Source organism: Lynx rufus, unplaced genomic scaffold (assembly GCF_022079265.1).
Source record: "Lynx rufus isolate CCGP_SWC_20201006 ecotype Redwood Valley unplaced genomic scaffold, mLynRuf1.p SCAF_18, whole genome shotgun sequence".
In the NCBI taxonomy this organism is placed as follows: Eukaryota; Metazoa; Chordata; class Mammalia; order Carnivora; family Felidae; genus Lynx; species Lynx rufus.
In genome coordinates, this window is record NW_025814832.1 from 22,180,753 (window position 1) to 22,307,158 (window position 126,406).

The following is a 126,406-nucleotide window of genomic DNA, read 5'->3' on the forward strand; positions in this document are numbered from 1 at the left end:
GTGGCATCTGTCCCCTTGCTCTTTGCCTGGCCAAATCTTGTCACGGGGTCACAGCTTGAAAGCACTTCATGAAGACCTTCCTGGGACCCACATTGCTATTCTAGTATACTCTCTCCTTTCACCCTGCTCTTTCCTTTTCCAGTGCTCGTTGTAATGTTGTACATAACCCTATGCTTCCTGGTTTGATGTCTGTCTGTCTCCACTGGATTACAGAGTGGAAGCCTCCTCCTAGCCAAGCTCCAGAGTAGAGGCTGCCTGGATTCAAGTCTCTCTTCTTTGCATTGAAACCTGTGTGAATTTGGAAATGCAACTAAACCATCCGGCCTCAGTTTCCTCCTTGGAAACACGGCAGCAACTTGCAGGGCGAGACCCAGCGAGATCATTGACATAAAGCACTCAGCTCAGTGCTCGGGACTTTGTTCAATGAACGCTAGTTATTAGGCTAGCCACGGAAAGAAGGCCGGTGTGAGAATTATCTAGAAGCACGCAGTCTGTTTACATGATTTAACCATATTTGGCAAGCATTCCGAGCGGCATAAACAAAACAGTGCTCCAGGTACCAGACTGCCTAGATGAGGCAGGTTTGAAACTGCCTCTTGGCAAATGCACATTTGGGGATATAAGAGAGATGTATGGCATTTGTTGTTTCTGGTTGCTTAGCATCGAAATATCCATGGTGGGGGGCGGGGCATGGATCCCCGGAGGGGCGGGAGTCAGGGTTCCCCTACGGAAGCCCAGCGGGGCCAGACTCCCTCTCCCAGATCACACTGCAGAGGGAACTTGGGCACTCAACCTGGACTCGTCCCGCTTTGGACTTTGGCACTGATTGAGGGTCATGGGGAAGCTGGGACCACTGAGATGTCACTCCTCTGGCGTCAGGACGGGGGTGGCGGTCATTCTCACTCGTCCTTCTGCGTCCCAGCCTTCTGGGTTCCTGCCCAAATGATGCCCTGATTCTCCAGCCTATCCTGTGATTCTATGGGCCACCCATCATCCTTCCAGAAAATTCCTTTCGGGCTATCATTAACTAGAGTTGTTTTCTGTTGTGGCAAGCAGGAACTCTGACTCTTCTACCCTCCCAAAAGGGGCTGAGCGCCAACCCTCAGAAAACCTCCGCCGTCACCCTTGACTCCACCCGACCCATTACCAGGAGCACAAAAGTCCCCTGGGGTGCTCTGGGCCGTGAGTCAGTCCTGTACAGTACCCAGAAAACAGGGTAAAAGGTGTGGCAGGCTGATATTTGGAAATATCGAGAACATCATCCCACCCTGCCCCGGACGCAGATGGCAGCAAGGAGGTCTCCAGGGCAGGGGCTGTTCCGGAAGAAATGAGAGAGGCAAAAGGAGCTAGGTCTTGAACCTGGAGCTTCAAAGCTGAGGTCCTTGCCTCGGGAACCACAGTAAGCTTGCAAGAGCGTTTTCCTCACAGCTACTCCATCCCACTCTCCTGGCCGGACCGGAGGGCACCACAGAGCTCAGGAAAGAGACAGGCCTGCTGCCTGGGTGAGGGGGTGGGGGTGCCACCCTCTCGGAACACCCTGCATGTATTTACGTGTAACGCAGATGTGGTCACGCAGACAAGTACATGTCTCTTGCCTGCGCAGAGAAGGCCTGAGGCAGCCCCGTCCCCCAAGTTTCCCACAGAAGTGGCTGCGAGAGGGTTCTGGGGCCAGAAGATGCTGGGAGTCTGAATGATACAAGGACAAAGGAGGCGGGATGGACCGCGGGCCTTCTTGGTGAATGCTGGCAGCTGTGGCCACCAAGCGGGGTGGACAGCAAGCAGCATGGACAGACACCTACGACTAATGGCCAATGGGGACAAAGACCATCGTTCTAGAGGCAAGCGGAGCAAATGAGTGACCAAGGTCAGAAGCCCTCTCCTACTGATGGCACTACTTGAAACCCTGGGGAGAAAGGGAAACTGAGGCAATCCTGAATCCTTTAAGCACATGTTTCCACAGCATGCAGCATGAAAAACTGAGATGGGAATTAATGTTAGTTATGGAAAACAAAAACGCCCACACATCTGACTGCAAGGTTTCTATCTGTTACAAAAGTATCCCACCCCAGGAACCCCACCATGTCATTGCCCGAGGGAACAAAGGGTGGACAGATCTTCCTATGGCCTTTAAGGGGACCCATGGAGACGTTTGTAGAATTTTGAAACCTTGCTATCAAACCTTGCTTTTTTTTTTTTTTTAAGAATTCTTTTTTTTTTTAACGTTTATTTTTTTTTTTAAATTTTTTTTTTCAACGTTTTTATTTATTTTTGGGACAGAGAGAGACAGAGCATGAACGGGGGAGGGGCAGAGAGAGAGGGAGACACAGAATCGGAAACAGGCTCCAGGCTCCGAGCCATCAGCCCAGAGCCTGACGCGGGGCTCGAACTCACGGAGCGCGAGATCGTGACCTGGCTGAAGTCGGAGGCTTAACCGACTGCGCCACCCAGGCGCCCCTTTTAACGTTTATTTTTGAGAGACAGAGCATGAGCAGAGGAGGAGGAGAGAGAGAGAGCGGGGTAGACCCAGCATCCAAAGCAGGCTCCAGGCTGTCAGCACAGAGCCCGATGCGGGGCTCGAACTCACGAACCATGAGATCCTGACCTGAGCCGAAGCCGGAGGCTTAACCGACTGAGCCACCCAGGCGCCCCAAGCCTTACTTTCATTAAGCCCTTCCTGGGTGCCAGCCACCCTGATACACGCCGTAGGTGTTATTTTTGAGCGAGGTGGGAAATCGTTCCCATTCTGCAGGTGAGATAACTGTGGCACAGAGGCATGGAATGAAAGAGCCAGGCTGCACTGGGCTGATTTCCCACAGGACGCTTTAAGTCGTGGCAGCTGCAGCAGTGGGCTCCTCCCCTACCCTGGAAAACGGCTCTGGGGCTTTAAGCCCGAAGGTGTCGCTGGGAGATGGGAGGACTGGGAGGGACGAGGTAAATTAAAGCGCAGGTCCCGGCAGGGAACTCAGGCAGGAGCGGGGCGGCCCCTGGTGGACGTGACGAGGATGGCAGCTGGGTGGCGGAGACCGCGCCCAGGGCCCTGAATGGGAGTGGGGGTAGGGAGAGGCGCTGACACAGGCCACGCCCAGGTCGCTGTGTGGGGTCTGGACATCAGTGGCTCTAGGGAGGGGCATTCTGCGCGGACAGAGAGGAGGGAGGAAACCCACCTTCACTGAGGGCTGACCACATGCGCAGAGACACGGGGCGCAGGCAGACCAAACGAAAACCAAGGTTATGACCTGAAGAGCAAAGCTGAATTCAACTCAGAGAATTACATGGGACGAAACAGATCTCTTTCGAATGCTGAGGGGAGCAAAGGCAACATACCAGAAAAACGTGTCCATCAACAAGTGAACGCCACCCCACGGGACGGGAGAAAATATTTGCAAATCACGTGTCGTGTACGCGACTTGGATTCATCATACACGCAAAAATCTCTTACGATGCCAACACTGAAGAGCCAACCCGATTTACAAATGGGCAAAGGATTTGAGTAGACAGGTCTCCAAAAAAAGGCATACAACGGCCAAGAACAAGAAACAATGCGCAGGGTCATCAGTCATTAGGGAAATGCAAAACCACGAAGAGATACAGCATTTCACAGCCACTAGGATGACCAAAATGAAAAAAGACGGGTATTACCAGGTACCAGCGAAGATGTGGGTAAATCGGGACCCTTTTGCGTCGTTAAGGGCCACGTGGCAGGACACCATTTAAAAGAAATGTCCCGCACAGGCACATCCGTGGAGACAGAACGTAGGTTCGTGGTTGCCAGGGGCTGGGGGGAGGGGTGATGAGGGGTGACTGTTGCCGGATTTCTTTTCGTGGCGAGGAAAATGTTCGGAAGTAAGATAGCGGCGATGGTTGCACAAGCTTGGGAATGGACTAAAAACCCCTGAATGGTACGCTGTGAAGTGGGCCGGTTTTACAGTGTGTGAGTTTTATTTTAAGATGTTTAAAAAACATATACAAAGCAGAAACTGTAGAAAACGCAGGGAAAAGGAGACAAACGGAAGCGTCTCTCAGTCCTGAACAGATCCGATATTTGAAAGAGGAAGAAAATAATCATCCTTCTTGGAAGTTGTATGTTGCAAACAATGAATACATCTTTACAAGGGCCACCCACCCACTCCTTTTTTTTTTTTGTAAGCTTGTTTATTTATGGTTTAGTACTCTCTACACCCAACGTGGGGCTTGAACTCACGACCCTGAGATTAAGAGTTGCCCTCTTCTGACTGAGCCAGCCAGTGCCCTTCATCCACTCTTTATTCAACAGATTGATATTGAGCACCAACTGTGTGTGATATCATTCAAAGCCCTGGGGACACAGTTGTGGGGGGACTTGGGGGGGGTGTCTCCGCCCTGGTGTCACTTACGTTCTAGAGGTAACGTAATATTTACGAACATTTATGAAAATTGACTTAGGCTGCAAAGAAAATCTCAATAAATTCCCAAAGAAACAGTACAGACCAGCCCTATATTTCATCACCACAATTGAACACATTAGGAATAAATAATCAAAGTAGAAATAAAATCGTCCGACCGCTTAGAAACTTTAATGCTCTCTCATCAACAACCTTCTGTTCAGAGAGGATGTTAAGACCCCATTGCGGAGCGCTTGAAAAGCAAGTTAATATTGAAAACGCACACGTACCTATCTCTGGGAGGAGCGTTTCTCCAAGTACACCACTCAAGTCGGAGCCCAAAGGGGGTCTCCTGGTGATCACTGCTCTTACTTCACATTTTCTTGGAAGGAACGATCAATACAGTTCTACAAGAGAACAAAATAAGAAATGCCACTGCCCATAAACCGCATCGAATTGGCAACGACTGGAGAGGTGAATTCCCATCGCCACGGAGCCCGCAGTGAGGCGGGCCCTGTCATGCCTCTTCGCTGGGGACACATATGCATGCGAGGGCGCCCCGGCTTCAGCTCAGCGGTGTCCCACTTCTGGAAAGTGTCCTGTGGAAACACACAAGTGCTCCGGTGGGCCCCTTGCAAGGGACCGGAAACAACTCGGCATCGTTGACAAATGAGCTTAAAGATCCCACAGCCACACTCTTGGAATACTCTGAGAGCCAAGAAGAGAAGCAGGTCTGTAAATCTATGGTTTCTCCAGTGGGGGGCGATCTTGCCCCCAGGGGGCATTTGATAACACCTAGAAACCTGTATTATTATCGTTCAGTGGAGAGTGTGGTACTGGCATCTTGGTGGGCGGAGGCCAGGGATGCTGTCCATCCTGTGGTGCACAGGACTGCCCCCAACGAGTCCTGACCCAACCCTGAACACCAATAGTGCCACACTTGAGAAACCCTGGTATAAAGTAACAGGGACAAGCCCCCGCAAGGAATTGTTCAATTTTTTTTCAAGCATTCAGAACCGCATTTATACCATGACCCCATATTTTTTCTATGTTTACGCTGGTAGGCACATAGAGAAAATACTGGAAAATGCTTCCCAAACTGCTCATTCGTTCATTATTCCTTTCTTTATTCAAGAAACATTGGGCACCCCAGGGTCCCAGACACCGGTCCGTCCTACGGGCTGGGCACACCTCAGGGCCCCTGCCTTCGTGGGAACCCTGGGGATTCTTGGGAGGTGCCCTGGAGAACTGAATTTTCTACTTTCCAAGCTTTTGAGGTTTTGACTTTTCTCTTTTTTAACCAGGAACTTTATGTTACTTTGTAAATAAAAGACAACAAATACCGTAGCAGCCAACAAGCACACAGATGCAGAGGAAAGTCAGGCAGGGGGAGTCCCAGGGTTCAAAGCAGCAGGTGGGCCGGACAGGTGCCAGGACCCTCCCCACCCCCAGCTCTTCCAGCTGCCTGCCTGAACCTCCTGGGGTGAGGGAGACACCCACAGTCCAGGAGAAATGAAGCCGGGACAAGGCCACGGGGAGAAGCCCGCAGATGGCCTCACACGCTCTTACCCGCTTCAACATTGTCCTGTGGCGACACCATGATAGGCAATCCCGCCACCCCCAATGAGTAACGCTCTCAGACTGGCCCTTGTTCCCTTCATCCTAAATTCAAGTCCTCTTGTCCTGCAACAGCCTCGGGACTCTTCTACCCACCCTCGTGGTTGGGAGCGCTATACAAGGTGGTTAACAGCCCCGCATGTATGTCTGCTACAAAGTCAGCACCTTTCTCTAGGGAGCCTTCTCGCAGCTTCTAAGACCAAAGAAAACACATGTATGGCCACAGTGATGTCCCTTCTCCCCAAGGAGACAAAACTAAACAGCTGAGGGAAGGTGCGGCCTGGGGGTGCAGGGTCTTTGGTATCTCAATACCTTCCTCAAAGCCATTAAAAGTCTTTTTTTCTTTTTTTTTTCAAAGTAAGATACACAAATAATTTAAAAAATCATCATAATAAAACAGCTTGTGGGGCGCCTAGGTGGCTCAGTCGGTTAAGCATCCGACTCCGGCTCGGGTCGTGATCTCGCAGTTCGTGGGTTCGAGACCCACGTCAGGCTCTGGGCTGACAGCTCAGAGCTTGGAGCCGGCTTCAGATTCTGTGTCTCCCTGTCTCTCTGCCCCTTCACCACTCATGCTCTGTCCCTCTCTCAAAAATAAACATTAAAATTTTTTTTTAATTAAAAAAAAAAAAAAAACAGCTTGCAAAGGAGGACCCTGACCTCAGGGAACCAGAATCTTTTACAATGGTCAGTAGGCTTGCCTGACCCAGAAGGAGTCATTATCTTTGTTACACTGACAGTAAAGAAACCTGCCCTTGGCTCTGGAGAGAGACACTATCTCTAACTTCCGAGATTGTTCACTCCAGAAATGTCCTTGAAAAAGTCCAGACAAAGACAGCCAATGCCTATGCTGTGCTAACTTCAGGCCAGAGGCGCGTGAAGAATTCTCTCTCAACAATGAAAAAGGCCATTTGGCTAAATGATAAAGCCAAAACAACAGAAGAATGCAAATGTGGCAGGGTATAAAGCTCCCACGCTCTGGGCCATTCTCCACTTGCCCTAACAACCCAGGGCTGGGTACCAGACGATTAGGCTGCCTCTATACCCCGGAGCCCAGTGAAACGTTCATTCAGACCAGCCAGTCCTAAACCTGCTTAGCCATTCTTCCCATTGAAATAAAGGCTCTTGTCTACACTTCCATCTCACTGCCTCTGCCTCCTGACCGACCTGTATGGCCCCAGGTGGCACACCATGTCCCCTTCCTCTTGGGAACTGTGAGTAACACTACCTTCCCAGTGCTAGTGGTCTCCTGATCTCTTGGCCTCATCATCCCTCAGTAATAGTAAAATCTACATTCCAACATGGCATCTCTTCTATCTGATAGGCAAACGCTTGACAACAGTCTGTTCGTGAGGCCATGGGGAGCCAAGCACTCTTGTATGTGGCTGGAGGGAACAGGAAATGGTTAAGCATTAATGGAGAGAAGTTTGGTCATGTCTAACAAAACCATGTATGCATTTACTTTGTGACCCACCAATGCTACTTCTAGGAATCTGCCCAGAATATAAACCTTCAACAATAAAAAAAATACATAGGCAGATTACTAATTATGGCATTATCTGTAATTACAAAATATTGGAAATATGCTGAATACCTGTATGTAGGCAATTAATTGAATCGACTACAGAATGCCCATACAGGTAGTGGGGAGGCGATCTCTAGGAACTGATATAAAACGATTTCCAGGGGCATCTGGCTGCCTCAGTCAGTAGAGCATGAGACTCTCGATCTCAGAGTTATAAGTTCGAGACTCATGTTGGGTGTAGAGATTAGTTGAGAATAAAATCTTTAAAAATAAATTAAATACATACGTACATACAATAAAATAACTTCCAGATGGATTGTTAGTGAATAAAAAGCAAGGTAGAAAAGAATATATGTACTACTCTTTCTGTAAGAAAAGAAGAAATAACAAGAAAATAAACATCCACCTGGTTAATTCTGCAAAAAGAAATCTAGAAATGATGGCTCAAAAACTACAGAGATAGGGAGCACCTGGTGGGTTAGCCAGTTGAGCGTCAGCTTCCTGATTTCAGCTCAGGTCATGATTTCACAGTTTGTGGGATCGAGCCCCACGTTAGGCTCGGCGCTGACAGCGTGGAGCCTGCTTGAGATTCTCTTCTCTCTCCGCCTCTCCCCCCTCACGCATGCGCATTCTCTCTAAATAAATAAATAAACTTAAAAAAGAAAAAATTACGGGGATTCGTTTCCCACAGGAAATAGATGAGAACCCAATGGAAGGGGCAGAAATGCCGAATGATATTTCTCTAAATATACATTTTTGTACAGTTTTGATTCTTAGAACCACGCCATGTTTCATATGCTTAAAAAAGTATCGACAAGGTTCGGGAAGAACTCTAAAGCACAATCACAAACAACGAACCTGTGGTTTCTTTTTTTTTAATTTTTATATTTTTTTTAACGTTTATTTTTGAGACAGAGAGAGACAGAGCATGAACGGGGGAGGGTCAGAGAGAGAGGGAGACACAGAATCTGAAACAGGCTCCAGGCTCCGAGCCATCAGCACAGAGCCCGACGTGGGGATGGAACTCACAGACCGTGAGATCATGACCTGAGCCGAAGTCGGACGCTCAACCGACTGAGCCACCCACCCAGGCGCCCCGGAACCTGTCGTTTCAAACGAGCAGCACTGGAACTATTTTCTGTGGATCGTAGGATTAGTAGATGAGTAAATATATTAAAGGGGTTAGGAGCCTGATTTCCCACTGTTGAGGGAGAGAGTTGTAATATGGGACTGAAGAAAGCCAGGGAGAGCCCGATGTTGGGGGATGGAGGTGGAAGTCTCAGTAATGAACTTGGGGTCTTCCATACATAAACACAGAAATCGATACGGAAGCCCGTGCATATGTGTGTACGTGCAAGTGTATATGTGTGGTTCCAGTTCTGTCCACTGAAAGGGTCCCGATGCATTCTTCTTGGCGTCTCTGTAGGAATGAGTACACCTCTTCCCCCCCACTAGAAGGAATCTGGCTTCTTGGAGCAGTGACGGATTCCAGGGCTGGGGTGGGGAGGCACAAGTTGAGCCCAGAACATCTTGATGTGCCAGAAATTAAGAAAGTGCTCATAAAATGATGGAGATATGTCACAGAATATGGGAAGTACATACTGTATAAATTTGGGATCATTTGAACATCAAAATAGGGACCCCTGGCCAGCTGGGTTGGTAGAGTGTGTGACTCTTGATCTCAGGGTCATGAGTTTGAGCCCCACATTGGTTGTCAAGATTAAATACATAAAATCTTTGGGGCGCCTGGGTGACTCAGTTGGTTAAGCCACCAACTCCGGCTCAGGTCATGATCTCTCGGTCTGCGAATTCGAGCCCCACGTCGGGCTCTGCGCTGACAGCTCAGAGCCTGGAGCCTGCTTCGGACTATCTCCTCTCTCTCTGCCCCTCCCCCACTCATGTTCTTTCTCTCGCACTCCCAAAAATAAATAAACATAAAAAAACTTTTTTAAATAAATAAATACATAAAATGTTTTAAAGCAGAAACCATAAAAATTTTTAAAAAATTTTAAATGATGATAGTAATGGACCATAACCCACCATATAAAATAAGAACCCATGAGTCCATATTGCTGACGGATGAAGGAATGAGAAGGAAATCTCTTCCTTACAGTAGAATACCAAATATTTATATAATATCTGGTATATTATTTTTTTTTATTTTTTTTAATGTTTATTTATTTTTGAGACAGAGAGAGACAGAGCATGAACAGGGGAGGGGCAGAGAGAGAGGGAGACACAGAATCTGAAACAGGCTCCAGGCTCTGAGCTGTCAGCACAGAGCCCGACGCGGGGCTCGAACTCACGGACCGTGAGATCATGACCTGAGCCGAAGTCGGACGCTTAACCGACTGAGCCACCCAGGCGCCCCTGGTATATTATTATTTAAAGAATAATGGAATTCAAGAATCACCATTTTGCAATTATTATGTGTCACAATTGCTTCAAGCCAAAGTCTTCAATGAATTCTAAATACTAAGGGGTGAAGATCTGAAAACTCGGGTCTCACAATATCTCCCCATAAAATACACACTAATTACAAAGGGAGGAAAACAAAGCCTGCAGAGGAAAACCTGGCAGACGCCTCCTCTCCCAAGTAATTGAAGTCACCGTCCCCTCAAATGGGGCGAACCAACACGTGCCCCCTGGTGTGGACGCACTAAGAGAGACAGGACAGAACTTCTCCGGCATTGCTGCCAAAGGGCTTAATTTGAATCGAATCATGAGGAAATGTCAGACAAAGCCAACTGAGGGAAGAATGACAAAACTGTTGGCTTGGATCCTTCAAAAATGTCAATGTCATGAAAAACAAAGGCTGAAGAACTAGTCCGGATTAAAGAAATTTATGAGACTTGACTGTTAAATGCGGTGCATGATCCTGAATTGAATCCTGCACCAGGAAGAAAAAAAAAAAAAAAAAAAAAAGCAAAAAAGGATATTGTGGGTTAATTGATAAAATTTGAGTATGGACCAAGGTTTAGGTAATGACATTATATCCATGTTAGATTTCCTGAGTTTGATCCTTGTATCCTGCCATGGAAGAGAATAGCCTTCATATTAGGAAAGACACCCTGATGTCTTTGGGCAGAAAGGAACATGAGGTCTACAACTTACTCTCACATGGTTGGGGGGGGGGGAAATGTGTATATACACACATACATATATATACATATTTAGAAAAAATTTAAAGCAAATGTGGCAAAATGTGAACCATGGGTAAAGGGTATAAATTCTTGCAACTTTTACGTAAGTTTGAAACTATGTAAAAATAAAAAGCTACGCCCCCCACACACAAAAAATACATAAATACATTTAAAAATGTTTTTAATATGAAATTTATTGCCCAATTGGTTTCCATACAACACCCAGTGCACATCCCAAAAGGTGCCCTCCTCTATACCCATCACCCACCCTCCCTTCCCTCCCACCCCCCATCAACCCTGTTTGTTCTCAGTTTTTAAGAGTCTCTTATGCTTTGGCTCTCTCCCACTCTAACCTCTTTTTTTTTTTTTTTTCCTTCCCCTCCCCCATGGGTTCCTGTTAAGTTTCTCAGGGTCCACATAAGAGTGAAACCATATGGTATCTGTCTTTCTCTGTATGGCTTATTTCACTTAGCATCACACTCTCCAGTTCCCTCCACGTTGCTACAAAGGGCCATATTTCATTCTTTCTCATTGCCACGTAGTACTCCATTGTGTATATAAACCACAATTTCTTTATCCATTCGTCAGTTGATGGACATTTAGGCTCTTTCCATAATTGGGCTATTGTTGAAAGTGCTGCTATAAACATTGGGGTACAAGTGCCCCTTAAATACATTTTTTTAACGTTTTATTTATTTTTGAGAGAGACCGAGGGCAAGAGGGGGAGGGGCAGAAAGAGGGAGACACAGAATCCCAGGCAGGGTCCAGGCTCTGAGCTATTAGCACAGAGCCCGACGCGGGGCTCGAACTCACGAACCGTGAGATCATGACCTGAGCCGAAGGTTGGACGCCTAACCGACTGAACCACCCAGGCACCCCTAAAGCTAAGGCATAAATAAAAGGGGCCACGGAGTGCCTGGCATGATGAATGAAAAAGACCCACACCAAGGCCTGTGCGACTCCCTCCCCACCAGGCACTTTGCCTTCTTCCTAGCTAATGGCCCTGATTTTGAGCAACATTAGACGGTTGAAACCAGAGCATGTAATATTCTGATTGAAAACAAGTTAAATACATTAAAAGGGACCCAAAAAGAGAGCTCCGAAAATGAAAAGAAAAAGCGAGCCTTGTTGCGTGAATATGTGAATGAAGGGATCCGTGAATGGGGAGCGTGTGAGTGAATGGACAGAGCTGTGAATGGAAATGGATGGAGGTTCCCCCTCAGTCCAAGCCTTTTTATCTCCAGCCCCTCCTCATCTCTAGGCCCCCCGCCCACTCAGGTGACCGAGGCGAAGAAGGGTTCTTTTTATGGTTGACCACACCCTGGTGGCCAGACTGGCCAAAGTGCATTCTCTTCCCCATTCTCAGGCTGCTTCCTTCTCTGCTGGAGCCCCACCTTCCTCCAGTCCTGGCAGAAAGGGCACCACCGCATGCCGAGGGGAGGCAGCGTTGGGCTGGCGACCCTGCGGCCCGGCGGCCCGGAGCTGGCCCCAGGCCTGTGCCCGGCAGCCCAGGCGACCATCAGTGAGCACTTCCTCGGGTCTCCGTTACCCTCATCTGCCCCTTAAGCAGTTTGACCAAATCGGCAGTTCTCAACTGGGGCCACACATTAAAATCAGCTGGGGACCTCTTAAATATTCCAGGGCCCAGACGGCACCCCAGACCAACGATGTAGGACCCTTCAGAGGGTGGGACCCAGGCACCCACTGTTTTTAAGGCTTCCTGGGTGATGAGAACCTGTGAGCTATGATCTCCTTGGCTTCCTCCGGCCTTCTGATGCCCTGTCCCTGGAGAATTAAATGAAATGTGAGAGTCGTTCCCGGACCTGTGGGCTCCTATCCTCAGCAGCCCTTTGAGGCAGCAGCCCTTTCTGGGACTTGGCCTAGCCCCACCCACCCTTCATCGAACGTCCTGCTCCGGTCCTTGCCTCCTCCAGTTTAATGTTTGAAATCAAGAGATCTGGGATCATGGTCGACGGCAGAGTCTCCCAGCTGTGGGCTGGGGTCTTCCCACTTTCTTGAGTGTCCCATTGGGGTTTGGGCCGTGATTGGTCTCCCTCCCTCACAGGATGGGAGGCGAAATGGGGGAGGGAACAGGGGAGGACGAGAAGCCTGTTCGATCCAAGAACCTAAGTGTTTGGCTTTTCTTACCCCTGATGTAGTAGCTGCTAACCTTTTCCAGAGAGGAAAGGCTAATGCTGCCTGGGTCTGGCTGGGGGCTGGGGACCGAGCCTTCCAGGGGCGCATTCCCTTGGGCGAGCACTATTAGCCTACAGGTGTTACCCGATGGACACAGCCTGAGGGAGGAGGGAGCCTCGAACTTCACTCACATCATTCCGTGCAAGTCTTACGACACCGCTGAGTCTTACTTGGCCCGTCTATAACATGGCAACCCCCTGCCCCATCTCACCAGGCCAGCGACACAACACGCTTGTTGCCCTGCAGACGGACGCACTGGGGCTTTTGGAGGTGCTTATGTGGTTGTGAGCTCGTGCACACATGCCAGAGGGGACACTGATCTGATGAATCGTGGCCAAATGTCCCAATCGTGGGACACGAAGAAGCTGGCAGGTGAGTCTAGAAGACCTGTTTCCCATGGAGTCCTCAGGGATCTGGGAGGGGCCGGTGGCCCTCGCCAGCTCTGCCACTGGTGAAGCCGGGAGCGAAGGAAGCAGACCAAGGGTCCTTGCAGGGGGAGGCAAGCTTCCATAGCTGTGACGAAGGGTAATAGCAGCCAGCAATCGCTGACGCTCACTTCTTCCTTGGTCCTTGCAACTTCTCGAAGGCAGAGATTACGAATCCCACCAGAAAACTAAAGTTCGGAGAGGTGAAGTAACTTGTCTCATGAGCCACTGCTGCTGCGTCAGAGGAAAACTTCAGACCCAAATCTGTGTGCCTTCGAAGGGCATGCTTTCTGACCTCCTCAAGAGACCCGGTCCAGGGTCTCTTAATCGGACAGGCTCACCAGCGCTGAGGGGCTTCCCGAGAGAGGGGCTGGCTCCGCGGCTCAGAGTGCAGGGCAAAGACAAGACTACAGATCCCGCTGTCCTGGGAGAGGTTGGGAGGCCCTGGGCCATGTGGAAAGAATACTTTTTGAGTCCAAAGCAAGTCTGGCTTCTTGGGCCTGTGATCCCAGCAGCCGTGCAGGGCCCCACGCTTGGGATGCAATGCTCTGTGGTCACTGGCTTGACATTTGAAATAATTTTATCTTGCAGCCCGTCTGGTAAGTGAAGTCAGCTGAGACAGTGGAGCATGTGCTGGGGGGTTGGGAGCTCGGAGCCTTGGCTCCCGGGGGTGTGAGGTCCCACTCCTTCCCCCCACCCTCCCACCGCATAACCTCCACCAGAGTCCTGGTTCTGTTGTCATCTTCGGCCCCTGGCAGGGATTCCAGCAAGAGTTGGGAGTTGAGGCAGACAAGGCAGGGGCATGTTCTGAGGGCCACAGGCAGGCAAGAGACGGAACCTCTCGCCCACCCCCATCCAGGTACAGATGCGTGCAGGCGGGGGGGGGGTCGCAATTGCTTGGGGGTCGCCCATCTGGTAGGGGGTGCCGCTTTGGGGAAGCCGTTTTGCGGATCTTCCGTTCGCTCTGGGCTCCGCCGATGGGGCTGGCCCTGTTCACGTCCGGGTCCTGCCATTTCCTCATGGAGCAAACTGAAGCAAGTTACTTCACCCGTTGGCCTCAAATGTCTCGTCTGAAAATGGGAATGATGTCAACACCCCACAGGATTCTTTTGAGGACAGTGAGTCTTGTTTCCTACCCACCCCCCCAACAAAATGCAAATCTGATTAGGACAACCTTGGGCTGAGAACTATCTAATGGCTGGGTGTTGTTCTAGAACAAAAACCAAAATCTTTCACCTAGACCAGTGCTGTCCAGTAAAAATATGATGTAAACCATGCATGTAATTAGAAATTTCCTAGCAGCCACATTTAAAAAAGTAAAGACAGGTGAAATTAATTTTAATATATTTACTTCACTCAGCATATCAAAATTATCATTTCAACGTAGAACCAATATTGAAAAGTAAATATTTCACTTTTCCTGTCTTTGAAGTTGTATTTTAGTTTTTTAATGTTTATGTATTTATTTTTGAGAGAGAGAGAGAGAGAACAGGGGAGGGGCAGAGAGAGGAGACAGAGAATCCCAAGCAGGCTCCAAAGCTGTCAGTGCAGAGCCCAATGCGGGGCTCGAACTCACCAACTGTGATGAGATTGTGACCTGAGCGGAAGCCAAGAGTCAGATGCTTAACTGACTGAGCCACCCAGGCGCCCCTATTTTATGTATTTTTATGAAATAAGCGTATCTCATTTCACAGGACTCACGGCTCCCGAGTTGGACGGCACAGGCTCCCCCAACCCGGCCACTGTCCCCCACGAGCTCTGCCCGGTGGCCATGTTGGATTGCCTGTCTTTCCTCAAAAACGCCACTCCATCCACACAGGTTCCTTCTTGCTGTTCTCAGCCCTGGAAGGCCCTTCTTCCCTCTGGATCTGGTTAAGCCTACTCATCCCTCAGATGTCAGCTCGAAGGCCTTGCCTTCAGGGAGACCTTCCTTGACCCCTTTCCGTGCTTCCGTGCTGTGTACCTGGCCCTCACAACTGACATTTCACCTTTACCTGAGGTCACCTGATTTACCTCTCCCTCTCTCTCTCTCCTGCTCGTCTGTAAACTCTAGGGCAGAGACCACTCCGGGGTTCTGTGGCGGTGGTTCTAATCATCTCCCCAGGGTGGGGCACCGTGCATGGTGCAGACTCTCCACGTGCAGGACGGACACCGTTAAGAATGGGAAAGGCCTTGGCACCTGGAAAGGAACATTCATTCCTTTCCCTTCCCTCTGGTTGAGAAAATGCTCGAGAAAAGGACTCTTCTAGCTGTAGAGCTCTGCTGGAGAACCGGGGACACGAAGCACTCAGTGCCGAAAATATTTAAGTAGGAGCTCGAGTTGAGCACCCAGATTGTCTTTCTTCCCCAGATTACATACCACTTAAAAATAGCGTCTCGGCGCCTCTTCATGATTTGGGCCGTGATTAAGGAAAATTGCTCTTCAATTCTCAACATAATTACTGCCCTTCTCATGACTTGGCTTCTCGGTCAAGGAGGAGGCGGAACTGCGGAGCAGGAGTGGAGAGGGGGCATCATTGTCCCTGTTCAACTGGCGGATCTGGCAGAGCACCAAACACGGAGGTGCTGCTGTTCAACGCTTTCTAGTTCTTTCCCAGGTGAATAGGAACAAGGCTCCAGTCCAGATGCCAACTGACCCAGGTGATGCCACACCTGAGGATGCCTGTCTAGGTGAGGACTCAGCTCCTAGACCATGTTGCAAAGCCAAACTCCATTTGGGTCCTTCCACCTTCGGTCAACTACTCCTTCTTAAGGACAGCGAAGTTTGGAGACTCCAAACCACAGTCTCCAAAAAAGATGGCGGTAGAACTACCTCAAGGCCTGTCACCCTGAAGTCCTGGGGAGGGGGGTACAGTAGGAGTCACACAGGATGATTTGCACCTCGGCACAACGGCTTCTGAAGGATACAGAACCCCAGGGCTAAACATTTCCTTCAAGCTTTCCAAATAACCAGCAAGTTCAAACACCCACCGTGGATTGCTCAAGGGTGACACATTTAAGTATTCGTTGCATATTTTAAATCCTAGCCAGGCTTCAAACTGCAAGCTTGTTGGGGGGTATAATGGGGCATACACCCCAGAGCTTGCCCAGCATCCCAAGAAAAGCCTCAGATAACTTCAAGTTTATATACACCAATAAAAGCTCCGTGTCTATTCATTATTTTCTTGGGATTACCTATGCTATAATCACCGACGATGTCAACTGAAAGGCTTTAAATTAGGTATTGTTTCTTTTACAAATGAATTTGGGGGTGATCTAGAGCTGGTGCTTAAAGTCAGAATTCAGAGGCCCAAAGAAAATGACTTCACTGAAGTTGAACTGAACAGAGGAGAGCTGAGTTCTCAAAATCTACTAAAAGTGAGTTGCTGTGAATGAGGGGTTAAGCCAGAGCAAGTGAAGATCAGGCCACCAAACACGCTGCTCAGAAAGGTGGGGTTTCCAAGGTTGTAAGTGGGCAAAATTAATGTTCTGTGAATCTAATCATTTACCTTTTGCATTCCTAATGTGAAAACAAAAGACACTGGAAATTCTGGCTACAGGATAGCCAAACACAGGAGCTAGGTCATTTTCAATCTGGTGCTTTTTACAGACTTACACCCCTAAATTCATAAACCCTTTAAAAAAAATTTTTTTTAACATTTATTTATTTTTTTGAGACAGAGAGAGACAGAGCATGAACAGGGGAGGGGCAGAGAGAGAGGGAGACACGGCATCTGAAACAGGCTCCAGGCTCTGTCAGCACAGAGCCTGACGCGGGGCTCGAACTCACGGACCGTGAGATCATGACCTGAGCCGAAGTCGGACGCTTAACCGACCGAGCCACCCAGGCGCCCCCCTAAATTCATAAACCCTTTAAAACGGCCTGAATGATAACTTAGTGCCCATATTTAAGACTCAGTTCAAAGCATATGGCCCCTTCTACCTCTGCAAACCTGGCCGGTTAACAGTAAGTGACATGATCCCTGGCAAGGAAAATACTAACTCACCCTTACCTGCTTAGCAACAGTCGGCCTTTGTAATCTCACGACACAAAATAGTTTTGCATTTTTATAGATTTATCAGATTCAAAACACAGGTCTCAATTCTTTATTTCAGAAGAAAAATCTCACTTCTCTGGGCATTATTTTTTTTAAAGCTTTAAAAATACCTCTCACTGGTGTCTCGGCTAACGGTATAAAGAATTGGCAGGAAGATCATATTTTCTGGATTTTTTTTTAATGCCCTGGCCTGAAGTTTTCTCTTCAGCAATATCAATTTGAGACTATAGTCCCCTTAGAAACCTACAACAGAGACCAAAGAAAGGAAAAAAAACCTTCTGAACTGCTGAGTTTACCATGAATAGACTGAGAAACCAATCAGAAACAGCCTGAGTTTAGACAAGAACCCAAGACGCTGGCCATCAAGACTTTTTCATCTTAATAATTTGACATGCTATTTATAAACTGTAAAAATCTCTTTTGCATATTAAGGACAAAGACATTTTAAGACTACAGGACTTCCAGGAAATAAAACTCGTTTCAATGAAAAATGGAAGCTCTGAATTGGTAGCACACGCACCATCCCTGACAGAGAAGCCCTGCTTAACAACAGCCACGCTGCAAACCTATTAGAAAATCCCAGAAATGAACAACTCGAGTCAATGTTTTATAAACAATGCAGTCTGGGGTGCATGTACTGGTTTGCTAACTTCATGTGGGTACTTTGGAAAATCGTTCCCTTGTCTTGAACTTCTCTGGACCGGGATAAAATTTCAAAGTGCTCTGACAAATAGAGCCATTAAAAAATTGTGCAGTATGGTACCTACAAACACAAGTTTATTTTGTAGAGTTGTAGGTCAATCCTGATCAGGCATAGGTATGTACTACTGAGGTTCAGTCAGGACAAACGGCCAGGGTCATGTTCATGTTCATGTGAACTACAAAAGGGTTGGGGGGAGGGTAAGCTGATAGACCTGGAAAAGCCAAGACCCCCTTGGCACACTGGTCCAACCAGTGTTGCTGCTGTTGTTGTTTAATCTTTAAATAATCTCTACACCCAACATGGAGGTTGAACTCCTAACCCCAAAATGAAGAGTCACATGCTCCAGATGGAGCCTGTCCGGCGCCACCGCCCCCCTTGATGCTCCATCTTGAAAAGCATGTCATACCATCATTTCCTACTTACACTTTTAAACTTGCCTATAAAATGGCAGGACTTGAGTAACTACCTCTGGGGCCACTTTTAACATACAACTTGTAGAACGGCCAAGGCACAGCCCACGGCAATGAACTCTTACTAAACAGATGGAAAGAACAAAGTTGGCAGGCACCCTTACCGACAACTAGCTCCAAGATAGGCTGTCATCCCATCCCACGCTGAGCTCCTTCCACCACACTATCTAGAATCCTTCTGGGTCAACCCTCCCAAACTCCTAGTTGAGAACCACCAGTACTTTGGAAGCACTCGGGTGCTGTTTGACCCCATTTACCCACGTTAACACACTGTACATGGTCACTTCTTTTCTCAGCCGTTACTCCTGGGCTACAAAGTCGCCACTAATCCTCATGGAACTGAGCTATACAATACCATAGCTCCTTCTGGGCAAGCACAAGGTCTTGTCTTCCCCAGCACATGAAATTGGCCTCATCTCCCAAATTCTCAATACTTCAGGGCTGATGGAGGGTGGGGGGCACACACTAGACACCCAACTGTCCAAAGAGCAGTCTTATTAAACCACGTGGGTACAGATGTACCATTCCATTCAGAGAAATGAGACGAGTATACGAGGCCTGAATCTGCAATTTGCTTAGTACCCATGGATCTCTTTGGTGGGAGCATCTCAGCTGGGAAGAAGTCACAGGTCTTTTTGAAAGACCACACAGCCCCTAACGTGGGCCAATTCCACGTAGCACTGTTCTAGTGCCACCAGATTCTGGAGGATGACAAGGGGTCCATCCCCAAGTGCCACCTCCCTCAGGTATTCTCAATTTATTTTGAATAATAAGGAAAATCTGTGGGGTGCCTGGGTGGCTCAGTGAGTTAAGTGCCTTTTGATCTCGGCTCAAGGCAATCACCTCCCGGTTTGTGAGGTTTGTGAGATCCGAGCCCTGTGTATCAGGCTCCCCACTGACAGTGCAGAACCTGCTTGGGATTCTCTCCCTCTCTCTGCCCCTTCCCAGCTTGCTCGTGCACGCACGCAAGCTCTCACAAAATAAACTTTAAAAAAATAAGGAAAATTTGGGCAGGAGCTCCAGATTAGGCTGTTAATGGTCCCAAATCACCCTTTGTGGGAAACTGAGACTTTCATTTGTTTTTAGGTGAATATGGTAGAATTCGATTACAAAATGCCAGTCAGGAGGAAAGCTTACACTACATTAACAGCAGAACCTACAGGTTGCCTCATGGTTACAGTAATTCAACAAGGGCAGCAACTGAATTATCACCAGGTTGTTGAGCAAATTCAATATCCATTCCAATCAACAGTTTGCACCAAACAACATTATAAAAACTGACTTCCTGTAACAAACACGAATAGCCTTAAGGATGAAGATTGAGAATAAACATTTGAAGCTTCAAGAGCAATTTTCATTATAATTTATATTCATGCAGAGATTGCAAAAACGAATTTCTGAGGAAGCTACAATTCCGCCAACTTTTACGCCAACTTGATGTCATTTGAAGATTTTTAAGTTGTTGAATCCGATACTAGGATGCTATCTTAAAAAGTTCCAGAACACATGTGGGTTAAAACAAGGCAGAATGATCTAGAATTCTTAGTCGTTCACAACCTACATTCATTTACAATGAGGTGACTGGTAAATCAGCTGTACCTCCCTTCTACCCCTCAGCGCAGAAATCCTTCCTGCACAGCTCACAGGGCCTGACAGCCTCCACCCAGAGAAGGTGGTGTTCCTATTTTGCTCACAGACCTTTCCACGGTGTCAAAACAGCACCCGATGCACTAGGACTCAGGGATGCACAGAAGAAACTCAGGGCTAAGCCCTAAGCTCCCACTAGGGGATTAAAGGCTCACCTGGGGACCATGGTTGGGGGTAAGAAGTCCACTGCTGGCACAGGTGAATTTCATGTACCTGCAGGTACATTCCTACTTTCAACTACTTCCCTTTTGAAGAGCGAACATCTAACATTTCATGGGACTCCTACCAAGAGTAGAACAAGGCCGAAATGGAGTAGCCCCTCTGATTCGACAATCTAGCTTGAAGAGGGGAAGGATGTGCTGACCACAAGCCAGGAGTATGGCTCTTTTCACCCAACAAGTTCCCTTTCTGGAAGGGCATGAATGTGTAAGAAATGCACAGCTACAAAAGTAGCAGCTCCCTGGCTGACACCCAGAAGAAAATTATGGAAAGATAAAAATAAGTGATCGCAGAGAAAACATACACTTAGGCTCTGCTTCTAGCTTTTTAAAGGACTACAATTAAGACCCTAAATTTGGTGCTCAAGAAACCGTACCTTTTACATCTGCCAGTCATTAAACGAGGGTAAACTTCATTACATACAGTGTGCTTTTATTATGTTTTATTAGTCGCTACCTACACCAAGACCTTTTCCCATTCTTTCTTTAAATTTAAATTTTATTAAGAAATATCATACATACAAAAAGCACATAAACATACAGTTTAAAAAAGAAACCACCCACCCAGCTCTCGCAACAGAGCACTGTCAGCAGTTCCTCTGAAGGCTGCTCCTTGCCCTCCGTGGTCTCGTCTCCCTCCATCGTCGCAATAGGTAACAGTGAATTTCATGTTAATCATTTCCTTGCTTTTCTTTCATTTACCACAGATTTAATTTAACCGCTCGGTTTTGACCTTCACAGAAGTGGAACTGTGGCGGATGTAGTCTTCTGTAACTTGTTTTCCAACCACTGAGATTCATCTGTGTTCACACGTGTAGCTGTAGTTCAGCTGGACTTCTGTGTAATCCCACAGAATTGGTAGGAATACGCCACGGTATTTATCCAGTGGACGGAAGGACATATGGGGTCTTCCCAGTTTGTTTTGGTTTTCCTTTTCTTCCTATTACAAACAATGCTGTTATGACATTTTCACATCCATGTCCTGACACACATGTGTAAGAGTTTCTCTAGGGTATGTATCTAGGAGTGGAATAGCCACAAGAGAAGTTAGGGCACGGACCCTTATGCCAAACTATTTCCCAAAGCTGTTAAAACATTCTTAAATCTGTTGACAACTGAGCTACTTGGGATGGCTGAGGGGAAGAAATAGATCAAGGACTCTCAAACTGCATTTTTAAAGTAGGAAATTAAAAAATCTGATACAACAATGAAAAGCACGTTTACGTCTCTGCTTTGGTTTACTTGAAATGTACTTTGAAAAACTACATGTTTAAAACGTAAAAGGGTGGTCTCCTAGATCTCCAATGTTTCTAAATATACGAGTGAAAACAGCAAGATTCAAAACATATGGTGTACTTTCATATATAAAAAAAGGTCTATACATATATGCTTACATCCCCCACCTCCCTCCAGCAAGAGTAACTGTTTAACAGTAGTTCCTGAAAAGGAACAGGAGGACAGGAGAAGGGGAGAGAGATCACCTAACACTTCTAATGTTGTTTTTTGAACCATGTACAAGCATTACAATTGTAATACAAAATTTTTAAAAAGTAGTCACCTGGGGTTCTTTCATAAACAACTAAAAAATCAGTCTGAACTCAAACCCGAAAATCGGCCCTAAACAAAGTTCCATCCTACAGAAAATACACAATTCTCAAGTGTTTTCCTTTTGTTTCATGCACTTTAGAATAATGTTTAAAAATATTCACACAGCCCATCTAAAATGCATTTTTAGAAGCATGGAACGGACACAAGCTCAAAAAACTCCCACCCTAAGTTGTTCCATTGCAACATCTCTAGAAACTTTAATCAGAAGGTGGCTGACAACCTGTATGTATGAGGTGTCCTCTGTGACGCTAACTATATATGGAAAAAGTAGACAGACTGCCTGCAGGTGTGACGGTATAAGGAGAGGAGATAAACACTGAAGCCGAAATAGGACTAGTTTATTACAACCTCAAGAAGGCAAGAAATAGGTTTTAATCCAAAATGAAAAATACAGCTGACCCTTGAACAACACGAATTTGAACTGCATGGGTCCACTTACACAGGGATTTTTTTTACAGCATGGTAAATGCATGGTCTCCTATGATTTTCTCAACACTGTTCCTTGAGCTTACTTTATTGTAAGCACACAATATATAATACGCATACAAAACGTGTGTTCATCAACTATGTTGGAGGTAAGGCTCTGGTCAACAGGCTTTTGGCAGTTCTGGGGGAGTCAAGTATGTATGTGGATTTGACCACACAGGAGGTGGGGGTGGGGGTGGTTGGCATGCCTGATCTCCCCACATTGTTCCAGGGTCAACTGTAAACATCTTGTGATCTATCTGAAGAAAAAATGTAACAAAAAGGGAGGTGATGCACAGTCTTTCTACATCGAACAGCAGACTCATTACATGGTCCCTTCGAGACACACAGCGGAAAGTAAGCTACCAGACCAGTTCTACAGTTGAGGACTCCGACCAATTAAAAGTTCATCCAGTTTATTTTCATTAATGAACTTGTTTCTTAACTTTTAGAAATACATGCTGAACTATTTACAGATTAAATGGTGTGTCTGACACTTGCCTGAAAGTAATAGGAGGCAGGGGATACATACACACATGCACGAACATATAAAATTAAGACTGGCCACTGAGTCTTACTAGTGGAGTTTTAATAAAGGCTGATTGTACTGTTCTACTTTTATGTAGGTCTTAAGTTTTCCAAAATGAAAAGTTAAAAAACCCTGATTGCTCTCATCCAAGTCCAATCTTATCAAGTAATCTTCTGAGTAGTAAAATCTGGCTCCCCTTAAAGGCTCTTCACAGAGAAGATACACACTGACCAACTGACAACTGTTTAGCCCTAAAGGCAGAAACGTGTATTTCTTACAGTAAATTAAATTAGCACACAGCCTCTATATTTGATTATGAATTTAAGCAAGAATAGTTTCCTCTTGAGCCTGATAAATTTGGGTGTTGAGGGCAACCCAACTTCTAAATCTCCAACTAAAACCAGACCTTAGTCATGGACACCTTAAGGGGCCAGGCCTCTCCCTCAAAGCCTACGTAACTCCCATCGTGATCAACACATCTAAGTGTCCATGGAATCATGAAGATGATGAAGACTTTTCATGAACTCATTTACTGTATGTACCTCATTAAAGTAATTTAGCTATGGATTCTAGAAGAGGCAAGAACAAGTCTGGCATTTTAAATCCCTTAATAATTTTAGCAGCTTAATACTTTAGTAAACTGTTTTCGGTTTTTCGGGATGGTTTTTCCAGAGACGGAGCAACAGAATATGATGAACTAGCACTCCAAAGTCCTTCGCTCTCACGACCGCAACCTTGTCCAACTCCACCAACAGTGCCTGGGAGGGGCTGACTTTGTATCAGACGGCTTCACATCTTATCTTAATCCTGACAAAGTCAGAGATATCCAACCCATTCCCCTGCTGCTGTACCTCCAAAATCAGCTAGTGAGCCAGGAGTGCTCTGTGCCCCTGGCATGATCTCACACAAAGCACCTCTGAAGTGGTAGCTTCATCATTTCCCAAAGCTTGGTGGAGGGTATTTTAGGAAACTCTGTGATACTTCACTAAGCCTATCAGAACGAATACAGTGGCAGAACAGTGAAGCACCAGACCAAAAGGCGGAGGCTAGGTTCCATGAGCTAGCTCTCCGCCAACATGGAGCCACGCGACTTTGCATACGTCATCTAACCCAGTTACCCGGTTTCTCTACCTTATAAACTGACAATATTTGAAAATTATAAATCACAAAAAAACTGCTATGATATACGTAGCCGGTAATACTTTTACACAGTTGACAAAGCTGGCTATAGATAGTAACATGCTGCCGAATCAGCTGGGGTGGGGGGACCACCTGCTTAAGCCTCGGTTTTTAAGAATAAATCCTTATTATGTGTACTACACACCCCATACACAGAACTGAATACATCTGTAATCTGACAAGACCAGGTTAAAAGAAATCTTGACACAGGATTTAAAACAAAGACCAAAAGCTAGTTAAAAGTTCTTGAATAGTCTTCTACATCATTATTTCATAGCTAGAGGAAGATAGTGTTCATCAGAAGGCTATTTTGAATTTTCTACTACTAAAGGAATCTCTCAGGGATGTAAAAATATATTCTAGTTCACTGTACATCTTTGCTATTAAAAGCAAAATTCAAATTTATTCATAACCACCCAAAATTGAAGCACCATTATTTAAAACATTTAAACTGCAGAAATTCTATAAAAATTAGTCTTTAACAGAACAATCAGATAAAACTGTACACCAACACTTCTAGTAACAGTGCACCTCATATTTAAAACAGGGGACTAGTTCAGAGTCAATAGCTTTATTAGAAAAGATTAATACTAAAACTTTTCAATGACAGAGACAATCAAATTTGTAACAGAAAGTCAGAGATACTTTATTTTCACTTCTAAATCCAAAGGCTAGATAGAGCAGAGTTGTAAAAATGGAATCCCACTTAATCTGATTCACACAAATACTAACGTTTAATCCTGTTTTCAAAGTCCAAGAATGAAAACTTGCAATTAAACACTGAGCAAGCCACATGTTTAGGTAATATTTCTTAAAAAGTCTTAAAGAAAACAATATGATACAGGACCTAAGTTTTCAGTGGCATATATATGCTATTAACACGTGTTCTGAAATCTGGTAGGTCACGTCAGTCCTGAATTAATTTTTAATAAAAAAACAAAACAAAACAGAACAACTAACTGAGCTTTCTACTTTTCTATGCCACTATAGTTTTCTTTCACCTCATTTTAATGTCGATCTTCATGTTATGCCGTTTTCAGGTTTCTTCCAGAAATCTTCGAACAGTTGTCCTACAATGCAAAAGTTGGGGAAAAAGGATAATTAGACAACATGTAAAAGGCAAATTTTTATGACTAAGTGTTGGCCCAGTCACTAACTGCTACTTAACATATGGACACGGAACGTCTGTATTCTTTGTAAGTTATCAAGGCATCAGCGTGGTCTTAAAGCCCTGTGCCCGCGTGTGCTGGCCTATGCGTGAATGGCTCACACACGTAACACTACACTGCTGTCCTAGAAGAAGAAAGCCATTGACAAACCAACTACTTGGTACTCCCTTTCCGTAGAAATCTTTTATCCCAAGCCACTAGCCCAAAGAATGAATAGTTTATAGGTTTTCAGAACTCATAAAACCTAACTTTTAATAGTTCTTTAAAAACCCAAATTCATTCTACATGATTCATCAACTCTTTGTATTTCACAGATTGAAGGTGTCTGCCTCTGCCATCCACTGCTGCTTGAAACGTCTCAGCCAGTGACTATTCCTAGGGATCTATGGCTGCCTGCAGATTCTCCTACACCGTAGGAAATATTAAACACATACCTCTTAAAGACTTGAGAATTGCATTGAGTGTAACAAGGCGAATAATGTGAAGTGTTTATTGTATTTAAAATTCTTTAAAGATATCTAATTCTGGGCACCACTGCATCCCTACATACAGTTGAAAAAAAATTCCATTCTGTTAACATTTGATTTATAAGTTTTCACGCAATACACAAAAAACCCCTCTGTGCGTCTTGTAAAGAACAAAAAAGATACACAACAGTTAAGCGTAAAGATCACAGGCAATAGCATTCAAACATGGATGTGGGTAGAGAAAGGAGTACCTGGCATGAGTACCTGCTTAGTTTGACTGAATCCTTGATTTTTAATTTGGCTTTTCATGGGCCGCTCACAACACCAACGCTGTGTGAGGTATGGTAGTCAGCTGCAATAATTCATAAACCCTACACTTCCATCAATCCAATGCTACTGGCTCTCGAGTTACAGAACAAACTGCATTAGAATGCAAGGCAATAAAGCAAAAAACTAGAAACATCCTTGACAAAGAAATACTAGCAGTTTAATTAAAACAAAGTAGTCCAACATGTGCCTCAGAAATATTTAAGTTGTTAAAGCATATGTCTCTGCCAATGTACCAACACAAGATGGACTTAATACCAAAAAGAAAAAAAAACAGTTCAACCTTTTTATTAAAAAAAAGAAAAAAAAAAGAAATGACAGCAAAATCCCTAAAAAAAAGGATAATTAACTTTTCAATGGCGACTACATTACAAACGTGGGCAGTAATTTCCAAAGAGGCACACTAATGGGGGCACGAGTCTGCTACAAAATAGCTGAGACAAAACAATGTACCTCAAAATGTTTTGCAGGACTACACTGTCTTTTCCTTCAGAAGATGCTTTTGTATGTCTTCTTACTCGGCTTAGCTCCGTCTTCGTCTGTGCATACTTACGCTGCACTGCCAAACAGTAACAAAAAGCCCTAATCAAAGTGAGAAACAATACACTTACCTCTGTCTGATCTGAGGTCTTATCAGATCAGTTTTAATTGGACTGAGTGTCACCTTCAGATTTAATGTCTTCACTGGTCCCATTGACCTCATTCTTAGTATCACTTTCCTTTGATTCAGTGTTTGTGTCTTCACTCTGTTTTTCTCGACTACTGGACTTCACACTACTTTTTTTATCATCAGATCCCCTCTTTTCTGCCATAAAAGAAGACATTGATCGTGGATTTTAAAGTAAAATACAATACACACATAACATTTTGAAAAGCGAAACAATTGAGAGATGAAAAGACAATTATTTCCCACAGACTGCAAGTAACACAGTTTGGCGAATCTATCAAAGGGATAAAAATCGGGGAGCACCATACGGGGAATTAAGAGAGAGCAAAAGGTAAAAGAGTATGCAAATTCTCTCAAACTGGTGAGAATCTACTAAGTACGGGCAACTCCAAATCACTGCAGGATCTAAGATGTAAGTAAATTTCATCTGGGGAGAGGAACATCAAAAAGCAATGGGAAGGGTATGAACGGTAGCACACAAGAACTGTGTTCACACAAAGTGAGTTACTAAGGTAAAAAGTAAAAACAGTTAATTTAATAGGCCTGTTTCTCCAACTGTAGATTTGGTAATGCAACAGACTACTTACATATGTATCAATCTGAACACCTAAGAGGAACAAGCCCAATGAAAGAAAGTGGACCTTAGATCTCAATCCAAGCACTGAACTTTGCTAAGAAAGTGCTTTGCTAAGAAAAGTAATGTAGATGCCACCTCAGAGTTGTTTTTCCAAAAGGAGAAATTAAAATTCAACTCAGCTGCGAATGAAGAACGAAAAAAGTAAATCTCAACTTTTTCTCCTGTTTTCCTCGTAATGGTGAAACCTCAGACTAGGGGCAGAAAGTGGGATGTGGAGCAAGAATATTCCAGCTTTTTTAGTTCCAAGTATTGCCTAACAAAAGATTTCTACAGAAAATGCTAACACAAACTACAAGCCTCCTGGAAAAACTGTTTTTCCCCTTAAAACTAAGTTAAGAACAACTGGTCTAGCAGAATAGTCCATAAGACAGAAAGATGTTTTAAGAGAAGCACAACCCTTTACAGATTCTGGACAAAGTTGTTAAGACACAACAGCAAGTAACTAGGAGAGGGATGGTAATGCAAACAAAATATGGTGGTGGCAGGGGGCGCTCATTCAAAGAATGGAAGAACTGAAGATCTTATGTGAAGGAGCGGATTCAGTCCATAAGACTTGCAAAATGCACACGAAGCAATGTCCAAGTAGCTGACGGCAGGACTTGCTCCATGTCTGTCCGTCGACTCAGGAGAACTGAGCCAGTACAGTGTGCTCTAACTGACCTTGTGGGCAAGTCCTCCCTTTGTGCCTTATGGGCTTCTCCGGTGCACGGGTAGCTTCAATGAGGAAGAGTCGTCTTGTTGCCCCGTAGAGGACTAGTAGTCAGTCCAATAATCTTATCTTCTGCCCTATGTAGATATGGTAGATCTTAATAGTCCTAAGGACATCCACAAAGTGTGGTGGATTTCAGGGCTATGGATTAAAGAAGGAAACTCTCTGACAAAGAGAGAACCTTAAATTGGTTGGTGTTAAGAAATATAGGTCTGTGTAAGAAACCACTTTTCACTGTGGCGTTCAAGTACTTCCAATCACAGCACCTGGAGTAGTGGCCTCCCGCTTACTCATGTGCCATTATCAAGTGCTGTTCCTGCTCAGAGTTCAGGCCTTCGGTCATCTGTATACCTAGGCGTGCCTCAATGGCTACATGGCATTTTCAAAAGCCAGTAAATCATATCACTTTTAAAAGAGATCCCCAAGTTCAAGACAAATCTGTAATGCACTCCCAATCTTTCAAGGTGGACCTGATGCAGAACTTTCTCCAAATCAAGTCTTCCCTCCTTCCTCCGTGAAAATCTGTCCATAATCCAAACAATGTAGCTTATTCTACTTAAGCAAAGGTTTTTATTAAATTCTATGATGTCACCATTATAATTAAGATTCTATTACAGCTATGCAATTCAGGACATCTTTTTGCTCCATCCAGAAATTATACAAACACGTCTGTTTGAAGGCAAGCCAGTTGCATCTATTGCTCATTTCTGATCCCGGACAGTTCTGAAGGCTAGCTATTGTCCCTGGGCATCAATCCAACTATTTTAAGCGACACAAAGGGAATATAGCAAAGAGCTTTGGCTCTCAAAGAGAAGTGATTAATTTGATCTCTGACGCCCATTATCTGGCTCTGGAGACTGGACCCCTCACCCAAAAAACACATTTACAAAGTCTTGCAAAAAAGGCTGGGTGAAACTTTCTAAACTAATGTAAAATCAGTTGATAACCCTTTGTAGCAACTGCCTATTGAATCACAGAAGTAATTTCTGGACTTAAATGACAAATAATAAAGCTCGTGACAGCAAGTTTAAAAAACTGTCGTTTGCTATTTAACATCTGCTCCAGGTGGTAGAAAAAATAACATATGTAAATATTTTTAAGAGAAAAGGGATACTTATTTCAGGAAAAATGAAAGCGTAAGACCAAAAATATATGTCCACTGTTTGTGTGCTGGCACTTCTCTAACTCAGTTTAACAAAAACCTGAGTCTGGCCCAGAAAACAAAAAAAACCCAACACAACAAAAAAAAACACACACAAAACAAAAACCATAGAATAGTTCCATAAAAGAAAGTAAGAAACGAGTATCACACAAAAGTCCAGTTTAACAAACTCAAACACAGCAGCACGTATGTCGGGTGATCTAACACGGACACCAACAGGCAGGACAGGATGGAACAAGCAGAGCCAAGAAAATTAGAAACAGGCCCTTGCTCTCATTCCTAAAAACCATGCAAAGCGGAACAGCCCATTCAAGACAAAATGAAAGATGCTCAAAAGATCTAAAGAAAGTACAGAAGGGAGACCCTGATTTCCAAAGAATGATCTTTCAGTTAAGACTAAGCTAAACAATGAGAAAATCCATGTGAAAACATGCCAAAGACAAAATGAGAAAGTCCATTAACAGAGCAGTGACAGTGCATTCCAGCCACCAGAATGCCACAGAAAACCAAAGGGAAAGGTAGAAAGGAAAGAGCGTGTTGTCTCAATAGAAAACACAGTGAAGACGTATGTAAGATACTCAACTTCTGCAAACTTAGAAGTTAATTACGGAGGTAAATGAAGGCTGCACATGAGGACCAATGCAAAATAGCACACTTACTCTGCAAGACATATTATGGAACACGCAGCAAATAAAAAAAATGTTGCCAATAACCAAGCTAATAAATTCTACAGCCTTATAATCCTGAAGAGTAATGCGATACTTGGAAGAATTGAGACGTAAACCTCAGGTTAACAACTGAAGGATGTGGTTTTGGCATGTTCTAAGAAAACACCAGGTCAACTGTCACTGTCACAAGTCAGAGCAGGAGGGGAAAATAATGCCTGCCTCCTACTGAATGGTGTTGGTTCTAAGTAAAAAAGAAGATAGCTTGAAATGGAACTCTGCCTATCTCCAAAGAAATGTGAGTGCAGAGAAAGGAGTGTTAAAATAATCTAATTAATGAATTAAATCTTTAATTAATGAATTAAATTCTCACATAAACTAACCTTTCTCCTTGGATTTTCTATCTTGTTCTCTGTCCCGACTTTTGCTCCTGTGCTTATAGGACTTTCGATCCCGGCTTTTTGATCTTCTTCGATCCCGACTACGAGATCTATGTTTTCTTTCTGATCGATCATGGCTTCTGCTTCTTCGTCGATCTCTGCTTCTTCACAATTTGAAATAAAAGGAAAGCAACTTCAGCTGACATGACAATGAGAAAAACCTTGCAAAAATTATGTACTATTTAATAATTAACAAGATTAAGCAAAACTTAGCTTTAAAAGGCAAATGAATAGAATCCACTACTAAAACATATGTACAGTAGAAATCTTAAGAAGTTACTGAAAATCTAACTTCAACTTTTCAAATAGTGCTAAGATAGTTATCATGGTCTTTAAGACTCCTCTTCAATCGTTAACTCCAAAACAATAAAACCGATTTCATTTGTTGTGTTTTTAAAGAATCAGTTACATAATACTTTATTTCTTTTTAACTTTTTATGTTATTTTATTTTATTTTTGAGAGAGAAAGACAGAGTGTGAGTGGTTGAGGGGCAGAGAAAGAGGGAGACACAGAATCTGAAGTAGGCTCCAGGCTCTGAGCTGTCAGCACAGAGCCCAATACAGGGCTCAAACTCATGAGCCGTGCCATCATGACCTGAGCCAAAGTCAGATGCTTAACCAACTGAGCCACCCACCGGCCCCTAATTTTTGTTTTAGAGGGAGAGAGAATCCCAAACAGGCTCCACAATGTCAGTGCAAAGCCCGACGTGGAGCTTAAACTTACAAACTGTAAGATCATGCTGTGAACTGAAATCAAGAGTTGGGCACTTAACTGACTAAACCGCCCAGGCACCCCAGTTAGGTAACACTTTAGTTCTTGTATTAAGCGTGGTGTCCTCCAAAGTAAATGTACATAATTTTACCCAAAATAACTTATAATTTAAATGTCTTCTTAGAATCAATGAGAAGAGAAACAAAGAGACCATCCAGCTGCACGGACTTCCTAGTAAGAGCACATCAAACCTCCTTAGACAGGGGAAATAGCAAAGAAGTTGCCTTGAAGATGGAGTGGCTAACTGACTCCACTCTCATAATCTATTCTAGTCTTTGACAATACTTGAGAGCTTCCCAAGGACCAAGGAAATAACATTAGTAATCACTACTGTTTATTGCACACTCGCTCTATGCTGGGCACAGTCTTGTGTGCTCTATGTACCTGCTTCGCCTTCTTTCTCTACTTCGTGATCTTTTGTGGTCCCGAGACCTGCTGCATCTTCGGTCTGAGGTTCGGCTTGAATGCCGACTTCTTGAACGACTTCGTTTTCTTCTTTCTCTGTCTCTAGCCCTTTCTTTCTCTCTTTCTTCCTCTTCTCTCCGTCTTTTCCTTTCTCTTTCCTCTCTTTCTCTTTCCCGTTCTTTTTCTCTTTCTTCCCGTTCTTGCTTCTCCTTTTTTAAACGCTCATCACGATCAGGTTCTTCAGTTCTTTTTCTTAACTTTTCCTAAAAGAAATCAAGTTCAATTTTTATAAACACCCTTAAAGACTCTGTCAAACAAGGGCTGATGTGTAAAGCATGTGTAAATCAACTTATGGAATCTGATATCCTAAAAGAAAATGTAGAAATTCCGACACCATGTTTGTATGCAAGATAATGTTACTTGACAAAGTCCTCAGGGATAGGCTTTCTCCCAAATTCCTGGCACGAAAGAGTGAAGGAATTAAAATGCTTTGATAGTATTCATTAATAGCAAAATTTTATAGGGATTATTACGGTTTCAAATAATACACATCAACAAAATATCCACAAGAGGCTTATGTCTCTATGTGATCAATTTTTAGCCAGACTGAAGTACAGTACTAGCTGTGGTTAAAGTGCATGCTTGAAAGCTTACTTTTAATTCTTCAACAGTAGCTTTAATTTTGGCATATCCCATGTGCTGCTTTCCCATCAAATGGTCATCTACCCGGGACTGGGCATCTCCGACTATCAAAAAGGCTCCACACACTTCACAAACTTCCATTTGTTTTTCTTGGGCAGCAAAACTTTCAATCGTCTGAAATGACAAATCAGTTATTATAAAGAGTATCTGAGTGAGAACAAATCCAAAATATATACTGAAAATTTAGAACAGAGTTCTAATTTTGTGCATTTCTCCAAAGCCATTAATACTGAGTACCAACTGGCCAACTTTTAGAGCAGGGAACAAGGCAACAGCAACCAACTTTCCATTATCATTAAGAAGTGTGGAGACCCCGTCCCTCAACAGTAACTAGTCAATTACCCACACCACCTTGAAAATGGTTAACTACCTCTCAGAAAGCTACCTATTTTAGTCTGAATTCCTTTCTTAGGTTCAACAGGCTAAAGGTGTGGCCTCCATATTAAAAGTATTTTTAAAGGGGGCTCCTGGGTAGCTCCGTCAGTTAAGCATCTGACTTTGGCTCAGGTTATGATCTCATGGTTCCTAAGTTTGAGCTCCGTCATCAGGTGAGCAGGAGCCCCACTTCTCTCTCTCTGCCCCTCCCTCACTTGCACCCTCTCTAAATAAATAAATAAATAAATAAATAAACTAAAAAAAGTATTTTGGTTGGGGGGGGCGGTTTCCTGAGCTCAGCAGGTTAAGCATCCAACCCTTGATTTCGGCTCAGGTCATGATCTTACGGTTCCATGGGATCAAGCCCCACATCAATGGGGCTTGGGATTCCCTCCCTCCCTCCCCCGCTCCCAATCTCTCTCTCAAAATGAACAAACATTTAAAAAATACGGGGGCGCCTGGGTGGCGCAGTCGGTTAAGCGTCCGACTTCAGCCAGGTCACGATCTCGCGGTCTGTGAGCTCGAGCCCCGCGTCAGGCTCTGGGCTGATGGCTCGGAGCCTGGAGCCTGTTTCTGATTCTGTGTCTCCCTCTCTCTCTGCCCCTCCCCCGTTCATGCTCTGTCTCTCTCTGTCCCAAAAATAAATAAACGTTGAAAAAAAAAAAAAAATTTAAAAAATACAAATAAGGGCGCCTGGGTGGCTCAGTCGGTTAAGATTCTGAATTAGCTCAGGTCCTTATCTCGCGGCCCTGTGCTAACAGCTCGGAGCCTGGAGCCTACTTCAGATTCTGTGTCTCCCTCTCTCTCTGCCCCTCCCCCACTCATGCTGGCTTTCTCAAAAATGAATGATGTTAAAAAAAATTTTAATGAAATATATATGTGTATTTTTTCAAGAGGCACCTAATCGGCTCAGCAGCAGAGCATGCGACCCTTGACCTTGGGGCCATGAGTTCAAGCCCATGCTAGGCACAGAGCTATGTAAAAAAAAATTTTCCAAAATGCTTAGGGAACTGAACTCACTGAGCATAATCTGTACATATCCTATTCAATATATGGGAACCAATGACCAATTATTTTCTACCATCGACACCCAAAACAGGTATATCACATTCTCTAATATAAAAAAGTAGAAGATACTCTGAGTACACTAATTTTGAGCTAAGGTAAATATATATGGAGTAATTAGGGATGCCTGGGTGGCTTAGTCAGTTAAGTGCCAACTTCAGCTCAGGTCATGATCTTGCAGTTCGTGGGTTCATGCCCCAGGTCGGGCTCCGTGCTGACAGCTGAGAGCTTGGAGCCTGCTTCAGACTCTGTGCCTCCCTCTCTCTCTCTGCCCCTCCCCAACTCCTGCTCTCTCTCAAAATTAAATAAGAACATATACACATACACACACACACACACACACACACACACACACACACACACAGTAATTTATCGGAACAAGAAAGCAAAACCCAGGCCCAAATGAGTAGTCCTAAGGCATGGGCTGGCATGCCAGTACCTAGAGGCTTGTTTTTGTAAATAAAAGTTTTACTGGAACATAGCCACGTCAATTTGTTTATACACTGTCCAAAGTCGCTTTCATAAAATAAAAGCCGAGCTTGGTAGCTGCCAGGGATCATCTGGCCTGCAAACCTGAAGTATTTACTGTGTGGCCTTTTAAGATACAGTTTGCAAACTCCTGATTTAGGACATTAGAAAATTGTCTACAAAGATTCTCAAGTAGCAACAGGACGTAGTAATTCACAGTGAAGAGCCTGGATAAATCAAAATGAGGTTGCTACTCACCGAGGTCGTGGATCTAAGCAACTCTCTCTCTTCTTTTAACTGTTCAACTAATTTCATCATTCCCTGGGCTTCTTCTACTTTTCCTTCAGATCCTAATTCTTCAATCTAAGAGGGATTTAAAAAAAAAAAATGCAGTCAAGACTCCTTTCTAACCAAACTACCTAAGTATTTTTCTGTTCTTTCCCAAGTTTCATTAGCATTTAGTGGTTGTTTTGGGTCTTTTGTCTAATTTTGTTTATTGAAGCCTCTCTGGGTTAAATTTACCCTTTTGATTTTTTACAGCATTAGTAAAGTGTATTTGACATGCAATAAACTGCATATTTTTAAGGTGTACAATCTGGTAAGTTTTGACAACCATGAAACTAACACCATCATCTACATAATGAACACATCCATCACCCTAAATTTGCTTTGTAGCACCTCCTCCCCAGGCAGCCACTGATCTGTTTTCTGTCACTACAGACTAGTTTGCCATTTTTTAGGATTTTATGTAAATGGAATTATGTACTTCTTATTCCTTTTTTTGGCCTGGCTTCTTTCACTCAGCCTAATTATCTTAAGATCCACCCACTGTTACATTCATTTTTATTACCGAGCCATATTCCACTGCATGGATGCATCACAGCATTTATCCATTTGTCTACTGATAGACATTTGAGCAGTTTCCAGTTTAAGGGTTTTTGCCAATTACAAACAAAGCTGCTATTATACAACCCTGTGTAAACACATGCTTTCATTTCTCTTGGGTCAATATCTAGGACTGGAATGACTCATGACGCGTCTTAACTTTTTAAGAAACCTCCTCTTTCCAAAGTGGCTATACCATTTTTAGCTCCCACCAGCAGTGTATGATAGTTCCAGTTTGCCCACATCTTCATTAACACTTGGTATGGCCAGTCGTCTTAGCTTTAGCCATTCTAACAGAAGAATGAACAGTAAGTGTCTCATTGTGGTTTTAATTTGTATTTATCTAATGACTAATGACTTCGAGCATCTTTACATGTATGTATTTGCCATCCCTTTATCTTCTTTGGTTAAGGACTATTCCAAGGATTTTCTGTTATTCACATATACAATTCTTACCTGCTGCAGGAGTACATCAATTTTATCTGTTAGAACCTGAATTTTTTCTTCATTTTTGCCTGTTGGACCAGCTGCCTATTGAAAAGAAAATAAATGTATTATCAGTAAGTAAAACACAGGAATATTCAAGCTCTCACATACCATACATAACACTTGCATTCATCTGTTAAAATACTGAATCACAAGGATAACTCAATTACCTTCAAATAGTCAATTACATATTTTATCAGTTACTAATAATTAAAAGAAAAATCTTAACGATTAGCAAAATCAGTACTACTAATAAAGAATGAAAAAAATGAATGCCTTTTAAGTTTACGTCATTCTAAAAGAACACAAATTAATGAACCTGAACACAAGTTTCAATACTACAGAGGCCTCTGGGTCTCCAGAGAAAAGGGACATGTTACAAAGACTAACAAATTAATTTCATACTCACCCCAGAAGACTGCTGGTTTTGAGATAATGCCAAACGAGCATGGCCTCGTCTAATTCTACGTTCTACTTCTGCAAGTAAGCTCTGCAGGTATCGCAAAAAATCTCTCTCATAGCCAACTTTCATAAAACGAGAACTCTTCTCATACCTGATAAGAATAAACAAGCGTTACTTTCTTTCCACATCTTTATCCATTAAAACTCACATATTCTCTTAACTATTTTTGTTAATGTTTATTTTTGAAGAGACAGAGCATGAGTGGGGAGGGGCAGAGAGAGACAGAGACAGAGAGAGAGAGAGAGAGAGAGAGAGAGAGAGAGAGAGAGAGACACACACACACACACACAGACTCTGAAGCAGACTCCAGGCTCTGAGCTGCCAGCACAGAGCCCGCAGCAGGGGTCGAACTCACGAGCCATGAGATCATGACACCCAACCAACTGAGCCACCCAAGCACCCCTTAACTAATCTTATACACTGCTGTATTTACTCTGAAGGGTAAATCAAGTGTTTAAGAAAATTTCTAGTCCCTCAGCTTGGTAAAAGGAAAGTAGTACTTAGCATTTTGTCTGGTTAAGAGCACAGATAAGGCAAATCTAGGTGCTTCGCCAGCTCTACCACAATACTGGACCTGTGACCCTCGCCCCAGGATAAGTCTCATTTATAAAATCAGGGATTTTAAGGGGCGCCTGGGTGGCTCAGTAGTTTAAGCGTCCCACTCTTGATTTCAGCTCAGGTCATGATTCCAGGATCATGAGACAGAACCCTGCCCTGGGCTCTGTGCTGAGCATGGAGCCTGCTTGGGATTCTCTCCCTCTTTCTCTGCCCCTCCCCACCTCATGTGCACACACAACTTCTCTCTCTCTCTCTCTCAGAATAAATATTAAAAAAAAAATCAGGGCTCTTAAAAAAAAAGATCAGGGTTTATTAGTATTTAAGCATATAGTATGCACTCATGTGGTGGCTAACAGTATCATTTTTGAAGCTATGACTTTCTACCATCCCACCTATTGAATAGAACCCCAACAAGACATTCATTTTATACTACTTGCAATTATTTCTTTAATCCTCGTCCCCTTTAAACCAAATAACTGACCAAGGGGAAAGGACCTCAAAAGACAACTTACTGTTTCCGAAGATTTTCATCATGAATTTTCTCACATGGACCTGAAAAAAAAAATGAGAAATGTAATGTATAAATTATTGGGGATGTTAACCTTTCCTCTTGCCAAAACAAAAGAAATTTCTTTAAAATAAGATCCATTTGATCACTGAGTAGTCTGTACACACCTAAATTGGGCCTAATGAATCACAAAGCAATGTGCCCAAAGTAAACACATAAAAATTGTTCCCATTAATCTTCAAGATCAGTATAACGGAGAGCAACTATACAGTAAGAAGAAAGAAGAGGGAATGCATGGAAAGAGAAATCATTCCTACTGCCACCCAAGAAAAAAACTGTAATGAGGGCCAACCTGCTGATCTTTTACTGATTTGGGGCATCTGCAAACAAAGCCAAAGAGTACAAGAATACTGACCTAGTCCCACCCCCACCTACCTCCAGAAGGCAACAGATTTTAACCACGTCACCTATGCCTTCCGGAATTTATTTCCATATTTCTAAACAATTTTGCCTTTTCCTGGTTAATCTTAGACATCAAAATTTTAGGTTCAATAAACACTTTATATTTTGACTATACAAGTACTATTACTTGCTGAGTCCAACAAAAGGAGCATTATGAGGACTTATGATATACTTCGTACTTTCGCTGGAATTCTTTTCATTTGCTTAATTTTCTGTTATCTCCAAATTCTTCTCACTTTAATTCAGCTACAGAAATTCCCTCAATACTAATTTCTCTCAAGATTCCAAATCTATCAGATAATCAGCTTCAATTTCATCCCTGAGCTTTCTGTTCTGTTTCAATCCAGCTGTGTATTTTCTAAACTCACTGATAAGAGTTGTCATCCTGAGTGGTTCCTTTTCTGGTCTGCATTGGATGCAGTTTACTGGATCTCTTGTTTTTCTCCTTGGTCTTACACTCATGTGTCGGTGGAATTTCCAGAGAAAAGAATCATGGGAGATAAATTTGCTGAGATCTTGCATATCTGAAAATGTCTTTTTTTCACCTGCAGGCTTTGATGTTTGGCTATATAGCTAACCCAGTAAAAAATATATTTTCACTCAGAATCCTGAGGGTGTTTCTCCAAAGTCTTCAAGCGTCCAGTGCTGTTACTGACAAATCTGAGGCCATTCGGATTCATAATCTTGTGTGCTCCTGGCCCACCCCACCATTCTGAAATTTCAGTGGTGTGCCTTGGGATGGATCTTTTTTCATCCAGTGTGCTGAGCATTTAAAGGACACGCTCAATCAAGAGACTAACGTCCTTCAGTATTGTAGAATTTTTAATTTGCTCTCTTCTGCTTTCTCTAGAATTTCTAATTAGTGTTGGACTGATACAATTTTGTCAAATTTTAGTATTTTCTGTGCGATCACCCAACATTCCAGCAAATTTCCTTGGCTTTATTCTCAAACCTTTATAGTGATTTTATTCAGATTTCTCCAGTCCTAATTTCCAAGAGTTCTTTTGGTTTTTCAAAAGGTCTCTTTTTATATAGCATCCTATTTCTGATGTCCTCTCTTATTTCTCTGAAGATACTAAATTTAGTTATGACTTTTAATATTTTAGAGTGCCTGGCTGGCTCAGTTGGTAGAGCATACAACTCAGGGTCATGAGTTCAAGCCCCACGTTGGCCACAGAGCTTACTTAAAAAAAAAAAAAAAAAAAGACTTTTAATACCTTTTCTTCTCCTTCCCCCCTTATCTCTTATTTCACTAAACTTTTTTTCCCCCTCTTATTGGTTTTGGTTAATCTTTTGTTTTGAAAGTTTTCTTCAAAGGCCTAACTTGGATTCCTTGGCTGGAAAAACACTTCCAAAATCTAACTGGAAGTTGGTATGCACAGGCAGGGTTTATCAACAAATGGGCTTTACCACAGGAAAATAAGGCAGCAAAATTCTTTTAGGAGATTCCCCAAGGGTCAGTACCTGTAGATCACTTCTCTGGAACTGTTCACTTTCTCTAAAGACTCCTCTTCTCTTCTGCCTGAGGAAAAACATCTGGCTGTATCCTTCTAGGAACAGGGCAGAGGAAGGGAATGGGAAAACCCCACTAGTAAGAATATAGACTTAACTCTCTTATAAGTCTCATTTTTACTCACGACTGCCCTGTGCTATGTCCGGAATCCCAATATCTAGATTTGTCCAGTCCTAATGTGCTTCTGATGAGCTGGGCAAGCATCATGCTTAATGAATTAACTTCTCTTTTACATTTCTAAAATGATACTAATTATGTACCATTGTTGGGAGAAGAAGTCACTCAACTGGGTTTTTTTTTTTTGCAATCTGTGGTTCAGATGAACTACAGTCTCAGTGGTCCAATTTCTCCAGAAAATAACCCCTAGTATCTCCAGGTTGTGGGGGTAGAAGTCGAATCACCAGATGCACAGGTCTTACGAGTCTCTCCAGGGACATTTGGCAATGCCTTTTTAGTTGGAGATGTTTTTGGTTGTCACACTCAAGGGCTACCTGCATCTAGTGGGTAGAGGCCAGGAATGCTACTGAACGTCTTACAATACACAAGACAGTCCCCCCTAAAACAAAATCATCCAGCTCAAAATGTCAAATGTCAAGGTTGAGAGACCATGAACTAGACTAATTTTTAATTTTCAGCCCCATGACTATGTTCTAGGGTACGTGGTACCTCCAAATCCTGAGCCTGTCCAAGGTTCTGCTGATCACTCACTCCCTTTTAATATTCCCTTCGGCAGACTTTTAGGGTACAGGGTTTCTCTGTTGAGTTTGCCGCTACTATTCCATCCACTTGTCATCTTCCAAAAATTTGTTGACATCTCTAATGTTATCTCTTCTTCTGTTTATACCTTTCTTGTTTTTAAATTTTCATTTTAGTGGAGGGATTTGGGAAGGAGTGGAAATGGACATGTATGTTCATGTAAGCTACCGTGTTTAACTAGACTGGCATTTATTAGTATAAAAGTCTAAGCCAAGAAAGAAATTATTTTATCAACAAACCTTATTTAAGAGAAAAGTTTTCAGAATTTATAAAGTACAAGTTTTTATTTTAAATCGTAATTTGATATAAGTTACACAGAAAATTCACTTACCAAGATCAGAACGAGTGTTTGTGAACAATTCCGCGGGACAAAAACCACAGAGATAATATTTACAAACCTAGTGAAGAAAAACAAAGGTACTTAAATTTTTTAAGTTGTTCAGTTTTAAAACTATATTGGAAAAGGGTACGAAATAACTATTTTCTCATTTTTTAACCTTCATCTTTCAACCAAATAAGTATAAGAACAGGTTCGTTTGTTAAACCCTGTTAGTTTTTAAATTCGTGACTTTCCAACTCCCAGATTTCACTAAAAAATGTCAGGATGGACGAAGAGTCACCAGAATTTCCTACTATCTACCTTTTTTTGTTTAATGTTTATTTATTTTTGAGAGAGAGAGAGAGAGAGAGAGAAAGAGAAAAGGGAGGAGGGGCCGAAAGAGAGGGAGACACAGAATCCGAAGCTGGCTCCAGGCTCTGAGCTGTCAGCAAGAGCCCGAAACGGAGCTCGAACCCCTGAACCAGGAGATCATGACCTGAGCCAAAGTCGGATGCTTAACGGACTCAGCCACCCAGGCGCCCCTCCTACTATCTATCTACTTTTAATCACCGCTCTCCTCACAAAGCAACAACAAATATGGGAAAGATATCCACAAGGGAAAATTTTAACTTTACTGAAAACAAAAAAAACCCCTACACTGTTATCATCGTTCTAACTCTGTTAAAGACCAGAACCAATTTACAGATTAGAATTTGGAAATCACTGTCTAAATTACAAATAACATTCATATAAAGTAATCTGGGTGGGTATTTTCCTTTAAGAGATCCTGTAACAAGCCCTGAAACGCCCTGGGTATTTTCACACACGAGCACTTCACTAAGCGACTCCTCATGGGCTCCTACAGTATAAGCAAAGACTATTAACATGAAACTGACTTTTAATTCTCTCCATTAGTACTTACTCTTAACTCCTTCAGATATATTCCAAGACTGCCCTAGCTGATTATTTAATTCTATACACTGCAAACCAAAAACTAAAAACTGTTAAGCAAAATTCCAAAATATCTCCTTCTTTCTTATACTACTTCATTGTTATTAGGTAATTAATGTGCAACACTGAAAGGTATGAAAAGAAAAGGTATGTTAAATTTAAGAGAATTCTTTGTAAATACATAGGACTGGATGTTAAATTTGAAATCGAGGGGTGCCTGGCTGGCTCAGTCAGAACAGCATCTGACTCAGTCTCGGCTGTGAGTTGGAGCCCCACGTTGAGTATACAGATTATTTAAATAAAACTTTAAAAATCAATCAATTGGGGCACCTAGGTCGCTCAAATCAGTTAAGTGTCCAACTTCAGCTCAGGTCACCATCTCACGGTTTGTGCGCATCGGGGTCTGTGCTGATAGAGCGGAGCCAGCTTCTGTCTCCCCCTCTCTCTGCCCTTGTCCCCACTGCTCTCACTCACTCTCAAAATAAATAAAAATAAACCTAAACACACACACACACACACAAAAGGAATAAACAGCTCTATGGTCCCTCTCCTGACTCTAAAATACAAGTAAACATAAACTTTTTTCTAGACAGGAAATCATACAATTCTTTTTGGTAATGAAATATCAATATAGTACTTACTGAATCTTAGTTTTAATATTTTTCACTGAAATCAAACGGACCCAGATCTGACTTTGGGCTTTACCTGTGGCTTACCTTTTCTGTAAAACTGGTGATTACTACTAAGCTTCAATGTTTGTCATAAACTGATATATGTTGTTTTTTAAAACTAAAATATTTCTAGTTTACCATAAACCCTAAGTTTCATTTATACAAATAAGACTTTCTCAAAAATAGTAGATTCTTGGGTGCCTGGTCAGTGGAGCATGTGACTCCTGATCTTGAGACCATGAGTTCAGGCCCCACATTAAAAAGAAATTAAAAATAATAAATAAATGTAGATTCTAAGTGGCCAAAACTCTAAGTCTAAATGTTCTATGTCAGTTTTTACATGAAACTTCAATAAAGTATTTTCAATTAAATAAACACATTCTCAAATCTAATTAAGTACTGCATGGGATTTTAATTTAAAGTGGCAGTTAGAGGGCCCTAAAGAAATTGGATCCCAAAGATTACAGGTGGGCATTTTTGAAATATGTCCACATTCAAGTGGAGATCAAAGAATTGGCAGTGGAAGGTGATTGGCAGTGGAAGGAATCACATGTAAAATTCATTAAATAAAAACTTATTGAGGGGTGCCTGGATGGCTCAGTCGGTTAAGCGTCCAACTTTAGCTCAGGTCATGATCTCATGATTCGTGAGTTCAAGCCCCATGTGGGCTCTGTGTTGACAGCTCAGAACCTGGAGCCTGCTTCAGATTCTGTCTCCTTCTCTCTCTACCCCTTCCCCACTCGTACTCTTAAAAATAAATGAACATTAAAAAACAAAACAAAAAAACTAGGGCGCCTGGGTGGCTCAGTCAATTAAGCGCCTGACTTCAGCTCAGGTCATGATCTCACAGTCTGTGAGTTCCAGCCCCGCGTCGGGCTCTGTGCTGACAGCTCGGAGCCTGGAGCCTGCTTCAGATTCTGTGTCTCCCTCTCTCCCTGCCTCTCTCCTTCTCATGCTCTGGCTCTGTCTCTCTCAAAAATAAACAAACATAAAACAAAAAACAAAAACCAAAAAACAACTTACTGACTTTAAAGTTAAGTTAAATAAATAAGCAAGTAAGCAAACAAATAAATAAAGTGCCATTTAGGGGCACTTGGCTGGCTCAGTCAATCTGTGGAACATGCGACTCTTAATCTCAGGGTTTTGAGTTTGAGCCCCACATTGAGTGTGAAGATTACCTAAAGGAATTTTTTTTTAAAAACCCTTAAAAACTAAAGTCAAAGGGGCATCTCAGTGGGTTAAGCAACCGCCTTCGGTTCAGGTCATGATCTCATGGTTTGAGTTTAAGCCCCACATTGGGCTCTCTGCTCTCAGCATGGAGTCCACTTCAGATCCTCTGTCCCTCTCTCTGTCTGTCTCTCTCAAAAAATAAACAAAGTGGCATTTAATTTTAGATGACATTTTAATTTTAAAAAGTAGAAAGTGACACTTCAATAATAATTTAAGACTATGTGCTAAAAACAATGCTAGAAATCCAAGAATGAATTAAGACCTACTCTTCAGGAAGATCAGTCTCATAGAAGACAGTCAAAAACAAAATATAGAGTGTACTAGAATATACATGCAACACCAGACACAGAAGTGAATTTAGTCAGGACTGTCAGGTCATCACAGGTGGTGAAGCTTGAACTGGTTCTTAAGTTCAGAAGGAGAAAGACTGTAAGGCATCCTAGGCATAAGGAAAACAATATGTGAAAAAAGATTATGATAGCATGAAATGGGGAAGTGTAAACAGGTATGCTTGGAGAGACAACACAGTGCGGAGCTTGAATCTTGGCTCACACTTATCCATTGTGAACTATAGACTAACTCTTGGTTTCCTCATCTAAAAAAAAGTAGACAACACTATTTCACAGCAAGATTATAATATTTAAATTATATGTTTGTTACATGAAGAGAGGGGACAAATTAGTCTGATTTTTACCATACTGGTTTTTTTTTAATGGTTTTAGACACTATGGACGCCAAGTAAGACATGCCTACCAGTGGGCTAACCAGGTGCTACCTAGAATTTAGTCCAATCACCCCATTTAAGAGATCAACCACATGACCTGCCCTAAAAGCACCTCGCTATTTACAAAATCCAGATTAGAAGCCACTTTCCTGGGACACCTGGGTGGCTCAGTCGGTTGAGCGGCCGACTTCGGCTCAGGTCATGATCTCACAGTCCGTGAGTTCAAGCCCCGCGTCGGGCTCGGGGCTGACAGCTCGGAGCCTGGAGCCTGTTTCAGAGTCTGTGTCTCCCTCTCTCTGACCCTCCCCCCTTCATGCTCTGTCTCTGTCTCAAAAATAAATAAACGTTAAAAAAAAAAAAATTAAAAAAAAAAAAAAAAGAAGCCACTTTCCTAATCCAGTTCTATGTGCTCTTTTCCACTCTTCAATTCTCAAGATACCACTGTAACATGACTGGTACATCAAAATAATGTTACTCTAGGGGAACCTGGGTGGCTCAGTTGGTTAAGCATCCATCCACAAGACTCTTGATTTCAGCTCTGGTCATGACTTCATGACAGCATGGAGCCTGCTTGGGATTTTCTCTCTACTCCTCCCTCCTCGCTCACGGGCTTGCACGCGCTCTTGCTCTCTCAAAATAAATACACTTAAAAAATGTTATTCTACCCATTAAACTCTAGCTACTTAGACTGCTTCTTTTCTTTTCCAGGAAGAGAGTGAGAGAGAGCACACACAAGTGGGGGAGAGGGGTACAGAGGGAGAAAGAATCTCAAGCAGGCTCCAAGCACAGCACAGAGACTGCTTGGGATTCTCTCTCCCTCTCTGCCCCTCCACTGCTCTCTCTCTCTCTCAAATAAAGAAAGAAAAAAAAGTTGGACCCTCAACTGACTGAGCCACTCAGATGCCTCCAGACTGGTTCTTTTAAACTCTCCCCAGGGACTAAGGATCTTTAACTAAAAATACTAAGTCTTTTATTCAGCAAATGTTTACTAAATGTGCATCATGGAGCTAACAATCTGATAACCAAAGGTGGGACAGGGAGGCACCAAGGGAGTGGGGTGACCAGGATTCTTGTGATTTATCTTCTTGATAAATCTAAGGCAACACCACTGACCAGAAGAGTTCAATCTCAATAGCATCCTTTAGTGAATTCATCAGCAGTCAAGAGAAAGCAGAAATAAGAATCAATCTTGGAAATCTGACTAGAAAATCTGAAACGCAAATTCCCATATTAAACAAAGTCAAATTGTCAAAAATTAAAACAATATCTGGCATTAGATACAGTGCTGTGACAAGGATACTCCAAACATACTAGAGGGCTGTGGGACAATTTGGCAGCGTCCATCAAAATGTAAAACGTGCATTTACTTTAGCCATCACCTTTCTAGGAACCCATCCTACAAGTGACTCAGCTATACGTACTAGAATGTTCTCTGCAGCTTAGTAATGGGAAAAGAATTAGACATAATCTACATACCCACCAGAGAACAAAAAGTTAAAAATTAAGGTAGATTTTTTTCTTAAAGATTTTTATTTTTAAGTAATCTCTACACCCAATGTGGGGCTTGAACTCACAACCCTGAGATCAAGAGTCACATGCTCTACCAACTGAGCCAGCCAGGTGCCCCAATTAAGGTAGATTTTTATGTACAACAAGGAAAGATGCCACAATGGAAATTAAAACTGTTAAAAATATAATTAATTATATATTACATAATATTACGTTAAGCTATCTGTAACTTTCACTTACGTATGTATACACGTCTATAAACATAATTACATGTTATGTAATTTACATTAAGCTATCTGTAACTTTCACTTACATATGTGTATACATCTGTAAATTATCAGGAAAGGCACAGAAACACACACACCAATTTTTCAAGTTTTTCAGAGGGATTTGGCAATGGGGAGGGGAGGCAAGGACAGGCTTTCACTATTTCTAAGTTAAATTTTAATTTTTTATAGCAAGCATGTTTACTTTGGTAAAAAATACTTTTAATGGTGCTAAGTTCAGAGGGAAAACTTGAAATAATAAAATCAACTCCCAATTATTAATGGAATCAGTATTTAAATGAGATTATTTAGTATAAAGAACACTTACACATGTTAGGAAACTGAAGTATAAATATCTAACTCAAACTATGGTAAGACTTACACCTTAACAAAAACAGTCCTATTTTTTTTAGCATTCACTTCTTCAAGGCACAATCAATTCTGGTCATTTATTTAGACCACTTCTAATCACAAAAGTATGTTAAGAATACCTTATTTTTTGTCTTTCTATACCCACTTGAATCAAACAATATTAATTCTCCCTTGAGCTAATCAAATATTTTCAATGCTGTCTGCATTATTTTTGTCAAACTGCTTTCCCCAAGTCAGTTGAATCCCTAGTTGTTTCTCACCCCAACAGGCCATCTAGTTATAATTTTACAGACACGGAAGCCTTCAAATCATTAAAGCACATGTAAATGTCTTTACAGGGGCGTGTGGGTGGCTCAGCTGGTTAAGTGGCCGGTCTCTTGGTTTCCCCTCAGGTCATGATCTCACCATTCTTGGGATCCAGCAAGGACAGCATGGAGCCTGCTTAGGATTCTCTTTCTCCCTCTCTTTCTGACCCTCCCTCATTTGTGTGTGTGTTTCCTCTCAAAATAATAAAAATAAACTTTAAATGTCTTTACAGACACCTACAAACATAGGTCTCCAGCTAAAATCCTATGAATGTCTTAAAAGAGTTTCTTTGGTATTGTAAGTTATTAACAGCCTTGGACACATCTTTGGTTCCACGAGATAACAAGTTCCATTTTATAAGCAAATTCTAAAGAGAATGAATTTATTCAATTTCTATTTCTGGTCATCTAAATACTGGCATTTAAAATTCATCATGTTGGGGCGCCTGGGTGGCGCAGTCGGTTAAGCGTCCGACTTCAGCCAGGTCACGATCTCGCGGTCCGTGAGTTCGAGCCCCGCGTCGGGCTCTGGGCTGATGGCTCGGAGCCTGGAGCCTGCTTCCGATTCTGTGTCTCCCTCTCTCTCGGCCCCTCCCCCGTTCATGCTCTGTCTCTCTCTGTCCCCAAAATAAATAAACGTTGAAAAAAAAAATTTAAAAAAAAAATAAAATTCATCATGTTGGCAACAGTCAATCTGATATTCCATCTACTGCTTAAAGCCTTTGTTCCCCAATGTAATTCAGTCCCAACTTTTAACAAGGCTTACAAAAATCATTCAAAACCAGATTTCTGCCCATCTATCCACATCCCCTTCTCCAACAAAAGCAACAAGGCCTCCAGCACTATTCACAATTTCTCAAGCCTAAGATCTTCTCCAGCTCCTAGTAACATTTCTTCTCTCCCACTCCCTGAGGCTAATTCCCAGTATTTAAGAGCCACTTTTAGATGCCTTTCCCAACCACCCCAGTCTAGGTTATTAGATGCCCCTCTGATGTGTGCTTTTCAAGACGCTATATGTGTTCTATTGTGGCACTTACCACATGTTACAAAAGCACATTTACTCTTCTATATCTGTCACCAGACTGATGGTTCTCTCAGGCCAAGTGCCCTATCTATACTATTACGGTTCTGTTCTATATTTTTGTTGAATAAATGAAAACAGAAAATATGCCCAGCTTACACCTAAGAAATGAGAAAATTAAACATATTTCATAAAACAATGAAGCACTATTATTACTAACTTAAGCTGTCTCCCCCTGTGAAGAAATCAATTCTAATGATACATACGCACATTTTCCCTGAAGCAATCAAATATTAAAGAAATACCTAACATTTTCAGTGTGATAACAGTATTGTGGTTATGTTCTCTTGAAGTCCTTACATTGCAGAGATATATAATGATGTCTTTAAAGCTTAAATGAAAGAACTGCTTCAAAATAAAAGGCAGAGAATATAGTGACTATAATACTGCCAATATAAACGCATTAATGTGGCATTGGGCATAGGCACACAATTTATTATAGTATTTACTTCTGTATATGTTTTGGGAAACTGCAAACAACAGTTATGTACATACACAACACATAGACTGCTGCCAATTTGGAGAAGCCCAACACTTATGTACAGTAAGACAGGAAATGCCTGCATTTCTGACAAAACGAACACTTTGTAACTGAACGAAAACTATCCAGTAAAATGCTTACATTAGATGTCATGAGCTATAATGACTAATTTTTGTTGTCAAAGTTCACAGGTAAACATGTGAACAGGATTGTTTTTCTTTTTCAAACAGCTTTCAGTGTCAATGACAATATCTGTTAACATTCTGAAGATTTTAGAAAAGAACATTTAGTTCAACTCCCTCCATAAATTATTAAACCCCCACTGAGCAGGAGGCATACTTGAATTTGATAAATGATGAAAGAAATCTCACTTTTTTTTTGAGAGTATGCGTGTGCACAAGTGGGGGGGAGAGGGAGGGAGAAGGGGAGAAAGACACTCTCAAGCAGGCTCCTCGCAGGCCTCAATGCGGGGCTCCAACTCACAAACTGTGAGATCATGACCTGAGTCAAAGTCAGACACTTAACTGAGTGAGCCACCCAGGCGCCCCAAGAAATCTCATTTTAGAGTTAAGCCAACAGTTAAATATTTCACTTCCGCATTGAGATCTACAATGTAAAAACCTCAATTTGAACTACAAAGTTCCTGTTATATCATATAAAAGATACTGAAAACTCTAGACCAAACCTTAACACATCCCCTACAATCTGAGCTATTCAGATAATTAGAAAGCTATTAATGCCTTCTCTGACAAACACTGAAATCTTCCCATGTGGACACCCACTGAAAGATGCTCACACTAGTTAGTTAAAATCGTATGCTTTCCTCATTACTGCAGTTGTTTAGAATTAACAGAACTGCTTAATGCAAAAATACTAATAACCTCAAGGAAATGTAAAATATTAATAAGCGAGGTAGCAGGATTATGAATGAATCCTTGGAATGGCATTAAAGCTGATTTGACTTTAGCTGAAAACTACTTTCAGACCCAGAGGTAGCAATCAACAAAGAAGGTGGAAATGCCTGTAAAATTCCAGTAAAGCCCTTTCCAAGATTCAATCAGGATAGTGGTTACATAGACACCATAACAAAGGAAAGGTCGATAATTTGCATCACAGATGCATCCTTCACTTAAAAAGGAGCTTCAAGTGCTACTAAGTCACAATTAAAAACCCAGGACTAATCAAGTGGGTCAGGAAGCTGTAGTTCACAAGCTTCAGAACGCATAAGGCCATTTAAAGAAAATCCAGATTTCCAAGGTTTTCCCTCAGGGCTACAAAATCAGTATCTCTCCAGGGTGAGGTACAGAAATCTGCATTTAAAACAAATTCCACAGGTCAGTCAGATACAGACATCCAAGAACTATTTTTTTAACCACTAAGGTAAAGTTTCCATTTCAGTTGTTAAACAAAAGGACCCCACCCAGATGAAACAGCTTTTCCCATCTAGTGCAAATGTAGCAAAGAAAAATTTCCAGATAGAATGGGAATGTAAAAATATTTTGAAATTTCAGGCTGCAGTATCCTGAAACCCTTACAGTATATGCTGGGGTTGTCCATTTTCACAGGATTTTACCACTAACAACCAACAGCATAAGAATATGCAAATGACCCGGAAGTGATGCCACGAGCTTCCAGAGCTTTATTATACCCCAGAGTAATTGAGTCTTATTTAGAAGAGGCCATGTGCTTTGTCCCAGGTCAACACCAACATTCTCCCTGCAGACATAAATCCGAAATACCAGTAATTGGCTTTTCAAATCCCTTGATCGAGAATAAAGTGCAACCTGTCATTAAAGGCATAAATACCTTGGTGACAAGCACTAAGAGTTTAAATCAACAAGAAGCACTAAAAGTGAAAGATCATAGCTGAGATGACAAAACCTAAGTCGCTATTCTGAGAGCCTCATTGCTAACTAAAAGCAATGCTCAATAAAATACAACAGGAAAACAAAGTTTCTTCACAACACGTGTTCAAAACCAAGGAGGCGTAGACATTAGACTGCTCTAGTTGTTGAGCAGGCAATCAAAAGCAATTTTCTCTTTAATCCAAAATAATGTCCAAAATGTCCTATTTGCACATCAGCTAAATTGTAATTTTGTTTTGTTTTGGAAAGCAAAAGATTCCCAAGTAGTAAAGAAAAAATGCCTTCACTGTGACAAACAGATGCCTAGAAAGAGGGTCAAAACAATCCACAAAGTTACTCGGCTTCCTATTTTAACATGCAGAGAAAAAACCCAAATGTAAGAAATAAAGAAAAAAAGAAAAGCTTTTAAAAAGCTTCACCTCTGCTAAGTTCAATGACAGATGCATGAATTTGACCCCACACAATAAATTCCACTGTAACACTTCCTACTACTTTGGAATCAGGCAACACCTCAATACATCTTTAGCCACTTATTTTTTAAGATCCTGAAAGGATTCATCTAGCACCAACTTGTTTCCCTGCATCACAAAAAAGAAATTTTACTAAAGCCTACATTAAAAAAAAAAAAAAGAGTAAGCAACTTTTTAAAACAGCTTAATTGTTCAACTACACTTCATATTTTGACTAGCAACCGCCTTTAAGTTACCACGTTGTTTGGTTATAACCGCGAGCTAAGTAAAGTTAAAATCTACACCTGCTCTTCAGGTTAAGACCCAACATAAAACGTTACACTGCATGTTCAAAACACTTGAAATAGACTGGTTATCTGCAGAGAGTCAGTTTCATAGAATCGTGGAAAGTGAACACAACTACAAAGATTAGGTTCAGTTTCGCCACTTAACTTGCCAAGAGACCTTGGGTAACCTCTCAAGACTCACCTGTGAAAATGGGATTATAATATTTACCCTTACTCATAAGGTTAAAATGACCAAATGAATTTTTATTCAAGTATAATTAACAGTGTTTTATTAGGTTCAGGTGTACAATATAATGATTCAACAATTCTGTTTCTCAGGGCTCATCAAGATACGTGTACTCGTATCAAACGAGTTTTACGTGAAAGAAAAAATCTTGACAACCATCTACATGAAGGGCTTACTAAAACGTACTGCTATCAAACAGTATCTGTTTATCATCATGGTAAGCCCTACCAAGTTATGACCTCTTAAAATTTTATTTCCTCATATAAGCGTCGAAATTGAACTATTACTAAAGTAATAGAGTGCCACGGTTTTTACCACTAATCCTGGCCAGAAATTTCAGTCTAAATACGACGCTCAACCCAAATAACGGAAGAATGTGCCCTTTTCCCTATCTTATAATGAGGTGAAAACTCCGGAGCCTCTAGATGTAATAAAATCCTTTCCCGCGTTTCCCTGCCTCACTAAGGTGCTCTTCAATTCTGCCAAGGGCCCTCTTCGACTTCCTAGGTACTAAAACAACAACAAAAACAAATCATCCTTCATCCCCAGACCCGGGCGGGCTCCTCCCTCCCGCCACAGACTCACTCGTCCCTGGCGCGGCCCGCGCCCCAAATCGCGCCGCGGGCCGGACCGGCCCCGGCCCGCGCCGCTCCCCTCCCCCACGGCACCCGGGCACAGACCCAAGGCCCGCGGGACTTACGCTCTCGTGGTCCCACCGCACGTTGCTGCGCTTCTCGTCCGGGGCGAGGTTTCGGTCCCGGCCCATTAACTCATCCAACAACTGCGCGGCCGAAATCATGGTGCTTTTCTCGGGCGGCTGCTCCCACCAGCCCTGGCACCCGCTAAAGAAAACGCCGGCGACACAGTCGCCAATCCCTTCGGCCTGCTCGCAGGCCGAAAAGCCTCCTCTAAAGAGGAGCCGATAAGACAAAATGGCCGCCGCGCGGCCGCCCTCCCAGCATGCCGTGCGCGCGCGTGCGCCCGCGCGGACACGCCCAGGCCTAGGGGGTGTGGACGGGCCCGCTTCCGCCTGCCGGGGGGCGGAGCCTGCCAAGGCCTGGTCCGGACTCCGCCCCTGCCCCGTGGCACCGCCCCACTTCGCGCCTGGCGGAACTGAGGGTCACGCAGCTCCACAGCGCTTCACGCCTCCTTCCCTAGGCGGTCGTCTTCGCTGAGCTCTTTCGCAAGAAGCAATGGGAGGCTACGTGTTGAAACCTGGCCTCCGCTCTGAAATGGAGAAAGGGGCAGTGTCTCCCTTCGCACCACGCGGTGCGGTCTGTACCATCTTCCAGTGGAGGAAACTGAAGATCTGCACTCCGATTCCGTGTTCCGACTGCGGTGCTCCTAGTCACTGCGCTCGCTTCCTCTTCCACCTGGTGATCCTCCCACCCCGATTCCCCTGATCAGGCAGAGTGTGGAGATTCAGTCATGCACCTGATGACCTCCCAGTCGAATTTTTTAAAATTATTCATCTCTTCAACAACAGTATTTACCGTGTGCCAGGTAAGCTCTTGAAGCTTGAAGCTAAGCTCTGAACCTTTCAGACACAGTCCTTGCTCCCCCAGACCTTGAGGATTATTGAGGGAGACAGTCACTAAAGAAATAAAATGAAATCTGCCAATATAAATTGCGGTAAGTTAAGGGTATGGACTCTGAAGCCAGATCAACCTGATTTGGTAATCCCAGCTCTGCCACTCTGTGCCACCTTTTCCCCATCTGAAAAATGGGATGAATGATAGTGGTCCTGTTAAAAAAAAAAAAAAAAACAGGCCCCAAAATGGAGTCACTGTTGATAAACCCCACTAGGAATGTGTAACCTTTAGCCTCTCCCAGGAGTAGAATTTAAAAGAACAAATCTGGAATTTCCTGATCTGCACTCCCCACCTTACTGTACTCTAGAGGAAGGTAACCTTGCCTGAAACAATCCACTCTTGACTTCCTTTTCATATCCTCCTTCTATTTATAAAATCCTTCCATTTTGTACAGCTCAGAGCTCCTCCTGTCTGCTTGCTGGATGGGATGCTGCCCCATTCATGAATCTTTATCAAAAAAGCCAATTAGATCTTTAAGTTCACTTAGTTGAATATTGTTTTTTCTAAGTTACCTACCCACAGGTTGTTCTCCTGAAAATTAAATTAATTGATACAATGCAAGACATGTAGAACAGGCCCAACACATTTTAAGTTTAATTAATCATTAGTTGATATGATGAGGGAGAAAAAGCAGGGTTCTTGTAAAGAGTAAGAGAGAGGCTTCTCTGTGGAAATGACTTAAAACCTGAAAGATAAGGATCCAGCCAAGCAAAGTGAACGAAAAAGAATTCAAGGCAGTGAGAGTAGCATTATGAAGGCATGTCATGAAACAATGTTCACATTACTTCAAATATACATAAAACTGAGTCTAGGTATGCAGGGTGCCCATTAGGTGGCCTGAGGATGCCAAATATTTGAGACACTCTGCTTTTTGAAGTTTTTTTTTAAATTTTATTTTCGAGAGAGAGGGAGAGAGTGCGAGCAGGGGAGGAGCAGAGAGAGGGAGAGAGAATCTCAAGCAGGCTCAGAGCCTCCAGCAGGTAGCCCCCCCCCCCACCTCGGGGCTAGAACCTGGGAGGTCATGGCCTGAGGTGAAATCAAGAGCCAGATGCTTAACTGACTGAGGCACCCAGGGGCCCTGAGCCTACTTCTAAGGAAGGAAGGAAGGAAGGAAGGAAGGAAGGAAGGAAGGAAGGAAGAAGGGAGGGAGGGAGGGAGGAAGGAAGGAAGGAAGGAAGGAGGGAGGGAGGGAGGGAGGAAAGAAAAGAGGGAGGAAGAAAGAGAGGAAGAAAGAGAAAGAAGAAGGAAGGGAAAAGGAAAGAAAAGAGGGAGGAAGAAAGAGAAAGAAGAAGGAAGGGAGAAAGAAAAAGAAAGAAGAAGGAAGGGAGAAAGAGAGGAAGGGAGGAAGGAAGGAAGTAAAGAAAGAGGGAAAGGAAGGAAGGAAGGAAAAGAAAGAAAAAAGGAAAGGAAAAAGAAGAGGCTCAGCCTGCTTGGGATTCTCTCGCCTCTCTCCTGCCCCACTGGAACTCTCTCCCTCTCTCTCAAAAAACTTTAAGAAAAGAAAAAGAAAAAAAAAGTACCCATTGGATCTTACAGTTGGGAGCCAGATTGGAATGGATTTGAAGAATGAAAGGGAAATTAGGAAGATAAATGATTGGACAACTCATTTTAAGAAGGGAAGGGGTGAAATGGGGAGAGACCTGAAAGGAGCTATGGGCCAAGGGAGGCTTTTTTAAGATGGGAAATTAGAATATGTTTAATGTCAAAGCAAGAGGTGGAAGATAAAAGTTGTAAGTTCTTAAGAAGGTGGCGCCTGGGTGGCTCAGTCTGACTTCGGCTCAGGTCAGGATCTCACGGTTTGTGGGTTTGTGCCCTGCGTCGGGCTGTCTGCTGTCAGCACAGAGCCCTGCTTCGGATCCTCTGTTCCCCTCTCCCTCTGCCCCTCCCCACTTGAGCTCTCTCTCTGTCTCTCAAAATAAATAAATAAACTTAAAAAAAAAAAAAAAAGAATGTGGTGGTGGAGCTCATCTCTGCTAGGTGGGATGCTGCCCAACTCATGAGTCATTTAATAAAGCCAATTAGATCTTTCAATTAAAAAAAGAGAAGATAATGGTGGTATAGGCTTCAGGACATATTTGTAGCTTATTGCCTTTGCTACAAGAAAGGACCTTTCTACACTGAAACAAGAAAAAAGACAACATCAGTTTGTAGATGTAGCAGTGAAATGAGAGAGTTCTCAGCTGCTGATGGCTACTCTTTGCTCAATGAAGCACTTTTTGAAGGTTCACCACTGCCACTACCACCAAAAGTGGGGACAGGGGGTAGTATAGATCTTGAACCACAAAGAGTTCTTCTAAAACCTGAATTCAGGGGCGCCTGGGTGGCTCAGTCGGTTAAGCAACCGACTTTGGCTCAGGTCATGATCTCGCGGTTCGTGAGTTCGAACCCCACGTCTGGCTCTGTGCTGAAGGCTCAGAGCCTGGAGTCTGCTTCAGATTTTGTGTCTCCCTCTCTCTCTGCCTCTACCCCCGCCCCCCACTGCTTGCGCTCTGTCTCAAAAATGAATAAACGTTACAAAAATAAAATAAAACCTGAATGCAAAGTTCCAGCTTCTGCTCACTAAAACTTTTAAATCGAATTCCCTCATTCATTCCACAAGCTTTACTGAAGCATGTGCTCTCTGCCAGGAACTGGATTAATGGCTGGGAATGCTGAGACAGTTGTATAAGACCTTTTTCCCAGAAAGCTCCTGATCAGTGGAAGACCCCCCCCCAAAGGAACAATAACTTGAAATGAAATGAAAATATTAAATGCGTTTGGATTTTATCCAGTCACACCCTCAGCAAGTCTTACACTACAACCCTGCTTTCCCTAGATTCTAAGGGCGGACACTTCCATGTGTATTACAAGTACAGATAATGGTTTCATTCATCTATCCTACAATAATTCAACCAGCACCAGCATCATCTGTTTCAGACTCTGCCAGGCAGTAGGGACTCAGAAATAAAAGTAGTCTATTAACATCACAATGCCCAGTTTACCGTTGGCTTCTACAGATTGTATGAATTGGTCATTTCCTAATGATGAGAAGAGAAACCATCTTAACAGCCAGTGGTCTCCAGACCCCATTCCATACATCCTACTAATGGAAAGTATTAATGGGCTGAATTGTGTCCCTTCCCCCCCCCTTAAATTCATATGTTGAAGTTCTAATCTCCAATATCTCATAATGTGACTATGTTTGGAGATGAACCTTTAGAGAGGTGATTAAGTTAATGGGGCGCCTGGGTGGTTCAGTCGGTTAAGCGTCTGACTTTGGCTTGGGTCATGATCTCGTGGTTTGTGAGTTCGAGCCCCTCATTGGGTTCTGTGCTGATAGCTCAAAGCCTGAAGTCATCTTCAGATTCTGTGTCTCCCTCTCTCTGCTTCTCCCCACCCCCCCTCTCAAAAATAAACAAAAAATATATCAAAAAAGTAATAATAAATAAAAAATAAAGAGGTGATTGAGTTCAAATGAGACTGTTGGGGAATGGACGGGTGGGCAATCCGATATAACTAGTGTCCTTATAAGAAGAGATTTGGACACACAAAGAGACCTTAGGGAGCGCACGCACAGAGGGAAGACGGCCATCTGCACGCCAAGGACAGAGACCTCAGGAGAAACCAAACCTGCTGACACCTTAATCTTGGACTTTTCACCTCCAGGACTATGAGAATAAATTCCTGTTGTTTAAACCACCCTAGGGGTGCCTGGGTGGCTCGGTCAGTTGAGCGACCGACTTCGGCTGAGGTCAGGATCTCACGGTTTGTGAGTTCAAGCCCCGAGTCGGGCTCTGTGCTGACAGCTCAGAGCTTGGAGCCTGCTTCCGATTCTGTGTCTCCCTCTCTCTCTCTGCCCCTCCCCCACTCATGCTCTGTCTCTCTCTGTCTGAGAAATAAATAAGCATTGATAAATAAATAAACCACCCAATCTGTGGTATTTTGTGATGGCGGCCCTAGTGACCTCCTGTGGAAAGGAAACCAGTTACGACAGGTCTCCTAACTGCTTCCCAGTTTCCAGCGTGGCCCCCAGGCCCCTGTCCTCCACCTGCTTTGCTGCCTCAGTCACCTTAATAAATGTAAATCTGGTCCTGTCTCTTTCCTTTTCAAAACTCTTCAATGGCTCCCCATCACCCCCACTCAGAAAACCACAAGGTCACCCGTGATCTGACCTGCCTCTCTAACTTCATCTGCTACTGCTGGCCCACACCCTCCACACCCCAGCTTCCTACCACATTATCCTGTGTTCCACTGCTCCAGGCGTGGGATGCTCTTCCCTCCCTCCAGCAGTTACCGCCCATCTTTCTCAGGTCACAGCCCAAGCATCCCCAGCACTATGAATCCAACCTGGACCCTCATTCTTCACCTGCCACACACAACTGATCACCATCTTTTTTGTGCCACGATTTTACCGTACGTAAACCTGCACATTTTGAGGTTGGCCACACAATATGGCAAATATGAATCTCCCTATAAAATCAATGAAAGTTCTTCTCAGTGGTAACGCCATTTCTTACTTGTCCCTGTAATTCCCAGATTCCCACAGAGGATATAATCTGTAGGAAGTAGCTCCCGTTTACTTCTAACTCCATGATAGCCCAGCTGTCCTCCCTACCACTCGACTGCAAACTTCCTTCTCCCAAGCTCTCCAGCAATCTCCTCGTGGCTGAATCTATTCCACACTTCTCAGTCCTTTCTTTCTTGCCCTATCTGCAGCACTTGGCCCTGTGGGTCATTCTCTTTTCTCCAAATTTTCCCATTCCTTTGCTTTTTCCTCTTCTTCATCTCATTTGTGGATTCTCTTCTGCCCATCATTAAAATGTTGAGTGTTCTTTGGGGTTCTGTCTTTGTCTACTCACACACTCTGTTGGGGCTATCTCTTCCTTTTCAATGATTTTGGTCAGCACCTTTTACTACTGGTGGCTACCAAATCCAAATCACCAGCCCAGAACTCCTTTATAAAAAAATTTTTTTTTAATGTTTATTTATTTTGAGAGAGAGAGGCAGAGACAGAGTGTGAGCAGCGGAGGGGCAGAGAGAGAGGGAGACACAGAACCTGAAACAGGCTCCAGGCTCCAAGCTGTCAGCACAGGGCCTGACACGGGGCTCAAACCCACCAGTTGTGAGATCATGCATGACCTGAGCCGAAGTCGGATATTTAGCCGACTGAGTCACCCAGGTTGCCCCTAGGACTCCTTTCTAAATGTCACACTGTCACAGCCCTATACACAACTCCTTATGGGTAACTATTTAAATGAAAGTCGGGCACCTGCGTGGCTCTGTCCGTTAAGCATCTTGATCTCAACCCAGGTCATGATCTCAAGGTTCTTGAGATTGAGCCCCGAGTCGGGCTTTGTGCTGACAGTGCAGAAGCTGCTTGGGATTCTCTCCCTCTCTGTCTGCCCCTCCCCTGCTCATGCTCGCTCGCTCTCTCTCTCTCTCTCTCTCTCTCTCTCTCAAAAGAAAAAAAAATCAAAAAAGAAAGCACAGGTTCTGGAGTCAAACTGCTTGAGTTCAAAGCCTTGCCCTATCACTAAGCTGTATCATGTTGGACAAGTTACTTACCTCTCTGTGCGTCAGAGAATTGTGATGGGTCTACCTTTATGGGGTTGTTGTGAGAATTAACTGAGATAATCCACGTACAGCACTTAGGGTAGTATCTGGCAATAAGTAAATGTTGGTAGAAGCAGTAATTAAAGGTCTTCAGAAAGCTCAACTCAGGAGATTCAAAAGTGAATTCATCATACCTAAAACCCTTTCTTCCTTCTTTGACTCAAATCTCAGTAAATGGCACCATAATCTCCCCAACCAGAAACCGGGGTGTTATCCTTGTTTCCTGACCACCACTGCCCTCCCATTCTATCGGGGGCTCTTCCTTGACTCAACCTTGTCATAAGATCGACTGAGTGCTTCCAGTGTCCAGACTTCACACACTCATTCAATCCATAGAACAATCCTGCAAAGTAGGTTCTATTATTATCAGCCCCATTTGCAGATGCAGAATTTGAGGCACAGAAAGGATAAGTAACTCATCTAAGATTATACGAGTGGCAAAAGCTCAGATGCAAATACGTGCAGGCTGGTTTTAATCTCCCCACTCACAAACTCTGCACCATATGCCATACTGTTTCTATTGTAATACCTCTCGCATTCTATTGTTTGCCTTGTCTCCCCTGCTAGACTGTTCTTTGAAACCAGGGACTCTTAATTTGTTTGCAGCAATACCTTCAGTGACTAGAATAGTTCCTGGCAAACAATGCATGCTTAGTATACCCGGTGAGTTAGAGACGAGACAAAGTATAAACAAATGGAAGTAAAAGAATAGCCATCAGGTTGCATTCAGTTGTGGCCAGGGTTAAAGGTTTTGTTTGTGGAGAAAGTTTTTTTTCTTTTTTTTTTTTAAGTTTATTTATTTATTTTGAGAGAGCGCAAGAGGAGTAGAGGCAGAGAGAGGGAGAGAATCCCAGGCAGGCTCCATGCTGTCGGTGCAGAGCCCAACTCGGCGCTCGACCCCATAAACCGTGAGATCGTGACCTGAGCCGAAATCAAGAGTCAGATGCTTAAGGGGGCCTGGGTGGCCCAGTCGGTTGGACATTCGGCTTCGGCTCGGGTCATGATCTCATGGCTTGGGAGTTCAAGCCCAGCATCAAGCCTGCTTCGGATTCTGTGTCCCTCTCTCGTTCTGCCCCTCCCCCACTCATGCTTTGTCTCTCTCAAAAATAAACATTAAAAAAAAAGTTTTTTTTAAGAGTCAGATGCTTGACTGACTGAGCCACGCAGGCACCCCAAGTTTGTTTGTTTTTTTTAATATGTGAGGATAACAAGGAGCAGATTGGAGTCAAAGATAAGCAAAGGTTGAGTTTAAGAAGATATTATCTACTGATTTAACAGTTATTGTAGGGCACGTGCTCTAATCCTCTTAAGGAAGGATTCACAGACTTTGTCGTGCAGTCACTACCAATTTTTTAAAACTGCTTTTTAATTATTTATTTTTAAATTTACATCCAAGTTAGTTAGCATATAGTGCAACAATGATTTCAGGAGTAGATTCCTTAATGCCGCTTACCCATTTAGCTCATCCTCCCCCCCGCCACAACCCCTCCAGTAACCCTCTGTTTTAAAACTGCTTTTTAAAAAAAAAAAAAAAAAAGATGCTACCTACTCCCCTGTCATTCAAATTATGTTAAAAGACCCACTTCCACTGCTGTGCACGTCAGCATCAGATGGAGCATCATGCTGGATCTGAGAATTAAAATTTAAATTGGGGGACAAATAAAAATGTAAGCTCAAGCTGAGTTCCAATTTGCCTTGGGGTCAATTTAAGTGCGCAGTCAGTTTATATTCAGCACCACCTGGTGTGCACTGAGCCCAGTGTGAATTACTGTGTCATAATAAACAAACCTGGGTCTTCCTTAAACAGCAGCATGAAAAATGCTTGCTGTGCAGACCCTGGGCAGTCCCAAGAAAGGGAAATGAAAACTCCATGGCTAAAGTTATCCCTTCCTATTTCTCTCCTCTCTTTGTTCAGGTCTTCCTCCTTTCCATCACAGGGTTATTTCCTTAACATCCCCCGTCCGCATCTGCAAGTTTCCATCCTGTGCCACACTGGAAGATCTCTCTCTCCAAGACACCTGGGCTGGGCAAAACAATATTTTGGCTTTGTCCTACTAGGTAGTAAACCGGTGCCAAACCAGGCTCTGAGCTTCATGAGACTGATCAGGCAGGAGTCAGGCAAAACGCTGTGTATAATACACACCATAGCTCTCCCGGGAGATCCTGGCATCAGCACCAGGATAGATAACGGCCACCGTCTCTGTGGTGTTCTTCTTTGCTTTCTTTTATCCTTACATGGCTTTCATGAAGAGTAATCAGTTATGGTTTATAATCAGAAATAAATTACAGTTTATAGACTCTGGGCACAATATAAATATTTTCCCTGAAAGCCAAGTTAGAAGAAATCGGTCTAAAACGAGATGTAAAACAACAGCGACTGAAATAAATATTCCAACTGGCTGGTCCTAAGCACTGTCAAAAGAAGAAAGAACAGTGTAATCTGTCTCTGCAATTATGGGCATATAATAGTAGGATCGTTTTCAGCCCATTTCCCCATCCTGCTGGGCAAGAGTTGGCTCAGATAAGGAAAAAGAGCCAAACACACACTTGGGGCGCGGGGGGGGGGGGCGGTGTGAAGAAACACCAATTATTTCTGATGCCTGGTAAACAGCCTGCGCCAGAGGATAAGGCTTTTCTGGCTCTCAGCTATGCTTTCTTCTCTTTCCATGTGTCTGTCCTCCTCCTCTGAAGCTGCGGGGTGGGGACGTCTAAAAATAGTCCATGAATCACGGCAGATAATGTTGTGCAGCAGTTACATAAACAGCCAGCCCGGGCGCCGGGGCCGAGGGTAGGAACGGAAAAGATCTGGGTCAGGGTTGTCACTCCGAATAGGGTCCCCCGGAGTCGGCCTGCGGGAGGCGCGGCCGGGGCGGAGGCTGGGGCCTGCGGCCGGGAGCAGCCGGGGAGCGGCGGGCGGCGCGGCGGCGACGGCGGCGGCGGCGGGCGGGCGCAGCAGCCCCGGGCCGGGCGCGAGCAGGGCGGGCAAGCCCCGCGCGCTCCCCATGGCGGGGAGCGGGCCGCGGCGGCGGCGGCGCTGACGGGCCCGGGGCGGGGCGGGCGGCCGGCTGGGGCCTGGGCCCGAGGGGGAAGATGAGCGCTCTCCTAGAGCAGAAGGAGCAGCAGGAGAGGCTGCGGGAAGCCGCGGCCTTGGGGGACATTCGGGAGGTGCAGAAACTGGTGGAGAGCGGGGTGGATGTGAACTCCCAAAATGAGGTCAACGGCTGGTAAGTGGGGGAGCGGGGGAGGCCTAGGTCAGAGCAGCCGGCGGGGCCGGGGCGTGGGGGCGGGCGCCCATGACCGAGGCCCGGCGCAGGCTGCCGCCGCCCGCCAAGGCGTGGCCCAGCGTCTGGGCCTCCAAGGCCGTGCGCTCGCGAGGCCTGCCCGGGCCCCCTCCCCCCCGCCCCCAGCCCCGCGCGGCGCCGTCGGGAGCGCGGCCTGCCCCAGTCCCCGCCCACGTGGTCCTCCGGGGGCAGCGCCCACCTGAGCCCCGGCCCCCCCTCCCCCTCCCGCCCCGCACCCCCGGGCTCGCTGGGCCGGAGCCCTGCTGGCTACGATTCGATTGATTCGCACGCTCGTACGGAGCTCACCCCACTTCGCGTGTGCGATTATTTTGCCGTAGGAGCTTCTGGAGAACACACCTGTGCAGAGCAAAAAGCATAAGCAACCGAGCGAATGTGAATCTTATAAATTAGCACCGTTTCTTTTCCCAAGACCGGAAAACAAAAACAAAAAAACCAAATCACTTTGCATCACTCTTCTGCCTCTCTGTTGCCTCACTGTCGCCTTGATAATGCCGCTGCCTACAGCTGCCTGTTGAGGGAAGACTTACTCGTTTATCCCGTAGAGTGTTTTGCCTTGTTTTCTTACTCCAATTTTAAATGCAGAATTTGAATTCAAGACTCCAGATGCCGGCCCGCAAACTGAGTCCTTCCCGATTAAATAAGGAGTCACATTTTAGGATGTGCCGGTCAGATTTTTAGTGTTAAGTTACTTACTGGATGTGGTATTATTCTGCCCTCTTCACATTTAAATTTAAATTTTTATTTGATCCAAGTCATGCCTAAGCAGCCTGTTTTTGCTAGCTTAGAGTTACAGTGAGTTTGGAAATATTTTATTTTTTCAAGTGGCATCCGACGTTTTGGAACTGAGAGGGACATTGGAGATGGGTCCAAGGGCAGAGAATAACCACACAGCTGTGACCCCAACCATGGTTTCCATGACTCCCTTGCAAAGTTATCTGCCTCTTCTAGAAAACAGCTTGGATAGCTGTGCAGAAGGCCAGGAAACAGACACTACTGCCTTTTGTTTTCTTTAAAAGTGTTTGCAAACAAGCTTGCCCTTTGGTGTGTACCTTCTCTGAGCATGGCTCTGTGGTTCACAAGCTGTGACTCACTGTTTTGGCAGTGGGAGGCGGTGTTGTATAGAGGAAGGAGCCTGGTCTTTCCCCGCAGACTCTCCCCATTCCTGCTTAGCTAATGCAACCTTCCTGAGTCACTTCATTTTCCAGTTATGTGAGAAGAGTGTTGTGACCATTGAAGGAGATGAAGCATTGTATAAATAGCTCCCATTCCTGGAGTTTGCTCTGTGACACAAGCCAGGCTCTCTCGTTCACAACTACTCAAGAACAGAGTTGTTGTTATTCTCTCCATTTTACAGATGAGGAAACTGAAGCCCAGAAAGATTAAGTAATTTCCCCAAGGTCATAGAATTTACTAGGAAGGAGCCCAGTATCTGATTCTAGACCCTGCTTTCCTAACCATGACGCCTGCCACGTAGTAGGTGCTCAGTAAATGTAGGCTGAATCTGAAGCAACCTGAACAGGCTTCTCATAGATTTATCGGGGAAGATTGTCTATTAAGGCACCTCATGTCGGAGGTTCAAGGTTGAATTCCCGATCTCCCCTCATCCCCCGGACTACCCCGAGCCTGTTCCTCTGAGTCCTCCTCAGCTCAGCGTCTGACATGTTCAGCCCAGAACACTTGCTGCCCTCCTTGCCTCCTGTCTTTCCCTCACATTCCACATCCAGTGTGTCAGCTAATCCTGCCAGTTTCACCTACAGCTATAGTCAGAATCTGACCACTTCTCACTAACTCTGCCTCAACGCTTCTGGTTACACAGCCACCATTCTGGTGCCTGGATTCTTGCTGTAGCCACCACCACCACTCCCTCCCCCCCCCCAACTAGTCTTGCTTCCCTCATACGCTGTAGTCGTTTCTCAGCACAGCGGAGGGATCCTGACCTAAAACGAGTCAAAAGTCGCATCATTTCACTCTGTTCAAAACCCTCTAATGACCCCCATCACACTCTGAGTAAAAGCTCAGAGGGTCCTCGAATTTCTGCTTCCAGTCCCCATCGTCCTCCCTCTCTACCTCAAGGCCTCATCCCCGGATTTGCCCCCTCACTCCCCTCATTCTGCTCCCCTGACCTCCTCCCTTTTCCTGAAATACCAGGCACAGTCCTGATTCAAGGCCTTTATGTTTTTTCTTCCAAGTCTGAAATGCTTTTCCTCTCTCACCTCTGTCAGGTCTTAGGTTAGATGTCACCTTGGTGAGCTTTCCTTTGCCCTCGATTTAAAATGGCACCAGGCCCCTCCCCTGCCTCTGGCGTTCCCTGGTCCCTTCCCTTGTTTTATTGTCCCTGTAACGTTTAATCACCAAAGCATACTGTTTGTTCTGCCTATTGCTGACTGCTTCTGTTTCCACTTCTGTAAAATGAAGGGAATGTCGATAATAGCACTTAACTCAAGGGTTGTTCCGAAGATTGACTCAGTTAATATATACGAAGCCTTTAGAACAGCATCCCCCATGTAAAAAGCACTATATCTTTGTTAACTATTATTTTTTTATTATTAAGCAGCATGCTGGCATAGAACACTTAATCTCTAGCATAGAAAAGCCAAATGGTTACTGCTTTCACTTTGTAGTTGGTCAGTAACCACAATTTCAGCACTGATGGAGGATACCCAGCCCCTCCGGTCTGAAATACTTCCCAGGACTAACCAGATATTCTGACTGCAAATTTAAAGCTTGAAGAGTTAAATTTCAAAGATCGAGTTCCCATATCAGTTGTAATTCAAGGGTCGTGCGTACCCCTTGGCTTTAAGCAACAAGCATAATGGCTCATGAAAAAGCTGAAAATATTGCCTGGCTGCGATGGCTCTGAGTTACGGCTGCCCAGAGCCACACAGGTCTGGACTGTAAGTGATGGCCACTCAGGGCACGTGGTTGTGGGGATCGTGCTGTGTTGCCTTAACACCACTTTACATGGTGATGCTTTAGCTAGTTGGTTTTCCCAGAGTGTCTCAGACCCACTGGCAGTAAATTACCTTCTTCAGTCTCAAGCTTGTCATGAACAAGTGATTTACTACCAGCGAGTGAGCACTTTATTTCCAAAAGGGAACATATTTTTCTCATCATGCTCCATTCATTTTTGAATGCTCACTTATTATAATTATTCACTTTTCAAGCCCATGCCACAGAGATCCACAGACAAACACTCTCAGCTGCAGTTTGCCCACAATCAAGGATGTACTGGATCCTTCTGCCCGGACCAGTGTCCACCTTGTTCTTGGTTCCCTTGTTGAGCAATTAAGTACCTGTACGTCCAAGCAGACACTTCCTTATCTCCATGAGCTCATATTTCAGAAGCAGAAGCAGCCTCTTCCCTTATTTTTCCCAAATTGGCAATCTTTTCTTTATAGAGTACACCTTAAAGGTACCTGGATAATCTAATTCTAATCAATAATAGTATGGAATATCCCTCTGAAACATTGATGGAGTCCCAGCCAGCCGGACAAGCTAGCTTTCTGCAAGCCTGAAATGTTGAGGAGGCCAGGGCACATCACCTTCTCCCCGGAACCAAATGAACTTTATGGATAGTTGTACTTTGCAGGTTAGTGACCTAGCTTAATCCTCACTACCGATCATTATTGTTCTGTTCTTTATCTTATCTGTACTTGGCTGGCAGCTCTGAAGAAATTTTCTCCATTCAATTAGAGAATTGGTGAGGACGTTTCAGAACAGAGGGGAGAAAGGATTTTCCTTCCACAATATCATTCAGCTTTGGCAACCAGGGATGAATTTAGCAACTCCAAATCCCTTCATTTCTGTTTAAGATGGAGTTTTTACCAGCATGCTAATTATATTTCTACGCGGTGTTAAAATAATAGCCCTTCAGAGTGTGCATAATCCCTTCCTGTGTGTACAATAATAAATAATTAGTTTTACTTAAATGAGGCTAATATGTTAGAAGAGTTTGTTCTTGAAAATTTCGGTCGTTGGTGTACATTTTTCAAGTGCCTTAGGAATTAAAGCCTGTGCACAGTGCCTTACATGTAAGCAGATGAGGGTATGTTTGTAGCCTTCTGGAGAGAACTAGAGGATCCAAGTATTTTAAAAATGGAAATTTAAAGTGTGTGTGTGTGTGTGTGTCTAGGAAAGAAAAGGAAAAAGAATGAGCAACTGATGTTCAGCCGGGAATGTCTATGTAGCAATAATAATTTCAGTGGCAGAGCAAGCTGTAGATGATTATTACCCTGATAATATTTTTTTTTTAATTTTTTTTCAACATTTATTTATTTTTGGGACAGAGAGAGACAGAGCATGAACGGGGGAGGGGCAGAGAGAGAGGGAGACACAGAATCGGAAACAGGCTCCAGGCTCCGAGCCATCAGCCCAGAGCCCGACGCGGGGCTCGAACTCACGGACCGCGAGATCGTGACCTGGCTGAAGTCGGACGCTTAACCGACTGCGCCACCCAGGCGCCCCTTACCCTGATAATATTTAATTTTCATGTGTCATTTGATGCATACGAAGCAAGTTTCCATTGTCCCTAAAAAGGAAAAGTGACACCATAAAAACATTTAAAGAGACTGGGACAACCTAACGAGCATTAGTGCTAGAAGACCTCTCAGCAATACCATTAGAGTTAACCAGCCTGCCTCCTGGAACTCCTCGAAATGAAAGCTCCTGGGATAAATTAGTTTTTCCCAAGGGTCAGAAATGAAAATAAAAATAAGTTTTAAGCATGCTAAATATTTTGATCATCTGCTTTCCGAAAAGAAAAGTTGAGGTTACCTGCCCGGTTTCCTGGTTCTAGCTGAGCTCTTAACAGGCTTGCATACATTTATTGACTAGCACCTGGAATTTGAAATCCCACCTCACCTCTTCTGTTTTTAACTCTTTTCTCCTTTTCTTCGGACAGGACCTGTTTACACTGGGCATGTAAACGCAATCATGGTCAGGTGGTCTCTTACTTATTAAAATCAGGAGCTGACAAAGAGATTCTTACGACAAAAGGAGAAATGCCAGTCCAATTGACGTCAAGGAGAGAAATCAGGAAGATCATGGGGGGTGAGTCTGTGTTGGGGGGCAACTTTCGATTTTGTCAAACTCATTTAAGACTTGTGGTCTCATTGGCTGTGTTCTTGATGCCAGTCGAACCACAAATCTGTTTTTATTTTTATTTATTTAAAAAAATTTTTTTAACGCTTATTTATTATCAAGAGACAGAGACAGAGCATGAGCAGGGGAGGGGTAAGAGAGAGGGGGAGACACAGAATCCGAAGCAGGCTCCAGGCTCTGAGCTGTCAGCACAGAGCCACACGCGGGGATCAAACTCACGAACTGTGAGATCATGGCCTGAGCCGAAGTCGGACGCTTAACCGACTGAGACACCCAGGCGCCCCACAAATCTGTTTGTTTGTTTTTTTTTAATTTTTATTATTATTATTTTTTAACCTTTATTTTTGAGACACAGAGAGACAAAGCATGAACGGGGAAGGTCAGAGAGAGGGAGACACAGAATCTAAAACAGGCTCCAGGCTCTGAGCTGTCAGCACAGAGCCCGACGTGGGGCTCGAACTCACGGACCGCGAAATCATGACCTGAGCCGAAGTCGGCCGCTTAACCGACTGAGCCACCCAGGTGTCCCTTTTTTTTAAATATATTTTTTTCACAAATCTGTTTTTAAAAGCAAAGGTAAGGGGTGCCTGGGTGGCTCAGTCGGTTGGGCATCCGACTTCAGCTCAGGTCATGATCTCACAGTTCATGAGTTTGAGCCCCGCGTCGGGCTCTGTGCTGACAGCTGACAGCTCGGAGCCTGGAGCCTGCTTCGGGTTCTGTGTCTCCTGTCTCTGCCCCTCCCCAACTTGTGCTCTGTCTCTCAAAAAATAAATAAATGTAAAAAAAAAAAAAAATTTTTTTTTTAAAAAAAAGCCAAGGTAATACTACTGTGCCATGATAGTAATTCCATGTCATTTCCAGATAGGTAGGCATTATAAGGTGTTTTTTTTTGTTTTTTGTTTTTTTTTTTTAGTCTATTAAATTTAAGGCAATTAAAACGGTGATCATAAACCTAATGAAACACTCTTTTGTCTTCTGATTTGAAGAGGCAGTAAACACGGAACAAAATATGCCATATACCAAAGGACACTAGCTTTCACAAGACACTCTCTTCCTGGTAATTTTTAAAGGGCTATGTAAATGTTATGCGTTTTCTTCTTTGTAAGTGGAAGAAGATGATGGTGACGACAGCCTCCCCCAGCTGAAGAAGGAGTCAGAACTGCCCTTTGTTCCCAACTATTTGGCCAACCCAGCCTTCCCTTTTCTCTACACCCCTGCGGCGGCAGAGGATGCGGCCCAGCTCCAGAACGGGGGCCCCTCCACACCTCCTGCGTCACCCCCTGCGGAAAGCACTCCTCCGCTGCTGCCTGCCGGGGAGCCTCCCCTGGTCGGGGCCTTTCCACGGGACCACGCCTCGTTGGCCCTGGTTCAGAACCGAGATGTGTCTGCCCCTTCTGCCATACTCCGAACACCAGAAAGCACAAAACCGGGTCCTGTCTGTCAGCCACCAGTGAGTCAGAGCCGCTCACTGTTCTCTTCTGTCCCGTCCAAGCCACCAGTGTCTCTGGAGCCTCAAAATGGGACATACGCAGGGCCAGCGCCAGCCTTCCAGCCATTTTTCTTCACGGGGGCATTTCCATTTAACATGCAAGGTAACCCTCCTCAGGAGACAGCCTCTGTGGGATGGGGTGGGGAGGGCGCCCAGAGATCTAGCGTTTCACTCCTGGTTTTTTTTGGGGGGGGGGGTTGGGAGGATGGGATTTATGTCTGTATTTATTTATGTGTTTAGAGCCTAATTGTAAACTTGTAGAAGTTTTGCAAGACCACTATAAGGAGCTCCCTTTAGCCAGACTCCTATATTATTTACGTTTTGCCCTTTTACCTGCAGTGGTTAAGTGTGTATTTCCTAAGAGCAAGGAGAGTCTGTTACATAACCACAGTCCAGTGACCACATTTAGGAAATGTAACCTTGCTATAATACCATTCTCTAAGCCATCTGTGTTCTCTAATTCAGGCCATGTTTCAGTGTTGGTGCCCTCTGCAGCTCTCTGTGCTCCTTCCACCCCTGTCCTCTGCCCAGGGTCACCTGTCGCCTTTGGTTATCATACTGTTCCATTCTCCCTTCACGTGGAAGCTTCCTCAGCCCTTCTCTATCATTTTGGACCTCAGTATTTTTTGAAGAGTCCAGGCCAGGTACTGTGTAGAATAGGATCTCCTATCTGGGCGTCTGGGCGGCTCAGTCAGTTAAGCCCGGCTCCTGATTTCTGCTCAGGTCACCATCTCACAGTTCGTGGGATCGAGCCCCACATCAGGCTTTGTGCTAACAGTGCAGAGCCTGCTTGGGATTCTCACTCTCTGTCCCTCCCCAGCTCACGTGGGCACTCTCTCTCTCTCAAAAATAAATAAATGAACTTAAAACAAAAGAATACGATCTCCTATTACCTTTCTCTAGGGACTATTTGATATTCTGTTGTAAAGAAGGTCCTTCCCTTCTCCTCCATTTAGATCAGTATGAACTCGTAGATTCTTTATTATTAGGTTATAATTTTGTTGCTATCATCATCTTGATGTTCACATTATACCAGATCTGTCGAGAAGGAGCCCCTTGGAGCCAGTTCTCACATCGCTTGGACACATGCCATCATTCTTGGAGCATTTCCTTACTTTTTCGTGCAGCAAGAGGGCTCCAGGCTCCTAGTGTCACTTTCCCTGCTCCCGCCCCGGAGGCAGCCATTTCTCTGAGGAGCCCTTGTTCTTTCTGGCAGAGAATGGTGTTCAGAAACTAGGATGTGGACACCAGGTGCCCTTATGCTCCAGGGGTGTCATGTCTTCCAGGCCTACACAGAGGACAGAGCCAGGAAAGAAAGAGAAAGAAAGAAAGAAAGAGAGAAAGAGAGAAAGAGAGAAAGAGAGAAAGGGAGGGAGGGAGGAAGGAAGGAAGGAAGGAAGGAAGGAGCAAACAAATACCCGTATACAGTCATAGTTACGTTTCTTCCTATGTTTCTGTATCTATTTCTCTTTATAAAAATATTAAAAACAAGTTCATCCTGATCCCTCCCATTCCCGACAGACACCCCGGGGCACAGTCTAGTCTTACCTTTACTTTTTCTTTTTTTTTTCTTTTTTTTTTTATTGTTTTCTTTATTTTTGAGAGAGAGAGAGAGAGAGACAGAGTGCGAGCGGGGGAAGGGCAGAGAGAGAGGGAGACACAGAATCTGAAGCGGGCTCCAGGCTCCGAGCTGACAGCACAGAGCCCGACGCGGGGCTGGAACTCACGAACCCTGAGATCATGACCTGAACCGAAGTCAATGCTTAACCGACTGAGCCACTCAGGCACCCCCCCTTTACTTTTTCTGTGTAAGTAACTCCCTCACTTTCTGGTTTTGAGGACCTGCTGTTATATGTGCTGATAACAGTGACCTGGGGGTGCTCTGAGAGATTCCTATAGAAGGAGCAAAACAGAACCACCAAACCCACGTAGGTATTTGACTTGGGCCATCTTGGCAGCCAGACTCAGAATTTAAGGGCAAACCGCTTAGATCCCCGACCCTAAAGTAATAGTGCTTATTTACTCCCCACCCAGACCCCTTCCTTGTTGAGGCATGCTGCATTCAAATCATAGACTCATTTTTTTTTTTTTTTTAATTTTTTTTTTCAACGTTTATTTATTTTTGGGACAGAGAGAGACAGAGCATGAACGGGGGAGGGGCAGAAAGAGAGGGAGACACAGAATCGGAAACAGGCTCCAGGCTCTGAGCCATCAGCCCAGAGCCCGACGCGGGGCTCGAACCCACGGACCGCGAGATCGTGACCTGGCTGAAGTCGGACGCTTAACCGACTGCGCCACCCAGGCGCCCCATAGACTCATTTTTATTAATAGCTTATCTTTTTGCTCTTTTACTGTTTATCGCAAGGAATTTCATATTTCTTTCTTTTTTTTTTTTTTTTAATTTTTAAAATGTGTATCTTAGAGAGAGAGAGAGAGCATGAGCAGGGGAGGGACAGAGGGAGAGGGAGACACAGAATCAAAACAGGCTCTAGGCTCTGAGCTGCCAGCACAGAGCCCGGCACAGGTCTCGAACCCACAAACTGTAAGACCATGACCTGAGCCAAAGTCGGACGCTCAACCGACTGAGCCACCCAGGCGCCCCAGGAATTTCATATTCCATAAATACCTTTAGATTCGCAATTATTAAATCCTTTTAGAGTAACTCGTATCCCATCTCTTGCCTGTGCCTTCTTTCCACTCCTCTTCCCCTGCTTATGTGTGGTTCGATACCCACACCCGTTCGTAAGCCTTTACCTACTCAGCACCAGCAGCAGAAGTTGATTATCCTTCAACACACTGGATGGTTGTCTCCCCCCGAACACACACCCCTTTTACTTTGTGAACCACAGTTCTCGATGTAGGGAAGACAGTGCAGAAAACTGCCACCAGAGCCAGAACTGGGGCTGAGCAAAACCCTGCTGACGGTGCTTAGTTTTCTCATTGGGTGGCGCGGGCCTCCGGCACAGGGCATGATTATGTATAACCAGCTTCTGGAAAAGATCTTAAATTACATCGACTGACTATGCAGGAACCATTCATTAACATTTCTCCCTGTTTCCCGCCCCCCCCCCCCCCAGAGCTGGTACTCAAGGTGAGGATTCAGAACCCATCTCTTCGAGAAAATGATTTCATTGAAATTGAACTGGACCGACAGGAGCTCACCTATCAAGAGCTGCTCAGAGTGAGTTGCTGTGAGCTGGGTGTTAATCCAGATCAAGTGGAGAAGATCAGAAAGTTACCCAATACCCTGGTAAGAAAGGTAAGAGAGGTCTGAGCAGTTGCTTGCTTTTTGCATTTGGAAAATACCCAGCTTCCTCCTTGGCTGGATGAGTCATAGTTGAGAACTGAGAAGAGAATAGAAAAGGGGCAAAGGGTGGTTTTCCAGATGAGCTTTCTTTCCCTCTCCTGGTCGACAGGGACATGACATTTTTGAAGGCGGTAGCATAGCAGAGAGAATTTTCTGAATTACCGTTCCGTGTACCTGGTTTTGGTTGTTTGTGTAGTGACACGTGAGGATTACACTATCGCATCTCGGAGCACCTGGGGAAAACTGGTCTGAATGGCCTCTCCCTCCAAGTCCAAGGTGCGCTCATCCTGCAGTAGCTGCCGTTCAGGGCTGCCACCTTCCCATCCTCCAGGCAGCCCAACTCACGCCCCCCGGGGACTTCCCCGCACAGTCACCAATGGGCACAGTCACCAATGGCCTGCTACAGGGATTTTCTTTTTTTTTTTTAATGTTTGTTTATTTTTGAGACAGAGACAAAGAGTGTGAGCAGAGGAGGGGCAGAGAGAGAAAGAGAGAGAGAGAGAGAGAGAGAGAGAGAGAGAGAGAGGATATGAGTGGGGGAGTGGCAAAGGGACAGGGAGAGGGAAGAACCCAAGCAGGCTCCATGCCCAGTGCAGAGCCCGACACGGGGCTCTCCCCCACAAACGTGAGATCATGACCTGAGCCAAAATCAAGAGTGGGACGCTCGACCGACTGAGCCACCCAGGCGCCCCGACAAGTGGCTCCTCTTAATGGGCTTAACCCATTTTGTTTTAGGACAAAGACGTTGCTCGACTCCAAGATTTCCAGGAGCTGGAACTGGTTTTAATGATAAGCGAAAACAATTTCCTGTTCCGAAATGCTGCGTCCACACTGACTGAAAGACCTTGCTACAACAGGAGAGCTTCTAAACTGACGTACTAAGTTCAGCAGGGACTTTTATCGCTGAGTATTGTGACAGTGCGTGTCACCTCCGGGCCAAGGACGAGCCATGGATCTAAACGTCTTGGGCGCCCAGGAGGGCCCCGGTGCCACTGCGTCGTCTACACTAACATCGTTCTGCCATGGTAGGGAGCCCCTGACCCCCCGCAGCGGTGCCACTCTTCCACGCCTCTTGGTGCACAATAAACCTCCTGCTTGAAGCGGTGAACAGCGGAGAAGCTGGAGAGGCCGAAGCCGGCGCTTCTGAGCCCCTGTTTCCCGTGCCCAAGCTAAGTGAGCCGTCTCAGCAGAAGCGGAGAGGGAGCGGAGCGCGGCTGTCGCCCCTCCTGCGGACAGTGCACCTGCAGGGCTTTCTTGGGACTTGCACGCTCACCGCTCTCCTAAGTGTGAACCGGCTAGAGGGGAAATTGGGGAAAGCACACTGGACAGATGATTTCTAGCGCGACTTGGGGCTGTGAGGTTTCACATAACATATTTACCAATGTTACTCAGGTTTAAAGTATTTAAGACTACAGTTACCTAGTTGTAAATATGCTGTTAACCAAAAGAGCTGCCCCTCCCCCTCTTTGCCCTTTGTGAACACTCAAGACTGCTTCTCTGTCTCCCGTGTCCGCCTTTGCCTGGACAGTCGTCTCTGCATTGACTCTGTGGTCACTAGAGGGCTCTCTGATGCTTTCCAAAAGAGCAGCCGCTTTTTTTTTTTTCTTTTTCTTTTCTTTTTTTCTTTTCTTTTCTTTTCTTTAAACCTCTGAAGTGATTCCTGGCCTCTCCGTGTTTAACCGCACTGTCCGAGAAGAGCACGAACATTGCCGGCCTGTGTTCCCCACTTGCGTTCCCCACTAGGCACAAAAAGCAATTTTTGAAACCGAATCTGTTGCTGTTTTCCAGGTGATTGTGGGAAACTGAGCTAAAGGAGTTAGCGTCTTTATTTTTGTATCAAAGATAAAGGTTATTTTGAAATTCCTAGGGTTTTTACACAACTCCGAAATCTGTTGCTTTTGTAAACAAATTGTTTGCCCTTAGGCCTCCCCCACCACCACCCACCCATCTGCTTCACAGAGGCGGTTTGTGAGCCTGCCAGGCTTTGTTCTGGAAAACACCTGATTACACTCTTGAGCACGGCCTAGGCCTATGAGAAATTTTTCGTAAGGAACGCCTTCAAGAGTTCCCTTCCTTTCTTTCGGTGTCATTAACGTTAAAAGAGCCACTGTCTTGTCGAAACTAACAGCTTCACTTTAGAAACAAGAATGAGCACACTCAGAGGAACAGGAGGGCAGGGGTTCGAAGCCAGCTGTCGAAGAGCATCCCTGCTGTCTTAAGAAGCTTTTTCCCCATAGTGCCTAAATAGTTTCCAAAGAAACTTAACTTCCTAACTGTGTTAATTTTATTGGAACGCTGCGATTGATTGCTGACGGAGCGAGAGCATGCAGACGACGTCAATGGAGGAGAATGTTGGGCCGAGATAATGGCCTCCTGTTGCTGCCTCAGTGCTGAGCTGAGGTCGAGGCCGTCCTCAAGGCCGGCTTTGTGGAATCACTCCGTTCAGTGAGTACACCTTAGTCCACCGATTCCTGATGGTGACTCACTCACCCTTGTACGGTGTTCGCACAGCAGAGTCAGACTCCGCAGGGAAGTTACTTACTACCCCTTCCCTGAAGTGCTTTAAAGAAGAAACCGCCCTGGTGGTTCAACCAATCGGAAGCTAGTTTACCGAGACATACTAACCTTCTTTCCTTCCCTTTGGAAAAAGTGACAGTTTACTGATAACACTAAGGCTAGCTCTATCCTGGCAGAAATAAATCTGGTATTAATTCATGTCTAAATCACTGGGGTTAAAACTTGTCTAACCATTTAGATCAATTAGAGACTCAGAAGCAGTGGAGGTCCCGGCCGGGAGGTGGCCTACCGAGTGGCTGCAGGGCATTCCCCCCCCCCCCCCCACCCCGCGTTCAGAAACTGGCAAGGGCGAGGGAGAGGCTTGGCATCTCAGGTGAGGGATGAGCCCGACACTGTCCTCCCTTCTCCCTTGTAAAGCCCTCTGTGGTCACCTGACTCCCGCCTAAGGCGGTTGGATGAGACTGACAGTTGCCGGTAGGTGAGTTTAAAGTCTTAATCTATGCATTCAGAGAAATATTTTTATATGCTTTGTGTAATTTATAACAAGGATTTTTTTTTTTTTAGCTTTGTTAACTGTGAATTCACCCCCCCTCCACTGCATATTTAAAGTATGTGTTCACACCGTGTGTAAACATTCACCGAAGATTGTTTTCTTTGTGCATTGCCGACTGTTCAAACATAACCAGTATTATTAAAATTAAAATATTAACGAACCGAGCCCATATTCTTTCATTTGGGCCTCCTAAGCAGCACTGTACTCCTAATCACCGGGGGTTCGAGTTGTTGGACAGTCCCGGGGACACGGTGCTCTAGGGGAAAAATCGGAGGGACCGTTCGCCCAGCTGAGGCTCCTCCGTCTTGCTGCCACCAAGGGGCTCGTGCCCGTCAGTGGCACCCGCAGACACTTTGTGCAGCGCCTTTCCTCCCGGCTCTCAGCGGCCAGCTTCCTTTCCCCGGAGGAGGTGAGCCGGCTAGATGGAGGTCATCCTCTAGTGACCACATTTTTCGATTAGCCTATTTACACAACCGAGCCTCTCCTTTGGGCTGCCGGCACCTGTCAGGGCCTCCATGAGCTCAGAAACAGACTCCCAAGGCAGGAGAGGAAGTAACAGCCTCCCACCTTCAGATCTTTAGCTGAGCGTGATGCCGAATGAATCTGCGTTTCTGTTGGGTTAGGGCAGCTAGAACCTCACAAAGCAGACGTCATGCCAAATTGGCCTAATAAATCAGGGAGCATAGCAGAGACCTTTTCTTAGCACCAAGGAGAGGCAGAATAATTTGGGCATTTGGGCTTTCATACTCGCTTTATCACAAGGATGGAAGTCTTCTTCTCTACACTCATAAACATCCTGGGCAGAAACAGGCTGCCAAAAAAAATGTGATTAACCTTTAACAAATGGTCCTGCAGCACAGGCTGACCCAATACATACAGGAAAACCAGATCAAAGGAGCCATCTCCGCACCTACTGCAAACCATTTAGGGAAGAAAGACAAACTATCCCCTACAACCCGTCACATCATACCAAGCAGAAAGGTCGAGGAAACGAGAGGGTCAGACACCGGAAAACTCAGTAAGGTAACAAAGAGAAGAGATCCGTTCCAAATTTCCAAATACGCCTTGTGCCAGGTGGACTCTGACCCACAGGAAATGAGCACTCTGTCGGTTTGCTCAAAACCAAATTTAATTCGGCCCCTCATCTTGCTTATTGGCCCGAGACTGTCAGGGCCAGGGGCGCCTCTGGGCTGTTCTGTGCTCTCACGTGCAGCTTTGGCCACATTGAGGAAGACGAATGGCCCTGAGGCCTCGCTGGTTACGAGGACCTGTCTGGAATAGACTTGTTTTTTTGTTTTTTTTTTCAGTTTATTTATTGGCAGATGAAGAGAGTGAGTGGGGAGGGGCAGGGAGACAGGGAGAGACAGAATCCCAAGCAGGCTCCACGCCGTTGCCACAAAGCTTGATGCGGGGCTTGAACTCACAAACCAGGAGATGATGGCCTGAGTGGAGATCAAGAGTCAGACAATTAACCGACTGAGCCACCCAGGCGCCCCTGGCATAGACTACTAAAGGAGCAAGGGAGTAAAAGGCACTACGCACATCCCAGCCCCTAGAGAAGCAGGCTTGGAGGTCTGAGGGATGGCATGAGGGAGGCGTTCACAGCAGCCTTCCCAAGAGGCCTCGGGTCCGATTTCAGGGGCTTTATTTCTCGCCTTTGCACAGTATCTGCACAGCAGAGCAGGAACTATTGGCAATTACCCAGTGACTTTTGGCTGTAAAGACAATATTTCTAGCCAAAAGCTCTGGAGACTGAAGTTTTCAGATAATCCCAGCCATGTAGATGTACATAAAGTCTGCCTCCACCTCTCTCCCTCCCTCCCTGCCCCCTGCAAAGGCCCTAACCCCCAAACCTTATGAACAGGCAGAGAAAGGCTGCATCGGGGTATATGTATTGTTGACCATGTCGCTTTATTTCATCAGCGCTCCATTTTTAATGGATTCAGGCCAGCACCCCAGAGTACAGGACTCAGTTCCTAAGGACACCCTGACCCGGCAGTCTGCTGTTCCAAGAGGAAAAAGCTTTACTTTAAAAAAAAAAAAAAAATCCTTCTGAGTAGAAAATACAAAAAATCAGACAGAGTGGAGAGGTCATTCCATGAAATGACTGAAAACAGCACAGCGTGGCAAGAACACTAGGTTGGGAATCAGGAGACCCCGGGCACCGGTCTGGGCTCTGCCTCAAACTAGCTGTGGCCTCGGGCCGGTAGTTCACCTCTTGGGCCCCACTTCCTCATCTAAAGCATTTAGCACAATTATTCTGTGAGGCACTTTGCAGGGCAAGAATCTAGCAAATGCCTCCAGTGTTTGCCATCAAGTCCATCCTGCAGACGTGCTTGGTGTCTTTTTCTCTCCTGATGAAAACCAGCAATGGCCAGGAGCAAGTCCCAGGAATATATTTTAGACAAGTCCAGCGTCTCTGGCCATCCCGTAGAAGATGCCTCTGGCTGCGATGAGGTTGGCTGGAGAATCAAATTCAGCTACTGTCCCTCTGTCCAGGACAAGGACCCTAGCCAAAGAAAAGAAGTGGTCAGGTCTCCATCAGTTTCGACCTGGCCCTTACCGTCCAACTCTGCCCTTCTGGGTCCTGCTCAGGCCCTGCGGGGACATGCCAACCCTCCTGCTTCGGGAGACCCACCCAACACAGCCACTAGGCCACATGTGCACGCTCGCAAGGCTGGTTATTTTAGCCGCTCCGTTTGCTCTCCTAGCAGATGAGACCGTTTCTGGGATCAAACACAAGGTTCCTATTCATCTCTGGTCTTCGGGCCTCTGAAAACCTTCCCTAATGAGCCCTTCCCTCAACCGGGGTCACAGGACTGTGCGCAGGGAGCCACGGGCCTGTGCGCTGGGCCCTGTGCGCTCCTACCTGCTTTGTGCCAACTCACAAAGGCACACGGCAGGAAACTGGGCTGCACGGAGGCCTGACACTGGAATCTGGGACTTTGGCTGCATATCTGGTTGCTGCTGATGGAGGGATCTACACACACACACACACACACACACACAGTCAGGTCTGGACCTGGGATTAGAATCCCCTGCCAATCAAGCACGGGGTGCACCTGGTGCAGGGCTAACAGCCTGACTCCCGGGGTGAGGCAGGAGCGGAAAGGGCTCCCCTGAGCCCGGCGAGATGCTCCTGGATGGGAAGGGATGGGCCTCACTCTGTTCCCTTACCTACAGGGCTCCCGGAAACACTTCCTGGGAAGGAGTGTGTCTGTGCACATCTCTGCCTGGTCACTGCCCGAACGAGCCCGGGAGATGCCCCTCCTCCTTTCAGTGGTTTCTCACTGTTCCCTAGGGTAACGACTGCTTCCCCAGGGTCCTCAAAGTGCAGCATAGTGGGGCCTGTCCCTCTCTCCTCCTCATCTTGCCTCCACTGCCCCCTTCCCCCTCTGCACTCCGGCCTCATGTGCCCTCCTACCTTTGCCTGAAATTTGTATCTGTACCCCATCTCCTCGCCCACTCGCCAACTCTTATCCTGTAGGGCCTGGCTGGTGCTTCCTTTCCTTAGGAAAGATAGTGTCCTGGCTGCCCTGTGTGGATTGGCTTTCTCTTCCCTACATACACATACATACCCCTGCTTCCTTCCCCAGGCTCTCCTTACACGTTTCTTTTTTTTTTTTTTTATTTTTTTTTCAACGTTTATTTATTTTTGGGACAGAGAGAGACAGAGCATGAACGGGGGAGGGGCAGAGAGAGAGGGAGACACAGAATCGGAAACAGGCTCCAGGCTCTGAGCCATCAGCCCAGAGCCTGACGCGGGGCTCGAACTCACGGACCGCGAAATCGTGACCTGGCTGAAGTCGGACGCTTAACCAACTGCGCCACCCAGGCGCCCCTCTCCTTACACGTTTGATAGCAGGAGTATTTGATTAATTTCTGCCAGTCCCACTAGAATGAATGAACTCCCAACCTCCAAGGTTGGTTTGAGCCTTCTATCCTCAGGGCTACCAGTGACCGCCGTCTTCAGTTAGGCCTGAGAACAGATCGTCTCAGCCCACCCCTGTCCCTTGTCTGGACCCAAGGCCTGGCACCTCTGTCTGTCCTCTCTTCTCTCAGTGGGGGCCTGGATAGGGGTGGGGTAGGGATGGAACAGACAGACGGTAGCGTTGGGCATTCTCGGCTTGGTTCCCAAGCCCCTGGGGGCTGTATGGGGACACTTCTGAGGCAGGGACAAGGTCTGCCCATTGCCCTATCCATGGCATCCTCCCTACCTCCCCGTGCCTGGAGATGTTTATTTTGTGAATAAAGCCTTATTGGTGTACTCCCACCACACTCCTTCGACACAGATTTATCTCAGCTTCCTCCTCTTCCTCCTTCTGAGCTCCCACATCTCCAAGGGGGCCAGTCTGCCAGGCCACTGCCACGTCACTTCCGTGAGGCTTCTGATCCCCCTGCCCCTGACCTTGTCTTCCAGCATCACACCTTAACGTTGGACACAGTGAGGGAATAGGTCCCAGATTTTTCTTTTGGCTGAGTGGCTGCCTCCCCAGGGAAGGCATGAGATTCCCCAGGGCAAGGCCCTTGCCCTAATCCTTAGAGGAGGTTATGGTAAGAGGCTGGGGGAGAAACTAACACTTTCCAGGGTCACCTGCATTTGAAACGCTTCATTTCATTGACTCCTTACAGCAACCCCAAGAGAGAGGTTCTGCACCTTGCCCAAGGTCACACAGCAGTCAGCAGCTGCTGGGGCTGGGGCTCAGCCCTCCGCTCTCTCACCACAGGGTGTCTGCTCCTGAGGGTCCAGGCTGTCAGGGTCCAGCCCTCTGAGGCAGGGACTCTAGCATCATGCACTTCTCTTAGCGGCTTCCCCACCTGTACACCCAGCTCGGATTGTGGGAGCGACGTACAAACAAAGGGATGGCCACGCGGGCCCTCTAAAGATGCAGGGTGCTCAGGGAGTGAGGGTTTTGTCATGAAGGACCCGGTTCCACCTCATAGCATTAACAGAAGGCGGCAGGGAGGCAGCGTGGGCACAATTCACGATGCCTAGGGAGCCCCAGTGTGCCCCTTCCCTGCACGTTGGCGACCTCAAAGTATCCCGTATGTCTCAGAAAACATCACTGTGCCCACCGTGGGTAGATGACTCCACTCTGTCCTGCCCCTTATCTATAACTTGGGAAGCCCTGCTCTGTCCCTCATGCCCTAGACAATCCCATGAGCTCTCCCGTGTCCAGGTAATCTGCATGCCCCTTCCTGGTGACCTAGATAACCTCACCAGGTTCCCCCCACCGCCCCCCGCGCTGGGTTCTGGCGCCCCACCTGGTGTAGTCTATGATGGTGTCGAGCCAGTGTGGGATGGTCAGCACCGTGCAGTTCTCAAACTGGGTGCGGACGGTAGCCCAGATGAGGTCGTCAGTCTCCAGGTCCATGGCAGCCGTGGCCTCGTCTAAAACCAGGATGCAGCTCCTGCGGACCACGGCTCGGGCCAGGCACACGAGCTGGCGCTGGCCCACGCTGGGAACGGGCAAGGCAGGCATCTCGAGCTGGGTGCCCCCACCTGCCCCCAGGCAGGACTCCCTGAACTGCTTCTGTCTGCATTCCTTCCCAAAGGCCCAGGACTGGCTTTCTGTCTAACTTCTCCCATTTCTGCCTCAGCCCAGTCCTCCTGGAACACGGAGTCACGGAGATCTGGATCCCACAGGGCTGATGAGGGGTCTGGGGTAGAGCAGTGCTCAACAACACTGTGAAATCCCGGTCTGTCTCTGGCACCCCCGGCTTCCTCCTTCTGTGTCTTTTTCCCTGTCCTCGCTCCTCAGCTAGTGCCATGATGCTTCTCTGCTTCTATCAGTCATTTACACTCTAGAAAGAACACACCTAAATGGCTCTTCCCGGATATTTGCACGCATCGTCATCTTGCCGAGCCTAATGTCACACAATCCAGACAGTCATCTCCCAGCCCCATGGGGGAATACAGGCCGGGGCTCTGTTGTGAGGACAAGAAGGGTCAGGGACACGGGGACTCCCGAGTCTGGTCACTGGGGAGGTGGAGGAGAGGTGGGGCGCATACCTTCAACCTCTTGCCTTGGAAGCCAGAGCTAGTGAACAAAGCGAGGCTGTGTTCCCAACCACAGAGGCTGCTATAACCCCACACCCAAGGACAAATACCTCAGCCTTTCCCAAAGGGGTGAGTCACCGCAGCCCAAGTGAAGGCCAGGCTCTCTCGCTGGCCCATTCCCGCAGCTAATGAAGGTTCTGGCATCAGAGTGAGCCTCCAGCTAGAACTCAGGGCTGATTTATGGTAGGACTGGCACAGGATGCAAGTTCTGCTTATTAAAGCGGCTACAAGCTCAGTGAGGGGGGAGCCGACCTGTCTCAGACCCTGGCAGACGGGGGGGATGGAGGGGAAGCTCCAGGAGAGGTGCTGACAGCAAGCAGAGGTAGGAAAATGGAGCAAAGCCAGCTCTGGGTGCAGGGTCTGGAAGCTTGTGCTTATCCACCAGCCACCCCAACACGGCTGCGTAAATGAAATCCCGTTGAAGGGCATATTCAGTCTCCCGGGACTAGCAGGGGAAGTGGGGGGCGGGGGGCAGGGCCATCCCACGCATGGCTGTGACACAGCGATGAAGGGTTTGGGGCAAAAGCCCTGGCTTCCCTGAGTCCCTGCCCCCCCTTCTTGCTAGCTGAGACGCTTTGGGCAATCATTTTATGCATTGGAGCCTCATTCCTGGCCCACAGGACTGCAGCAAAGATTAAACAAGATAGCGGATGCCAACGTTCTTTGAACGCTATTAAGTGCTGAGCAAATGTAAAGGTTTTTGTTTTTGTTTTTGAGGTCTGGAGAGAGTCCATGGGTGTGGACCCAGCAGACTAATACGAAGAAGAATAAAATAGCTAAATATCTCAGGAGTGTATCCAGGCTAAGTGCTTTCTATTTCATCCCAATGACCTCAAGACTGCTCTGTCCAAACGATAGCCACTGGCCACGTGTGGCTATGGAGCACTTGAAACGCGGCTGGTCTAAATTGGGATGTACCGTAAAGGTAAAAGTCCACACGGGGGGGGGGGGGGTTCAAACTTAGTATGAAAAAAATGTAAAATATCCCTAATAATTTTTATATCAATTACTTGTTGAAATGGCAACATTTTAGATAGACTGGGATAAATGAAGTACACTTTTCAAATGTATTCCATCTATTTCTTTTCTTTTCTACCTGCTCCTTTTTCTTTTTTTAATTGTGGCTACTGGAAAAAAATTTAATTACACATACGTGGCTCACATTATATTTTTTAGTGGGCAGCACGGTGCAAAAAGGAATGGGACTGCTATTATCCCCATTTTAAAGGGAAGGAAGAGGTAGAACAGAGAGGTTAAGCAACTTGCCCCCAAATCACACAGCTAACACAGGTGTGGGAATCAATCGCAAGCCTTTAGACTTAGTAAGAAGTGACTCCCGGCCCTCCCTGCTGCACAGCCCAGGGGCTGTGGATACAACAGTGGTAAGAAAGCAAAGAAGGGCATGGAGAGCTCACTTCGCTCACTCGGAAACTTCAGAAGGACTTGCAGAGCCATCTTGGGAAATATCTGTGAGCTACCTAATGCACTGTAGGTTTTTCTCTTACCTGATCCAAGGGCTCAATACAGACCCCCACCCCAGGCCAAGCACAGCATTGACAACCTCGCAGGACAGGACTGACTATGGTTTTGGAATCTCCCGGTTCCAATCCCAGGCATGCCTTCACCCAGCTAGGTGACTTTGGCTCCACCTCAGTTTTCTCATCTGCAAAGGGGGACCATCACCACCTCGGGAGCTTGTGTGAGGCGTCAGTGAGATCCCACAGAATATGTTCAGTACGAAACAACAGCCCCGTCCCCCTCCCCTGAGCGCCCCCAGACTGAGACGGGAGTAGGGAGGGGGCTGTGGCCTGGACTCTGTGTCATTTGATACGAAGTCTTCTACCCCTCGGGTTGCTGTTTCTGACCCACCCAACCCCAGCCGTTACCTGAGATTCTCCCCTCCCTCGGAGCACTGGAAGTCCAGGCCCTCCGGCTGCGAGCCCACAAAGGTGTGCAGGTGGGAAAGCTCCAAGGCTCGCCATAGATCTGCCTCCGAGTAATACCCAAAGGGGTCCAGGTTCATACGTAGGGACGCGGAGAACAGGATGGGGTCCTGGCGACACAACAAGGTCTCGGAAGAGGGCCGTTCAGGCCCCCTCAGGAGCCATGGGTCCCAGGGCCAGAGAAAAAGAAAGGAATTTGGGGCAGCGTTTCCTATTCTGTCCCCAGCCCTCCAGGAGGGAGGCAAAGGGCAGATAAATGCCTGTGGGGAAGCGATAAACCCCAGCTTTGCCAATCAAAGTTGTCCACCAAAGCAGACAGAGGAACCGCTAATCTGACTCCAAAATGTCCAGTCAGCAGAAAAAAACACCCCAGAGGAGCTAGAAAAAGTGACATGCAATTCCGAGTGGGGAAACAGGCAGACCAGGACAGAGCGTCTCAGGGGGATGGGGTACTTGAAGGGTCCTGCGATCCTGGTCTCAACTGGTAGCCCGGGTGGCCGGAGGGCAGCGTCTGATGGGGCCAGGATAGTCTGACCCCTTTCAGATCCATGACAGGTGGCTGCTCAGACGCAGGTCCGGAGCCTGGACCTCAAGCTACAAAGCAGGGTGGGGCCTGCCCCCCCAACCCCCAGGGCTGCCCAGTGCGGCCAGTCCGTGGCAGGCTTGTACCTGGGGGATGACGGTCAGCTGAGGACGCAGGTCGTGGAGTCCCGTATCTGCCACGTTGAGGCCGTCGATGCGGATTTCACCTTCCGCGGCCTCCAGGATGCGGAACGGGCAGAGGGTCATGGACGATTTGCCGGCCCCGGTGCAGCCCACGATCCCCACCTGGAGGGAGTGAGGGGGGCTTTCAGGGGGCGGGAGGAGTCAGCGGGCATCTCCAGAGCCGCCGGACTTGTGGGCTGCGGCACCTGCTCTCCCAAACGCTGTGGCCGCGTCCCCGGCACAGACCCACCCCTCGCGTACCTTCTCGCCACCGTGCACGCGCAGACTCAGGTTCCTCAGCACCAGCTCCAGGCCCGGCCAGTAGCGCACAGAGAAGTTCCAGAACTCCACTTCGCCCCGCAGGGACCAGCCCGCGGGAGGACGGCCGCCCTCCACCACCCAGGGGGCCTGGCCCAGCAGGGAGGATGGGTCTGCATCAGGGTGGCCCCTCTTCCGCAGCCGGGCCCTCTCCCACTCTCTCCTTGGAGCCTGAGCTCCTCTCCCTGCCTGCCCTAGCTCCCTGAGTGGCCACTCTGTGACAGCTACCGGGGTCACAAGTCACAAGGTACCGCGCAATGGAGGGGCACACCATCAACAAATAAGCACATCTGCGTAATGTAGCAAAGTGCCGAGTGCTGAGAAGTGCTTGGTGTTGTAGAAGTACAGGGTGGTCATGGAAGGCTTCCTGGAGGAGGTGATATTCAAATAAAGACCCAAAGCAGGGTGGGGGAGGTGACAAGCCAAGTAAATATCTGGGGAAAGGGCATGCCAGACAGAGGGCACAGAAAGCGTGAATACCTCCCCAGATGTGTTCTGGAGCCTAGTGACAAAGTGAGAGGTAGGAGACAGATAGTGGGTGGCCCCCTCATGAAGGGCTTTGCAGGCCATTTTAAGAACCATGGTTATTGTTTTTTTTTTTTCACTCCAAGATGCAGAGCCATCAGGGGCCATGTGCAGAGCAATGGCACGATTTGATGTGTTTTTAAAGGATCCCTCTGGCTGCTGTGAGGGGAAGGAGAGGGGATGATGGAAAACAGGGAAGCTAGTTAGAAGGTTCTTAAAATAAATTGGGCATAAGATGATGGTGGCTTTGAGACAGGACCAGCAACAACTTGGGAGGCTCAGTGCAAAATGCAAATGTGGGGTCTCTTGTTCGATAGTTATTAAGAATGTCCACGTGGTGACAGCACAGAGCATTAAAGCAGATGTAAGACCCTTCCTTCTAAGCACGGGGACCCATGTGACTCTGCAGGTCACGTAAAGCCACCCTGCTTTGAGACAGGAGAAGCCAGACTGTCACCGGTCAAAAAGCAAAGCAGCCAGTATAGACCATTCTCCCGAGGAGTTGTCAAAAGATTGGGCAACAGGGTTGGGGGCAAAGATTTTTAGGCTATGGAGACAGATCGTGTCTATGGACAGGGGGAAATGGGAACGTTAGACATGAAGAGGGAGAATTTTTTTTTTCAACGTTTATTTATTTTTGGGACAGAGAGAGACAGAGCATGAACGGGGGAGGGGCAGACACAGGGAGGGAGACACAGAATCGGAAACAGGCTCCAGGCTCTGAGCCGTCAGCCCAGAGCCTGACGCGGGGCTCGAACTCACGGACCGCGAGATCGCGACCTGGCTGAAGTCGGACGCTTAACCGACTGCGCCACCCAGGCGCCCCAAGAGGGAGAATTTAAAGATCCCTGCCAGCAGAGGATTGAGGGGGGTGATAGGAGATGTCTGGGGAAGGCAGCGGGGAGGCCGGGGGGGGGCTACGGGGGCAAGAGAGGCCAGGCTGGGAGGAACAGGTGGGGTGGGGGCTCAAAGGAGACTGACAGGGCAAGAGCTTGGGTCACAGACGCTATGAGGGAGGGCCTTCCAAGAAGAAGGCAGGGGTCATTTTGTCTGAACGTCACTGAGAGGTTGAATTAGATGGGAACAAGAAAGTGTCCCCTAGGTTTGGAACCAGGCGGGTCATTGGTGGAGTGACAGGGCCAGAAACCAGACCGCGGGAGGCAGATGTGTTACAGGGTGATGGGGTTCCCCACTTCCCCGTGTGTGCTTTAAAACAAGCTTCGTGACAAAGGAGAGCAGAGAGACGGGGCCGTGAGATGTAAGGGGGAGGGGAGGTGGGTGTGTGTGTGCAGGACGGATGCTATGATAGCTCATGTTTGCCAGTGAATGGGAATCACCCAACAGAGGGAGCAGGCAGTAGGAAGCAGAGGGTGTAATGAGGGGGGTGAAGTCTGCAGGGGTGGACTTTGGTAGCGGGAGGGACACTTCCTGCTAAAAGAGGAAGGAAGAGGTGAAGGGACCACAGGCAGCTGGAAAGTCTGGAGGCGAGAAGGTTGAGGGAGTTCACATCTCATACCCTACTTTTCTCACGGGCGAGTAAGTCACACAAGGTCCATGGCTGAGCAAAGGGGAGGAAAATATGGGGGTTTGAGGAAAGAAGGTTCAAATGGCTCATTTCTGGAAGTGGGATCACATGCTTTTGGGGGAAGCAAAACAGAAATACCCAGCAGTGATGTGTGGTCACAAACTGGAAGTAAAATCAGTGATTTTCTCCAGCGATGTCTTAGCTGCTGAGTGTCAGCATGTAGAAGGTAGACAGAGGGGCTCGGCTGGGGAGGGGTTTTGTAGGCGAGGACCACTGACAGAAAGGAGGGCAAGGGAGTCGGGAGCATTGGCACCGGTGGAGCACAGAACCCAGGCTAGATGACCTGGGGGACAGAGGGACAAAGGTAGGCCACAGGGCTGGGGGTCCTAACGATGACAAAGTTCTGGGACAGCAGAGGGTTTGGGGCACGTGAGCTGGGAGGACTGGGAAGGGTGGTTTAAAAGCTTGACTTGAGATCTCAGAGATGGTGCAGCTGCTGGGTGTGAAGAGGTCTGGGGTGTGACCACAGGAAGAAGTAAGTGGAGAAGAGTCTGCATCTCCCCACCACCGTTAGGGGACAACTCCCTTTCCCCAACAAAGGCCATGCTGCCCCACCCCTGCTCCTTCCACCGGCTAATCTCTGGCTGGAGTCCTTACCCTCCTGAATACCCCAGCTGAATGACCTTCCTCTTGTCTGCCCTCTTTGGGTGCATCACTCCAGGGCTCTTATCAGAGCCCTGTCTTCCCTCTCCCACAACATCAGAATCTGCTTGAAGAGAGACCCACCATGCTCAACTCTGGACCCTCTTCACCTCCTAGCATAGACCTCTGGCTGATGCTCGCTAAGGGTTGAGTGGATGAATGAATGAATGAATGAATGAAGAATCCCCCAAATGAAGAGCTGGTCTTGGGATGTAGGGACGATGGGCCACCAAGCACCCTTCCCCAGCTATTCCAGAATCGCCCTGCCCAAGGCTCATCCGAGTACCCACCTCAGTCTCTATCTTGGAGTACTCCTTGACTCTCTCCACGGCCACGATGTTAGACTCCAAGTCTGACATCATTTGGATCATCCACGTCAGACTAATTGTTATCTGGCCAAAGGGACTGGGTCATGGATACAGTGATCTCCCCTCCCCCCAACAGCTATGAATGGGAGGAGTTCCGACTCCCTGATTATGCTCCTTGCCTCTACGCCCCAGGTGGGCTTGGGCAAGCCCATAGGTGTGCCACCTGGGGCTCTATCACACCTGTATCTCAGGCAGTGACCTTGCAGACTTAACCAAGGACTACCTAGCCCAATGTTTCTCAAACTTTAATGTGTATAAGAAAGGTTCCCCAGAGAATCTTGTTAAAACGTCGCTTATGATTCAGTAGGTCTGTGGTGGGACTTGAGATTTTGTATTTTTTTTAATTATATTTTGAGAGAGAGAGAAACAGAGAGAGAGAGAATCCCAAGCAGGCTCTGTGCTGTCAGCACAGAGCCCATCATGGGGCTCGATCTCCCAGTTCATGAGATCATGACCTGAGCTGAAACCAAGAGTCAGATGGTGATGTTGATGTAACCAGTCCCCGGACCACACTGCGTGCCAAGGAGTCTTGATAGGCATGCAGAATCCTGAGCCCCACCCTGGGCCTGCTGTATCAGAACCCACATTCCAGGTGATTCATAACACAGGAAAGCTTGAGAAGACTCATTTGTCTAGATTGTCCTTTGTTTACCAAAGCATTCAAGGCTTGAGCCCTCTGAGGCATTGAAAATGTGATCTAAGTCACAAAAATGCCATTTGCAGTCATTTAAGATTTTATTTTTTAAGTGATCTCTACACCCAACGTGGGGCTTGAACTCACGACCCCGAGATCAAGAGTCGCACGTTCCACCGACTGAGCCAGCCAGGCGCCCCACCATTTGTAGTTATTTAAGCCTTTGATAACACAGGCTGATGTCAGGTGACCAGCCCGCCCTCTACTCCAGGCTCCAGTCACCTTCTCTGTGTACATTCTCTGCAGGCCTGTGAAATGAGGTATATTCCAGCCCTCTGCTTCCCTGCCCCAGGACTGCTGTCAGGGTTGTTGGCCTTCTAAATCTCATGCACAGGCCGGACAAGCTCTGTTTGTCCTTTGGCGCCAAGATAATTTCTCCAACGCCAGCACCCAAGGTAGAGAATCTCCTCCGGGGTCTTACCACATTTTGTTCCTTCCTCCACAAAGACCTGTTCACCCGGCATTACAATCCCCTGTTGGTTGAGAGTGTCTCTCCATGCCTGACTGTGGGCTCACGGTCCTGGTGAGCAGAACCCGTGGCTGGTCCCCATACTGGGCAGAGCGAAAGCTCGGGAGATGCTTGTGACACCTGTGTTGTCTCTGCCCCAGTTGTGGCCCCCGCCCCGGGGCCCGGACCCCTGCGTACCTGTAGGGTGTAGGACACAGAAAGGCCCACCAGCCCCGGACTCGGGCTGTTTCTGCCAATCACAGCAGAGAGTGCAGCAAAGAACACAACACAGTTCCCCACGGACTCCACGTGGACCCACAGCCACCTGTGGGAACGAGACAAGGAGGAAGTGGGGCAGGTACAGGAAGGGGGCAGTTTCCTGTGTAGGGGGGAGAGCCGGAACCCAGAACTCCAGGGTCTGTCCTGCAGAGACCCTGGTGGGAACTCTTGGAGGAACAGGGGGTGAGGGAAGAGGCTTGTGACCTGTTGGAGGCAACGTAGGGGTAGGAGCTCCTCATGTTGGTGTCCACCTTAGCATCACTGATGGCCTTGAAGTCCTGGCTGCGGCCATAGGCCCGAATGACGCTGGTGCCAGTCACCGTCTCTGAAAAGTGGGAGTATGTGGGCGAGCGGCTGACGGAGTCCAGCCGCTTCAGGTGCCGTGACGTAGCCACATAGAAGCGCTGGCAGAGGACGGAGAAAGAGCTTGGGGTCAGCACCGTAGGGCCCCTGACTCAGTCCGGGATGCCCTCTGAACCCATGTGGGCCTTCTTCCAGCCAGCCCCCTTACCCATAAGACTTGGCTACCTTTCCCTACCTGTGGCTCCATGAACTCATTCCACCCTTTCCCTTTGGTCGGCTCTGCTCAATCTTCCAGGCCACTTCCTCCACGAAGCCCTTCCTGAATCCCTCTCAGCTCCTGACCCCTTACCCCGCTGTAGGGGCCTGGATTGCAGTACGGACCTTGCGTGGCCTCCTAAATCAGTGAACGTGCCTGTCTCCACTGAGGGGTCCCAGCAAGGTGGTCACACAAAATATCACAAGATTTGCAAAAATAAGATCATTTTGTATTCTTTTGCATAAAGAAATTTTCCCCACCCCAACTCCAGTTTTTTAAAACTTCAGCCCCACAAAAACATGTTTCTGCCTCCAGTTTCCATCCTGTGGGCCCCAAGATGGCCAGGGCCTTACAGGATGGGTATCTGAGAGTCTCCTGTCCCTGCACAGAACACAGCCCAGATCAGGGACTCCCCACAAGGGCCTGAGCTTCCAGCCACCTTGTGGGTTACCTTCATCAACTGATTAAACTCATGGCAGGACAGGGGCTCAGAAACGCAAAGGACTTCTACAATCACCTGTAACCACATGTTACCAAATCATCTATGTTAAACACATATATGCACATATATGTTTAGATATGTCTAAAAGAAGGGAAGGATAATGTGTCTCGCACGGTTAACAATATTTTATTTAAAAATAGGCAGCGGCGGGGCGGGGTGGGGGCATCGCCTGGGTGGCTCAACCTAATAAGCGTCCTATGCTTTATTTCAGCTCAGCTCGTGATCTCACGGTTCATGAGTTGGAGCCCTGAATCGGGCTCCACCCTGACAGTGTGAGGCCTGCTTGGGATGCTCTCTCTCCCTCTCTCTCTGCCTCTCCCCCGCTCGCTCTCCCTGTCTCAAAACTTCAGAAGAAAAAATAGGCAGCAGGAAGGAGTTTCAGGGTCAGTCACAATTTACAAAGATTTCATTTTACCCTAACAACAACCCTATGTAGGTTCCAGGATTCTATTTTACAGGTGAGGAAAATGAATTTCAAAGAAGTAAAGTAACTGACTACAGTCCCTAACCAAATCCAACTGCAAGGTCCCTGGGTCCCAACCCTGGTGGCCAGTCCATACGAGAGCCCCGCCCACACCAGCGCCCCGCCCACAGAGAGCCCCGCCCACACCACCGCCTCCGGAGAGCCACGCCTACACAAAAACCACGCCCCCTAGCTGGCTGCGGACCTGCACCGTGATGTACAGGACAGCCAGAGGCAGGGTGACCACAGTGAAGAGCGGCGTGCTGGCTATGGTGACCACGAAGGCGGAGATGGAGTTGTGGAAGGAATTCAGCGGCATGAGGATGGTGGGGGCCAGAACCTCATCGGTGACGTAGATGTCCTTAGAGAACTGGTTGAGGATCCGGCCTGAGGGCGTCGTATGGAAGAAGGACTGTGGCGAGCGCATCCTGTTGTGCAGCAGCACCCGGTGAAGCGAGCGTGCAGCCTGGACACTCCCCACCATCAGCGTGATGGCTGATACCATCACCAGGAGCCCTGCTGGAGGAGGCGGAGGGGTGCTTGTTCACTGGCCAGGTGGCAGGCATGCAGGGCAAGGTTAGGAGGTAGGGGGTGGCCACGGTGGCTGGCAGGCTCAGAGACAGAGCACTGCTGGGATGAGCTGGAGAGGCCCAGAGGCAGGTGGACTGCTAGGGTGGATTAGGGAGGCACTGGGGCCAGGCAATGGCTGGGATGATGGAAGAAAACACAGAGTCAAGGGCATTGTTTGAGGGATCCAGCACCTCCGATGTGAGGAAAATACCTCCGGCTGTCTCTGCACGCTCACCTTGCAAAACACTCAAGGCAGCATAGACACCCAGCCTCACGGAGGTGTTATTCTGTCGGCCATCCACCATAGCCTCATCGCTCCAGGCACTGAGCCACACGCTGGCCCCGATGGCAGCCGCACTATGACCCAGGTACAGAAGACAGATGGCCACTATGGTATAGAGCCCCATGCCCTTGGCGTAATCCCAGAACACACTCAGCTTCACCTGCAGGCCATGGCGGTCAAGGACAGAGGACTCTCGTGAGCCCCGGGACTGCTGGGGGCCTGCCCGCCCTCTCCAGCCTTCCTCTCCGGCCTATCTCCACCTTCTCCTCCTGGATCAGTGCCCCGCTCGCCTTCCCCTCTGCTGCCTGCACTACCTTCTCTGTTGAACCTGGGCGTCTCTGGGGCACAGGCCGGCCCTGGCCCTCACCTTCCGAGGACATGACACTCAGCTGTCTGTGAAGGCAGCTGGTCAGGCCCAGAGAGGCGATCTCCAACAAACCCACAGGACAGAGCCCCAGGGGGTTCAGGCTGTAGCCGGAGGCCCAGGTGTGGCCGTCAGGGAGAGAACACCCACCTGTGCCCCACCTGGCCGGGCATAGGGAGGGCGCTGAGAGCTCTCAGGAGCTCACCTCATAAACTGCTTCTGGACCTCATTCATGACTGGCTCGTTATCCGTCAGGCCTGTGTGATTGCTCAGCGTGTCCTCAATCAGCAGCACCTCCTCCTCGTCTGTGTCCTCCAAGGCTGCAGCAGGGTGGGAGAAAGGAGAAGCGGCTGGCTAGCTCGCCCTGCAAGCCACTAGTGCTCCCCGATCCCCACGCCAGAGAAGAGACCCGAGTGGACCAGCATGAGAGAACACGAGAAGCACGAGAGGACACGAAAGGGCAGCCAAGAACAAGAACGGAAGTAAACGATCAGTTTTGGGCTGGGGGAGGGGGAGGGAAAGGCAGCAAGAAAGACTTAGGTTAGATACGGAGAAAAACTTCCCTGCAGGGGCTATGGAGAAGGGGCCTCAAATATAAGGGTCGGGGGCTTGGGCTCTGGAGGCAGACTGGCTGAGCTTAAATGTCACTTCCTCCCTGCCTGACTTTAGGCAGGCAAGTAAAATGGGGATAATAATAGTACCCACTTGATCGTGTCATTGTGACTGGGAGGATTAAAGGGAAGATATGTGTGTCAAGTGCTTAGCAAGGGGCCCAGCACTTAGTAAATGTTCAAGTCATGTTAGCTGTCTATACAGCAGTAGGCAAGAAAACTCAGGAAAAGATCTGTGGGCCAGCCCAGGGTTTGGCATTGGGGAGCCAGGACTGGACAACAAAGGGGGTGGGGGGTTTCTGGGCTCAGAGACTTCAAAACGCTCCACGAGGACAGGGAATTTTCCATTTGGCCACGGCCATCTCTCAGTGCCGAGAGTAGTGCTAGGACATAGTAATTACTCAGTCCATCTTTGCTGGTAACTAACTGACTTCTCCAAGCACTTGCAGATTTATCAAATGACTTCTCTGTGAGATAGCCTTGACGTTCAGGCTGGGCCCGGGCCCTTATGCCCTTCGGACACAAGGGAAAAGTAGGGCTCTGAGGCCTGAGCTGCTGATAAGGTCACACAGGCAAGAGAAGGGAGAGGCACTCGACCACGTCCAGTTCGGTTTCCCTCTTGGTGACGTCTGATTGTCACGCAGATGGTCGAAGTTCCTCGGAACCTCCCTTGTGTGACACTGGGCCCATCCAGCGACAGACACCCCAAGACAGGGGAGATGCCGGGAGGGCACAGGAATGTGGAGGGTCAGGGATGGTTACCGGTCCTGCTGCCTTCCTTCAGGTTCTTCTCGGGCTTGTCAGGTGCGTAGTTGCAGAGGAAGTTGGCAAAGGAGCCGCTGTGCTGCAGCAGGGCTGGGTAGGGGCCCGCCTCAGACACCTGCCCGTCAGCCAGTACTATGATGAAGTCCTTCTGGGACAGGAAGTTGATGCTGTGTGTCACCAGCACCCGTGTCTGGGGAGAAGACAGCAGGCCATCATTTCCACTGACCTCAGCACACACTCCCCTGGCGTCGGCACAGGGGTGAAAGTCATCTCACACCCCTCACCCCAGACTCACTGCAGCCGGCTCGGTGCCCCTGGGGTGTGTCCCCACTCCCCGGGCTTCCCCTGCCACCCAACAGACGTTCCTGCTTCTCAGGCCTCCCATATCTCCAGGTCTCCTCCAAACCCCTTGGCCTCCCACTGGTTCTCTCCTAAGGCCCTAGATCTCTCCGTGCCTCCCCCACAACCTCCTGGAGGCCTCACCTTGCCTGCCAGCACGCCTTCGGGCCCTATGACTTGGTCAAAGAGATGCTTGGCCACATGGGAGTCCACAGCTGACAGTGGGTCATCCAACATAAAAAGGTCAGCTTCCCTGTAAACAGCTCGGGCCAGACTCACCCGCTGTCGCTGGCCCCCAGACAGGTGAATGCCCTGGATGGAGGAGAGAGGTGGGAGGTGTGTACTGGGGAGAAGAGAGTCAGACAGGCACAAGGGGACAAGGGCCCTGTCACCGTCATTCAACAAAGCAGACCTCTCAATTCTCATTTGATATGCCTGGTCTTGTCCCTGTGAAGCTCTGAGGCCATAGGAGAAGACGTGGTGGCCCTCAAGCGTCCCCCCGGGGCAGGTGAGGATATCTGCTCCCTCTGCTTCACCACCCTGCCCAGCTGGTTTCCCTGGCTGCTGCCTGTATACTCTGAAAGGCTGGAAATCCCCCAGGAGGTCCTTAATAGACCTTTTAATCTGCCATCGCCCATACAGTTTGCAGATGGCTTTCATAACGGGGATCCCATTTGATCCTCCTATCAGTCCTTTCAGGGAGGTGTCATCAGCCCCACCTTCTAGATGAAGAAATTAGAGCCCAAGATGTTAATGACTTTGTCCAAGGTCCTGAACTCTCAAGAGGAGAAGCAAGAATGGAAACCCGGTTCCGGCCCCCGAATTCATTAACCCTGGGATTGTCCAGGAGTCAGAGGAGAGGTAAGATCTCTCTTTAAACCCATGATGTGGAAACCGAGGCAATAGCAGCAGGGCTGGGCCCCGAAAGCAGACCCCAGAGGTGTGGTATGTTTTCCCACCTCCAGCTTCCTTCATTCCCTCTGGAACAGGACCCAGCTTTTTCAGATACCCTGAGAAATGGACCCAGAATGGGTTGGGTAGTGGCAAATGTGGGATGGGAGCTCGAGCTGCGGGGAGAAGCAGGGGGTGGGCACACAGCTGAAGTGACTGAGGCATGTGAGCATGTCTGCATTCAACGAACCAGTCTTTTTTGAGTGCCTACTAAGTGCTGGGCACTAAATTAGGTTTGTGTGTGCGCAAGGTTAGTGCGGCTCCAGGAGAGATGGGAAGGAGGGGTTGTATCATAGATGAGGAGGTCTCCTTTGGCTTCCTATAACCTCAGACTCCCATCCCCACTGCCCGGCTCAGGTCCTCATTGCTTCCCCCAGACCACCATGAGAGTCTCTCACTGGTTCCTGTGCCTTTGGGCCCCTCACACTGCAGTCAGGGCAGCTTTACAAAATGCAGGTCATGTTCCTACTTAAAACCCTCCATGGACAAGTTGAACATCAAGATAAGTGATGATGGTAGGGGATTATAATCCATTGAGTCAAATAAGAATTCCTGAGCTTGTATTGATATAAAGAGATTAATAAGTAAAAAAGGGGAAGGAGGGGAAAGCCCTTTTTAATTTTTTTATATATTTTTTTTATTTGAGAGAGAGACACAGAGCACAGGCAGGGGAGGAACAGAGACAGAGGGGGACACAGAATCTGAAGCAGGCTCCGGGCTCTGAGCTGTCAGCACAGAGCCCAACTCGGGGCTCGAACTCACGGGCAGCGAGATCGTGACCTGAGCCGAAGTCGGACGCCCAACCGGCTGAGCCACCCAGGCGCCCTGGGAAGGCTCTTTTTTAGACTAGAATGGCAGCTAATAACCGTAGAAGGAATGGGGTTAGGGAATCACCATTTGGCAAACACGACAGCAAACGCTGACTCAGGCAAGAATCATCAGTGAACGTCGTAAATGAAATCACCGATGAAAGACACCACCTCAATCAAGCGATCAAAGTTAGCATTGTCAATAAGGTACGAACTGACATGTGTCTCCTGCTATGATGCACCAGTAAGGACATAATATTACTTCTTTGACACTTCCCCCCCAAACATACAATCTAACCCAATTGTGTTCAAATTGAGAGACATTCTACAAAATAGCTGGCCTGCAGTCTTCAAAACTGTCAAGGTCCTGAAAGACAAAGCCTGAGGAATTCTCCAGATTGACAGAGAATAAAGAAATGTGACAACTAACTACAGCTCGTGATCCTGGACTGGATCGTCGCCCAGGAAAGAAAACAGCTAAAAAAGACATTTACGGGGACAAGTGAGAACATGTGAATACAGACAGGAAATTAAATAATAGTCTCGTATCAATGTTAAGTTTCTTGATTTTGATAATTCAAGTATAGTTATGTTAGGGAATGTCTGTCTTGAGGGAATACATACCAAAATCGTCAGTGTGAAAAACCTCCCGGGCGGAAACTATAAAACTCTTAGAAGAAAGCATAGGAGGAAAGTTTCATCAGGTTTGGCGATGATTTTTTTTGGATCTGACACTAAAAGCACAGGCAGTAACAGTAAAACAAGATATATCGGATCACATTAAAATTGAAAACTTTTGCGCATCAAAGGACACGATCCACAGAGTGAAAAGGCAACTTTCAGAAGAGGAGAAAATATTTGCGACTCGTAAACTTGATAAGGGGTTAATATCCAGTCTACATAAGGAACTCCTGCACATCGACAACAGAAAGCCAAACAACTGGATTAAAAATGAGCAAAGGACTTGGGGCAGATGCCTGGGTGGCTCAGTCAGTTAAGCGTCTGACTTCGGCTCAGGTCATGATCTCATGGTGCATGGGTCTGAGCCCCGCGTCGGGCTCTGTGCCGACAGCTCAGAGCCTGGAGCCTGCTTGGGATTCTGTGTCTCCCTGTCTCTCTGCCCCTCCCTTGCTTTGTCTCTGTCTTTCTCTCAAAAAAATAAACATTAAAAAAAAATTTTTTTTTTAATTTTTTTTTTTAATTTTTTTTTCAACGTTTATTTATTTTTGGGACAGAGAGAGACAGAGCATGAGCGGGCGAGGGGCAGAGAGAGAGGGAGACACAGAATCGGAAACAGGCTCCAGGCTCTGAGCCATCAGCCCAGAGCCCGACGCGGGGCTCGAACTCACGGACCGCGAGATCGTGACCTGGCTGAAGTCGGACGCTTAACCGACTGCGCCACCCAGGCGCCCCAAAAAAAATTTTTTAAATGAGCAAAGGACTTGAATAGCTAGTCCTCCAAAGAAAAATCTTCAAATGGCAAGAAACACAAGATGCTCAGCATCACTAATCACTAGGGAAACGCGAGTCCGAACCACAATGAAATACCATCTCGCAGCCATGAGAATGGCCGCTGTCAAAAACCAAACACCCGCTCCCCCCAAGAAAACGACAGCGTTGGCCAGGATGTGCGGAAGGTGAAATCCTCCTGCACGGTTAGTGGGAATATAAAAGGGTGCAGCCGTGACGGAGAACGGCATGGCATTTGCTCAAAAAATAGAATTACCTCGTGACTTAGCAATCCCACTTCTGGGTACATACTCAGAAGAATTGGAAGTAGGGTCTCCAAAAGATATTTGCATGCCCGTGTTCAGAGTAGTATTATTCACCATAGCTAACAGGTGGAAGCAATCCAAGTGTCCCCTGACAGGTGAATGGATAAGCAAAATGTGACCCATATGCATAATAAAATATTGACCTTAAAAAGGAAAGAGATTCTGACACATGTAACAACATGAATGAACCTTGAGGATAGTATGCAAAGTGAAATAAGCCAGTCACACACACACACACACACACACACACACACACACAAAAGCAGGTATCATGCTGTAGGATTCCATTTATATGATGTACCTGGAGTAGTCAACTTCCTAGGGACAGGAAGTAGAATGACAGTTGCCAAGGGCTGAGGGGAGCGGGGTGCATGGGGAATTGTTTACATGGGCACAGGGCAAGATGAAAAGAGGTTTGCACTTGGCTATACGACAATGTGAATATACTTACGGCGACTGACCTGCACAATTAAAAATGGCTAAGATGGTAAATTTTATGGTGTGTAAATTTGGCAACAATTAAAAGTAAATGAATCTTAAAAATTTCACTGGTGCCCTGTGGTTTTTAGGGTATAGGCCAAAACCTTCACTAAGGTTTTTAAGGTTCTGCCTTGCCCTGTACCCTCCCCACCTCTTCCAAACCTCTACTCGCACCAAACTGCCCCGGAATGCCGGTCCCATCACTGTTCCTTGGTTCACACCTTCGAAGACTTTCCATCACTCCTGATAAAAGCCCACAAGGCCTTACATGACCTGGCTGCCTGGATACCTCAGTGGCTTCACCTACTCCTCCTCACCCCAGCTCACTCCACTCCAGCCACACCGGCCTCCTTGTGGATCCTGACTGCTTCAACACAAAGGCCTCAGGGCCTTTGCACTTACTGATCTCTCTGCCTCAAATGTCCCCAGATATGGACTACTTCCTCACTTGTTCTCAGTGAGGCTTTCCCAAGGCATCCTAACAATACAGCCCTGTACATATTCCTATATCCCTTTCCTGTTTCATTCTTTCCCCTTAACATTTATCTAATATATATTTTATAAATAATACTACATTATATTATAATAATATAGGACTTAATATTAATTAGTATAAGTCCGACTTAATTTAATATAATATTAATATAATACAATATTATATTAATATTATAATAAATAATATATATTTATCTTGCTTGTCCTCTCTTTCCCTCACTAGAATATAAGTGATATAAAGGGCAGAGATTTTAGTCTGGTATTCGTTGCCATGTAAGACAGTCTGGCATGCAGTAGGTATGTAATAAAATCCGATAATGAATGAATGGACGATGAGCTCTTTTTCCTCAGCTGTTAAGATTCAGCTCAAAAGTGACGCCCTTCCTTATGCAGCTCTGCCCACCCTCACTTCCCTCCTTGTCCCCTGCACCGGCTTCCGGCCTGGTCCCCAGGGCATTCTACACCCCCTACCTGTTCATAAGTCAGCCTATCCCAGTCGTAGAACCCGTTCCCCCATTGCCAAGCACAGAGCTGGGTGATTTACATGAAGGAAGGAAGGAAGGAAGGAAGGAAGGAAGGGAGGATTGAATGCATTTATGGACCTGAGCTGGGCTAAGGTGGGCAGCTGTATGTGCTGACTCCCTAGAGGATGGGAGGGGACCCTGTACCTTCTCTCCAATCTCCGTCTGGTCCCCGGCAGGCAGCATCTCCAGGTCAGCTAGCAAGGCACAGGCTTCCAGAGCCTGTTGGTACCGCTTGGGGTCCAGGGCTCGGCCAAAGAGTATGTCTTCCTGAAGAGTGCAATTCTGGATCTATGCCTGCTGGGGCACGTAGGCCACAGAGCCCTGGCCGGAGGAGAAGCTGCCTCAGGGTGTACCCCGGGCCTGGCCAAGCGGCCCTTCCCGGGAGTTGTACCCTCTCTCACCTTCACACACACCGTGCCTTCCAGTTTCTCCATCTCTCCCAGCAGGGCAGACACCAGGGAGGACTTCCCACAGCCCACAGGCCCCACCACAGCCACTCAGTGCCCCTTTCGGCACCTGGATGTCTAGACTGAGGGCAAGGAGTCCAGGAACCCAGTCAGAGGTAGGGATTGGGATTTCCTTCCCCAACCTCTCACCTAGAGACTCAAGCCCTCCTCCCTTTCAGATACCACCTTGACAAGTTGAGGCTCTTTCTGGTTTCCAGGCCAAAGATGGGAGTGGAAGGAGTTGGGAGTGGGGGTGGGGTGAGGGGAGGGAGAGGTGACGGGAGCCCTGGGGGGAGGGGCCAATGTGAGAAGGCAGGGAAGCTTGGCGGGGGGGGGGGGGGCAGGGAGGCCTAAGAAAGGAAAAAAAAGTGGGGGAGGCCCGGGGAGGGACTGCACAAAGGGAGGGAGAAGGCGGGGCCGGTGGGAAGACAGGAAGAAGAAACGGATAAGTTAAAAGCTTGGAACCGAAGATTTTCTGGAGCAGGGTCTGGGGCAAGGGCAGCCCAGGTAGAGGGTGTCTGGACCTGGGGTGATGGTCTTTCTTTCCACACAGTGGGGGTCAAGTTCATCTTGGCTCAGGAAATGCTGGATCCGTTTCAGAGACAAACTGATCTGCCGGAGAGTGAGTCAGCCCAGGAAGCTCTCCCTTCCCCCACCCGCTCCCACACTTGCCTGGCCCGGACTTCCTGGGAGAGGCAGGGCCCCCTAAAGACCCAGACGGGGTGCTGGACACCCCCCACCCTACGACTGAGTCTTCTCTGGCACCCACTGCCAAGAATAGGGTCTAGGTTGGTACGAGGAGGTTGTCTTCAGAATCCATGTTTCCAGGGACCTTTCCTCTCTTCCTCTGTCTCCAAATGACCCCTGGTTCTAATGACCTCATGCCAACTGCCCGCCCCCTCAATTCCAATAATTCTCCTGGATTGTCCCCTGACCCTAACAGCCTGCCCTACCTCCCGCAGAACCCCCAGCCCTACCCGGGGTTACCTGGACCAGGCCGCTGATTATCTGGGGCAGCAGGTTCTGGGGGGTCTTTAAAATATTGAACAGGGACACAGACACAAAGGCCTTCTCGGCATCAGGCACGTTGTTCTGGTCCACGGACACATAGACCCCAAGGGTAATCAGGGTCACCGGGGCAGGGGTGGAGGGCGAGTGTCAGAATGGAATCTGTTGAGTCCAGAGGCCTGGGCTGGCCAGGTGGGAGGTGGGGGGCCAGCCCCGGTCGGGGGGGAGTCACACCAGGAAGGGGGTGCAGACCCAGGTGAACGTGGATATGGCTTGGAGGTAGGCAGACTGGCGTAGTATCTGGAGCTCGTCCTCCCGGATGCCCTCCACCTTCCCCAAGAAAACGGGTTCCCAGGCATACAGCTTCAGCACCTTGAAGCCACCCAGGATCTCACTCATCAGCTTGGTGCGCGAGTCCTTGAACTTCATTTGCTCCGCCCGTGGGAAGAGTGGCAGTGACACGCCCTGCTCTCCTCCCCAGACCTCTCCCCACTGGGGCTCCTACCTTCCGTGCCCTGGCACGCACCGCAGCCATTCAGACGGCTCCCATTCCCCCCTCGTCCTGCTGCATGGCCCGTGCTGCCCCTCAGCCCAGCTGCGCCCTCTCCTCCGCCCAGAGTCCAACTCCAACCTCAGTGCTTCCATCACTGACCCTCCCAGGCAGCATCCTCCGCCCCCTTTGCTGGGTTTCTAAGTCACGCTGTTCTTCTCTTTTGTTCCCGTGGAAATCCCGCGTGCGCAGGACTCCACAGTCAGACTGGGGGCCTCCTGAGGGTGCAGACCGCTTAACTTTCTCTTTGTTTCCCCAGGCCCTAACCCAGGGCACGGCAGCCCGACTTGATTTATCCATTCAGCCCTATTCGTTGCATGCCTACTCTGTGCCAGGCCACGTGTTAGACATGCGGCACATAATGATGAACAACTCAAGCGAGGCCCCGGCCATCATGAAGCTGACAGTCTGATGGGGGAGGCAAACAGGAAGCAAACATTAACTAAGTAAATGCTTAGTAAATCAGTACGTGGGACTCTGTGGGAGAGTAACGGGGTGGGGACTGGGAACTCAGAGTTTATGCTGGGGAACAATGGGGAGGAGTGAGCAAGCAAGGAAGGGATGAGACGCATGGCAGGGAACAGTGGGTGGGGGGGCCCAGAGGTACGCGTAGCTTGGTGCTTTGGAGAAAAGAAAGAAGGCCAGAGTGGCTGCCACTTGGCCATGCCCTGGGGGGTGAGGACTTGCAGGTGGGCAGGGGCCTGGTGGGTGGTCATGGGGAGTTTGTCATTTATTCTACGCACAGTGGGAGGCTACTGAAGACTTCAATAAACATTTGAAAATGAAGGCTTGGACGACTGGCTATTTACACTGAGCACAGTGTGGTGGGAGAAGGCTCTCATTAGACCGGAAGATGCAGGGGTGCCTGGGTGGCTCAGTCGGTTAAGCGTCCGACTTCCGCTCAGGTCGTGATCTCGCGCTCTGTGAGTTCGAGCCCCGCGTCGGGCTCTGTGCTGACAGCTCAGAGCCTGGAGCCTGCTTCTGATTCTGTGTCTCCCTCTCTCTCTGACCCTCCCCCCATTCATGCTCTGTCTCTCTCTGTCTCAAAAATAAATAAACGTTAAAAAAAAAATTTTTTAAAAAGACTGGAAGACGCAGGTTTGAGGCCCGGCTCGCCCTGATTCTGGACTGCCCTTATCTCTCTGGGCTTTGATTTCTCAGCTGCTACACGAGAATGTGGCTAGAGCCCTCCCAGGGCTGTCATGAGGTTGGAGTGAGCTAAGGTTTGTGGAAGCGGCTTATAGCCATCCTTCCTCAGTAAGCAAGGCAACTGAGGGGCCCCAGGTTAGGGAAGGCCCTCCCCCAGGCACCTTGGCCGGGTGTTCCAGGCAGGAGCAGCAGACCCGTGATAGCGCCTACCTGTAAGGCACGCATCTTCATGGCCACAGCTCCGTTGAGTGGGACCAGCAAGACGATTAAAGCCACCCCAGCCAAGATGGAAGGACCCAGGTTCTGAGGAGGCATGGATGGATCGAGAAGACAAATACCTAAAGAATGTGCACAGACCCCCACAGATGGACAGAGGCCTATGGATCAGAAACGTGGAGCTGGGCAGGAAGCAAGAAATGGTAGTCAGCCAAACAGATAGAAACAAACATACGGAAAAAGGCCAAATACGAAAACAGGTGCAGAAGCCCCCGGCCATCAGACAATGTCAAAAGCTAGGAACAAAGAGGCAAACAGAGGAAGGAGTCCAGACACACAGGAAGGCGACTACAGCCGGCCAGCCAAGGAGAGTCAGACTCACACCCAGGCCCCCCGGCACCCTGTTCCAGCGGACCTTCCTATAGATGACCCCTGTGATCGCTGAACGAAGCCTCAACACCATCACATAGATACAGTGGAGATACTGTTGTGAGAGCGGAGTCACAGAGCATGCAAACATCGGCCGGGCCACCGGGAAACCCCACCAGGTGGAGGCCACGGGGTTTGAAATAAACCTGATCAGGATGCTGCAAGGAGAGGAGAGAGGCATGAGAGCGGGGAGGGGTCCCCCAGGCCACTCCTTCTACTGCCGCCCTCCCCTCCCACCCTTAGCCTCCACTCTCCCAGGCAGGGGCTGCTGGCCCTCCACACCCCCACCCAGACCACCCCCACACCCCGGCTCAGCCCTATGCCACCTTAAGACCATGACCCCCCCATCTTCCGTCCCTTCTGCCCTCACCTCTTTTCCCACCTGCCATGGCCCTGCGGCCCACTGCTTCTATCACTCTCTCCCTGCGAGCCTGCCTGCCTGCCTTTCTTGCCTCTTGGACCACGTGGCAGGAAGAGATGCCACAGGTCCATAGCTTAGACTTTCCTGCACCTTCTCCTTGGCTGCTGAAGGCTCTAGAACCTACCACACGACCCCACAGACGCTCCCCCTCAAATCCAGCCTTTCCAACATCAGTGGCCCCCGGTGCTGCCGGTGACCTTCTCCAGGGTGCTAATCTACCCCTTGTCCCCTGGCCCTCTGCACCTCTTGTCTCTAACCTTCTCACTGCCCCCACTCCCCACCCCACCCCACCCCACTCAGTAGCCGCCCCGCTCGTGTCTTACCACTTACCCACCCATTGAGAACTCCCTGACAACCACGGACTTCCCTCCAAACACTTGCTCTCTTCTTTTTCTTCTGGCTTTCTGAGCCTGATCCTGCCCCGCTGAGCCCTGACTCCCATCCACCTGCTCAGCAACACGCTCCCTCATTGCCACCTTTTCTGGACCATCAACATCTTCATCCCTGCTGGTGGCTCTGTACCTTCACCCACCGGCATGACCAAGTCTCTTCCATGTTGGGACAAACCTCCCCTCGACCTCATGGAGCTACCTCCCGAGGTGTAGACAGGCCTCTCCTTTTGCTGCGTGTTGACTGTGTCTCCCCCCCAAAAAGACGTTCCAGTCCTAACCTCCGGTACCTGCGAATTTGACCTTATTCAAAAATAGGGTCTCTACGGATGTAATCAAGTTAGAATGAGGTCATACTGGAGTCGGGTGGGCTCTAATCCAGGGACCGGTGTCTTTATAAGAGAAGGAGAAGGGGATTTGCACACAGAGACCCACAGATGTGAGTGCGCACACAGATATGGGCACATGGACGTGGACACACACACACACACACACACACTGGGGAGAATGCTGGAGGCCGACATGGGGGTGATGTGTCTACAAGCGGAGGCCAAGGATTGCCAGCAACCACAAGAAGCTAGGAGGCACAGTACAGATTCTCATTCAGAACCTCTAGAAGGGGCCAACCCCGCCAACATCTTGATTTCAGACTTCTGGCCTCCAGAACTGTGAGACGGTAAGTTCCTGTCGTTTTAAGGCCCCTCCCCACCTAGTTTGTGGCAATTTGTCCCAGCAGCCATAGGAAATGAATGCGTTTTCCTTATGGGAACTTTCTAGACCTCCCTAGCCCCTGCTCTCCAAGGCAGACCCACTGCTCTAGGTCCTTCCCCTCCGTCTCAGCCTCTATTCTCGGCACTAACAAACCCCACGTTGTCCCCCTCAGGCTCTATTTCACCGGCCAACCTGCTGCACTGGAGGCCATGCTTTCTGCCAGAAGTATTCTCTGTGCTCTGCTCCACGACTGGCTCTTTCCCCAGCTTTCGCCCTTCCAAACCAGCCTTGTGCTCACCCCTTACCTGTCACAGTTCCCTAGGGCTCTGTCTGGGGCCACCGACATGAGTTCTCTGGGAGAGCCCAGCCACAGACACCGGACCCTGGGCCTCTACCTGATGGCTCTGAAACTGTGGTCTCCAGCTAGCTGGGAATGTCCCCTTGGGACAATGTCCCCCAGCACCTTGACTCCAACGTAGCCAAGACTCAACTCACCACCTTGCCTGGTGCCCAGCTCCCTCCTCCTGCTGCATTCATCATCTCAGAGAAAGATCCGACAGCCAGGTGGCCCACGACCCCTCCCTCTCCCTGGCAATTCCCCAGCAGCTCCTGAATCGTATCTCATTCCTGGCCTGGACTCTCCTCTGATCTGGTTGGCCCACCTCCATCCCGCCACCCGGCCCTACATCCCCTGACAGAGGAGTCCTTCTGAAATGCAAACCAGATGCCCCTCCCCTGGCTTCAAATCTTCCAAGGATTTCCTTAGCTCTCCCTCTCTCTCCCTCCCTAGGGTCACCCTTTCCTCCGGAAATACCCGGAGTTCTTGAGTCATGTCGGCTGAGGCCTTTGTGACTCTGCATGCGCTGAACTTTCTCCTCCTTCCTCACCTAGTCGACCAACACCTGACTGTCCTTCCCACCTTGCTGACCTCTCCTGGAAGCAAGCGCACCTGCTGTTGCTCCTTCCCAGCCTGGCCTCCTTGTCCCTCCTAGGGATTTCCAGACACCCGAGTCTACCTCTGTCTGCACAGTGCTCTAATGGATTCCCACATTGGTCTTCCACCGTGTCTTCTAGATCTCTGCATCCCTAGTATCTAGCGTCATTCTGGTACACTGGGGGCTCAACAGCTGTTTTTTGAATGAGAATACACCGATGCACACGTGGAGGGACAAGGTGTTAGGGGGCTCAGCGGCGAGGTAGCCCTCCTTCTTACCCCCCAATTTGAGAGCTTTCCCTGGTCCAGGCCACTCATGGGACAGACGACAGAGCCTATCAACTGGCAAGGACCCCCTGGCTGGAGTTCAGAGCCCTGGACTCCAATCCATCTTTACCAGCTGTGTGTGCCCTCGGGCAATTTCACCTCTCTGAGTTCCTGCTTCCTCGTTCGTTTTGCGTTTAGTTTTTCCACTTCCTCTCTCTCGTAAGATGGGATTAGGGGCACCTCTCTGTAGGATTGTTGGGGGTGGGGGTGGGATTTGAAGAGAGGATGTTTGTTCATCCGCCCGCCAGGGTGCCTGGCATACAGCACGTACCCAATGAAGATGAGCTGGATGGGAATTGGGGAAACTCTGGCACAGGGGTATTGTCACTTGCCAAAGGCCACACAGCAAGTGGGGAGAGCCCCTTCGGTCCCGGTCTGGGATCTTTCCCATGGTGTCCCTCTGCGCTCAGACCTCAGGGACGCCAGCCGGCGCCCCTTACCCAAGAGGGTAGCGGCAAGAGTGAGTGTGGTCAGACCTGAGCAGCTGCGGATTGACAAAGGAGAGCAGGTCCTGGGTCAACTTGAAGCAGATGCTCGTGAAGATGCCGGAACCACAGGTGGCCAGCACGGCCCGCGGGAAGGATGGCTCCCGGGGCCTGGGCCGGCCCCCGAGCAGCACCACATCCTCACCGGACACACTCTTCCCAGATGCCACCGCGGCCTTGTGTCTGGTCCAGGGAGGAAGGAGCAGTGGGTAGGAAGGGTCACATGCGCCCCACAAGACAAGCACCAGTGGGGCCTGACGAGGAGCAGGGGGTGCAGGGACCTGCTTTCTCGGCTCTTAGGACTGGCAGAGGGGTAGACAACATGACCTTCCGGGTGAGAACTCCCCAAGTGACTCTGTCTGCAGGCGTATGAGGCTATCTCACGGGCCTTAACCACTACCCCCAAGAACTACAACTCAAGCAATTTCCAGCCCTCTCCCTGCCTCCACAGCATGGCTCCAGGGAGGATGCCGACAGGAAAGGGAGACAAGGGCAGAGATGGCGAGTGACCTGGTCACTGAAGAGCTGGGCAGGGAGAGGGTAAAGGTGGCATGGAAGGGAAGAGAGGGGGTGCCGCATGCAGACTGGGGGGCCCGTATGTCTTCTCCGAGGCCCCGAACTAAGGAAGCCGAGACACCACAGACTAAGTCCAAGTCCCTGGCTCCTCCACCAGCCAGCTGCCCATCAGGGGCTCTGGGCTGAAAAAGCACGGAGGTCCTGGGTCCCCAATTATGGGTGGGAGGGAAGGGGGTTCAGTCCTGGGGTCAGAAATGGGTAGGGAAGGAGGACTCGGAGCTCTAGCTCTCTTGGTTGGGCAGTTGGCCAGACAGGTCCCTGAGTCTTTGATGGGAAATTGCCAGTGGGAAGGCCCTTCAGTCCAAGGATCATCTTCTTCGGTCCCTTCCTCCAGACAGGAGGAGGCGGGATTGAGAAGAATGGCTGGCCTCAACCTTCTTCCCCTGACCCTTCCCCTTCTGAGGAAAGTCCCTGGAAAACACCTTTCAGGACGGGCACGATAGCACAGTGGTGAGAGCAGTGGGTCCGGACACCAGTGGGTTCCAGCCCCGCCACCACCAGCTCGGGGACCTTGCAGGCCCTGTTAAGCCCTCGCTCCTCAGCGTCCACTTGTAACACGGAAACAATAGAACCCACACGGCAGGGCTGTTAGAGATTGAGTGAATCTACGTGTTTAGGGCCACGTAGCGACAGACTAAATGCTACACAAGTGTCAGCTATTCCCTGGAATTAGAAGAGCTGGGGAGAGCTGGCCCCACTCAGGCCCGGGCGTCCCCCCTCAGGACCGCCCGCACCTGCTTTTCTCCCCACCTCCACCCCTGCGATCGGCCTCAGGGCTACCTGCCTCCCCCGCAGGAGACTTGGGATGTGGGAACCCAGGGAGGGCCTCACCGCGCTGCCTGCTTCTGCTGCTTCTTCCAAGCCTCTGTCAGCCTGTCCACCACCACCTGCGAGCGGTCCTCCTCGGTCAGGGACCAGAGGTCCTGCTCCTCCAGGGGGCGCCAGTAGCCAAGGATGGCCATCCTGGGGCGGGCAGCAAGCCCACGCAGGGTCAGAGCTCAGCAGCCTAGAGCTAGGGACCAGGGTCTCCAGAGCCCCCAGAGTCTCCCTGAAGGGCTGTGGCCATGGGCAGGATCTCCTTTATTGCCCCAGTGAACAGCCTGGAGGTCACTGCCTCCCATCCCGAGTTCCTATCCCTACCCACCCCGTCTCCGCCTCTTCCCCAGATGCCATGTTGACCCTCGCGCCTTGGTGATGAAATTCACACCGACTGTGGCCCCGGGGAGAGGACAAGTGCCGGTGGATGGAGTCCCAGACCCAGGTGCCTCCTCAGTGTGGTGTGGTTAATGAGCTGTCACCCAGGTCACAGACACAATTATCCTGCTCAAGCCACACTGAGGGGCCGCCAAGGAAATGACAAGCTGTAAGCTTATCCCAGATGGAAGAGCTCGGAAGTAATTACAGTTTCCCTCTAGCTCCCGGGGCCTGTTCCTGTGAACAGGCCCAGATGCAGGGCTGGGATGGGAGCTGGGCCAGCCGGGCCTCTACACTCAGCCCCCAGTCCAAATGGTCCAAATGGACAGGTTTCCTCACCCTCGCCTGCCCCGAATGCCCTCTGGGGTCAGGGTTTGGGGCAGGGAAACAAGCCGGCTCAACTTCCGCCCGCACCCCTTCCTCCCCACCTCCCCTCTCCTCCTCCCTCTGGCCCAGCACGGAGGGAGAGCTGACTCACTTTGTGAACCACCAGAAAGACAGGTGGGAGAAGAAGCCAGCGCTGACCTCTGGGGAGGGGTTCTAGAAGATGAGAGGGTAGGAGAGGAAGACTCTGGCGTGCCCACCACCCTCCCGAAGCGGAGCAGAAGGAGCAGGGGCCCTCGTTCCTTCCTGGAGGGAAGGACGACATGGGGATGGAAGGAACTGGAAGGGACGGGAGCTGCTGGTAAGGGCTGGGCTGAGGAGTGGGCTATGGAAACCCTACGGCCACCCGGCCTCCATGGCAGACTCACAGGGTCGACATTCTTTGGGGAGAAAAATGGCGGCTGCTCCCTGAAGCAGGACAGGATGAGAGCGAAAAGCACCAGGGTGAAGTAGATGTAGAAGGTGGCGAAGCGGAAGGGTCTGAGGTCTTGCCCTGCAGGGGAGAGTGGGGAGGGACGTCAGACACAGGCAACCCTGGACCTGCAGTCCTGCCCCCCCACGGGGTCCTTTGGGGTACCAGGCTCCCTCGGGGTGGGATGCAGGACCCAGAAGGTTCCGAGAGATGGGGCGAGGTCACGAGGCGGCCGCTGTTCGGTGAGGGCTAGCCAAGCACCCCACCGAAGTCACCTTGTCTGACCCTCCCCACAGGGTAGGAAATCTCGGGATATCCAGTTTGCAATCGAGGGAATGATCGCGAAGCAACTGGCCCAGGATCACAGAGAGGGCGACTAGAATATTCTGAGCCTGCACTTTTACTACCACGTTCGACTGCCCCCCACCCTGGAAACGGAGGAATCTTGCACCCCACCACCGCAGGAAAGGTCAAGACGAAGACCAGAGAAGTGAGGGGGATGGGAAGAAAAGGGGAGAGCAGGACAACAGGACTTCCTGGTAGGACAGACTACTTGTGCCCGTCCTCACACACGTGTCCAATACGCAGACGCTGGCAGACCCCTGGCAGACCCTGCACGTGGCGGTGCCCTTGGTGGCGGCAGAAGGCCCCTTGTATCCAGTGAACACCCCACAATGGCCGTGTCCCGCCTCATTCCCTTGTGTGACACCAGCCCTCACCCCCGGCTCCCCGGTCTGCTTCCCAGCACAGATACAGCAAGTAGGGGACAACGTAGAAAGGACTGAATAGCAGGGGAGGTCCTGGGAGCAGGGGAGGGGCAGCTTGGGACCCAGGGGTGACCTTGAGCCCCGAGGCCATCCCCTAGATGGGGCTGCACCTGGCAGGTTCCCCTTTTGCCCCTTACCTTTGCCACGGCTGACAGGATCTTGGAGCGGAAGGGGACAATGGCACAGACCACACACGGGAACCAGAAGATGATGAGGACTCCTGGGGACTGTACCCCTTGCAGCCGCTCATGCTGGATTAGCAGAGTGGCCAGCCGCTGTGCCGAGAGGGCAAGGAAGGCTGGGCCGGAGTACAGAGATATCTGAACCTTCTCTGTCCTCCCCACCCCACAAGGCCAGATGTTTTCGGGGTCACTCCTTCCTCTTCCCACTGCTAAGGTGTCCGGCCCTCTCCAAGGAGCCCATGGCTCCCCTATCACGGTCCCACAACTCACTGGAGACCCTCCCCCATCAACTTCCAGGGCCCCGCACTGACCACGGTGACCTCCACCAGCAATGGGGTGACAAAGAAGATGGGGGCGGGGGCCCAGCCGTGGACCAGGCCATGGAAGGCGTAGAAGAGGTCAGCCCAGGAGATGCACCACAGCAGGACGCCCAAGGCCTACAAACAGGGCGCAGGGTGGAAACCCCACCTCCAAAAGTAGGGAGGGTTCCCACCGGAGGATGTCCTTTTTTTTTAATCTTTTTTTTTATGTTTATTTTTTATTTTTGAGAGGGAGACAGAGACAGAGGCAGAGAGCACACACAAGCAGAGCACACACAAGAGAGTGAGAAAGGGAGACATGGAACCTGAAGCAGGCTCCAGGCTCTGAGCTGTCAGCCTAGAGCCCGATGCAGGGCTCGAACCCACGGACTGTGAGTTCATGACCTGAGCCAAAGTCTGTCGCTTAACAGGCTAAGCCACCCAGGCGCCCCTGGAGGATGTCCTTTTATCCTACCCGGGGTCTGGCCCCAGAGGCTAGGTGGTGCACTGGCCAGAAGCGCCCCGGGGGCGGGGAGAGTGTTGCCAGAGAACTTTCTTGAACTTTCGCAAGCAGGGACTATCTCGTTTGACCGCAGACTCAGCTGGCAGGCTGTCGTGGCCTGAGCTGCGGGGCAGGTGTAGCTGGGAAAGCGTTCAGCCACCGAGGGTGGGGGATGGGAGGGGGGAGAATCATGATGAGGAGAACCTTCCGGGTCCCAGCCCCACCCGCGAGAGATCCCTGACCCCCTGACCGTCTTGAGCCTGGAGAGGTGGGAGAGGATAACGTAGCCTCGGTGATGGTGCCGCAGATGGAAGAGGTAGCAGGGCAGGGCGGCCCCCAGGTAGATGCAGGGGACCCAGGCCAGCAGGGAGTTCTGGAAACAGGGAGTGAGGTCCGGGTCGTCGCTGTACACGGACAGATTGGCGTCCTGGGGGCAGAGGGAACAATTCGGTGCTGTGGCAGCCTGCCGCAGAACGGGGCTCCTCCTCGAGGAAGGTGGCTGGGCCAGAGAGGCTCTCCACCTGCTCCGGGCGTCAGAAGGCACGTGGAGACCACACGAGGTGGGTGTGCAAGCGAGCAAGCCCCGGGAGGAGTGTGCGCTCTCCCAGGAGGCCATGGTCGCCCCTCTTTTCTCATTTCCCTCTGTCTCAAATTGAGGTATTGTTAAAGCACGATAAAGTGTGCCCGTGTAAAGTGCACAACCCAGTGGGCTTGGAAGTCATACACACCAGCAAAACCACTGCCGCGGGAAAGATACAGGGTATTTCCATCATTCCACAACCTCCCTTGGGCCCCTCTGCAGCCCATCCCTCACAGGCAACCACTGCCCTGCTTTCCACCATTCTAGATTTCTACTCTTTTAAACAAAAAACAAATCAGTGTTTTATTTTTTATTCATTTTTGAGAGACAGAGAGACAGAGTGGGAGCGGGAGAGGGGCAGAGAGCAAGGGAGACACAGAATCCGAAGCAGGCTCCAGGCTCTGAGCTGTCAGCACAGAGCCCGAGGCGGGGCTCGAACTCACGAACCGTGAGATCATGACCTGAGCCACTGAGTCACCCAGGCGTTCCACGTGTTTTATTTTATCAACGCGATACATGCGCATGGTTGAAGAGCCCACTTCCTCTCCATGCCTCTCCCAGGGAAGGGACTGGGAGCTTCTCTGAGATTAATTTGCTTCTCCTTTGCATTCAGGAAAGTGATCCATCACCCCACCTACCTCACTGACTGGGTAGGCTCAAAGGAGCAAGGGAATGAAGAGAGAGCTTTGTACGTTACAAAGCCTGGGTGACCAACCATCCCCATTTGGGACTGCCCCGGTCCTAGCACTAGAAGTCTGGTATTGGTGGGGAGCCACTGAGTCACGACAAGACCGGGTCCAGTCTTTGAATACAACTCCACCCACCAAGCTTTTTGGAAAGAGGTGGGGGAATACATTCAAACACGTATTTTAGTGAGGTTGTTTCTTCCAAGGTCACAAATGAACTGATCTTCCAACCTCCACAAAGCATTAGATGTTCTTTCCAGAAAGCTCAGAAAATATAAGCAGGTAACAAAAAAACCAAAAAACCAAAAACCAAAAAACCCATCCACAATCTCATCCATCTAGAGACAACGGCTAACACCAGAGGATATAAAACTCCTTACTTCCCAACTGCCCATTTAAATAATGATCATTTTTAATTCTGTCCAAGTTATACTTTCACATAACTTTTTTTTTAAAGAGCTGTCAACAACAGAGCCCAACGGCGGGGCTTGAACTCATGAACTTCGAGATCATGACCTGAGCGCAAGTTGGATGCTTAATGGACTGAGCCACACAAGTGCCTCCCTAGTTCCATTTTCTAGGGGCAAATACGTTCAAATATGCTAACTTCTACCTACTTCTACATGTTAAAGCAATTTGTTCTTACCTTTATTGTTCGATTTATTATTTGATAATGAGGCTGCACCTGTCTTGTCCTTCCCATTTGAGTGTCCTCACCCTTCCAGTATAGAATGGCTTTTGTCATCTAAATATTCAGAGTTTACACTTACTTGACTCTGTCAAGGTCCACTACAGTGGGCTCTGTGTTTTTCAAGCTGTGTGATGTTGAGCAACATGCTTAACCTTTGCCTCTCTGGGCCTTGGTTTCTTTGAAGGTAATGTTGGGGATAACATCTCCCCAACCCCCTCCCCTCTGGCTCCTCAGCTGTCATACTAGTCCAGGCCCTCACCTCCCCCCTGAGTAATTTCCATAAGGTTCTGATCTTTTCCCTTCCATCCCCTAGGTGCCCAGATCCCTGCCCAGACAGACCTCTCCCTTCCTCCCTGGTCTTTCTTTCTAAGTCTCCTGGCCGGTTCCCTCTCTTGGCATGGCAGTATCCCGGGGGCCCATCCAGCTCCTTCTACACACCAGTGACTCTCCTTACCTTCTCCTTGCCTTCTCTGCTCTTTTTTTTTTTTTCAACGTTTTTTATTTATTTTTGGGACAGAGAGAGACAGAGCATGAACGGGGGAGGGGCAGAGAGAGAGGGAGACACAGAATCGGAAACAGGCTCCAGGCTCCGAGCCGTCAGCCCAGAGCCTGACGCGGGGCTCGAACTCATGGACCGCGAGATCGTGACCTGGCTGAAGTCGGACGCTTAACTGACTGCGCCACCTAGGCGCCCCCTCTTTTTTTTTTTTTTTTTAATGTTTATTTTTGAGCGCAAGCGGGGAAGGGGCAGAGAGAGAGAGGAAGACACAGAATCCAAAGCAGGATCCTCACTCTGAGCTGTCAGCACAGAGCCCAATGCAGGGTTCGAACCCATGAACTGCGAGATCATGACCTGAGCCAAAGTCAGTCGCTTAACTGCCTGAGCCACCCAGGCGCCCCATCTTTCTTTTCTTTATAGCACCTGTCACCTTCTAACATGCTATATAAGTCACTGGCTTATTGTGTTTTCTCTCATCTTTTCCTGCTGGGGTGCCATTTTTATTTCATTTATTGATGTGTTTTAAGTACTTAGAACAATGCCAAGCACATAGCGGGGGTGGCGGGGAATGTGGTTACATAACTTAAATGAAATATTTGTTGAATAAATGAATGAATAAAATAATAATTTTATACTTTCCCCTTAAACCTTCAGCGGTGCCCTAAAGCCTAGAAGACAAAGTCCAAGCATATTACTACGGCATTCGAAATTTCCAGCTGGTCCTGAATCATCTGATCCTGGGAACTACTGAACTATCCACATGCTTGAGTTCTCCCATCTTTTTAAAAAAATTTATTTAAATGTTTATTTTTGAGAAAGAGAGAGAGAGAGACACAGTGCGAGCGGGGGGAGGGGCAGAGAGAGAGGGAGACCCAGAATCCAAAGCAGGCTCCAGGCTCCGAGCTGTCAACCCAGAGCCCGACGCGGGGCTCGAACTCACGAACCGTGAGATCATGACGTTTAACCAGTGGAGCCACCGAGGCGCCCCAGTTGCATTCTCCCATCTTAAAATACTCACAGAGTGGTCTGCACACCCTGCCTCCCTTTCCTCACCTTCTACTCTTTACTTCCATCTGGGTCGGCCCTCTGCCCTCTGATGCCCCTGCCCCAGAGCTCTTCCTGAAATGCAGCTTTGTGCCCCCTTGCTTCAGGGCCATGAACCTACATTGCCTCCTGCTGCTCATGGGGCACCCACGCACCCTGCAGCCCTCTCTTCCCCGCTGCCCCTTTCCCCTGCTGCCAGCTCACTTCGTTCTAAATGTGCTCTGAGGGTCCCACCGCTACGCTTTTGCTCAACCTGCTTTCTGTCTCTTCCACCCTCCATCTGGTGGGCCTGGCTTGGGAGCCACGTCTCCCACCGTGAATACCCCCCCGCCTCTGAAGTCAGCACCTCATGAGGGATCCGCCTTTCTAGAGCATCCGTTTTCTCGCTTGATGATGCCGTGTTGAGGGTATGCTCTGAGTCGCACCCTGGGCTGGGCGCACCCGTGGCAGACGTGTCCCTGCCTTTGGGGAGCATGAGGTCCAGGGGCATGCTGCTTTGGGGCATTAGATTCACGCCCCGGTGGGCAAAGTGTATACCACGTACAGCTTGTAGTCTAGGGCGCTGCATTCAGTAGTCTCTCAAGCAAAGTGAGCTCAGGACCCACAAGGACTAAGGACTCCTGCTGAGCACCTGGCATTCTGGCCCAGGGCTCGGTGCCGCGTCAGAGCTGGGTACACCCCTAGGCCTAGTCAAGACACCCCAGGGGGAGGGCAAGCAGACACAATTAATCCAGCCCTTTGCCCTTTTTATTTATTTATTTATTTTTAAAAAATTTTTTTTTTCAATGTTTATTTATTTTTGGGACAGAGAGAGACAGAGCATGAACGGGGGAGGGGCAGAGAGAGGGAGACACAGAATCGGAAACAGGCTCCAGGCTCTGAGCCATCAGCCCAGAGCCCGACGCGGGGCTCGAACTCACGGACCGCGAGATCGTGACCTGGCTGAAGTCGGACGCTTAACCGACTGCGCCACCCAGGCGCCCCACCTTTGCCCTTTTTAAAACACTTCTTATGGGGCTCCTGGGTGGCTCGGTCAGCTAAGTGTCCGACTTCGGCTCAGGTCATGATCTCACGGCTCGTGGGTTTGAGCCCCGCGTCGGGCTCTGTGCTGGCAGCTCGGAGCCTGGAGCCTGCTTCGGATTCTGTGTCTCCCTCTGTCTCTGCCCCTTTCCCGCTCGTTCTCTCTCTCCCCCTCTCTCAAAAATAAATACATATAAAAATAAATAAACAAACAAAACGCTTCCTGTTCAACTTCCAGAACGCTGGCTATTATAAACTTACAGAAAAGCGCACACGTTTTAAGCGTACCCTTCAGTGAATTCTCACACACTGAACATACTTGTGTAACCAGCACCAGAATTGTTGCTGGGAGCAACGAGACATTGCTGGGACCTAGACATCCCCTCCTCGTGCCCCCTCCCAGCCACTACTCACCGCAGAGGAACGCTATCCTGACTTCTAACCATGTGGATTACCTTTTGCCCATCTGGCGTCTTCCCCTAAAGGAAATTATACAAGTATGTGTCTTTCACGTCTGGCTTCTTTCACACACCTCTGTGTTTGTGGGGGTCATCCTCGGGGTTGAGTGTGAGTAGGGATTCTCCCTCCTCATTTCTAAGTGGTGGCCCTTGTACGAAGGGACCTTCTGGGTGGTGGCGCATCGCATGAATGGACCCATGTATGTATCCATTCTATTGTCAGTGGCAGCCCCACCCTATTTTAAACTTAGAAGCCCATGAAACCCACCCACTTCCTCATGATCCGACTGGCCTGCCCAAGGCCATCCATAACTCAGACCTTCAGGTCTCCAGACCTCACTGGGCCCAGCCTGAGCCTCACCTCCTGCAGGAAGCCTTCCTGGGACACCCCAGCCTCTGCCAGGGCTTTCTTTTGCTTTATCCTGGGTGGTTTTGGCAGCCAGGTGAGTGACTGTCACCTGAGAGTGATAAAGGCCCCCTCTGTGGCATTTTGTTACAGCACCTACATGGTCATTACCTGGCCGTCATTTCAGAACAACTTCCAGAAGTAGAGAAGTGGAACGGTATTAGGTCCAGCTCACGAAAGAGAAAGCAGGCTCCACCCAGTCGGGCAACAGGTCAGAGGACCTGGCCGCAGAGAGCTGGGACAGGCACCCAGGCCTCGTCACAGCAAGCCTGGGTTTCTCCTGACCCCCGCCACCTGCACCTGCACACATATCCCATCTCCTGCAGCAACGTGCGCCCTGGAGGGCAGACGCCCGGCCCCCGCCCCTCCAGCCCCCTGCACGGGGCTGGGTACACAGGAGCAGCCCGGATACGGTGTGGGTGCTGATGACAAGGGAGTGTGTATGTAGCAGGGATGGAGCCCGAGTTCGAAGGCCATGATGGGGAATCACTGCCTGAACGTGCAAGTCGGGGGCATGGCTTTTTAAGGCAGGTGGGGAGTGGCCACAAAGCCTGATGCAGAAGGCCCAGTACGAGCCTCCACTCCCGAGCCATAGAAGTGGGGACGAGTTCCTTCACCTTCCGAAGCTCGGTCTCCAACGTGAGTACTGGGGTGGGGGTGGGGGTGGGGTGGGGATGCCTGCATCTCAGGCAGCTCCCCACAGGGAGAGAATGAACACCAGGTCACCCCGCGTCTCACAGGACAGCACTCAGGGAGACAGGTGCCGAGCAAGAGGCTGCTGGGACTTTGTTTTGGTTTCACACACAGGCTGCACTGTGGCAACAATCAAGAGATCTTGGGGGCGTGAAGCCTCAGATGGCTGCTTGGACCGACGGGGAGATCCAGCCTAGGCTCCTTTACCTTGGCCACCTTGGCAGAGCCTTCTGCAGGAGCGGTGGGCACCCGCCCATGCCTGTGCCCCTAGATGATTCACCCCAGAGCCCTTGCTGGGACATCGAGGGGACAGATCATCCACAATGCGTCCAGAACCGAACTCCTGCCCACCCCCGCCTCCCTTGGCCCGTCCCATTTTCCCCAGCCACTGGAACACACGCTCCATGAGGACCGGGGTGTTCACCACAGGGCCCCAGAACAGTGGTCGGCACAGGAGAGGACACTCATAATGCATTTGGTGAACAAAAGAATGAATGAATGGAGAAAGGAATGAATGGAGAAAGGAAAGGAATGAACCGGGCTGAAGCCCGGTTTCTGTAGCTGAGTGCCCAGGGGTACAGTATGCTCTCTCTCTGACAGCAAGACCACAGCCCTTGGCACCCAAGGGGGGTCTCTGATCCAAACAGAGTGCAAAGGACAGGGTTGGTGCAGGTCATTCCTCGACCCCATGAAGCTCCCTACAATTCTGCTGGGCAGGGTGAATGATCCCCTCTGAAACCATGAGCATTCAAAAGAGAAGAGCTGGGTTGGGCTGGACTGGCAACCTGGCCCACAGCCCGCCCCCCACCCCCACCCCCATACAGTTTCCACAGGCGACAACAGCTTCCTTAATAATGCGATTCGACAGCTGCACGGGGCTGATAAGGTCTGGCGCCCAATGGACCGCACGGAGGAGGGCCCCTCCTAGGGCTGAAATCCCTAGAGACTCAAGCAGGAGCCAGGTGGGTGGGAGGATGGCCCTGGCTGGGTCACAGCTCTGTCAGGGACTTCCCAGCACCCTCCCAACCCCCCCTACCCTTCCCACCCCGCCTACCATCCAGCCCCATCTCCCCCCTCCCCACCCCCCCCACCGGGGCCCCAGGCTTGTGGACAGCCTCTGCTCGGTGAGAAGAGTAATTACTTCCTTAATCCTGTGCAGGAGGGAGAAGGGAGGAGAAGCGATCAACTGACAAGTTCATTTATCTCAGCAGAAATGGAGGTGCCGAAAGGGCAAGGGCCTGCTCTGATCCCTGATCCCCGATCCCCATTCAAGCTCACTGCCCTACTGTGGCTGCAGCAGCAGCCTTTGCAAGGGCCTGGGGGTGGGGACAAAGCCCTCTGTGCTGGGCAGCCTGTGGCTCATGGGCCTGCTGGCCCAGATGCTGAAGGGGGGCCTGCCAACCACCAAGGACTCTGGTTATTTGAGCACCTCTGTGCTCTAGGATTATCATCTCACGTTCACAATAGCTGAGACCCATGGCTGGCTGGGCAGTGAATGCCCCAGATCCTATGGGTTAGCACCAAGACTGGGACCCCGGGCAGTCTAGCTCCAGAGTCCCCGTCCCTGTTATACTGCACTTCCTCTAGGACTCCAGCATGACCTCCCACAGGCGTCGAGATCACCTGAACTGTTAAAAATCTCCTTTCGGCCAACACAGCCCCCTCTCGAATCTAGTCTAGCGGTTCTGGGAGCCGCTACACTAGAAACCTGAATACCCAGTAAGAAGGAGAGATCTCACCCAAGGGTACCACCCCCAGTACGACCTCCTGCACCTACCATGGGAAACAGAAACAGCTCCAGGCGGGGAGGGGAGAGGAGTGGCATACCTGAGTGCCCCCCCACTCTGAGGGATCCCTAATGTTTAGAGGGCTCTAATCATGGCCATGGCCCTAAGCCTGAGAATTAGCCTCCCGGAATCGGTGTGGGGAAACTGTACCTGAAGGGGGCCCCCCCGGAGTCCACCTAAGCTCAGCTGGAGCCCAGAGAGGGTGAGCGGTTTGCCAAAAGTCACACAGCTAGTGAGTGACTGAATGGAACTAGCTGGATGGGAGAAGACACAGGGAGCCAAGCCTCCGCAGGATGAGGGCTTTGCCGACAGCCAAGGGAACACAAAGGTGCTGGTGCCTGACCAGTGGCGGATCCGTGGGTCTCTACCAAGAGCCGCTGCTAGGTAAGCTCCATGTCCTAAGTGGAGAGAGAGCCAGGGAAAGAGAGGTCTGGACGTGTCAGAGGAGGAACCCGTGAATCTTCCACTGGCCACATCTTCCTTCTTCCTAGTTGGTCACAGAATTTCAGAGTAGGATTCCTTCCTTGACTTGAATCCTCTCTTCAGCATCCATACCAAGTGGTCACTAACCATATGCTTGCACACCCTCAGTGACAGGGAGCTCACTACTTCTCAGGCAATCAGTGCCATCTTTGGACAGTCCTCATGGTCAGGACCTTCTGATATCTGAGCCAACATCAGCCTCCCAAGAGCTTCTTGGGGCCCCAGATAGAGACTAATTCTGCCAACCGGTCAAGATCTCCTGGGGCACCGTGTACTTTGTTCACACTTGAGGGCTCCCCTGACTCCGTTGTTCATAACAGAAAACAATCCTCCAGGTGGTAGGCAATGGGGCAGCAAAGGAACACTACCACCTCTTTATTCTAGAAGCATCTTTGGCCTCATTAGTGCTGGGCACTTTGGTCACGGTTCGCTCATTTGGAAATTTATGTCCATAACAATTCCCAAGGAACCCTCGGAGATGCTAGTGATGCACTCTGTGCATTCTGTGTGCGAGCGCCCGGGTGTGTGTGCACAAGTCCAGGGGCTCATGGATGCCCTCTGGCTTGTCTGGGGTTGAGGCAGACAGATTTAAGCCACAAAACCCCCAGCAAAGAGCTGACATAGGGGCCCCTGGCCCCGTGGCCCCGTCAGCCCCTTTCTCATAGGTCTTCCCAGACCTGCCTCCCTCTTCGAACCTCATTTCTCACTTCCCTCTCTTTTCCAGGACTATCAGGACCCTGTCACCCACAGAAAGTTTTGTGGTTCTTGGAATGGTTTCCCATTCCCTGCTCATGTGATCACACCAGTCTTGTGAGGTGGTTAGGAGATGAGTTATTCTATGTCACAGATGAGTAAGGGAGGCTGTGCGGGTAAGCTATGAGAAGGCACAGAGATTAAGTGGGCGGACAGGCCTGAACCATGGAGGGGGGGGCCCAACCCCCACCTTTTCAGTCCTGGCTCGGGCCCTTCCCATGCTGCCCTGAACTACTTCCCACAAGGTGGGTCACCCGCAGGCCCCTGAGATAAAAGCTTCTGGGCAGCCTACCCGAATAACGCGCAATACACATGAGATGCAAACTAGCCCACCTTGAAGGTCACCCACAACTCCCGGGCCTCTGGGGTAACTGAACTGGCCCTGGGGATATAGCTCCAGCCTCCTGCCTCGGGTCCTCCCTTGTCTCAGCTCAGAGGAGGAGCCGGAAGGCCCCCTGCTTTCTCCCCACCCCGCCCCGTCACCAACCACGCTGGGTCCAGCCTGGGACAACTTCAGGAGCGAGGAGGTGATGTGGAAGACGGTAGCCATTTAGACTGGAATGAGGAAAAGGAGTGAGTTCCCTGTCCTCTGAGGGACCCAAGCAGAGACTGCCACAAGGGATTCATCCCTTGGACCTAATACAGATAAGCTGACTCCGTGGATCCTGAGGTCTCAGAGGAAGTACACTGAGTTCACGAGCAGCAAGAAGGCCAGGGACAAGGAGCCTAGAAGCCCAAGGATGCACAGTCAGGCGGTGGCAAGGCTGGACCCATGTCTCAGGGGCCCTGCTTCCCAGTCCAGCGCTCTGCAACTTACTGTTGTGTGACCTTGACAAGTCCATTGCCTCCCTGGCCCTCAGTTTCCCAAGCTCTGCGATAAGGCGCTGGGCTAGCTGCTTCAAGCCCCCGAGGTCTGTCTGTGCAACATCTGGGATTCTACAATGTCACAGAAAGGTGCAAGTCAAAGGATCTCTAAGCTTCGAGGAAGAAGGGAGTCGTGAGTTCCTCACCTCCACGTCCTCAGTCTGACTCTGTCCAGTCCCAACCTTCTGTCTGCCGTTAACAGTCTGCCCGGGCACGGGGAGCCCTTGCACTTGAGGCGTGGGTACGTCTGCCCCTTTGATTTGTGCAAGTCCCCTGCCCGGCCATCTCAGCCACCGTGATCCTGCCATGGCCATGCCAGCTGAGTCAAACAAAGTACGATCATCAACCAAAGGGACAACCTCTGGACTTGGGGACAAATGAGTAGTCCAAGCTGGACGACAGATGTGGGTCCCTATGCGGGTGGGCAAGAAAGTTGTACCACCTTTGATTAATGACCCTTTAGTGATCCAGAGGGAGAAAGAGATCTTCAAAGATACGCTTTTATAGGTACTCCATCGTATAGGTCCCTAGTTTCAAAAATCCATGCACCACCCCTCAGCGCATGCCAAACAGAGTTTGAACAGCCCAAGAACAGAGTTCTTCACCATATACACACTGTATGTACAACACACGCCCACGCACCCACACAAGAACACATCCGCGGATAACACGCACTGGGCACGCGCACATCAGGCATATAGGTACAAACACCTGACGTGGGGAAGAGATTTAGAGATCGAAAATCAGGGGCCTTGGATTCGAGGCCAGCCTACACTGGGCATGCCTGCGTAACCATGGACAAGACCCTCGAACCTGAGACTGTCTGTAAAACGGAGCAACACCACCACCTGCCCCCAGAGCTGCGGTGAAGACCAAAGGAGCTGGTGTGGGTAGGTCTTGAAAGCTGTAAAAAAAAGCTCCTGGGCTGTCTACACTTAAACCTGAACTATGCTAGGGAACTAGAATCAGCAGCCCGAAAAGCACCTGATGTTTTAGAAAAGGATTTGGCATATGAGTCAAAAGGCTTGCTTTTCTAACCCAGCTCTGTTTTCTTGTAACCGGGGGACTTTGAGCAAGTCCCTCCCTCTCTCCCAGCCTCCCTTCCCCCCCACCTCCCGTCTGTAAAAGGAGAGGGTTGGAGAGGGACTCCCTACTTCCTAGTGGCTCTCAACACCAGAGAAAAGAAGGTGGCAGGAGCCCTTTCCAAGAAGAGCAAAGCCAGCTTCCCTAAAGCACCTGGTTGAACAGGTGTTCTGGATGCCCCCCGCGGCCGCTGGAAGGGGTCAGGGCAGGCGTAGAGTTGGGCAACTGAGCCCTAGTTCGCGTGGGGGCACCTTCTGATTCGTGCCTCGCTTTCCCGGGCTCTTCCGTGCGTCCCGGGACAGCTGGGCAGGTCCCCATGCATCCCGGGCAGGGATCCGGCGGGGGCGGGGGGGGTGGGGGTGGCACGGCCGGACCCCCTCCCGGCGACGCCCCCTCCCCAGGGCCCTCTCAGGAGCTCGCGGATGCGCGCCCTCAGTCCCGGGACACCTCCTTACCCAGAACTTGGAGCCGCACAGGGCGTCCATGGGGTCGAGGCTCCGCGGCCAGAAGGCGAAGGTGGGTAGCCTGCCCAAGTGGGACCTCCGCAGCGCCCCGGAGCCGCCTCCGCCACCGCCCCTCCCCGCGCTCCGCCCCCTCCCGACCCTATCCTCAGCCCTTCGGGTCGAATCTCTAGTGGCCGAGAACTGCGACAGAGCCTCCCTGAGACTGCGGCTTCTGGAGGAACTTTGAGACAGGGGTGGCGGGCCACTGACACAGCGACAACTCCTTCAAGTGGCCGGTGGGCCGTGCTGGAGAGATGCCCCTCCAGGTACTGAGGCTGAGAGGGCTGGCGCAGGGGTCTGTTTCCAAGGGGCGCACCCCTGCTTCCACCGGGCACAAGTCTGCCGGCCCAGGAGTCATGGAGACGTGGAAAGTGACTTAGCAAGACTCCCTCCGTGAATACATCCTCGATGAGGTCGCCTTCAACTGTGGGTCTCAGTCTTCTTATCCGTGAAATGGGAATGCTTAGTACTCAGCCAATCAGGAAGTTGACCTCTCCGCCCACAGGTTACCTGGGAACCGGCAGAAACCGGTGGTTCCCCCCCCCCCCCCGGGTGCGGTGTACCCAAGGAGAGGGGGTGGGGAGGGGTCCTAGCGTCATCCAGATGGTGGCTTCCCATGGCCCTCTTAAATGGCTGCCTTGCTGAGGTTCTGTGGCTCCCGGATCTGGTGCCTGCTGCCTCCACTTTTGCTTCTGAGAAACAGGGATAATCCTAGCTGGGAGGGTTACTCTGAGGGTTAGATGGCATCAGCAGGTAAAGCATCAAGCGCCTTGCCTGGCGCACTTGGTGGGCACCCAATAGGTGTTGATTTCCTCCGCTCCAGCCTGGGCAGGGTGGGAGATGGGCAGGTGAAGCCCCAAAAGGAGCCCCCACATGCCCACACTCCCGAGGCTGCGTCTTCACGTTCCCCAACTGTAAAACCCGTTTGGGCTCAGTGGCCTTCTCCTGCTTGCCCAGTTTGGCCACGTTAGGTTCCCTCCGGCCTTCTATCGCTCACTCCCCCAGCAGGATCACAGAAGCCACTTCTCCACTCCTTCTTGGGGCTGAGAAGGAATCCCTCCACCCGCCCCCGCGCCACCTCTCCCCTGCCTTCACCTCCCCAACCCTGTGGTCTTGGCCCCTCTCTGCGGGGTCTGCCCGGGGTTCACCCTGGTGATCCCTTTCCTGGTGCTTGTTCTTAAGTGGTGTTTTCCTCCTTGGGTGCCTAGCTGCAGGCGTGGGGTAGGGGGCGGCAAGATAACACAGGGGCAGCCAGCCACCGCCTGTCCTTCTGGGCAGGCAGGAAGTGACCAGAAGGAAGTCTATGCCCTGAGCTATCAGAACAGAGATCTGAGCTGTGCTGGGCAGAGCAGGGTGGACAAGGCTCCCCCTTCCCAGGCAGAGGGATAGAGGGTCTGCTCCCCCTCCACTGGGCAAGCCCTCTCAGCCCTTTGTCTGCCCCCCTCCCCTCCCCTGACCCAGTCACCCTCCACCCCAGCCCCATCCCAGAGCCCAAGACTTTACAAAGCTTTCACATCTTGTCATAGAGTGCCTTGGGTTATATTTAGTTGTGAAGTACCTGTCTTCCCTGCCAGTCTGAGAGGTCCCCAAGGGCAGGGATTGACTGAGTCACCTCCAACCCCCTCCCTGCCCCGGGCAGTAACTTCTGTATGCCATGTGACCTTAACAAGGCCCTTGAGGTCCCTGGGACTCAGTTTCTTGAGCAACATGGACAAAATGCCATCTAAGGTCTCTTCTAGCCCTGCTGATCCAGATGCTTCTGTGGTGAGCAGACCGGGGTTCCTCCTCCAACCCTTCCTCTAGTTCGGGGCCAAGAAAGACCCTTGGGTCCTGTCTTCAGCACTGGGGCTGAAGCACTGTCCTTTCCGGGCACCATCCCACGTCGCCTTTGGAGAGCCCTTCGCGAACTCACGGCATTGGGTGGGAGCCTCTGAGGTCACAGCAAGGGGACCTTGGCAATCCTCAACTTCCTTCTCATCTCTCTTGAGCTTCTTCCCTGGGGGTTTGCGGTTTCTGGTCCCTCTTGGAATGTGGTCCCGTTTGCGTAGCCCTTGAATAACAACCATAAAATTCCTAGGGCATGAATATTTTGATTCCACCAGAGCAAGTAAACTGAGGCCCTGAGGTGTCTTGTCCCAGCAGAGGAGTGATGAGCTCCGTATCTTCTGAATGCCAGGCCGTTTCCATGCAGACACTTTGGGCAGGGATGCGTGTCTGGTATCCTTAGCTGATGCCCTTGTGCCCATGGGCCCCCTTTCAAGGTTGCTTGCCACGGTCTCCTCCCTACACCTCACCTCCCTTTCTGCGCCCGGCAAACTACCTGTCCTTGAAGACTTCACTCAAGACCCACACCCCCACCCCCTCTCCAAAGCCTACCTTGAACCTCCCTCACCCCAGTCCTGGACTAGAGACCCTTTCTCTGCACAGTCTTCCCCCTTGTATTGTACTCACTGTCTGTCTTGCTCACCTCCCCCAGGAGACTGTAGACACCTTCAGAACAGGGACCAAGCACACTTGTTTGTTGCCGTGTCCTCAGCACCCGGGACAGTGCCTGGCAAAGGTGAACCTCAGGAAATGTTTGTTGACTGACTCGACAAGCATCTCATGCCCTTAGAAGAGGTTGTAAGTAACGAGGCTACTGTGGCCTTAGCTGTGGTCCCAGCAGTGGGCACTGTCTGTCCACTCTGTTTTCAACTTTCCAGAACCAGGATGTTTCCGGCCGGAGGCTCCTGTGTAGCAACAAGGACTTGTGGCTTGGGCTGCCGGGAGACAGGGACTGCACTCCCCCAGCTTTGTGGTCCCAGCCCCATCCTCCCCTCCGACTGACTGCAGCTCCGGGAGGGATGGGCCGAGTGTGTGCTGTACCTCCCTGGCCGGGGAGCATCCCAGGGGAACCCACTGGAGATTTCCTGGCAGGGAGATGGAAAGAGAAGATAATTGCAAGGCACAGCTCTAAGCAGCAATGACAGCAGAGAGAAGAAAGCAGAGCAAGGCAGGGATGGGGAGACCCGGGGGCAGAAAATGCTGTAAACGGGGACAGTCAGGTGGGAACTCGGGCAGGGCGGGGTGTGGAAAAGCAGAGCTCTCCCCTTTACTCACTACCTGATTCTTTTGAGCCCCTTGTGGCTCCTTGAAGGCCTGGAGCACCCCCAAACCAGATCCAGCCCCCACACTCCAGCCTGATGGAAGCCACACCGGCCCCCCTCGTGGCCTCAGCGAGGCTGCCTCTTCGCTCCCAGCCTGCACTTGATCTGATTTGGCATGCATGTGAGCACGGGCTGCTGTGACCGATGCAGGAGTTTTCAAAGCAAGAAGAATGAATTAGCTCCATGGGCCACCCACCGTCAGCAGCTCCCACCCCTGGACCGGGACTAAGCCAGAGTTCTGAAGTTCTCAGCAGATATCCCCCCTGGGTGTTTGCTGAGGTGCCGCCTCCCTGACCTGCCTCGCTGTGTCCTCAGAGTAGGGAGCCAGTCCACAGCTCAACTCGCTCCTGGTAGCCGTTGTCCTGGGGTTAGTCCTGGGTGCACAGGCCCTAGGCAGGTGTCACTGAGCACTGTGGACTCACCACTCCCATGGCGGACGAATCATGCAGACAAGTCCTTCATTGCATCTCTGAGCCTGTTTCCTCCCATGGAGGGCCATGCAGAGCACCCCCCTGTAGAAGATGCCCATGAGTGTGGTGTCCTCTCCCTGGCTACGTCCCTCGAAGGAAGGGGCACGGGGGTGGCACCAGGTGAAGGTACCTTGTGCTGCCACCTGCTGTCTGATGTCCTCACTGCACCACGGTCGCCAGCCCCCCAGGTTGGGTGACGGCTGGCCCAGGAAAGGGCAGAGGAGGCCACGGTTGTGATGGGTGGGGACTAAGGGTGACATTAGAGGTGAAAGCTGTTTGCCAAGTGGGAGAGGTCTGGGTGGGGCACGGGGAGAGGACGGGAAGGACAAGGGGGTGGCAGGCGGGGGAGGGGAGCCAGTGCTCTGTGGTTCAGGGGCAGCATTATGCCGGGGAAAGGTGGTATCTGGGAAACTGCGTGATTGCAGAGACAGCCTTGGCCAGCCTTCGGAGAAGCAGCCAGAGCTCAGGGATGCCTTCTCTTGTGGTTAAGCCTCTCTCCTCACACGAGGTGAAGGACTGTGGGCTCCTTTAAGCCTCTGAGTACGCCAAGCTGGGAGCTCGGGCGTGCATTTCTACGAACACAAATGTGACTGCCTTGGAAAAGGCCTCCCTGGCAAGTCGTTTCATGATCGGGATTCCTTGCCCCATGTCCCATTCCCTCGACAATGAGAAGAGGCTGAGGTGGATGAAGCCGATGGGCTAGAGGTTGGCCAGACACATACGATGCAACCCCAACCCTGCCGCTTCCTGCCTGTGTGATCTTGGGCACGTCACTAAACCTCTCTGAACTCACTGGCTCGTGCAAAACCGATAGCAGTGCTAGCCTCCTTGTTAGCGTGTTGGGAAGAATAAGCGAGAGATTACAGATGAGCCTCAGATTTGTTTTTAGCATCAGCTCAGCTCTCTCCTCTTTCGGGTCCCCACCCCCCACGCCCAGGCAGACCTTTTCCTGGTCTTGGGGGGGGAGGAAGCAGAAGCTGCCAAGCCCAAGGTGGGGGCCTGTGGCTGTTGACACAATTCCCTCCGAAGCCCCCACATCCCTGAAGCTCCTGGCCAGTTCCTGCTCCTGGAGGCCTTAATCCAAGACCTGCTTTGCCCCCACCAGCTCCTCCCCCCATCCCAGCCTCCTTCAGTCTCTTCCAGTCCCTGCTGTACCCTAGAGCAGATAGAACCATCCGGACAAGCGTCATGAGGTTTGCCTCATCATCATTACTACTGTTAATAAGATTCAGCAGTGTTATTATTTCCACTTTTAATGAGACACATCAGCTTCCATCGTTGATAAAGATTTTACATTGTTGGGGGAGAGGCCACAGTTCTGTCCCCGAAAATGCCCACGTTGACTCCGGGGGCTCCCGGGGGCGGGGTAGGGGTTAGGGTGAAGCCTTGGATGGAGGAGAGGGTGTTATAGCCAAGCTCTCTGGCTTTACCTTGACCCAGAATCCTCCAACCATTAGAAGGCAAAAAGACCCCAGAGCCCCCTCCCCCAAATCTCCCACCCTCATTAGGGAATAGACAGCTACAGATTTCGACAAATATATAAAAGCTTAATCTGCAGACCTAGGTGACAAAAGTCTAGGAAGTTGGTACAGTTTTGCTTTAAAAAAAAAAAAAAAAAGACAGTTCCCATAAGCACCCCCCTCTCTCCACCCAAGGAGGCCAGAGGCAAGAGTTCCACACTACTGCACACCCCAAGAGGATAAAACCTGCTTGCTTCAAGGAGTAGTGTCATTTCTGTCCAGAAGAGCAATTAGAAAACCTTTCGCCACCTTAGAAAATACGGGATGGGCCAAAGCCTCCAGGCTCATCCGTCCAGCAGCCGCGCACCCCTGATCCCAGGGTCGGGGTGGGGGAGGGGGTTGCTGAGGGAGGGCTGCCCAGCCCATTGGAGCTGCCTTTGAGGTTTCAAGGGTCCTGGGGCCTGAAGGTGCTGGGGATGAGGGGGTGGGGTTGAGGTGGGTGTTTGGGGTGGCTGGCTGAGCCTGCGGTTGGCTCTGTGGCACTGCCTCTTAGCTCAGGGTTCCAGGCAAGAGAGTATTGCCCCAAGGCAGCACCAGAAAGGAGGTTCTGGGCCACACCAATAATAGCCCCTCCTCCTCTCCCCCTTCTCTTCCTCCTCCGCCTTCCCTCCCTGTCCTGCCTTCCCAGCCCCTCCTCCCCCCCCCCCCCCCCCCGCTGGCTCCCACTGGGCAGGCAGCGGCAGACCATGTAATCACCTTGATGGCACTCATTCATCACCCCCCAGGGGTCCAGCTCCGCACTCCGCAGCCTGGCCGCCTGGCCCTCCCGACTCCACCGGGAGGTGGCCTTTGGACTCCTGGCCCCCTCCATCTCGGGAGGGAGCAGCCCGCTCTGTTTGTACAGCTTAATCCCATTGCCAGCTTGATGGAGCAGTGCCCACGGTGCGGGTCAGCAGGGCTCCCAAGGCATGAGGCTAACGCCCAGACCTCCAAGGTCAAGGGGGCTGAAGCCTGGGGAAGGAAAACCCGGACGCGCTTGCCCCCTCCCCCACCGGTCCCGTTGGCAGCGGCTGAGGCCGCCTCCCCCAGTCTCAGTCGGCCCCATTAACCAAAACAGCTTCATTATGCCAATTTCCAGCTTTCAATGTGGGGCTGATAGCTGTCAGCAGAAATAAGAGTTAATCTGGAACTACTCACATTCACAGAGCTGCTGCCTGGCTAAGAGGAAGCGATAAAGCTTTGGTAGAAGCAGTAAACCCTGCTTGCCTAGCCTCCTACCAGGCAGAGGGGCTTCCCTCCTCCCTTGCCCCTGGGGGGTGAGGCTGCAAGGTTGCAGCCCTCCTGGGGGAGG

The 126,406-nt window shown here is 48.7% G+C and overlaps 4 protein-coding genes across 15 annotated transcripts; 2 read left to right on the forward strand and 2 right to left on the reverse strand.

The window, feature by feature from the left end:
- The first annotated feature begins 12,071 nt into the window (after nt 1-12,071).
- ANKRD40CL (ANKRD40 C-terminal like) lies at nt 12,072-17,874 on the forward strand. Its single transcript, XM_047080411.1, is given in 3 exon segments — nt 12,072-12,165; nt 16,524-16,693; nt 17,734-17,874. Coding segments are annotated over 3 exon segments (405 nt in total).
- A 2,946-nt stretch (nt 17,875-20,820) lies between these two features.
- LUC7L3 (LUC7 like 3 pre-mRNA splicing factor) lies at nt 20,821-51,460 on the reverse strand. Of its 12 annotated transcripts, none has more exons than XM_047081033.1 (13): nt 51,239-51,459; nt 40,113-40,179; nt 37,055-37,094; nt 35,931-36,075; nt 35,492-35,566; nt 34,409-34,513; nt 32,195-32,356; nt 31,520-31,803; nt 30,307-30,467; nt 26,748-26,888; nt 26,537-26,642; nt 25,122-25,190; nt 20,821-21,279 (listed from the first exon to the last, which is right to left on the reverse strand). In XM_047081033.1, the coding sequence occupies exons 1-12, from the start codon at nt 51,335-51,337 to the stop codon at nt 25,157-25,159; spliced, it is 1,419 nt and encodes a 472-aa protein (XP_046936989.1). In that variant the 5' UTR covers nt 51,338-51,459; the 3' UTR covers nt 20,821-21,279; nt 25,122-25,156. The 12 variants fall into 12 exon arrangements, 8 of the variants coding, with proteins under 8 accessions (XP_046936989.1, XP_046936988.1, XP_046936990.1 ...); XM_047081032.1 differs by lacking the exon at nt 20,821-21,279 and adding an exon at nt 21,291-21,359; XR_006962317.1 differs by having other exon boundaries at nt 25,122-26,642.
- A 9,332-nt stretch (nt 51,461-60,792) lies between these two features.
- On the forward strand, nt 60,793-74,154 carry ANKRD40 (ankyrin repeat domain 40). Its single transcript, XM_047081041.1, has 5 exons — nt 60,793-60,946; nt 65,925-66,073; nt 67,231-67,716; nt 70,691-70,872; nt 71,656-74,154. The coding sequence occupies exons 1-5, from the start codon at nt 60,813-60,815 to the stop codon at nt 71,800-71,802; spliced, it is 1,098 nt and encodes a 365-aa protein (XP_046936997.1). The 5' UTR covers nt 60,793-60,812; the 3' UTR covers nt 71,803-74,154.
- Nucleotides 74,155-75,881: 1,727 nt separating this feature from the next.
- ABCC3 (ATP binding cassette subfamily C member 3) lies at nt 75,882-119,961 on the reverse strand. Its single transcript, XM_047080412.1, is given in 30 exon segments — nt 75,882-76,499; nt 79,256-79,450; nt 81,938-82,104; nt 82,664-82,822; nt 82,961-83,107; nt 86,060-86,161; nt 87,478-87,604; nt 87,763-87,962; nt 89,288-89,598; nt 89,888-90,099; nt 90,185-90,328; nt 90,505-90,619; nt 91,673-91,865; nt 92,159-92,326; nt 97,193-97,369; nt 97,450-97,545; nt 97,547-97,644; nt 98,019-98,106; nt 98,482-98,629; nt 98,738-98,934; nt 100,406-100,578; nt 100,754-101,004; nt 104,105-104,296; nt 105,521-105,652; nt 106,362-106,423; nt 106,636-106,760; nt 107,577-107,721; nt 107,940-108,065; nt 108,680-108,856; nt 119,932-119,961. Coding segments are annotated over 30 exon segments (4,566 nt in total). The 3' UTR covers nt 75,882-76,390.
- Between the last annotated feature and the right edge of the window lie 6,445 nt (nt 119,962-126,406).

What these genes read in the sequence shown, in the direction of transcription:
- ANKRD40 (XM_047081041.1), top strand. Translation starts at nt 60,813, where the DNA reads ATGAGCGCTCTCCTAGAGCAGAAGGAGCAGCAGGAGAGGCTGCGGGAA. An exon ending in CAAAATGAGGTCAACGGCTG is followed by an intron (nt 60,947 to 65,924) that starts GTAAGTGGGGGA and finishes TTCTTCGGACAG; the next exon opens with GACCTGTTTACACTGGGCAT. An exon ending in ATTTCCATTTAACATGCAAG is followed by an intron (nt 67,717 to 70,690) that starts GTAACCCTCCTC and finishes CCCCCCCCCCAG; the next exon opens with AGCTGGTACTCAAGGTGAGG.
- LUC7L3 (XM_047081030.1), bottom strand. Translation starts at nt 51,337, where the DNA reads ATGATTTCGGCCGCGCAGTTGTTGGATGAGTTAATGGGCCGGGACCGA. An exon ending in AAACACTCGTTCTGATCTTG is followed by an intron (nt 37,095 to 40,112) that starts GTAAGTGAATTT and finishes TTTTTTTTTCAG; the next exon opens with GTCCATGTGAGAAAATTCAT. An exon ending in GATGAAAATCTTCGGAAACA is followed by an intron (nt 36,076 to 37,054) that starts GTAAGTTGTCTT and finishes TATTCTTATCAG; the next exon opens with GTATGAGAAGAGTTCTCGTT.